Below are 141,405 nucleotides of genomic sequence, written 5' to 3' on the forward strand. Positions count from 1 at the left end.
TCCCATTTTGTGGGCTGTCTTTTCACGTTTTTTTTTTTTAGATGTGGGGTCTCACTATGTTGCCCAGGTGGGCCTCAAACTCCTGAGTTCAAGTGATCCTCCCCCCTCAGCCTTCTGAGTACATGCACCATGGCGTCTGGCTGTACTTTCCTGATGGTGTCCTTTCATGCACAAAAGTTTTTAATTTTGATGAAGTCTAATTTATCTATCTTTTCCTTTGGTCACTTGGGCTTTAGTTGTGACATGTAAGTGCTTGATTTGAACCACTTACATAGCTGTGTGATACTGGGAAAGTCACTCACAATACCCCTGCCTCAGTTCCCCTATCCGTAAAGTGGAGATGATAATAATGGTGCATACCCCATGCGTGGGTGGGAGGGTTAAATGAGATAGAGCGGGAAAGTACCCAGATTTCTGGCATGTGGTTAGGTTCGAGTTGCCATCATCATCATCACTGTCATCATCCAGGTCTCCATAGTGTGAAACACATGCTTGTGAATTAAATGACTTGCGTCTGGGGAGTGGAGCTTCTGTTTGTCTCTGCAGCCCCTGTGGTCCCGAGGACTCCGCCAGCTCCCCTGGCCCCAGCCAGTCAGTGCATCCCTCGCCCAGCCACAAGGATTCGTCCAAGGACTATCACATGACTGAGGTCTGGCCAATGAGAAATGACCAGACTCAGTTCCAGGACGCCGCTCCCACTGCTGCCCGGGACGCTGAGGTGCCGGGTGCAGCGCTGGCGCCCCCGCCGCCCTCCCTTCGCCCCAGCAGGGGCGTCCGCCTGAGAATGGAGCCCGTGAAGGGCGGGTGGACCCCAGAGAGGGCAGGGAGAAATAAGTGCAAGTGACATAATTTGACTTCTGTGTTAAACTTCACCTGAAGGCAGATCTGTGCCTTTCAATAAATTATGTGAGCAAAATGATAATAAAATAAAATAATTAAAAATTAAAAAAATCCTATCCAGATCACATTCGGTTTTCTGTGACATGCACTGAAAAGATCCTAAACAATAGTTATTCCAAGCCTGTGTGACATACAAATTTACAAATATTTCTACTTGCATTTTTGTTCCTATTTATTTTTACTTTCTTGGAGGCAGGGTCTTGCTCTGTCGCCCAGGCTGGAGTGCAGTGGTGTGATCATAGCTCACTGCAGCCCTGAATTCCTGGCCTCAAGCCATCCTTCTGCCTTGGCCACCCACAGTGTTGGGATTATAGGTATGAGCCACTGTGTCCAACCTCTAATTGTGTTTTTAACAGAACTTACACTGCGTGTGTAAAATTCAGTGCAGTCGGTGCCGAAATCACGAGATACTTGGCCTTTGACTAGGTTGTGCATAGGAATGCCCGGTGAGCCCTCCTGGGAACTTGGCTGCCTGCTTCCCTACTCATCTTCCACAAGGTCTGAGTGGCAGACAAGCTGTCTTGTGCCGACACTGCCACCTGTGGCCAAGAAGTGTCTGACTCAGTGTCTTTCCCACAAGTATCTTCACTATGTCCCAGGAGAAAATTATTGTCACCTGTCTCCTTGTACCCTTTTCATTTACAGTAATCTCAGCTCAATTCAGGCAATTTGGTAGATTGTGATTTGCTTTGGGAGCTCACTTGATCTTCCCCCAACCCCACCTCTGTCCTACCTGTTTCATTTTCAGAGACATCTTGAACCTTCTCCTGGGGCAGGCACCCGAGGCTTTAAGGTCTGGCCTGCTGTTTTCCTTTTCAAACAAGTATATTACAATGGTTCCTTTCCTCTCCTTAAATAATATTCATAGATAATAGTACCTACTTGCAACCCATAGTTTAAACAAATCAACATAATGCCCTCGTTGTCATATGGAAGTGAAACAATAAGGAAAATCATTTGTAATAAAATAATATGTATTTCCTTATAGAAGTGGTTGGGCAGGACTACCCTGGAAGAGGAGATAAAGTTGTTAAATGATTATGCCCATGTAATAATGAGTATGTTTGGATTTAAGAGAAATAAGACACTCTAATGTACACTTTGAAATAAAGGGCTAAAAATGCACATTTATACATAATGCATAATTTCACCATGAATACAACAGCTGCAAACACAGACAGACACAGGTGCGGTTCACTGATAACTGGGGACTGCAAGTGATTTTCTGAAGGGTGAGCCACTCCTGGGAAAGCCCTGGGAAATGGACAGCACAGCCACCCTTGATTTTCACAGGTTCCATTCCTGCTAAGGTCATGCATACTAAGAACCTTGCCACTCTGTTCACATGAACAGTTGAGTGAGATTCTGGACACCGGTCATCGCAAGCAGAGGTGCTGGACATTGCAGATGTCTGGCGTCCCAGGATCTAGGCTGCAAAATGGGGGTAGCTCCGCCCACCAACTGCTGGGAGTTGCAAACACCCCATAAATGTCCACAAGCCCCTGGGGTGATACAACTCCCTTTGAGAAACTCTAGTTTAGAAAGAGCCTGACAGCTCCAGGGCCAGGGTGGACTCCGTGTAGCCATGGGCAAACTAACTACTCAGCTCACAGAGCCTCGGTTTCCTCCTCTGTAAAGTGGTGCTCTTTGATGTTAGTTAAGACGGTGTGTTGACACATGACAGGCACTCAAGGGGCAGGCATTCTCTCCTTCTCTCTCCTGCGGTCCTCCATCAGGCCGTGCAGCCCCTACCCTTCCTTTCACTCCAGGAAGCTGGGCATCGGGCTCACCCAGCCCTGACTGCTTTCAGAAGCTTCTGTGGGTTGGCCTCAAATTACCTCTGAGCTCTCTCACCCTCCTAAGGCAAGTGTCATCCAGGAAACTGAGCTGACCTGTAACCATTTCTAGCTGTCTCTGATTCCTTCACTCAAACATTGCTTGATCAGCTGCTGGATGCCCCCAAAGCTCAGTGAGCACGTGAAAGGAAGGCAGACTGGGGCTCAAAGGCAAGGTCCATCACAAGCCTGTGCTGTTTAAAGGCAGCAGAGAGGGATTCCTGAGGACTAGGGACTGAGCAGGCCCTGAGAGTGGGGAGAATTTGGACAGGGACTTCTGAGAAGGGCATTCTGGACAGCGGAAAGATTGGGATCCACATCTGAGAGGCGGGGACATCAGAGGGGATCAGAAAATCACTCTGTTTGCCACCAGCCACGTTCAGGGTACATCCACTCTGATCTGCACCACCACAACAACGCCTCGAGCGCTGCCCCTCTGACACCTTCTGCCAAGAGAAAACATCCCCCAAATTCACCGTTGACCTCGCTTGTCCATGGTGCCCACTGCCCTCCGGCACTCAGGTCCTTGGTGGCCTGGACCTGCTGATTGTTCTGGCTGCCACCCTATCACTTCCTGCCGTCCCCTCTAGTTCACTCATCTCTTCATCCAACTAACATTTACTGAGCACTGTGTGCCAGACCCTGCTCGAGAGGCCATGCTCAGAGTAGTGAATCCGAGCAGAGAAATCCCTGATCTCATGACCCTGAGATTCCGGTGAGGAGACAGAAGATACAGCGACACAAAAGCATGAGAGTACAGGTGGAGTTGAGAGCAGATACGAAAAATATGGCAGGATCAGGGGGCAGAACATGAGAAAAGAGTTTTTAAAATACATACTTTAAAATTTAAGTGTTAGTCAGATACTATTTTGTCCTTCCTGGCTTAAAGAATCTAGACTTTGTTGCTGTGACAGTTTGGTGCCTAAGGCTGAATCCTGATGGGATTTGGCTGATCGTGGCAGTCTCACTCCCCTTTGCCAGTGATTGGTCCAGGGATGGACGTGTGACTCTATTTTGGCCAATAGGATTTAAGGGAAAGAGCGCCAGAGGCTAGTGAGAGTGGCTTTCCTAGAAAGGGACATGAATAGAGAAAGCTTTCTGCTCTCCTTACTTTTTGCTCGACCTACGACCAGGATGTGATGTTGGGAGCTATGGCAGCCACCTTGTAATTATGAGGGGTGATAGCACAGCATGAAAGAGTGGCAGAGTGCAAAATTAGAAAAACCTATGTCCTTAGTAACATCATTGAACCCCTGAACAAGCCCAGGGTCCTTACCCTGGGACTTCTTATTCAGTCAACACTGATGTTTTAGACAAAACTTCCTAAGCAGGTGACAAATAGCTTTCAGTGAACAGATGGTCCCCAACTTACGATGGTTTGACCTAGATTTTCTGACTTTACCATGATGCAAAAGCGATGTGCATTCAGTAGAAACCATACTTTGAGTACCCATATAGCCATTCTATCTTCCATTTTCAGTACAGTATTCCACAAATTACATGAGATATTCAATACTTTATTGTAAAATAGGCTTTGTGTTAGGCGATTTTGCCCAGCTGTAGCTAATGTAAGTGTTCTGAGCATGTTTAAGGTAGGCTAGTCTAAGGTATGATGTTCAGTAGGTCAGGTGTATTAAATGCTTTTTCCACTTCCTTATATTTTCAACTTGCATGGGTTTATCATAAGTTGAGGAGCGTCGGTACTGACTTATGACTTCCCTCAGCCTTCAAGGCAGGCAGCTACATGGGGCCAAGTGGCTGGAGTCCCCAGGCTGGTAGCCTCTGATCTCAGCCTTCTGTTTCCCACAGGTGCCAAGGCATGCTGCCATCTCTCTGCACGGCATGCAGGGATGGGGTGAAGTCTGGGAAGCACTGCTTGAGGCCCCAGCATTGACAGTATCCCTGTCCTCCATGATTTCCCTCCACATCAGTCATCTGGAATTCCTCCTGCTCCCCAACAGCCTAGACCCTGTTTAGCTCTGTGTTTTTTGCTCTGCTGTCCTCTTAGTCTACATGCCCTATCTGCTCATCTCCTTCTGGCAAACTCCTACTTACCCCTCAAAGCCCAGTTGGAGACCAAACACTGACTATTCTGTGGAAGTCCTCAGAGCCTCCAAGCTTCTGCTCCAGTCTCTTTGTGCCACACATTCTCATTAGCTGGTGGCCTTTCCTGCCGTAGACCGGGCCCTCCCCAAAGCCAAGGACTGGCTTTCATTGATCTCTGTGGTCCCTGCTCCTCGTGCAAGGCCTTGAGGGCTCAGACTAGGGGCTATTTTTGTGGTTTAGCTAAATGTGAAGGTGAGCGAGTGAACGAATGAAGGAGGAGCAAATCTCCTCAGCTGCCCGACTGAGGCCAGAGGCCAGGATGGCCTCTCCTCTGAGCAGGGCACAGCCCACAGGTGGTGCTGGCACGATGGCTGTTCCAGTGGTTGAGGTGACTCTGCAAAGCAGGCGGGCGGCTGCTGCGGTGGGCGGGTGGAGGCCTGCCCGCCACCTCTGGCTCCCTCCGGTCTCGCTTCTCCCCTGCCTCGGGTGCCTTCAGGGGCCAGTCCCGCCGCGTCCCACCCCAGCCCTCTGCCAGCTGAGTTATCTGCTCTGCTGTCTCCTTCCCTCACAGATGCTTGGGGGCTGGGGTGTGACTCAGATGGTGGCTCTGCTGCTCTGGGGAAAATTAATTAGCCTGGGTCCTGCAAATCACTTTGAAGACAGAAAAAAAAAAAAAGAAACAAGAAGGAAGAAAAAGAAAGGAAAGAAAATACAGCCAGGAGCCTCTTATCTGAATGCTTGTTACCTTGGGGCTTACCTGTCTGCTGTGCTAGCGCAGGGTATGCACCCGTCATTCCATTCCATACCTGTTTTTCTAGAAAGTCCAACATCTGAAAGCCCAGCGCCCTGTGAGCAGCGCAAGGTGCAGGGAGAGGTGCCCGTGTGCAGCTTCAGCACCGACTGGGCCTCCAAGCCTGGGGCCCTCGCCTGGCATCCAGCCTCAGCGCCTCAGTATCTCCACAGGATGTGGGTGGGGACCCTGCTGGCATGGGACAGGTGCTTGACAAACAGAGCCCCTGCCTGCCCTCGCTGTCTTGGGATGGAGCGGACAGTCCGCACAGCCCCGGCTGGGGCTGGGCCTGTTGTCTGGGCCGGGCTCCCCAGCTGCCTCTGCAGGGACCACCCAGCCAGCCTACCTGCGACAGGGCAGGCTCCAGCCAGAACCGCAGGAACAGCTGACAGCCCTGGGCAGCGAGGATGCCAGCTCCCGCCCGCGGTCGGGCCGTGCAGACAGCACGGGGACCCTTGGAACACCCCCGGGCTAGAATCATCTTCTTGAAATGTCCTGGAGTGTCCCCCCTGCCCTTTCCCAGAGTGGAAACTGAGGCTCAGAGAGGCCCGGCCTCTGGCTAACCGATCTGCAGCTGGGCTTCCTGACTTCAAACCCCAGCTGGGCTGGAGGAGGAGGTGGCTGACAGGCAGGCAGGTGAGGTTTGGCAGAGGAGAGGTCTGGGAGCTTTTATATGGCTTCAAACGTTTGGCATGGGGAGCTCGAGGTGGGCGACGCTTCCTTCGGGGCCCTCCCCCTCTCAGGCCTTGGTGCACCTGCCAGGCAACAGGTGGGCTCGTTTATGGCTCCAGGTGAACAACCGCGGCACCCCACTGAGGACTGCAGGGAGGCAGGCTGGGCTGTAGGCTGCAGATGAAAGGCCAGAGGTGCCCCCCCATCTCCACCGCTCCCCACCTGGGCGCCGGCTCTGGACCAGCTCTATCACCTGGAGCTCTGGGACCCGAAACCTCATGGGAAAGCAGACTGCGTCTCTCTTCCTCCACCTCCTGGGCCCTCTGCCCTAGAAGATGTAGTCCCAGCGCCGGGCTTGCAAAGGGCGCTGCCGGGGTCCTTTGCCAGCATGGCTGGGGTGGTGGGCTTGCTCTAGAGCAGGGCCCTCACCTCTCTGAGCCTCAGTTTTCTCTTCTGTGAAGTGGAGAAATGCCCCTGCCAACAGGGTTGCTGAGGAGAATAAGTGAAATAGAGAAACAGCAGAGTGGAGTCGGGGTCCTACCTTCGGGGGCTCCCAGGCATCGGTTCCCAGCAGACACGGGCCCGCCCTGTGCAAGGCACCTGGGGTAAACGGGGAGGGGCTTGGGGACTCCATCTCCTGAGGGGACACAAGGCAGCTGCTTGTTCCTTGCCTGAAAAACAGTTACAGGCACCTACGCGGTGACAGGCCTGAGTCCGAGCTGGTCTCTGCCTTCATAGGCGGGGGGAACCTGCGGCCGCGAGGCCACGTGCGGCTTCCTGGGTCTGTAAGTGCCGCTTTTTCACTAAATCTAAACTTTACAGAAGTGCAGCAGAGAAAGATGAAGCTTTTCTCCCCTCCTTTGGTGGCTAAAGAAGAACAGTCTTGAGATCAGAAGGCTGCGGGTTCCCCACCCCTTTGGGAGATTAAAACGTGCTGCTGTGGTGGGGCGGGACCGACAGCGAGCAGCGTTCAGCAGGCACTTACCGGATGCCGGGCCCCGTTTTCAGCACTTCGTGTTTGACTCATCTAATGCTCTCAACCGACAACGGGCTGGTACTTGACGGCCACTCTCAATGTGAGCACTGACACATAGAGAGGTTGGGTCACGGCCTGGGGACAGGGCTCGCAGCTGGAAAGGGGCAGTCCAGGGACTTGAACCCAGGCCGACTGGCTCTAGAGCCCCTACTTTTAACCTCAGCATCAGGCTGCCTTTCAGAGAAGGCTGAGGATTTCTCAACTACAAAGAAGCATAGCTGCAATGCCATGAAGGGGAATGCAAGAGGAACCTGGGAGAGCCCCACCGCTCTTCCTAGACCACTGCTCTCTCCTGCTCACACACCTTCAGTGGCTCCCTGGTACCTATAGGAGCAGGCTAGGGCCCTGAGTCACCTGACCCCTCCATCCTCCTCTGGCCTCACCCTCCATCCCTGGCGGCTCCTCTTGGCCCCCTTGGCTCCGTGACACTGCTGTCTCGCCCACGGTCTGTGCTCCCTTTTCCCGGGCTCAGCTCCTGCGGCCAGTCACAGTCTCCCAGCTCCGAGGCCACCTCTGCTCCCAGGTTGGGGTTCGGCAGAACGGTAACCCCATCTCCTTTCAGCCGGGCGCGTTCCTGGTCCTGCCAGCCAGACACAAGTGCTCCAGGAGGTTCTAAGAGGTGCTGGGTTTCCAAACTGGGATTGTTTTGTTACATGTTTGTTTTTTCTTGTTAAACTCTTTACTATACAGTAAATATATATGCATGGCAGAAAATCTGGAAAATAGGAAAACAAAAGGCAAACAAAGTCCTCTAACCCTGCACCTTCCCCGAGAGACAGCTGCTGTGAATGGATGGCATCTGGCCAGCAGGGATTTTCTTTTGTTTTTCTTTTTTCTTCTCCTAATAATGCATCATTTTCCAAGTATTTATTGAAATTTCTGCAGGCAATGGGAAGTCTGTCTTTTCCTTTCCTATTTCAAGGCTTATTCCCCAGGTGACCAGTAAGTCCTCCTTGCGCCCGCCCCACATTCCTCTCGCAGGATTCACCGGCAGCCGTGCCCTCTAACGGAAGCCCCTGACAAGCTGCCATTCCGGGTCTCAGTGGTGGTCAGGAAGAGGGTCTTCACTGGCATCTGGTCAGAGAAGCCCATGAAATGAGGACCGGGGGGTCACTAAGTGACCCCACAACCTGGACGGCCTGCTCCCTGGGGGCAGGCACCTCTGTCGGCCCTGTCCCTTCCTGGATCTCCACGGCTCCAGCAGCGTGTGCTGAGAGAAGGCATGAGTGCACGGTGCAGGGGGAGGAGGCCTTGCCTGCGCCCTGGGCCTGGGAATCAGAGGCTAGGCTGAGGCGGTGGGGTGAGGGTGGGGCGCGCTGGGGCCAGGACAGGCTGCAGGGCTTCCTGGTGGGGTCAGGAGGCCCTGCCCAGCTCCCCGCCCAGCCAGGGCTGAGGAAGTGGAGGCCGCCCTGTAGGCATGCTGGTGGCAGCCTTGCCATAAAGCCATTTATCACCTGCAGCAATTCTCGGAATGTGGAGACAGGCCAGTGTCACAGGGTGCAGGGAGAGGGAGGCTGAGGGCCGCCCGCTTGCCTTCCCCAAGAAGCAGAAACCCCTGGCACCTGGGAACGTGTGAGCCTCACCTAAAGACTTGGACTCACGGCGCACTGGGTAGCTTTTGCTTTTACGGGTGCTCACCCCGCGGGCCGGCACCGTGCCAGGCACTGTGCAGCCCTCACGACGCATAGGTGCTGGTGCAGTCCCTGAAGTCACAGTGCTGGCGAACGGCAGTCGGGCTAGGCGTGCGCAGTGACGCCGTGTGCTCTCCTCAGAACCCAGGCCGGCCCGGCCAAGCCGCCTGCCCAGGGCTCTTCTCAGAGCAAGAGCCAAAGTCCTCACAGCGGGGCACAGCGCCGACCGAGCCAGGGCCTCTCTGGGCTGTCTCCTGCTATTCTCCCTGCTCATCTGCTCCAGCTGCCGGCTCATGCCTGTCCCAGGGCCTTTGCACTTGCTCTTCCTTCTGCCCAGGACAATCCTTCCCCATAGAGCTGCTGGCTCTGTTCCTTGCTTCCAGACCTGTGCTCAGAAATCACCTCCTCCAAGAGGCCTTCTCCGACCTCCCTTGTGTGAGAGACACACCTACCCTCTCCCCCGTCGCCCTGGACCTCTACCGGCCAATGCAGCAGCCACCAGCTACGCGTGGCTCCTGGATACTTGAACTGCAGCTAGGCAGAGTCCAGATGCGCCGTAAGTATAAAATACACACTGATTTCAAAGGCACAGAATGAAAAACAAGTAAAATAACAAGAATTATTTACATTGACCACATGTTGACATGGTAACATTTGGAACTAGTGTATTAAATTACCCATATTGTTAACATTAATTTCATCTATTTCTTCTTGTGTTTGTCCACGCGCCTATGAAAAAGTCTAGAATTACCGAGTGGCTCACACACGGGGCTGCCGTCACCTGCTCTGTCTCTCTTCCCAGCACGTGCCCGTCCTCCACATGACAAGTTACAAGTATATCTATCTGCTCGTCACCCACCCCAGGACAGCACCAGCCCCCCAGGGCAGGGGTCCGTGCCTGTCGTGTGCCCTGTTGTACTCCGCACAAAGAGGGGTAGCTGTTGAATGGGTGAAGTGCCTGCTCTGTGTCCAGCATTATTTGAGGCTTTGCTCTTGAGCATTTGGCCTTGAAGTGAGGTGTGGGGCATTGGGTCCGCAGCAGGGTGGCCAGAGCACTACCAGGAGGTAAGATTGGCTTCGGGTCCAAACACTGTCTCTGCTACCGGGGGGCAGGAGCCTCAGTTTTCTCACCTGTCCTATGCGGATCTTGCCCTCTGCCCAGAGGTTCAGGTGCAGGTCCTCCACGAGGCTGTCCTGTGGGCCCCAGTGGGTGGGCGGGGCTGGGGGACAGCCATCCTTGCTGACTTGCCCCTGAGCTGCACAACAGGCTGGAATGAACCGTCCCCTAGAGAGAGGCCACCATCTCCAACGTGGCCCCATGGGAGGCAGTGGGAGTAGAAGAGCCAGGCTCAGCTCTGGCAGGAAGTCTCCGTGCCGCTGGGGTGGGAGCAGGGATCAGAGAGGCCTGGGGATGTACAGGTGGACATGACATGGTCCATGTCCTTGAGGAGGGTCTCAGTTAATTCCAGTGACGTGACGTAGTTGGTGGGAGGGCTCTGACAGGGGCTGTTAGATTCCAGGGGCGAGAGTGGCCTCTGCCAGGTTGATCAAAGGATTGACTCCCAGAGGAGGTGACATTTCCCTGGGTAGGTGGGCTGAAGGGGGGCCTGCAGGGAGGGGCTTCCCAGTGGGCAGGAGAGCTGGGGCCCAGGGCTGCGGTGGAAGCTGGCAGGATGGCCTGTCATGGCCTGGCTGCCCTCCGTGCTCTTGGCCTGCTCTACCCTCTATGAGGATGGTGGGTGTGGCGGCCACTGTGCCAGGTCTTCTGAGAATGCAGCCAGCCAGCCATGGCCATGACAGGGACAGAGGACCCAGGTATCCCTGCAGAAGGGGCGCTGAAAAGTCCACCAGCCACCAATTCACCTGTGGCCCCTGGAGGGACCAGCCAGCTGTGGCGCCTGCCGGCACGAGGTACTCGGTGCTCGGTGCTCGGTGCTCCAGAGCAGCTCGTGCCCCGAGAAACATTTTCCTCAGGCGAGTTTGCCCTCCTGTGACCCTGCCCCTCCCCCAGGCCCAGGCTTTGTCCTCAGGGACACGGATGGAGAGCAGCGCTGTAGGGACACAGACAGTGATGGGTCACCCGTGAGTTCTCCAGCTGTCTCCAGTGACTCCCTGCCTGTCGCTGCCCTTCTGTCATGCTGGGTGAAGAAGGACCAGACGGGGGTGCCCCCAAACTTGCCCATGACCTTGGACATGTCCCCCCATGCTCACTGCCTCAGTTTCCCCCTCTGGGAGGTGGCTATGGCTCACAGGGCATCCCTCACAGGCAGCTGGGAGGCTCTGCAAGCAGCGCCTGGGCGGCCCCGGTGGCGGTGGCTGGGTGGCCCCCTCTCTCCCGGGAAGCTGGGTTCTGAGCGTGGGCTGCCAGGCGGGCGGGCGACAGGCAGGCCTGGCCCATTACGAGGATTAAGGGGCAGCCGGCTTTGTAATTACCGCCCCCACCCATACCCGGCAGTGGGGCGGGGGTCGGCCAGGGAGCCAGGAGCTATTTAACACCTGCACGTAATTACCAAATGATCTGCCTCCTGGAAACTATTTTTATCTTAATCTCTTATTTGGTTCCAAATAAATTGGGAGAGGGATGGGGAGGGCCTGGGAGGTGGGCAGCGGGGATGCTGGGGCACCAGGAGGTCATACCCCTCGTGGTCACCATCAGGACGCCTGGCACTGGAGTTTGCCTGCCATCGGGAGGGCATGTCCAGCCGTCCTGGGGCCTGCAGGTCGCCTGGGAAAGGTGGGGGCCCCGTTGAAGGCAACGGAGGCCTTGCTGCTGGGAGGGGGCGGTGTGGAAGGAGGAGGGGGTATACAGTTGGTGTGACATGGTGGCTGGCCAGGACTGGTGTGTGACTGGATTTAGAGGGGGATGTGTCTGAGCAGGTGGGTACGCATCTGGGTGTACCTGAGTAAGTGTGTTTGCCAGGACAGTGCATGCGTGTGCGTGTCTGCGCGTGTGTTGGAGGAGGGCTGGGCTGGTCTTCAGTGGTGGCCGCCTGTGTTCTGTGCGTGGCCTGGGTGGGGTGCTGTGTGGTGTGACGGCGTGTGTCCACAGGTGGTTGGTCTCCTGGGTCGGGGCGTGTGGGAGTGCTCAGCTGTGAGTGTGGGTTCACGGGGACAGGCACGGGGAGAAGTGAAGAGGCTGCAGGGGGTGGAGCGGGGGTGGGCGTGTATGCCCATGGGTGCCTAGGACCGTGGGGGGAGCTGAGGCAGTGGCAGCGAGCAGGGAGAGCGTGTGCAGGGGTGAGTGTGTGCAAGCTACTCGTGTCTGGCTGCGTGGGGGTGAGAGTATGTGTGCTTGGTCTGAGCCTGGAATGGGGTGTGTGTGTGTGATGAGTGGGTGGGGGGGTGTTTGGATGGCTTGTGGTTCTGTGGATTCTGCTGTGAGAGGCCAAGTGGCCGAGTGGCTGTGGGACTGCATGGATGAGTGTGGGGTGGGCCAACCAGTGGGGTGCCCGTGAGTGTTTACCAAGCGGCTCTCTTAAGAAAGTCAAGTTCTCGTTTGCAGGATTTGCCACTTCCTATGGTGTAAATACTCCACTGTGGTTTACTTCAAGCCACCAACGTTCTGTGAGGCTCCTGAACATGCAGAGCTGGGAAAAGATGTGCGTAGCTGGCTCCGTGAGCAAGCGTCAGCACCCCACCCTGGGGGCAGGGGTGTAGTGGGTGAGGCTGCATGGGAGCATGGGGAGTGGGTCCCGTGTGCTTAGGGGTGCGTGTGCATGGGGCCAGGTGGTGTGGGGGAGCGCACAGGTGTGACTGAGGGTATTTGCAGTGGGGGGTGTGAGAGAGGGGGTATGGGTACTAGGGCTGGACACAGCACTTTTGTTCTCTGCCACGTCCACTCTCCACTGAAATGTTTAACAAGGGGCTCTCCAACCCTTGACCCCACCCTGACCCTCTGCTTCCTGTCCCTATATGATGAGGGTGAGAGCCTGCCTATGCCCCTGCTCTGTGCCAGGTCCTGAGTTGGGCGCTGAGGACTCAGAAATGGGCCAGAGAGGTACCAGCCTGGCAGGAGAGAGCACTCGTAGGGGGGACCTCACTTTGCACACACAGAGGACTGGCCTGGAACTCAGGCAGTGGCCTGAGGCCAGCTGCTTAGAGGGTTTTTCCAAAAGCTTGGTCTCTCTAGCTTGCTGAGCCTCAGTTTCCCCAATGGGAGTAAGAGGGGGTGGAGCCTGGTCACCTATGATGCATCTGAGTCCTGCAGGGGTGGAGAGGCTGCTAGAGCTTTGCTCTCCTAAGCCCGGCACCAGGGCCTGGGGACTGTCTGGAGCTGAGAGAGGAATTCTGTGGGAAGCAGGTGGATTTGGAAACAGCCCCACCTTGGGGTCTGGCATATTTGGGGTCCCATTCTGTCTGCAAGACTTTGAGAAAGTCGCTCCACCTTCCCGAGGCCTGGCTCGCAGCCCTGTGGGATGGGTGGGATGCTGACGCGCACCTTGAAGGACCATCAGGGCGATCAGACGAGATGCCTGTGGGCAGCGACCCCGCAGGGCCCCATCTGCCTGCATGGTCACCCCCATCCTGCCCTGCTCTGGGCCAGGGTACGCTAGGCCTGGTTCCCAAGGTCCGGACTCAGGACGCTGAGAGCTGGGTGTCCAGGTTGGGAACATCAGTGCTTTCTAAAACTAGTGTCAGATCAACTAAGAAAGGCCCGCTCCAGAGCCTGGAGGGCTGGGGTGGGATGTGGTCATGACATGCTCCCCTGGGACCCCAAGAGAAGCAGGATGGGGGGCCCGACCTGAGCTGCTTCACGAGCCCAGAGGCCCTTGCTTGGAGGGGAGGCCAGGTCTTCTGAGGCAGGACTGAGCTACTCCTTCCTCCTCGCCTTTCGCAAATGGCCTGTGCATCAGGGACTGGAAAGCCAGACCTTGGGGGCATTCCTGGACTCTTGTCTGAACTGTGATAAATTCCAGGGACCCCAAATGCCTCTGCTGTCCCTGGTCAGAGTAGGGACTAGTGGATTTTTGGTCCAGGCCAGTCTCATAGTGGGCACAGCGATGCCCCAGCCAAGCCCAGGGCCATGTCCCCAGTTCCAGAATGTGCAGTTGGAATGGCAGTGGGCAGAGTTCCCACGTTGGTCCCTGATCTGAGGAATGAAGACTATTAGGGGAGAATAGCCCAATGGAAGCTCCTAGAACTGTTTCTTCCTGCCACGCTGGCAAACCCAAAGCCACACCGTGTTACGGAGCTGTGGTGTGGGGCAAGTTCACAACCTAAGGCCAAGGATGTGGGATGGTGACTCCCACCACGGCCCCCCTCAACTCACATATTTGGTCTGTTCAGGAGATACATGGGCTTGAAGTGGCAGAGAATTGTTGTCAACTTAAGGAGGCGGTGGCTCCAATTGCGGCTGCCACCCATTTTTGGTTGGTTTTTAACTGAGAGCAAATCAGTGTGGCCCTTGCTTTCCTTCCTGTGCCCGCTAGCGAGAGCCCTGGAAGCAGCCGGCTGCCCTGGGAGGGGAAAGCAGCGCCCTTGTCCCTCCTTCCCCAGGGCCTGAGTCAACTCACCAGTGCTCCCTCGGCATCGGGAGCTCCCGGCCAGCCCACAGGATGTCACGCTGGGCCACTTCATTGGCGATGTTGTGCTGACTGGACCTGGGAAACAGGACAGCTTGATCAGACACACGGTGTGAGGAGGTTAGAAATTATCCCCAGGACAATTCAGGAGCCTGCCACCTTGGTGAAACTGGTAGGTGCCCAATAAAGGGAGGACACGTCTGGGTCTCCTTTCCCAGGTGAAGGACACCTGGCCGTAGCTTCCTACTCCTGCCACTAAGAAAGGAGAGTCCGGCCAAGCAGGCCCCTTTGGACTGTGAAGGCCATGTTGAAAGTGTGTCTGTGACCCGTGGTGCTGCCAGTTTTGGACATGACCCCAAGTGAGAAAACTCTGCAACCGGTCCCGGGTGCTATCCAAATAGCACTGCCCCTTGGGCCATATGACCCAGCAGATTCAGCAGTGCCTGAAGTGCCGGTGGCAGACAGGGTGGCTCTCTGGAGCCCTTGGGGGCGGGTGAATTGCAGAGCACACCCTCACGGCACTGGGGCTGGGCTGCACCATCATCTGCAGAGAATTGTTTTTCTTTGGAGGAAGAGCTGTGGCTTGCTACTGGTAGAGCTGGGAGAGGCTGGATGACTGTGGGCCACAAAGTCACCACACCACCTGTGTTGCCCGTCACGGCCCGAGCGCCGCTTGGCTCACCAGGCCACAGAGCCGGGTGCACTCAGCAGTCTTCCACCCTTGGGAGGAAATGGCACATAGGAGACCGGACTGCAACAGGCGCTGCGGGCACACGTGAGTAGTGTCAACAAGCAGCTCGGGGCCCGATGTCACCTGCTTCTCTTCAACTCGCACCTATAGTTTTGTGAAAAAATTTCTATGACCACTTCGTGGAGGATGAAAAAATTCATCCCGGCTTACCGATAAGTCTGGATGATGCGTCCGCACCGCGCAGGGGCAGTGGCTCCTCTCTCCCGCTCAGCGGTGGCCCTTCCCCTGGCCTATGGCCTCGCGGAGCTCTCGGTCTGCCGTCGGTGACATTCAGCGTGGCCGGGGACGCTCGCTCCGTGGGCAGCGAGGCAGCACCGGGCTCGTGCTCACGGGGTCCCCCGGCCTTCTCACTTCCCTCCCCTGAAGCAGCTGGCCTGGTGGAACCGAGGAAGGGTCTCCTAGAGACTCCTGAGGGTGCCCACAATCGGCGCGGCTGAGGGAACGTCCCCCAGACTGTGGCGAAGGGAATGAGGTGCCGTGTCTCCCACAGCCGGGAGGCACAGAGCTGGGAACGGGGGGCTGGGAGTGGGCAGATCTCCTCACCACCCCGGCGCCCCTAGCACGGCCTGGAGATTTTAGTTCTAAAGAGAGAAACGCCCCCACCGGGAGACACGAGACTAGTTCTGATCTGGAAGTTGAAACTGCCACCTGGCCTCTCATACCACTGAACCAACAGGCGAATAAAAGTGTTTTCTGCTGGTGATCACAGAAAGTGCAGGCAGAGGGGAGGTGGATGGGACTCAGGGGTTCTCTGGGGCATCTCTTGGTACCCCGATGTCCTGTGGTTACTGAAAATGACAGCACCTCAGTGTAGGCTGACATAGCTCATGAATGACATAGGCCCTTCAGGAATGCAGCCACCAGGCTAGGAACCAAGCTCAGACAAGGGCATAAGGAAGTTATAAATTCAGCTCAGGCCACATGACTAGTTGCAGAAATGAAGACTGTAAAATTTGCACATATTTTTTGTTGCTTTCATTTGACTGTACTTGTACAGATTAATCCATCATCTTTCTCTGTCCCTATCCCCGTACTGTGGAAATAGAAGGTAGAGGAAGAGCGGTAAACCTGTATCTGATATTCAAGTTGCAGACATCAAAGGGGGCCTGTGCGTCAGCTAGCAGAGATGCCATGACACATAAGACACGCATCTCCTCTTGGCGGATTTGGTTGCGGGGTAGTTGCGTTAGGTTAGACATAAGTGTGGTGTTATGGTCTTTACTCAGAAGTGTAGTATGGGTGGGCAGGATGCCGACTGGACAAGGCATGGCTATGCTGAATTATCTGCTGTTCAGCTTGGACACTACAAAGGCTGCGAGCAGTGGTTTCCTGGACCCCTTCCCCATTTGGTCCAGGGAAGTGTCCTCCAATGAGCAGTATCTTTTTGAGGTTGGGAGGCAGACGGACATGGCTCGGACGTGACAGGGCAGATGTGGTGGCTTCCACTGACCTCTGTATAAACTGCTTCTTCGTGGTCCCCTCTTAGGAGGCAGACCCCACAGATTCTCGGATTCCTCTGCTTTTCTTATATGGAAATGTATATATTAGCTGAGGTGTAATAAGTGTCTCATGCTATGATCTGAATGTTTGAGTCCCCCTGAAATTCACACGTTGAATTCCTCACCTCCAAGGTGTGGCATTAGGAGGTGGGGCCTTTGGGAGGCGATTGGGTCCTGAGAGCAGAGCCCTCACGAATGGGGTTAGTGCTTCATAAAAGAGGCCCCAGAGAGCTCCCTTGCCCCTTCTGCCATGAGAGAAGCCCCCACTAGACACCAAATCTGCTAGCTCCTTGATCTAGACCTCCACACTATGAGAAATAAATTTCTGTTGTTTATAAGCCACCAAATCTACGGCATTTTGTTATAGCAGCCCAAATGGACCACGACTCATGTATAGGCTGCTGAAGGAATAGGCTATCTCTGCACGGGTGGGGATCCCGACCCGACCCTGGGGATTTTTTTTTTTTTTTTTGAGACAGAGTCTTGCTTTGCTGCCCGGGCTAGAATGAGTGCCGTGGCGTCAGCCTCGCTCACAGCAACCTCAGACTCCTCGACTTAAGCAATCCTACTGCCTCAGCCTCCCGAGTAGCTGGGACTACACGCATGTGCCACTATGCCCGGCTAATTTTTTCTATATAGATTTTTAGTTGGCCATATAATTTCTTTCCATTTTTAGTAGAGACGGTGTCTCGCTCTTGCTCAGGCTGGTCTCGAACTCCTGACCTCGAGCGATCCACCCACCTCGGCCTCCCAGAGTGCTAGGATTACAGGTGTGACACACCACGCCCGGCAGATTTTTTTTTTTTTTTTTAAGCATGGTCTCACTCTGTCTCCTAGACTAGAGTGCAGTGGTGTCATCATAGCTCACTGCAACCTCAAACTCCTGGGCTCAAGTGATCCTCCTGCCTCAGCCTCCCAAGTAGCTGGGACTACAGGCTTGTACCGCCATGCCTGGATAATTTTTCTATATTTAGTAGAGATGAGGTCTCACTTGTGCTCAGGCTGGTCTTGAACTCCTGCCCTCAAGGAATCCTCCCACCTTGGCCTCCCAGAGTGCTGGGATTACAGGCTTGAGCCATCGAGCCTCCCTGGGCTGTTGCTAAATGGCAGAGTCCAGGTCCTCACTCCAAGAATATTAAATAGGCCAAGGTATCTCTGGGCCAAGAAATCTGCATTTTTAACCAGCCACATCCATCTAGGCAATTGCGAAGGCCGAGAAGCCAGGCTGGAATGCTGTGTTAGAAGACTCAGACTCTATCTCCAACTGCCCATTCTGTGGTCAATACACTGAATTGAAGAAAGACTGAGCCAGGGGAGAGTTATGAGGGTTCTGAGGACTCTTTAAAGATAATAATAAAAATAAAATAAACCAAATCAGCATTTTGTAGTTCCAAAAATCCTAAATAATTTAAAGCAGTATTTGTCAAAAGTGGTGCACATAGCCTTGGAGGTCATTGGGATGATTTTACGTGGCACAAGAAAAAAGGTATTTTCGATTTTAGTTGCTGTAGCATATCAAAACCATCACAATTTGGGGGACATTCTTGCTAATGGTTAGGTTGAATTAGGCAGTGAGTTTACAGCAAAGGGATGAATGCAGGTCACTGTATAAGTGATAGCAGAGGTGGACAGTAAGCATTGTGCACCCCGTCACATGAGGCCTGTCCGCGGTGTTCTTGCCAACAATACGCAACCTCATTCTGATCATGAGGAAACATCAGCCAGATCCAAGCCGAGGGACGCTCTACAAAATGACCGACCGTGCTCTTCCAAAACGTAAACCCAACGTAAGTGTCCAGTCAAGGCTGAGGAATGGTCCTAAATTGGCAGAGACTAAGGAGGCTCCACAAGTAAAGGCAATATGGGATTCTGGATCGGACTCGGGACCAGGAAAAGGACATTAGTGGGAAAATTGGCAAAATTCAATTAAGGTCTTCAGATTTGTTAATGGATAAAAAACCAATTTCCTGGTTTTGATAATTATATTTTATTGCACAAGATACTAACACAAGGGAAGGTGGGTGAAGACTATACAGGAAATCTTTGCAAGTCTGAAATTATTCTAAAATAACACATTTAAGGAGAAGAGATCAATGGTATCTGACTGAATTTAAAAAAGGAAAAAACCAGTAGGGTTGATGTCGTGAGGGCAGAGTTTTGCAGGCTGTGTAGAGGCGTCTGTCACTGGAGAGACTCTGCTCCAAATGTCTAGAGTTTGAATGATTCTTTAAAAATCGAAGCACTCAGAAGTTCTAAGGATTCTAAACATTATCCTTTCCCTTCCAAATCATAATATTCCCAGGTTCCAAAAATTTTAAGTGGTCCAAAAGATTCGACTATTGCCAAGTTGTCAAACTGCCAAAGATTATACAATGCTAAAACAAGGCAGCAATTTTCAAACTTTAGGATCTCCTGAGTCATTGGGTCATATCATTAGGATTGTTCAGGATGCAGATTCATGAACTTTGCCCCCAGAGGTTTGGCTTTCGTAGGTCTAGGATAGGGCCTGGGCATCTGCATTGGGAACACCCCATCCGTGAGGCTGCTGTCAGTATCCAGAGGCCCCTCCAAAACCTTTGCTCTGGGGGTCCCAAGCTGCCCTCCAGGTCAGCCCAGTAGCAGGGCCTGGCCTGACCAGAGAGGGGTCCGTAAGGAGCAGAGGACGGGACATTTTCTGGTGGAGGTGGGACGGCAGCCCAGCAGACCTTACCCGTCCCAGGCTTGGGCCCGGCTGTACCGGGGAGACGGGGAGTAGGGGTGGGTGGGATGGGGTCTCTGGGGACTCAGGGTTCGTGGGCCTTTCATCCCCCTTTACCCTTGAGCCCTGCTCATCTGCTGTCCAGGAAGCCAGGCCACTCCTGGGGCTGGAGTGTGTGGGGAAGGCGGCCTGGCTGGGCCTGTGGGAGGGCCCTGTCTCTTGGGGTTGAGGAAGGCATACTTCCTGCCACGGGGGGGGGGGGGGGGGGGGGGAGGCAGCCAGGGAGGGGCACAGGCCGCGGGCGGTGCAGGGGCCGGGCTTGCGGCCACAGGCTGTGGTGGAGATACAAAGTGCCGCCCAGCCACCATCTCCAGCACGGTGGTGACTCGCGGGGGAATCCCTCAGTAGCCGGGGGTGGGGAGAAACCAGTTCCCAGGAGACAGCTTCGTGCCGTGTGGCATGGCATCTTGGGCTGGGGTGGGCCTCATTTGTTCCCTCCTAAGACTCTTGAACACAGAGGCCTGCAGCCCAGGCCCTCCACCCCAAATAACAGCGCCAGGCACGATTCTCAACGGCTTACCTGCGCTTAGTTATGGGATCCTCACAACAGCCCCGTGAGCTAGAGATGGGCAAGGCAGGCCCAGAGCAGCCAGGATTCAAACCTGTGCAATTGGGCCCTGAAATCCACAAGCCTGGCCAACTTGCTGCGCTGCCCGCTCCCTAGCCTGCACAAACCCAGGTCTCATGAGTAGACGGACGTCATGGATCAAGGGATCAGACCCCAACCCTGGGCTGGAATCTGCTGCCCACACCTCAAGCAGGTTGCCTTCTACCCTCGTTTGCACCTTGCCACCCCCACTACGCCTCAGGCAGCCTATTCAATCCTACATGGCTCTGACAGTGAAGATGCGCTTTCTTGCCGGGAGCTGGAGTCTGCCTCCCAGTGATTTCCCTGTGGTCTGGCTTTCCAGGCTGGGGTCTCTGGCGCATCTCCTCTCTTCCAAACATGCTCTCGGATGTCCCTGCTTCTCCTCCAGGGTAGAACCCAGTTCTTTCCCAGGGACTCTGCACAGTATAGAACAGATTTGAACAATCACCTCCTTTATGTGGGTGCAGATCTTGATTAATATGCCCAAGATAGGCATTTCCTTCTTTAGAGGCGCTATCCCATTGTTGATGCTGATCAGTTCTTAAGTAGGCTTTAAAATACTTTTCACTTGATTTAACTATGACTTCCACACTTTGAGCGTTTTACTTTTGCCTCTTTTCAGCTCCATCATGCTCAAGGGAGTCAGGAGTGCATCTTTGGGGGCCCCGACTCTAGTGCCCTCACCACAGCAACAACCAAGGCCAACGGCACACACCACACACTCGCCACTTCACACAAAACTGCCTTCCCCACTGGGATCTCATGAACACCTGGCAACCGCCACATCAGCAAACTGAGGCCCACAGACATGGAGGGACTTGCCCAAGGTCACACAGCCAGAGAGGAGCAGAGTTGATGAGAATGCCAGCTCACACTTTTACATTCTCTGCTGTGTGCCAGGCATTGGGCTGGGTCTCTCTCACAACAACCCACCGAGGTAGGTACTGCTTTACCCTCTTTGCAGAGGTGAGGAAACCGAGGTACAGCATGCTTTCAGAGCCTGTCTGTTCCCTCAGCTGCACAACCAGTGCGTGGCAGGCTTTTGGGTCTACACTCCTTGCTACCGAGCTGCTCTGCCTGCTGAGGCTGTGTGGCCTGAGAGCTGGCTTCCACACGGTGCTGGCCGGGCCGGTCGCCTTTCAGGCTCTGTTTCCTCACCGTGGCTTGGGGACACCAGCAGCTTCCCCACAGGGCTCTGTGCACACAGCACTCGGCTGACCTCCCTCCCCGCATAGAGCAAGCACTCAGGGAATCGGAGTTTACAATGAAAGAAAAGAAAGAAAATACTTACAAAGCCTTTTCAGATGCCAGATGGAGTTAGACCCCCTCTTGGGTTCACTCCAGCTCCTCCATTTGTTTCTTCAACGAGGATTTTTCAAGCACCTGCTGATGTCCCTCATGGCCCATGACGCTTCCCGCCTCATCCCCTTCACTGTCCCGTGGGTCACTGCCCTCCGGCCGTTGGCATTGCCTGGCACACTCAGGGCCCCAGGCATTTGCACTGGCTGTTTCCTCTCCCAGAAATTTCTTTCCCCTGCTGTCGTCCCCTGGGCTCACTGCCTCATTTCCAAAGACCCTTAGTTTGTTGGTGAGATCTTCTCTGACCACCATGTCTAAAATTTGAATACCCTGTCCCACGCAGCACGTCCCACCCCCTTTCCCAGCTTCATCATTCCTCTGCAGCCTTTACCGTGCTCCCAAAGCCCGCATGCCTTGCTCGCTTCTGTGGCCATCACTATCCGACTGTGAGCTCCACCAGGACGGCACTGTGGTCTGACACATTCAGTGCTGCAGGCTCAGCACCTAGCAAGTGCCGAGCACCTAGAAGGTTCTCAAGGAAGAGTTATGAAATGAAGGCATGCTCTGCGGATGTGTGGGAAGCAGTTTCTTCCTCAGGAGCTGACATCTTCCTTTGTTCATTTGCTGATGCTTCGTGGACATCCTTCCACGCCGAATCTCACAGCCCTGCCCCATTCCTTTCAGCGGCTGTGCGGTGGTGTCCCAAGGTCTGGACGGCTCCTGGTTTTAGAAGCTGGCCCCTCTTTATGGACATTTGGACTGTTTCTGATTTTTGCTATCCCAAGCCACGCCCCCCGCGCTGGTGGCCACCATCCAGGAAGTGGAGAAGCTCCCGGCTGAAGCCAGCTCAGCTCCTCGGCAGAGCTGCAGTGGACCCTGGGTGCCCGGCGGGCTGGGCGGGACGCTGGAGCTGGAGGAGAGGCAGAGCTTACGCGTTTGCCATTCATACATTGAGACTTAATTCATAAAAACATCTAATTGTGGGGTGCCAGTATTTAATTGTAATTTTGGTAATGACCTGCAACTGCATACAAATTACAGGGTAATCAACTCAACCGTGCTGACAGCTGCTATAAATGCCATTTCATCTAACGTGGAGCTCCCGAGCCAGTGTCTCTGGGGCTCAGGCAAGGGCAGGGTGCAGGGGATGTTTTCCATTTGGCTTTTTATGTCAAGACAAGGTGAGAGGCACGTGTAAATGTCAGCTGCCACACATTTTTGCCTACCCTTCGTCTCGGCCCATGAAGTGTGGCCTCCTCATAGGCCCCAGGCAGAACTGCAGCAAGAGGGACTTAGGCTAAGCCCAGATGGAATCTAGAAGGGTTTGGGAGGTAGAAGAGAAAGGCGCCTCCCGGGGTTGGCTTGGGGCAGGGTGGGGAGCTCTGAGACAGGGGCATGGCTGAGTTGACTTTCCCTGGACCCTTCGGGGGTGGACCAAATCAGAGGTCAGAAACTGGTGGTCCCTGATACGTTTTGACCTTCACAGTGCTCTAAAATATACATCTGAAAACCTTGGGCAGGACACATGCTCGCTTTTGCACCACACTCCCCACTGCTCTCTGTCCTCGTGCCCACAGCCCACCACTTCCTCCACTTTCACTGTCACCTTTCCTAGCTGGGTCCCGTCGGCATGAATTGCTGGCGCCTTTCCAGAGGAGGGGTCTGTGGTCAGAGGAATGTGGGCTTTGAGCTGGACACTCAAGGGCGATGTCTGTACTCTGTCCCTTGCCAGCTGAGCTGCTGTTGGCAAGGAAGGAACCTCTCTGTGCCTGTGTGTGTGGGGGCGTGTGTGAGAGAGAGAGGTTACACACAACACGCCGGGCCGGCACGCAGCGGGCACCGGCACACCCTGCAGCTGGCGAGGCAGTGGGAGCAGCGTGTGCTGGTGCACAGCACGCAGGCCCTGTCCTAGCCCAGGCGCCGGAGCCTCCTGCATGTGCATCGCTGCTCCCCCTCTTGAGGTCACAGTGTCTCTACCTGTGACACAGGGATGGTGATACAGAGTGCCCCCTACTCCTGAGGGCCATATAATGAGGTCATGAGCATGAAGGGTTGAACAGTGCCGGGCACATGGAGGCAATCAATAAACACTAGCTGTCTGCCAGCACCGATACGTGCAATGTTGGCTTTTTTCATACTAATCCTTCGAAATCCGGTGCGTCTGTGCCACTCAGAGCACGTCTCCACGAGTGCCCGCCACGCACTGAGGAACTGCGGACAGAGCGGAGGACAAGATAGACAGAGTCCCTTTACACACAGCCCACACCGACATACACACACACTACACTCTCTCCTCTCCCTTTGCTTGAAAACTCGACCTCATTGAACTGTCCAGCAAACTCTTATTCATCCTTCAAGACCCGGCTGGTTTCTCCCCCTCTGCCCAGCCTTCACTACTCTCCTCCCACCTCTGGGGAAATATCTGTCAAGTGCCAACTGCTGTCATGGCATTCAGCTTAGCAGGCCATTGGCTTGCCTGTCTCTGAGCGGAAGCACTTCGGTGGCTGGCGTCATGTCCACACTGGGCAGGTGCTGAGCCCGAGTTCAGCTCACCCAACTGGAACAGAAGCACGGAGGACGCTTGGAGGACTTCTGTGCCAGGCTAGTTGCTTTTTAACTGATTTGCTTCTAAAGAAAATGCATATTCATAGGGAAAATATAATAGTAAAGAAGCACAAAGTCAAATTTTCCTTCTCAACCTCTTGAATTTTCTAGAGGTAGCCAATGTCAATAGTTTCTTGCACTTCACTGCAGACGTTTTCTATGTGCATATTTCCCCTCCAAACACACTCACCTGCATCTGTCTTTGTTCGTTTGCTAGTACTTCTTGGACATTCTTCCATTTCCAGTGGCACAGCCCTCCCGCATTCGCGAGTGGCTGTGTGGAGCCCAAGGTATGGACGACTCGAGCCTTATTTAACTGGCCCTACTTATGGACTTTGGGGGTGTTTCTGAGTTTTGGGATCCTGAGCATGAGTGTGTTGGTATGTGTGCCTTACCATATGTAATCTGCCACGGTGACATAGTCCACGGTGGTGCGGTCCCCTGACTGACCCGGCCAGGTCCCTGCTGTTGGGCCTCCCAGTTGCTTTCAATCTTTTGGTGTTTTGCATATTGTTGAGCTCCTGAGTGCTGATTCTACATTGCTTTAGAAACAGCCTTATCCCTGTGGCTTCCCTCCACGGTTCACGATCTCCAGGGTTCTGCAGGGAAATACCCTCGAGGATGGACAGCCGGGCACATCTCTGCCTGCCCCGTCCTCCCCCCACCCGACTGGGCCACTCCGCTTTGTCCTGTAGTACATGGATTTGCTTTGCTTAAGTGTGAAGTGGGCTACAGAGCTAATCTGAAGGCATTCATTTGGGAGCTAGGGAGGCCAGGGGGTGGGGCTTCGTGCCCCCAGGGTCATCTGGGAAGCTCAGCTGAGGCCCTGCCCAGGCCGGGTGGGCAGCAACAGACAACGACCTTCGCTGGGGCAGCCCCCACCAGGGGCCTTCAGCCCTGCCCCTTGGCCTAATCCCGTTTTCTGCCCAGCTGAACACCGCAGAAGTCTTATTTCTCTTCCCATTGTAATGCAAAGGAGGCTGCCCGGCCTGGCCTGGCCTGTTCTGAGCACGGTGACAGTGGCCGTGAATGGGGACCCCAGTAACGGGAACAAAAATGTGACAGGGCCCTCCATCACGGCATTGTACGACAATCGGGACATTATGGTTGCTCCTGGAACCCTCTCCGGGAAGGGGTGGGGGCCTCCGCCTGGTATGCTAAGCAGATAGAGGCCAGGCCCACCTCCAGCCGCCCGGCCTTGGCCTGGTCAGTGACTCCATTGTGTGAGGAGCTTGGACCTGAGCAATTCAAAGTGTTCCCAGCCGCCCCCTCTCTGCCACCTCCTGCCACGGAGGCCGGGGTGGTGTGGGTGGGGGCGCTCCGAGGGGTTCTCGGATCCTGCCTGGGAGAGGCTGCTGGTCCCGCTGGCCTGCCATGCTGTGTGCCCCGGCACTGCCACTTCCCTCTCTGGGCTTGGGCTGGTAGCAAGGGCAGCCGCAACGACAACCACGGTCAGGAACCACGGAACGGGGAGCATTTCTGAGTGTGGGCCCCCGCCTCTGACATGGATTCTCCCCAGCAATTCCCACGGTGGCCCTGGGCCAGGGCTTTTATGACCTCTCGCTTACAGATGAGGCCATCGAGGCACACGAAGCTAAGTGACCAGGCCACGAGGGGCACAGTGGTGGCGGGTGTGGGCTGCAGAGCTGACGCCCCTGGGGAGCCGCGCGGTAGCAGCAGAGTGGAGCCGTGGGTGCGAGTTCCAGCTTCCTGGAAGCTTCATGAAAAGGTCTATAAAAAGGTACAGGTGAAATGAATTTTAATCATCTAATTTATGTAACTCAATCTACACAAAATAAAACCATTTCGACATACAATCAGTATATAAAAAGCTACAAATGAGGCATTTTTACATCCCTTTTTCCACATTGAGCCTTTGGAGTCTGGTGTGTACTTGACACTCAGGGCACAGCTCAGTTCCGACTCGCCGTGTTCTAAGTGCTCAGGAGCCACGCGTGGTCGGCGGCTGTCACGCCAGACAGCACAGGAGTGGGGCCCAGCGGACGTGCTTGCTCCCTGCCTGGGCTGCTCGCTGGCCCCGTGACCCTGGCAGGCCACTCTGACACTCTGGGAATCAGCTTTGGGCCGATGAAGAGGGACAGTGTCATTGCTGGAGCCCTGGCTCGTGGCTGCGTGGGGCAGGGGCCTTGCCAAGAACTCTCTGGAACCCCCGGGTCATTCCGCAGCCCTCCACCCCCAGGGGCTCTCCCCCCAGACTGTGGCTGGGCCGTCTCTCCTCCAGTCGGGCACCAGCCCACGTGCCTTCTGCTCACCGTCCCCAGCACGGGGGGCGCGAGGCAGTGGGGCAGTGGCGGGGTTGGGGTGCCCTTAGATGGGTGTCTCCCAAGCCAGGGAGGATCCCAAAGATGTCCCCCCCCCCGTGCCGAAGCTCCCCACACTGAACCGAGTTCCCAGCACTGGCAACACAGGCCCGCTCACCCAAAGACGCCCTGGGAGGGAGCGGCCGCGGGGACATTTTACCTGCCTCTTGTACTTTAGCTAGGACCGTCTCCTGCCCCCAGTTTCTTCAAGGCTCGATGTGGTTCCTTCACTTACAAACAAAATTGGCACTCGCCTGGCTGAAGGGCCCCGAGCCTCGACTGGGGAGAACTTCCAGCCAGGCCCCGGGGCAGCCCGGCCTCAGCTCCGCGGGCCGTATCTGCTGAACCACCGCGGGCAGGTCCTCTCCTTCCGTCCTGGTGTCCACACGGCCAAGTCCAGGTCCCGGCCTCAGGGGCAGGGCGGTGAGTGTGTTCGGGCCACCAAGGGCAGCTCCCAGATTGGGGGCTGGCAGGCAAATCTGGGGTGCAGACACGGCTCCCCCCCCATGCCACCCTCCCAGGGCCTGCTGCTCTAGGAGCCCCGTCCTCAGAACCACAGGCCTGTCTGCCCCGGCAAGCCCGGCTCCGTTCCACTTGCGACTGGACAGCTTCCAGGACAGGAGCTGGGACTGGCGGTAATGGACCGCACAGTGAGTTATGGAGCCGTGAGAAGTGACCTTGGAGGGAATGGGGGCTGGGCTGGCAGAGGACACAGCCCCACGGGCCTCAGTGCCACTCAGGTGTGGTGCACCTGCTGTCCTCACTCCCCAGTCCCCAGCTCCTCCCTGCGCTCTGACCCGGGTCTTAGCCCCCCCTAGCTTGGCTCGGCAGCTCCATTTTCCAGAATTGGAGACTGAGGCCTGGAGGAGAAAAGGAGCTTGTCGCAGGTCACCTCATAAGTGAACTCTGGAGTCTGAGGCCCTTCTTCCTCTGGTCCAGAGGCTCTTGGGGACTCTCCTAGCAGCCTGAGCCATGGGCCCTCTGCAGTCTGGTCCAGTGCGGTAGGGTCCAGCCCCAAGGTTCCCCAATCTGCCCTCTCCCTGGCCTTGGATTGGGCCTGCCTGCTGGTCCACATCCTCCCACCTTTATGTGCTGTGTGACTTTGGCCAGATCATTTCTCACTCTGTCTCAGTGTCTTCATCTATAAGATGGGGAGAATGATTCACATGGCAGTTGGCGACAGTGTGAGAATGATTGTTAGGGCCTTGGCCCTTCAGGACACCCAGAAAGATCTGAGAGGATAATCAGGAGCCCCATATTGGCTTTGTCTTTTTGGAGATGCCTGTAAGACCCTCAGTGGACAGGACAATGGAGAGAGCAGGGAGGTAGGCCCGTGGTTGAGCCAACTTGAGCTCAGGTCCCATTAATCAAGGTCTATGCTTAGAATGAGGGAGGTGAAACAGCCTTATGCTGCTCAGAATTTTCCTGGATCTTGTCCCTGAGGCTGGTTGAGGGGAACCAGTTAGGATGGGAAGAGCCTGCAGACACCATTTGGTAAGTGGGGCTGGGAGCTGCCATACTGCATTTGCTGAATGTGGTTGCTAGCAGTCTCTGAAGCCTGCCCTAGAGCAGGTGGAGGAGGAGGGGATGTGGGCCCAGAGGGCAGAGCTGGGCTCCAGAGGCTTGAGCACAGAGAGGTAGGCTCTAGCTTGGTAAGAGGAACAGCTTGCTCCCACCCAGGCAGGCACTGCAGGGATGGACGGGCTGACCAGCAAGGAGGGAGCTCCCCGTTTAGGGAGCTATGTGAGTCATGGATGGGCAGCTTCGCGGAGAGGGGCATGCAAAGGGTCTCAAGCCTCGGATCCGCAGGGCCCTCCTGCTCAGAGATGCAGCCTCTGACTGGAGCAACGTTCCCAGGGAGCAGCAGGAACCACCGCTGATTACAAATTGCTCTGTGATTTTCTCCTGTTTCCATGGAGACAGCTGGCCCAGCATCTTAAGTAGCAGCAGGACGAAACTGAATCTTTTAAAGCCCTTCAGTCTTCTTCACCTCCATGCTCCCTCATCCTCCCCCCTCGCACTCTGCCTCCGTTCCACTGTTCTCTCACCACGTGCTGGCGCTCGCTCACGCCCCCACCCTCCCCCACGCCGTGCCTGGCGATGGGAATCGTACGTACTTCCCACTGTCCTTCTAAATACGGTGCCTTCCTCTCATGCATGCCAAGGCTTCTCTGGGCCTCAGTTTCCCCATCTGCAGAACAGGAAGGGTGGGAATGACCCTGCCCACCCCCACGTGTTCAAATCCAGCTCACCCTTGGAAGCTGATGCCAACGCTTCCTCCCCCAGGAAGGAGTTTCTTGGCTTGAGGCAAACTCTCGATCGTGCGTTCACATTGCACACATTCCTCAGCCTGCGTTGTCTCAGACAGCAGCCACCGGACACATGTGCCTGCTGAGCCCTTGACATGTGGCTGGTGCTGGGTGTTGAAATAATATTTGGGATATAATGGGTTAAACAACATACATAAATTCACTGCACCTGTCCAGATTTTAGAAAATTTTCAATTGCCTGTGTGGCTCATGTTTTATTTCTATTAGAAACGGCATTATACTCACGCGTGAGTGCACGCAGAGCAGCAGGGACACTAGCAGCTACTGTTGACAGTGTGGTGACTCGTTTCGTCCTGCCAAACCCTGAGAAGTACATTCTGTTAGTATTCCTGTTTGACAGGCACAGAGCAAGAGGCTCAGAGAAGGGGAGCGGCTTGCCTGAGGGGGCCGGCTCCGCACTGTGGCAGGCCCTCTGGTCTAGAAAATAAACTGGACAGCTGAGACAGTTTAAGGAAGGGTCCCGGAGGGACAAAGCTGAGAGGTGGCTGGCATAGCTCCTGCGGGCGAGTGCTCAGGTTGTAGCGATGGCCAGCTGTCATCAGGGTCCAGGGTGTCAGGAGGTGGGAAGCCCCCAGAGGGTGAAGCTCAAGCCTTTCACCCCCAGCCACACCACCCTGACACTCGGCTTATGACATCCTGTGGTTGCTCTAACATCCGGGTCCCACCCGCCATTCTGCCCACAGGTCACACGATGGTGATGGGGCCCCACAGGTGTGCAGTGTCACTGCGCTATTTGTGACACCCTGGTCTGTGGGCATACTTGGTCCAAAGTCTCCGAGGACACACGTCCCTAGGAGGAAGCAGCAGGGCCACAGCCCAGTGTGGCGTGGGGCTGCCACCCAGGCCTGGCGTACGCGGCCCCGGGGCTCGAGTGGCTGCACACGGGGCCGGCTGGTTTTCATCTACCCTCCCCTACCCCGCACCTACCCTGCACACAGGGGACGGGTCCTGTGTTACTCAATGCCTGTGGCTCGTCCTGGCTTGATGCAGGGTCTTTGGTGTCAAAGGCTTCTCCGAGACCATGGTTCTGTGCCCAGTTCTTCTCCCCATCTCTGCTGTCCCAGGGTCATGCACTCTGTTGACCTCGCAGCATTTTGCTCATTGACTGCCTACATGAAATCATAGAGGGTATCCACAAAGTCTGCAAACAAAGATGGACGTGTACATGTGTCTGTGTGTGTACCTATATATTATGATATACACGATTATTACCTGTGTCATTATATATACATACAGATATTTCATGTTGTCAAAGGCATGTTCGACTTGTAAAACTATTTAAAAATGCCACCGAAGTGTCTGGACTCTCTGGACTTCCTGCGGATGCTGACGGGACGATGCAGGCTCGAGGCGGGTGGCAGATACGGTGCTTCTGGCAGCCCCCAAAGCTTGTCTGTTTCACTCTGTATCCACAAGGCATCCAGCACGGAGCCTCCAACCCACTTGGCATGAAGAGGTGCTTGGTAAAGGGATGAGTAAGTACTTTGTGGACAGAGGCGCCATGTCCTCGGAACATGTGTCATCTCTGTGGCCAACGCCAGACCTGAGCGCTGGGTCCGGTCCCCCGTGGCGTGGCAAGCTGGTGGCTGGACGGAAGCGTCCCCATGGGTAGTGTGTGCGTTCCGCCGGAGCCTGGGCTCCCAGCCCCAGCTCTGTGGAGACAGCTGGGCTGGCTACTCTCCACCAAAACCTCCAGACCCCTCTCAGCCCTCCTCCACCCTCCGTGCCCTGGGGGCTGACCCTGGGCTGCACCCGGGGGCTGTATCCATGGGCCCAGCCTGCTGGCTTCTGTTGGCCTGCAAGGGGGTCAGAGGGCGAGCAGAGCTCTCCGGCCCCTCCTGCCGGGCTGCAGGCGGCTGGGGCTGCGGCTGCCAGAACTGCAGCTCGGGGCGGCCGTTTCTTCTCCAGCCACAGCTGCCCTGAGCAGGTTCTGGGAACAGCCCTTCTCCTGCACCTCAGCCTTGGGGGGAAGAGCTCCCCGTGGTGCCAGCCCTGGTACCCCGCCAGCTCCCACTGATTCCCCTCACCCCTTCGTGCACCTCTGTAACTGGCCCTTTTACTCATCACCCATTTGTGCTGCTTCCTGCCAAGACCCCTCCCGATTCACCTGGCACGTCGCTTCCCAGCAGTGAGTCTGGTTTGCTGTAAATGGGCGTGATGACAATAACCACCTGATAGGGCAGCGCCTGGACAGGTTAAGTGAGAGAGTACACCTGGCAGTGTGGCCAGCTTGTCACCAGTGCTCAGTAAACGGCTGTTGTTAACCGTGGTGTGGAGGGCAGGATAGGGCAGTGGTTAAACGCATGACTCTGGAGTCGGATGGTCTGGGTCCAAACCCCAGCTCTGTGACCTGGGGCAAATCCTCAGCCTCTGTGTGCCTCCCCTGTGGGAGTTACTGTAACACCTGTCACTCGGGTTGGGTGTGAGGACTGAACCCTTCGATGTCACCAAACACAGTGACGGCAGCTGCTGGCGCACACAGAGTGCTCATTAAAGAAGCGTCCAGTGCTTAACGAGCACTCAGTCCCCTGCCGTTACCCTGTGGCCTCGGAGCCCCCGCGTGTGCTGGTTGGAAGTTAACTCCGAGCGGGCTGCTTTCGGCAGGTGCCTGCCGGCATTCACACCGTGGGCTGGTTCCCCGCACAGGGCCGGCGTCCCCTGCTTGCCCACTCCCACTCTCAGCTCGGTTCATCTCCCCATGTTCTTCTCATCTTCCTCGCCCATCTGGCAGGTGGATGGAGTCGAGCGGTCCTGAGAGTGAGTTCCTGCCTTCTGCTTCCTGCATGACCTCTTGCGTGGGGAGAGGCCCACGAGTCCCACCTCACACCTTGCTACCACCCTGTGGCCTCAGGTTTCTCCACTGTCCCTTGGGCTCGCTCCCTCTTGCCTGCCATGAGCATGCTGGGCAGGGGTGTCAGCCGGCCCAGCAGTCCCGTAGGCCCTCCCCAGGGCTGGTGCACCCCCCTTCCCCGGCCGGCCATGTAACTGGAGACGAAAGCTGGGAGCTGAGTCCCCCGGTGGCCTGATCGCACAGGTATCAGCTGACCGCCTGGGTCCTGTTTTCCTTCACACGCAGCGCAGTTAACAATGGCCGACAGTCCTCACAGGGGGCCTGGGCCCCCCCAGGGAGAGGCCCCGGCATGCTATCGGTCCACACGATCTCGCCCCTTAAAAGGCCTGCCCTCCCTGCTGACATACCGCACAAACGGGGCCTTCACGGGCTGCCAGCGACCGTCTGCCGCCCCGGGAGTGCGGGCCGGAACCCGGGCCCCCGTGCCAGCCAGGCCCGCAGGGCCCGCTCTTTCCCTCCGTGTGAACCTGCCTCCCAGTACACCTGGCCATTCTTCTCCCGCCGGCCTGGATTACACCCCGTGAAAGCCCTTTGTTCCTCGGCCCTGGGCGAAACTGGGACTGGCACATGGGGCTCTGCCAGTGCAGCCACCTGGCAGTGGGCAGTCCCTCGGGCCCCTGACTCACCGTGGGGGCACCAGCTCCAGGCCACGAGTCAGGTTGGGATGGTGGGTGGGGTGACGGGGGTCCTGCTGCTGCCCCAGGTAACCCTGGTTGGTCTCTTTCCTGCCCCGAGATGCTGGGCTCTTTTGCTCTAGAAATTTCTCTGCAGCAGCACACGAGGAGCCTGGGTTTGCAGTCTAGTGCTGCCCCTGCTGTCTTGGGTGAATTGGGGAAGCCTCTGCCCCTTGCTGAATCTTTCTCTTCCCCATCTGCACAGTGGAGATAATGGCACCTACCTCCCTGCGTGGCAAGTGCTGGCTGTGCACACGGGCACACAGCAGGCACTTGGTTAATGCTCACAACGGCCACAGCAGGCCTGACAGGGCAAGAGCAAGGGGGCACACCCAGGTATGAGGGTTTCTAGCGGAGGGGGAAAAGGACCGGGCCCAGCTTCTAAAATTGGGGTTGAGACCTTTATGAACGCAGTCATCGGATGGGCTTGGGGAGGGTGGGCTACAGAGGCCTGACTTCAGGCAGGGACTTGGGGCCCTCGAGAGGTGACGCTGAGCTGAGGCCTGCCCTTGACACAGGGTCTGAGTCTCCAGGAGAGCCAGGTCCTGGGCAGACTTTGCAGCTGCTCTGTCCAATGCAGTAGCCACTAGCCACAGCGGGCTCCTGAAAGTTAAAAAAAACAAATATGAAAAATACAGTTCCTCAGTCGCACCAGCCACAATGCAAGTGCTTGGTGGCCAGGCATGGCCAGCGGCTGCCACACTGGGCCGTGCAGCTACAGGATATATTCATTATCGCTAAAAGTCCTCTTGGACAGAGCTGCCCTAGAGCCTGGTGGGGGAGTGATTGAACACACGCTTGCTGAGCACCTATAGTGTACTGGCCCCGGCTGGGCCACCCACTCCTGACAGCCACAGGAGCCCTCTGAGCGTGTGGTGCTTGCTTCTTCCACACGCGCTTGCTGAGCACACTGTGGGCCGGCGTGCAGGGAGCGGCGTTGCACGCTGCCCCCAGGTAGTTTCTGGGCAGGAGGTAGAGTTAAGGCACGGAGCATGTCCCAGCAACACAAACTTGGGTGTGACGTGTCTCCTGAGAGACGTGCAGGCCGAGTGCTGGGGGCCTGGTGGAGAAGTCGCCCCCACTGGGGCAAGGGATGCTTCCATCCCTCCATCTGGAAACGTGCAAGACGGGCCAAGGGTGAGTTCCGGGGCTGCATGTCCTGAGTTCAGCACCCGTGTCCTCCATTGCCAGGGCCTGCGGGGGGCCCAAGACGCGCTCACACACATCCAGGAATGAGGCCACTACCTCCACGTCGGTAAGACTCAGCCTGCTCGACTGTGGGGAGTAGGGTGGTGGCCCCCCAGACACGTCCATGTGCTGCTCCCTGGACCCTGTGAGTGTGCTTGGAAAAAGGGACTTTGAATATGTAAATAGATTAAAGATCTTCTGATGGGGAGACTATGCTAGCGCGTCCACGTGAGCCTGATGTAATGACAAGGGTTCCTGTGAGAGGGATGCAGGAGGCCAGAGTCAGCGGGGAGGGTGACGTGGTGACGGAGCCAGAGGCTGCAGTGATGTGCTTTGACGATGGGGGGCCCCACCAGCCAGGGAAGGCAGGTGGCCTCTCAGAACCAAGCAAGGCAAAGACTGGATTCTCTTCTCAGAACCTCTAGAAGGGACCAGCCCTGCCCATACCTTGACTCTAGCCCAGTGAAACTGATTTTAGAATTCTGACCTCCAGAACTGTAAGAGGATAACTTTCTGTTGTTTTAGGCCATAAGTTTGTGGTCATTTCTTACAGTAGCAAGAAGAAACTAACACACGAGCACAGGGGTTATCATCATGGATTTTGGCATCGGACAGAAATAGGTTGGAAGCCCAGCTACTTCCTTATCTAACTGGATAATCTTGGGCAAGTGGCTCCATTTCTCTGTGCCTCAGTTTACCTTATCTAAAACATGGGGACCATAATGATAACCACTTAATAGGGTCATTTAGGGACTGGAGAGAAATAATGCAAGCAGATTATTCCAGAAATGCTGGAGGCTGGCATGAGTATCTCATGGACGGCAATATGTGTTTTGTTGATGGTGTAGCCAGACCATTGGGGCTGTAAGATTACGCAATCCTGCCTCAGTTTCTTTTTCTGTAAAATTAGGGTAATAACAGGGGGTGGGTGAGGTCAAAGTGAAACAATCTGCACATGGCACTAAGAGTAGTTCCTGAACACTAATTATTACCGATGTCATTTCATGCCCAGCCCCCTCAGCCGTCCCAAGGCCCCGCGCAGGTCTGTCCCCCTGACCGCAGGCCTGTGGGTCGGGGCTGGGCACGAGGCCAGGAGGGCTGCCCAGCAGTGCCCTGAACAGGACAGGGCAGGATGGGGCCCGGCTCTGCGTCTTTGCTTTCTCTGTCCCCGCACCCCTCAAGCTGTCCAAACAAGGGGCCGGGCACCCCAGGAGGGCTCCCGAGGAACGGCCCTGGGAAAGGTTGGCCGTCCCGTCCGTCCGCAGCCTGTGGCTGCAGGAAGTGGCCCATGTTTGCTTTCCCGCAGCCCTGGGAGCTTCCTCCCCTCTGCATGTTTGCTTTGCTTTCTTGAAGCCGCCTGCTGTGGAGGGTGGACCTGTGCCCTGGAGCCCCGATGCTTCCAGACCCGGAGAGGCATCATAGAGCAACAGCTCGGTCCAGCCTCGGCTCCCAGAATCCTCTCCTGGGCTCATCACCACTGAAGCTCGTGGCAGAGCCGCCCACGCTAGCATGGGCTGCAGACCCCCTGGGTGCCCGCCCGCTCTCGGTGGGCCTTGAACTCTCCCAGAGAAACCATGAGCCCACGCCATCCTATCTCCACTGACAGCACAGGAAACTGAGGCACGGAGCTGGTAGGCAACATGCCCAAGTTGTCAAAACTACCCAGAGCTGGATTTGGGCCTCAGTGTCCTCACCCTGAAGCCCCTCCCCATGTGGCCTTCAGGAGCATTAACACAGCACGGGAGGATCGGAGTCATGAGAATGGAGCATTTAGAAACAGAATTATGGAAATCCTCAATGGTATTAACAGTATCTCATAAGAAAGAGCTTCTTAGATTCTGAGGCTGATCACTTCCCGTCACCAGAAGAGACCCTCGCTGTTCTTCGGTTGCTGGTCACCCTCAGTCCACCAGTGCCAGGCTCCCCACTGCCCCGGCCTGAGCATCCTAAGGCGCTGGTGGCTGGAACTGTCTTCCTACCACCCCACGGCTTCCCTCCCCCCTCCCAGCTCCTCTCTGCTCATCTCTCCCCTTCTCGCCTGCATAAATTAGCACCCCGGCCTCTGAACAGCTGGTGACAAACAGTGGCACTGATTCCGAAAGGCTGCGGCATTTCTTGTATTTCGCAGCGCCGTCCCCAGGGGAGGGTGGGGAAGGTTCGTCCTCAAGCCGGTTGTTCGGCTGGAGGTGGCTCTAGTCCCCCCAGCAAGCTCCGGGAGAGGTAACCAGCTGTGGGGGAACCTCGTGCGGATCTCAGTCGGGATCAACCCCCAAGAGGTTTGCACGAAAATAAAATCTGCTAGTGGGAGCAAATGCGAGGTCTTCTGAGGCAACCCAGAGTTTGCTGGAGGAGCCCCGTCCGCACGCCCAGGCAGGCAGCTGTGCGAGGCCCCTACATCCCTCCTGCAAGGAGGGTCGCTACCTCCCGGGCTCTGGGTGTGTCCGGGCCATCCTGCTGGATGCGCGCAGTGTCCCCCTGGCTCTGACATTCCCTGCTGCGTGGCATCCGTGGAGACATCTCTTTGATGGCGAATCTAACAAAAATGTAAAGCCACTACTGTTTGACCCAGAAACCCCCTTCTAGGAGACAGTCTTGCATTGGCACTCAAGGTTGTGCAGAAGAGAAGTGTTCGAGAATCTTTGTTCCCATGTTGCTTGTGGTGGAGGCAGACGGAATCCTCTTCAATGTCCGTGACCAGGAGGCTGATGAAGTAAATCTGGACAGGCACCTTCAGGCTGTGAAATGCTCTGTGACTTTTAAAAAGAATGAGACTGTTTACTTTTGCATCTTGAGACATCGTTAAACAACTTGCAAACCAATCGCATAATGGGAATATATGTGTATACGTTTATGTTCACATAGGCGACAACTGGTCACAGTGAGTGCCTCTGGGGAAGAGGATTTTGGAGGAGACGGGTGTAGTTTCACCTTTTACCCTACGTGCTTCTGTATATTTTAAAACAGGGAAAATGTATTACTTTTGTTAACAAAACCCAGAAAGGATATCACTCCTTTTCTACACTGGGACAACCTGCCTTGAGCAAGCACAGGAAGGGAAGGGCTGACTCAGTTACCCCACCTCTGGGCTCCTTCGCTGAGACTGGGGTCAGGCACATGCCACCTTCGATTTCCACTCTAGCTGATGCGAGGGACATGCCTCAATCCTGCCGTTTTAGCCGGTTATTCCAGTTGGTCTAGCAGCTGAACCAAGCCATCCTGGCGGCTTAACGCCATGGTGGTTGGTTCCTCGCATTTCGATGGTCCAGAACAGGCATGTAGCAAGGGGCTCCCACAGGGCAAGGCGGGAGCCACCGGGGGCTCCTCTATCCGGGTGGCTGCTGGGAAGAGAGGTGGGCGAGGTGCGCTTGCTTCCCCCCGCCCCCCGGTCTGGCTGCGAGGCCTTTCCACTCTAATCATGGCTGCCTGAGGAGAGGCGGCCCTGCAGAACCGTCTTCTCCACGCATGGGGGCTGGGGGCTGGGGCCGGGGAGGGGACCCATGCTGCAGCCTGCAGGAAATGACTCTGCTCTGAGGAGGTGCTCTTGGCCTCGCTACCAACATCTTTTCTTGTGCTGATTAAGCTGCCATGACTTAAGACAAGCCAGTGCGGCTCTGGAGAGAAATTAGGTGGAATCCCATAAACAGCAGGGTGGACCCGAGTTAAAATGGCCCTGGGAGTGACTTTGGGAGGCGGGGAGAGTCTGCTCTGGGCTTGGGAACCTTCTGCCACCTCACCTCTGAAAGGCACTCAGTGAAAACATGCGTACTCTAATGCCCACGCTGGACAGTGCTGGGAAGAAAGGTAAAGCTGGCTCAGGGCTTGGGGTGGTGACAGGTAGCGTGTGCTGGTAATTCAGGCAGGGAGGTCAGGGAAGGCCTCTGGGACGAGGTGACTTCAGAAGGCGGACCTGCCTGGAGGGAGGGAGGGTGGGGGTGAGGGGGGCAGGCCAAGCCCAGCCAGGAAGCCCGAGTGGCTGGGGCAAGCCACAGAGGACAGCAGGGACCAGGTCGGACGGACACCCTGGCCATGGTAGGAGTGTGAATTGTATTCCAGGTGTCACGGGAGCCAGCGGGTGGATGGACGGGGTGGCAAGGAAGGTGGGGACGGGGGCAGCACAGCCTGCCTCTGGCTGAGCGGTGGCGCACGGCACGGTGGGAGCGAGCGAGCCCGGGCACGAGGGCCCACGCAGGCTTCCCAAGCAGACATGGGGCTTGGCCAGGTGGGGAGCTCAGAGGAGGCGTTTCAGGCAGGGGTCCCAGTGGGAAAGTGGCCAAAGGGATAAGCCAGCAGTTTACAGAAGAGGAGACAGGAAAGACCAGGCCATGCAGGAAGAGACGGGCAGGCCCATTAGCAGTCAGAGAAATTAAAGTGACAATGAGGTTTCACCTTATAGCGACTAGACTTGCAGGGATGGAATAGCTGGGTGATGCCACGTGCTGGTGTGGGTGTGCTCTGCGTGGGAGCGGCGACTGCTAGAACCAGCAGGAAAGCCGCCTCCTGGTGTCCCGGTTCTTACGCACATGAAGTCAGACCCACCCAGGGTGCCGCGATCCCACCCCGGATGCTCCTCCCGAGGCCCTCTCAACCGCTCCCTCCCGCACTGCGTGTGAGCGCCCCCGCACTCACCCGGTGCCCCCCGCCGCGCCCGCTGCCCGCTGGGGTGCTGCCGTGCACGTGACCCCCTGCTTCACCGTGGAGAGGATCCCTTGCTATCCCCGCCGGCTGCTGAGGAGACGGGGGCTCGGCGGGAGGAAGCCCTGGCCCCAGTCACGCGGAGAGTCAGTGGCTGGTGCGCGTGGCTCTGCCTCACCCAAAGCAGCCGAGGTCCCACAGGAGTCCTATCCTCGGGGACTTCGCTCTGCTCCCACGGCGGGGCGGCTGCGGTGGAGGCGGAGGCTGTGAGTCGGAGGGACCGTGGTCTCAGCAGCCTGGTGACCTCGGGCAAGCTGCCCCTTGCTTGGCATCGGCACGTGGCCACCTGTGAAGGGGCTATAAAGCGCCTGCCTCAGAGGCGCTAGTGCGGTTTCTGCCGCCAAGCTCCTGGCACAACACACGTTTCTTTCCCTTCTCCCACTCCCTCAGTCCCGGGGAATCAAACATCACCACCCCAAATTTAAATAAGGAAGGCTTTCTTCTCAGGGGGTACGTCTGTTCATGGAAGCCAGCTTTGCGAAAGTGAAAGCCAGGCAAACTCAGCTCTCGAGTCAGCGTGCGGCCTGTGCTGAGTGCCTGTCCCTCTCCATGTCTCCATCCTCTCTGGACCAGCCGGTCCGGGTGAGCAGACGCTCTTCCACCCAACCCGTGCCACCGAAGGGAGAGCCCAGCCCAAAGAAAGGGTGGGGTCCCAAGCAGGGTGCCTTAATCCACACACTGACTCACGTGGGGCAGCCGAGGGGTTTCAAGCAGCCAGAGGCTGTGTGCTGGTGCCTGCTAGAGCCCTGGCCCGTCTCTGGCCAGCAGCCCCTCTCCTACATAACCGCCTTAGCAAAGATAGCTGGAGCCTGGCACCCCTGCCCTCAGCCTGGGCCCGAATGTAACCCGCAGGGAAGCTGCCATCGGGCTGCAAGCCTTCCTGATGCAGCGGGCTGGCAGCTGGCAGGGGGTGGCAGGAACCTGAGTGATGAGAGGAACACAAAGCTGCCTGCCAGCGGCTCACTTGCAAAGAGTCAGCTTGCTGGCTTTGAGTCCTGGCCCTGCCACCTCACAGCTGTGAACCCCGTGCAAGGCCTTTGCCCCTCTGCCCCTCCAAGAGGACAACAGCAGCACCTCTTCACTGGGTTGTCCTGAGCATAAAGGGGGCAGTCGGGGGGTGGTAAGCACACAATACGGATAAGCCACTGTCACTGCTATTCTTGCAGGTCCTCCCTGCCCTGGTGCCAAGGGGAACGAGCTAGCGGGGTAATGTGCAGACGAGCACTGCAGAATCAGATTTGTCTGGCCCACAGAGCTTATTCTGTCGGCCTCAGTCAGGAGAGGCTCAGTAATGCTGCAGTAACAAAAGGTCCCAAATCCCAGTGGCTTTAATATAACAAAAGGTTATTTCTCATTCATGCTCCATATCCAGAATGGATCAGCTGTGGCTTTGCTCTGGGTCATCCTCACTCTGGGAGTCAGGCTGACAGAGCGGCCACCACTGGGAGCACTGTCAGTCCCTGGCAGCGGGGAGAAGAGTGATGTGGTGCACCCGGGCTCTTAACGCGTCCGCCTGGAAGTGAGGCCCACCGCTTCCCCTTCCATTCAAACTGGCCAAGGCAAGTCACAGGCCTAACCCCAAGGGGACAAGAGGCACAGCCCCCCGTGTGCCTGGGATTTGGAGAGGCAGGGTATGTGTGAGCACAGCCAACGACTGCCGTACCACCCAACTTTCTTTGTTACCATTATTGTTGTTGCTATTATTATTTTAAGAATGGGCATGCAGGAGCTCAGAGGGATTGAGGAGTTGGCCCCAGACCAGAGAGCCATCGGCAGAGCAAGAGCTGTTCCCTCTTTGAACAAGTACTCACTGAACACTTGTGCCAGACACTGTTTTCAGCACTGGGGAAACTGCGCAAAACAAAGGAATCAAAAATCTCTGTGCTGAATGCAATTATTATTCTGGTGGTGGTGGGGACATGGATGATAAGCAGCCACTATGATAAGTAAGTGACTGGTGTGAGTGGGAGGGTGGGAACAGCAGAGCTGGGGAGGGGAGGCTGGACTTCTGGAAGGGAGCAGCTGCTTTCAGTTCCAAACGGGGTGGTCAGGCCTCATTGAGAAGGTGACATTTGAGCAAAGACTTCAGGAGGCAAGAGCGTGAGCCATGGGGATGTCTGGGGGAAGAGCATTCCAGACAGAGGGGCAGCATGTGCAATGGCACATTCTGTTAGTCAATCAACAAACATTTATTAGAGCCGGATTAGGCAAAGCAGGTGCTGAGAGCTCAGCAGGAAGAGCAGAATAAAAGAATCCTCAACTTTGAATCCTCAGAGCCCAATGGGGAAGAAGGAAAAGGCCTGGTCATTAGTGAATTAGTAATTCAGTCATTCCATCATTCACTGAATTCATTTGTTCATTCAGTAAGCATTTATTAGTACCCACAGTGTGCCCTGTCTGTGCGGAGTGCTGGGGCCTTGGTGCAGGATCAGATATGGTCCCTGTCCTTGAGAAGCCCCCAGTTTGGTGGGGGAGGCAGGAATAAACAGGAGCTGCTATCCCACAGGGGAGAGAGGTGCAGCAGCCGGGGGAGCCCGGGAGAGGCTGTGGCTCAGAGAGCTGGACACCAGGCCACAGTCCTAGGAAAGACTCCTGACGCCTGAGTGGGCGATGACAGTGGGATGGGAGGGGACAGATTTGGAGGTGAGATCATCAGAACTTGGTGACTGATTGGATGTTAGGGCTGGGAGGAAAAGGGGGAACCAAGAGTGACTTTGGGGGGGGTCCCACTTTGGGCTGCTCAAAGTCTGGAGAAGGAGCCATTCTCTGAAATCTCGAACATGTAGGCAGAACAATTTTGGCAGAAAATAACGAGTCTAGACTCAGCTGTGTGGGGAGTGAGGAGTCTGGTGGGACAGTGTGAGGCGTCACAGCAGGGCACGGGGTCAAACCTGGGTCTGCGCTTGCCTGGCCGCATTACTGGGACAAGCCAGAACTCAAGCTCTCTCAGAGCCTTGTTTTGTCACCTGTAACCTGGGAATGAATAATACCTACCTTGCAGAGCTCCAGGGAGAGGGGCAGTTACTGAAGTCAAGTCCCAAGCCTCGGCTGCTCCCCAGCTGGATTTCATCACTGTTCTGGGGTAGGTGTGGGGTCCAGGAAGCTCTGTGCTGAGCTAACAGGCAGCCACCGTTGGGGACCACTGTGTTGTCTGGCACACCGAGGCAGCCTGGTGGAGTTGCTTTGTATTTTTAGTTTTGATGCTATTGTTTCTTCTTGTACCATTATTGAGATGGTGACACCTAAGAGGCAGCTGAGAGCTGGTCTGGAGTGGGGTCCTGCTGGTTGCTGCGGACTCCAGTCCCCCAGGCCTGTGGGCCAGGACGTTTCTGAGTGGGAGTCCCACAGCCTCAGGGCTTCCTGAGAAGGGGCCCTGTGGAGACCTATGTTACTAATGGATAAGAAAAGAAATGGGTTGTAAAAATAGTCCCCATGCCGCAATGAAACCAGGGTCTTTATTCTTCCCAAAGCAACTTAAAGTTTTTGCACCATATCAGTATGGAGTAAAATTACAAAATGCAGTCCCACCAGCAGTGTATGAGTGTTCCTGTCTCTCCGCAGCCACACCAACATTTATTGTTATGGGACTTTTTGATAAAGGCCATTCTCACTGGAGTTAAGTGATATCTCATCGTGGTTTTGATTGCATTTCCCTGATGATTAGAGATGTTGAGCATTTTTTCATATGTTTTTTGGCCATTCTTCTGTCTTCTTTTGAGAAATTTCTATTCATGTCCTTTGCCTACTTTTTGATAGGGTTGCCTGATTTTTTCTTGCTGATTTTCCTGAGTTCTAAATAGATTCTAGTTATCAGTACTTTTTCAGATGTGTAGCATGCAAATTTTTTTTCCCGTTCTGTAGGTTGTCTGTTTGCTCTTGTGACAGTTTCTTTGGCTGTGCAGAAGCTTTTTAATATAATCAGGTCCCATTTATTTATTTTTGTTTTGCTGTGATTGCCTTTGGGGTCTTCTTCATAAATTCTTTGCCTAGGCCAATGTCTGTAAGAGTCTTTCCTACATTTTCTTCTAGAATTCTACTAGTTTCACACCTAAGGTTTAAGTCTGTTATCCACTATGGTTTGATTTATGTGAGAGGTGAAAGGTGTGGGTCCTGTTTCAGTCTCCTACATGTGGCTATCCAGTTTTCCCAGCACTATTTATTGAATAAGGATTCTTTTCCCCAGAGTATGTTTTTGTCTGCTTTGTCAAAGATTAAATGGCTATATGAGGATGGTTTTATATCTGGATTCTCAGTTCTGTTCCACTGGTCCGTGTCCTTGTTCTTGTGCCAATACCAAGCTGTTTTAATAACCACAGCCTTGTAGTATAGTTTGAAGTCTGGTAAATTAATACCTCCCATTTTGTTCTTATTGCCTAAAATTGCTTTTGCTAAGTGGGGTCTTCTCTGGTTCCATACAAAGTGTAAAATTATTTTTTTCTATATCTGTGAAAAATGATGCTGGTAATTTAATAGGGATTGAATTGAATCTGTAGATCACTTTGGGTAGTATAGACATTTTAACAATGTTGATTCTTCCAATCCACAAGCATGGTATGGTTTCCCACCTGTTTACGTGCTCTGCAATTTCTTTCCTCAGTGTTTCATAGTTCTCCCTGTAGAGGTCTTTTACCTCTTTAGTTAAACATATTTCTAGGTACTTTATTTTCTTTGTTGCTATTGTGAAGGGTATTGAGTCTTTTATTTGGTTCTCACTTTGACTGTTATTGGCATATATGAATGCCTCTGATTTGTGTGTATTGATTTTGTATCCTGAGACTTTACTGAATTCATTTATCAATTCCAGCAGTCTTTTGGTTGAATCCTTGGGGTTTTCTAGATATAATATCATATCATCAGCAAACAGTGAGAGTTTGATCTCTTTTGCCCACATTTGGATGCCCTTAATTCCGCCCTCATGTCTAATTGCTCTCGCAAGGACTTCCAGCACTATGTTGAATAGCAGTGGGGACAGTGGGCAACCTTGTCTGGTTCCAGTTCTGGGTTGGGAATGCTTTCAATTTTTCCCCATTCAGTATGATGTTGGCTGTGGGTTTGTCATATATGGCTTGTGTCATTTTTAGATAGGCCCTGTCTATGCCTATTTTGTTAAGCATTCTTTCTTATCATAAAAGGGTGTTGAATTTTGTCAGATGCTTTTTCTGCATCTATTGAGAGGATCATATGCTCTTTGTTTTTGCTTCTATTTATGTGGTGAATTACATTTATAGAACCATCCCTGTATCTCTGGGATGAAGCCCACTTGGTCGTGATGGATTATTTTCTTGATAAGCACCTGGATTCGATTTGCTAGGATTTTATTGAGAATTTTTGCATCTATATTCATAAGGGATATTGGTCTGTAGTTTTCTTTTTTTGTTGCATCCTTTCCTGGTTTTGGTATCAGAGTTATGTTGGCTTCATAAAATGTGTTGGGGAGCATTCTGTCCTTCTTGATGTTGTGGAATAACTTTTGTAGGATAGGCATACTAGTGCAACCTCTGTGGAAAGCAATATGGAAATACCTTAAACAGATATAAGTAAACCTATCATTTGATACAGCAATCCCATTATTGTGCATCTACCCAGAAGAGCAAAAGACAGATAACAAAGACATCTGCACCCGAATGTTTATAGCAGCACAATTCACAATTGCAAAGATGTGGAAACAACCCAAGTGCCCATCAATACATGAGTGGATTAATAAAATGTGGTATATGTATACCATGGAGTACTACTCAGCTATAAGAAATAATGGTGATATAGCATCTCTTGTATTTTCCTGGATAGAGCTGGAACCCATTCTACTAAGTGAAGTATCCCAAGAATGGAAAAATAAGCACCACGTGTACTCACCATCAAATTGGTTTTACTGATCACCTAAGAGCACATTTAGGAATAACATCAATTGGGTGTCAGGCAGATATGGGCACGGGGAGGGGATGGGTATATACATACATAATGAGTGTGATGTGCACTGTCTAGGGGATGGACATGTTTGAAGCTCTGACTTAGTGAGGGGCAAGGGCAATATATGTAACCTAAACTTTTGTACCCCCATAATATGCTGAAATAAAATAAAAAAGAAAAAGAAAAAAATAAAATTACAAAATGCAGATAAGCAAAAAAACACAAAACCCATAAGACCACCAGGAGGGAAAACCAGTGTACATACCCTTCCAGGCCAATTCCATGTGAACAGATTGCTTCTCTAGGCATATGTGTATGTGTACATATGTAAATATAGCCTTGTACAGTCGACCTTTGAACAATGGGGGTTTGAACTGCAAGGGTCCACTTACACTCAAATTTTCTTCTGCCTCTGCCACCCCTGAGACAGCCAGACCAACCCCTCCTCTTCCTCCTCCTCAGCCTGCTCCACATGAAGACAACGAGGATGAAGACCTTTATGATGATCCACTTCCACTTAATGAATAGTAACTAAATTTCCTCTTCCTTATGATTTTCTTAGTAATATTTCCTTTTCTGTAGCTTACTTGATTGTGAGAATACAGTATGTAAAACGTAACATACATAATGTGTTAATCGATTGATTATGTTATTGGTCAATAGTAGGCTGTTAGTAGCTAAGTTTTCTGGGAGTCAAAGTAACATGCAGATTTCCACCTGTGAGAGGGATCAGTGCTCTTAACCCCCACACTGTCCATAGATCAACTGTATTTGTAACTATCATATTTTTTTGTCCACCAAAAACAAAACCAAACTCTTAAAGCCTAGATTCACATCCACCTTCGCCACTGTGCAGACAAGTGATTTCATCTTTCTGTGCTCCACATCTTAATGATAACCCCTACAAAAGGCTGTTATTTTTGTTTAATCAGTCAATTATTATTGAAAGATATTTCAATAACATAAAACTTTCTCCTATATCTCCTACAGAGCTGCCATTTCCAAAACTCTTCACTTCTTTGTGTAATTCCAGGCTCCCACTTGCTGTCATCTTCTTTTTGCCTAAAGGACATTCTTTAGAACTTCTTGTAGTGTGGGGTCTGCTGATGAGGAATTCTTTCAGCTGTTGTGTATCTACAAAAGTAACATGTCTTTTTTTTCCCTCTGGCTGCTTTTAAAATTTTTTCTTTATCACTGGTTTTGAGCAATTTGGATTATGATGTGCCTTGGTGTGGTTTCCTTCTTGTTTCTCATGCTTGGGGTTTGTTGAGTTCTTGGCTCTGCGGATTTCTGTTAATAGTTTTCCTTAGAGTTGGAACATTTTGGCCATTAATTCCTCAAATATTTTTTCTGTCCTCCTCACCCCTTCTCCTTTCCAGACTCCAATTACCTGCATCTTAGGCTGCCTGAAGTTGTCCCATAGGCCACTGATGCACTTTTCATTTTTGAAAGAAATTAATTTTTCTCTGTGTGTTTCATGTTGGATAGTTTCTGGTGCTATGCCTTCAAGTTGCTAATCTTTTCTTCTACAGTGTCTAATCTGCTGTTAATCCTCTCCAGTATATTTCTTCATCTCAGCCCTCATAGTTTTCATCTCTGGAAGGCTTTAAAAAACATCTTACATATCTCAACTTCACTTTTTGAACATAAGGCGCACAGTTACAACAATGATCAATGATTCTAATGTCATTCTCTGCTAATTCGACTGTCTGTGCCAGTTCTGGGTTGGCACAGGCCAATTCATCAATAAATTTTGATGAATTTATTTTTCTTCCCATCATAGGTGATATTTTCCTGCCTCTTTGCGTGCCTAATAATCTTTGATCGAATACCAGACATTGTGGATTTTTCCTTGTTGGGTGCTGGATAGTTTTGTGTTCTTATGAATCTTCTTGAGCTTTATTCAGAGATGCAGTTAATTACTTGGAAACAGTGTGTTTCTTTGGGTTTTCTTTTTATGATTTGGTAGGGAGGTCTGGAACGTCCTCAGGTGCCCAGGCTAGTACTAACAGACCTCTGCCACCCGTCATTGCGGCAAGACCTTCCATGGCAGTTGACCTGCTGCTAGTGATTGTAAGACTTTCCGTCTTGGCTGATGGAAACAGGTACTGTTCCCAGCCCTGTGAGATGATAGGTAATCTTCTCTTTAGCCCTTTCAGATGATTCCTCCCCTGGCCTCACATAGTTTCCTCACACACATGCACCGACTGGTGCTCTGCTACATACTCAAGAGGGACCCTCTGCAGGTCTCTGCGGTTCTCTCTGTTCTCAGCAATCGGACTTCTGAACCATGGCTGCCTTGTTATTCCTGGACTCCTTGGAGATCTCTTGGCTCTGGGTGGCTTCCCGTCCCTATGCCACTACCTGGAAGCTCTCAAGACTGTAACTGGGTGATCATTACATCCTTTGTTGCCTGAAACCCAGTGCCTTGAAAAAAATCACTGTTTCATGCATTTTGTTTGTTTCCTTTGTTTCAGGCAAGAGGCTAACTTTAGCCCCTGTGACTTCATCTTGTCCAGAAGCAGATGTCCCCAGTGACTCTGTGCCTTACTCACCTGAATTAAACTCGACTCTTCTTCTCTCCTCCCTCTGCCCTGCTGCCAACCCAGTCTGATGGGTCTTCCGTGTCAGAGCCTCCACTATGCCCTGAAGGAGGCCACGGGAAGGTGGAATCACAAGATCCAGAGAGCCTTGGACCTCCAGGGGACCCAGCGACTGGGGGGAAGGGGGAGTGAGTCACGCAGCAATGCTGTCTGGGTGTCCGGCACAGGTGGGAGCCTGTCAGAGCTCAGCTGCAGGCATCTGGGGAAGTGCTGTCACCCACCCCGCATCACAGACAAGAAGTCTGAGGTCCAGAGGACAAAACCCCCCTCCTGCCCCACCACCTGGCCATGAAGCCATAAGAGGTCAGGGAAGAATTTGAACCCAGACCTTACAGACCATGAATAACTAACACTTATTCTGTGCCAGGTATCGTTCCAAACACCTTATTTGGCTCATGCCATTTAGTCCCCAGCACAGCCCTGTCAAGTAGAAATGCTTGGCTTGGTTTTGAACAGGCAGTACTGCTGAGTGGTTGAGAGGGGACTGGGTTTGAATCCTGTTTCTAAGCTTCTAAAGTGTGTATAACCTTGGACCAGCCACTTTTTTCTTTGCCGCAGATTCCTCAACTCTACCCAGATGCGTGGGCTGAGTTGAGCCACCTGCAAAAAATTCATAAATTGAGCTTCAAACCCTCAGTACTTCAGAAAATGTCCTTATTTGGAGATAGGGTCATTTTAGAGATAAAGTTAAAATGAGGTCATTAGGGTGGGCTCTAATCGCTATGCCTAGTGACCTTATAGAAAGAGAAAACTTGGACATAGAAATACACGCAGAGACCCCTGGCAGGGGAGTCGCACGGTCAGGAAGTGCGCGTGCGGGAGGACAGCGTGCAGAGATGCCAGAGAAGGCGGCCGTCCGTGAGCCAGGGACTCTCCCCCACAGCCTCAGGTGGAACCAGCCCTGCCGACACCTTGGTTTTGAACTCCCAGCCTCTAGAGCCGTGAGGGAATAGATTGCTGTTGTTTAAGCCCCCCAGCGTGTGGTACTTTGTCACAGTGGTTCTAGCAAACTAATACGCCAAGGCCGATGACAGGTGCTGACCTCGTGGAGTTACTGGGAGGATTACATGAGAGATGTGTGGAGTGCTTAGAGTACGGCCTGGCGCACCCTGGCACTTGATAATTGACGAGGAGGCTGAAGCCCAGGGAGGTTGAGCAACTTGCCCAGGATCACACAGCTCACAGCGTGTGAACCCAAACCCTATGCTCTTAAGGACTCCCCTGCCCTGTCTAGTCTCCCGTCGAGGCTCTCCCCTGAGTACACTTCGCAGAGGTCCCTGCCACCCTGTGCCTGTCTGGCCTGTAGTCGGTGCTTAGCCACATCAGTCGCCCATCCTTGCAGAGGTCAAAGGAAACAACAGCAACAAAAAGAAACGGCAGCGAGGGGGCCGGGCTGGCGGGGAAAGGATTTTACTCCAGGAAGTGATTACAGGCTAAGTGAAAAAGCCCACTGAGTGCTCACTGACTTCCCACCGTGTCCCTGACAGATGTGTGGCCTGGCTGCCTCCCAGCGACGACAGCCGCGTCAGGACGTCTGCTGCAAACCGTCTCTCTGCCTGGGTCTGGGGTGCCGGCCGGCAGGGCCAGACCAGCAGGGGGCGTCCCTGTGGAGAGAAGGGCCTGGCACTTCAGGGTGGAGCTGCCTGGCACCTAGTTAAGTGTAAATGATACATCCTGGGAGCCGAGCCTCAGTTTCCTTGCCTGTAAAATGGGTGTCACTGTGGCAGGGGAGCCCCAGAATCTGCAGATGTTCAGGGTCCTGTGGTCCAGTGGAAACTGCCCAGCTCTGCCCTCTTTGAGAGCCCTCGTGCCCAGGGAGGGTCAGAGCGAGTGTGCAGAGAACACAGTTCTCCTTGGTCACCAGGGTGCAGGAGGCAGAAGGAAGAAAGGGCTACCTCTGGGGAATGGCAGAGGGGGAGGGAGGGGACAACGTCTCAGAGTAGGTCTCACTGGCTATCAGGGGAGACTCTGAATTTGGGGGGAAATGTTGCCAGAAAGAAAAGTGCCCATAATCACCACCTGCCCTGCTCTCCTCTCTGCCCAGAGAGAGGGCCCACACTGCCTCCACTGGCAGACCTGAGAGGGGGCACAGGCTGCAGCGTGCACAGCTGGAAGCGGCTGGGTAGTGCTGCGTGGGGCCCACCCATCTTGCTCGGCACCCAAAGCAGGCCTGGCACAGTTAGGGCTGCCAGATTTAGCAAATGAGAATCTAGATACCAGTGAAATCAGCATTTCAGATAAATAATGAGTGATTTTTAGTACAAGTATGTCCCATACAATATTTGGGGCACACTTACACTAAATTTTGTTGTCGTCACTTCCCAGAAATGCCAACTTAACAGAGCATCCTGTATTGCATCTGGCAGCCCATGGCACAGTGGGGCAAGATGAGGCGGGGTTTGGAGTGGAGCAGTCTCGAGTCAGACCGCCTGGGTGTGCGCCCTGACTGGGCCAGTTGCCAGCTCCGCTACCTCACCACGTTGCTAGGGACTCGGCCTCGGCTTCCCTGTGTCTGAATAGTGCCGACCTGCAGGGCTGCGGTCACCATTCATGTGACAACCCTTCCCCAGCCCTCCGAACAACGCCTGGTGCACAGTAACCTCCTAAATATGCTCCCTGTTTTATTATTTACTGAATTTGGGCGCGCAGTGTGTCTATGGCAGTTCTCAAACGTTTGGATCTCAGGACCCAGCAACATTTAGAAAAATTATTACAGACCCTGAGCTGTGGTGTATGTGTAGGTCACACCTATCAATATTCACAGTAATAGAAATCAATCTATGAAAACATTAAATATGCATGTATTAATACATTTGAAAATGTTGGCGAACCTATTCTATTTTCATAAATAACATATTTTTAATGAAAAATAGCTCTATGTTCTAAAATCAATAAAGTAAAAGTGAAAAGAGTGGGCTTGTTTTACATTTTTAACTGTCTTTACTGTGTGGCTTTGTGGAAGTCAGCTGGTTCCTCACATCTGCTGCTGCGTTCAGTCCCCTATGGTGTCACACGGTGGTGGCCTCTGGAGAGCTCCGCTGCGCACCTGCGCGAGGCCGATGTCGAGGGCGAATGTCTTCCCGTCGCTGTGAGACGCTGTGGCCGTGTGACCTCCCGATCCCTTGAGAGAGGTCCCGGCCTCGCTTTGGAAGCTCTGCCCACAGCAGCCCCTGGCGCCCCACTGGCGCCCTGTGCGGTCGGGGCCAAACCTGACTTGCAGTGTCCACGTAGGGCAGGAGCGGTTGGTCAGCGGCTCTCGGGTCCCACAGCACTGGGGGGGCCCCCTGGCACCGCCCCCGCACTGCGAGGACACTGGGGCTCAGAGCTGTGAGTGGAGCAGGCCCTGCTTGGGGAGGGCTTGAGCCTCAAAAGGAGCTTCCTTGGACCTCAGAGGTTGTTTCTCTCCATACTCTGGTACTTCCCGCCTGCAGGTGGCCTCCCGAGGGAGGTGGCACTGGGCCTTCCTCCACCCTGCCTATTCCGAGTCCACCCTCCACCCCGCACGCACACTGGGGCTCAGCCTGCCGCCGAGCAGGTGCCAGGCTCTACGGTGAACAGTGGGAGTCAAGCCATGGCTCCCCTGGGGGGCCGGTTTGCCCAGGCCTCCTCGGAGCCCCGGTCTGCGGCTTGTGCCCGGAGGGTGCATACGGTGAGAGTGTGACCCTGTACCCCTTGGGGTGGCCTGTGTGTCTCTCGGAGCCTGTCGTCCTGGCCGTGGCTGGTGCAGTTTGCACTTCCCTCTGTGAGCGCCTGCTCTCTCCTTGGCTGTGTGCCTCCCTCCGGGTCCCTTGCTCAGGGAGTGTGGGGGTGCGTGTGCGCGCACACGTGTGCACATGTGCATGCGTGGTGTGACACTCCTCTGGGCCCGGGGCAGCTTGCCATCTCGGGGGCTAAGCTGGAAGGTGGCTGCTGAGCTCTCCCTTTGTCTCTAGCACATTCTTTAGGGGCCAGGCGTGTTGCTGTGGCAACCAGGGGCTGGCCTGTCAATGGGGCAGATGTGCCTGTGACCACATTGGGGGGGCTTGATCTGTGCCCACACCCCCACCAGCCCCTGTCCCTCTGCTTGTCCTGCAGTTTCTCCACTCAGACACCTGCCTGGGCCCGGCCTGGGGAACTGGTGAGTCTCGAATGGGCTCCAGATCTCATTCATTCTTGTTCAACAAATATTTATTAACCCCAACTGTGTGCTGGGCATTGGGGACCCAGCGGGCACGAAAACAGACAAAGTCTTGCTCTCATGAAACTTAATGACCACATGAATACACAAAGCTCACACTTTGACACCCTCACAGCACGCCAGGCCTGCATTCAGCAATTTACATGTGTTAACTCACTTAATCACCGTGATAATCCTATTACTGGTCCCATTTTACAAATGAGGAAATACAGGCACAGAGAGGTTAAGTTACTTGCCCTAAACAACACAGCCTGTAAATAGAGCTAGGTTTGAACCCAGGGAATCTGGCTTCAGGGTCCATGTTCTATATAACTATATTGCATAGCCTTTAATAAATGAGAAACACCATTTCAGGTAGTGATGAGAGCCACAAAGAAACAAAACAGTGGATGGGGACTTCGGGCAGCCAGGGTGGTTGAAGGCATATCCTGAAGTGTTGGCATGTGAGTCCTATTAACAAGAAAGAGCCTGCAATGTGACAATCGGAGGGAACAGCATGTGCAAAGGCCCAGAGGGCAGGGCAGAACCTGGCTTGTTGGAAGAACAGAAAGAGAAGGCGGCCACGGGACTGGAGCCTAGTGAGGGAGGCGCTCTGTGCTGTACCAGGGGAACTCCCAGGTCTCCGTGGCTTTCCAGCGCGGACACGTGTTTCTTGCCTGTGGCCGTTCCTGATCAGCAGGTGGCTCTCCTCCAGGTGGCCATTCAGGGACCCGGGGCCCGCCCTTCCATGGCTCCGCGGCCCATAGCCCACGGCCCCCTGGGTGGCTGTGCTGAGCCCGTGTAAGGCGAGTGGGGAGGTGTTGACAGGCCAGGACGTGGAGCACATCACTTCTACTCCATGGTCCAGAATCCAGTCACATGGGCCAGAGGAAGAGGAGCAGGTGTGGCGAGAAGCCTGCCTACTCTCAGCCACGCAAATGGCTGGTGGCTGTGTAGACAGACGAGAGGTCGGGTCTGGGTGTAGTGTGAGGTCCAGTCAGCTGGACTTGCTGACAGGTGGTGCAGAGGAGGCCAAGACCCGTGACTGACGCCGGGACGGCACGCTGTTGAGAAGGGTGCGAAGCCGGAGCTCCTGTGTCCCTGCAAGTCATCAGGGCGAAGGTGCTCTCCTGGGACGGGATGTCTTCACACTAGTCCTGTGGCCGAGTTTTGGGAAATTATTTCCCTCCCTGAGTCCATGTTCTCTGCTATGTGACTGGGCAGGTCCTCCCAGTGAGAGGTGGCATCTGTTTCCCTAGGTATTGAATCTGGGCTGGCCCGTGACGGGCTTGGGCCAGTAGGACATGGCAGAACTAAGGCAGTGCCAGTTCTGAGCCTGGGCCTCAAGAAACCTTGCGGCAGCTGCTCCCACTTTTGGAATCCTTCCCCTGAGACGGCAGCCAGCCTGGGCTGGCCTGCTGGAGGATGAGGCCATGTGGAGGAGGGCTGAAGCCATCCTAGCCCAGCCCATGGGAGCCAACCCCCAAATATGTGAGGGGTTCTGCTAAGAGCAGCAGGGCCGTGGCTGACCTCAGGCGCAGAGTGAGCCCAGCCGTGCACTCAGGAGCAATGATAATGCTTATTGTTTGAAGCCACTGGCTTTTGCAGTGGTTTGTTACTCAGCAATAGCTGACTGATATACTTCCCCAAGCAGGAAAAGAGACCTGGTCACTGAGCCTGGAACATGAGTCCCAGTCCTGTGCCGTCAGTGACTTGCCCTGTGGGTGGGTCCCCTCGCCTCCCTGACCTCTGGCTGGCTCTGGAGCCCGGTCAAGGAGAGAACACGGGCACAAGCAGTGGGTGGCAGCCTCCCTGCAGCAGCACAGAAAGGCTCTTCAGAGGACCAGGAGTTTGTCAAGAAAGGAGAGGGCTCCAGGCAGAGGAGGCAGCAAAGGACAAGATGCACAGGGAAATGTGGGGACTGCAGTAATTCCGTGACAGAGACAAATAGGGTGTGGTGGTGACAGTGAGGGCATAGAAACTGCTAGAACTTTGGCCGAGTTCTTACATCATAAACGGCATATTGCTGCTGCTGTGCACGAGGCTGCGGGTATGGCAGGAGCCAGGTCGCAAGCGGATAAGGAGCTTGAACTTTACCTGCAGGACAATGGCGAGCCATGGCTGGTGTAGGCAGGGGGTGGATCGGTCTGGCCAGAACTTGGAGGCTGGCTCGACGGGGCACCAGTGGAAGCAGGAGACCCAGAGGAGGCCGTGGCCTTCTTCCCAGGTGAGAGACGATGGTGGCCAGAGGTGGCGATGCGGGTGGATGGGCAGTGGGGAAACCCAGGGAAGAATGGCCAGAGCTCGTGGCTGTTGGATGCACGCGGTAAGAGGGAGGGAGGAGCTGACAAAGACAGGCTGTGCCTGGCTTGGATCACCTGCAGGGGCCACACTCACATCCTTTCTCTGCATCTTCAAGCCTCCGTTTGAGGTGGCAGGAGCCTCAGGACCAAGTGCCAATGTGGGACAGCCTGGACGACAGCCCTCGTTCCCTCACTTCCAGGTAGTAGGACCTTGAAGAGGTCACTTCTCCTCCCCGAGACTGGTCCTCGTCTGTAAAGTGGGAACGAGAGGCTTCCCGGCAGCCCAGGAAACACACTGCGGACTTGCCTGGAAGTGTGCGGGGCCCGGCCCCGCTGCCAGGGCAGACATCTCCCTGCGACCCTCCTGACCCCAGTCTTGCTGGGGGGCCCCTTGGCCAGCTGCCAGGGCACCCCCTGCAAAGTGGTTCAGGCACCGGCTTGTCCCTGCAGGGCCTTTGGGAAAGCCAGATCCTGCTCCGTGGAGCCTTGGGCTGCTTTTAAACTCACGTCCAAAGAGAGAGAGACAGAGAGAGAGACAGAGAACTCTAGCCTCCCAACCCCACCACAAGTATTCTGCTGCCTCAGTTGGTGCACTGTCTTGGTACAAGTCCTGGGTTTGGTCTTCCCTCTGTTGGACTTATTGTGTGGCCTTGAGTAAAGCCCCGCCCCTCTCTGGGCCTCAGTTTCTCCATTTCTAAAATAAGAGATTTGGTCCAAGTCAGAGACTGCACGCCAGTGGCCCCAAGGCCACGTTTGGCCCGCAGTCATGTTTCGCTTCATCCTCATGGTGTTCGTTAACATACTGAGAAAGTGGGAGATTTTACTTAAAAACCTGCATGTTCAGCCTTTCTTGGGACATCAGAGGATGTGGCCACCGCGAGGCCACCTTCCCGCGCGGCAGGGACGGCCCTGCGCTGAGCAGCGGCTTGCTGAAACCGTTCCTGCTCAGACCCTGCAGTCCTGGGCTTTCTGACTTTTTGAGTCAGCCTCTTAAGACTTGGCCTTTTTAACGTCCATTTTGTTGAAAAACTACTCTAGGAATAGACCAAAGTGGGTGAAATACATCTGCCTAACACAGAACGAAGTATTTATTCCCATAAGCTATGCCTGAAGAACCCAATAATTACGGAGAGCAGAATAATAATGGTAATAATAACAGTTAATGATCTCTAGCTGTAGAGACCACTGTGATCACACCGGGAGGACACGCACAACTGCCCCGCGAGGCAGGTCCTGTCTCGGTTTCACAGGGACGCAAAGCCGAGGCCAGAGCGCAGCTGGGCCGGGCGCCCAGGCGGAGGGCCCGCCTCGGGGTCTGCACCGCAGCACACCGGGTCACGGCGGGCAGGCGACTGGCACGGCTGTTCTCGCAGGTGCAGCTGCCCCCGTGCCAGGCCCACTCGTCACCTGGACAGGCAGGCAGGACGGGGGGGGGGGGACCTTTCTGAGGTCGTGTTTATGTAATGACATGAGGCAGTCATCAGGGGAGGCTGTTTAGAACCTCCCCCACCCCTAGGTGCCAAGGAGGCCAGAGACAGAGGGGCTGCAGGCTTGGGAAGCCACCCTGCTCATGGAGACACTGTAGGTTTTCCAAGGCAGAGACAAAATGTGACCTGGGACTTCCAAGGAACTCCTTACCTGCCCATCCATCCATCTACCCACCCACTGTCCTATGCAGTCACCCCCCTATCCACCCACCTATCCATCCATCCCTCTAGCTCCCCCATCCATCTGTTCATCCATCCATCTACCCACCCACCCGCTGCCTACCTGTTCATCCACCCACCCACCCGCCCTCCCATCTACCCGCTGCCTACCTGTTCACCCACCCATCTACCTGCTGCCTACCTGTTCATCCACCCACACACCCACCCACCCATCTACCTTCTGCCTACCTGTTCATCCACCCATCTATCCGCTGCCTACCTGTTCATCCACCCACCCACCCGCTGCCTACCTGTTCATCCACCCAGCCTCCTGCCCACCCATCTATCCGCTGCCTACCTGTTCACCCACCCAGCCACCCGCCCACCCATCTACCCGCTGCCTACCTGTTCATCCACCCATCTACCCGCTGCCTACCTGTTCATCCACCCACCCACCCGCTACCTACCTGTTCATCCACCCAGCCTCCCGCCCACCCATCTACCTGCTACCTACCTGTTCATCCACCCACCCACCCGCTGCCTACCTGTTCATCCACCCACACACCCGCCCACCCATCTACCTGCTACCTACCTGTTCACCCACCCATCTACCCACTGCCTACCTGTTCATCCACCCACCCACCCGCCCATGCATCTACCCGCTACCTACCTGTTCATCCACCCATCTACCCACTGCCTACCTGTTCACCCACCCATCTACCCGCTGCCTACTTGTTCATCCACCCACCTACCCGCCCACCCATCTACCTGCTACCTACCTGTTCATCCACCCACCCGCCCGCTGCCTACCTGTTCACCCACCCACGCACCCGCCCATCCATCTACCCGCTGCCTACCTGTTCGCCCACCCATCTACCCGCTGCCTACTTGTTCATCCACCCACACACCCGCCCACCCATCTACCTGCTGCCTACCTGTTCATCCACCCACACACCCGCCCACCCACCTACCCGCTGCCTACCTGTTCATCCACCCACACACCCGCCCAGCCACCCACCTGCTGCCTACCTGTTCATCCACCCAGCCACCTGCCCACCCATCTACCCGCTGCCTACCTGTTCATCCACCCAGCCACCTGTCTACCCATCTACCTGCTGCCTACCTGTTCATCCACCCAGCTATCCGCTCACCCATCCACACATTCATCCACGTATCTACTCACCCATCCTCTGGCCCTCCATCCATTCACTCCAGTGCTCTTTCACATGTTCACTCATCCAGACACCCAAGTAAAGGGAAAATTAAACCTAAAAAAGGTCCAAGGGAAGAAACCAACCAACCAACCATCCAGCCACTTTTATTTGCCCGTGCTGTGTTGCAGGCTCAGTGCTGACCCCGGGGAGTGAGACACATCCTAGATGCTGAGGGCTCCCAGCACGTGGGGCTGTGGGGCTGTGGTCTTAGAGGTATCTGAGTTTCACCAGTGGCTGTGGGGACGGGGTTCAGAGGAGACATCTCCTGGTGGCTCCACACAGTCACACAAGGCCTCTGCTGTCTGCCTTACACCATGAGCCCTCACATGCGAAAAGAGACACCCTGGGGACCAGCAGGAGCACAGGGACACAGCTGCGTGCACGAGCCCTAATCCCCCAGGCACGTCGAGAGACACACAGGTACCCGGGCACACACAGCAGGACACCAGAGGACTTCAAGGCGTAGTTACGTGACTAGTCCAGGAATCCTCAAGGTCACACACACATGGCAATGCAGGTGGACATATATCAGAACCCACAGCCTGCTGGAGGAGAGCTTTCCAGGCCGAGAGGCACTGGGTATAGCTGGACCCACAGCCAAGAGGCCTTGCTCGAATCTCTGCCTGTCACTCTGCCCTGGCAGCAAGACATCCAGGAAGCCCCGCTGGCCTGGCTGCTAACCGGCCCCTCAGCCCACCTGCTTTTCTGCCTTTGTATGAGGACAGTACCTCACCTCCCGGGACACACAGGCAATGGCAGGGGGTCCTGGAGGGGCATGGGACTCCCTGAGCTGGCCTTTGCCAGGTGATGACAGCCAAGTCCCTGTGATGGACACAAAGCCCACTCACCACAGTGGCTCATTTTGAGGCCACCACTCAGTGACCCTGCTCAAAAGGCCTGAGCTTAACAGTCTGGGGCTGGGGATTTGATTTCTTTCCCAGCTAATACCGATGAGATGACACTTCAGCCCCAGGCATCTGGGGACAGCTTGTGCCCACTTGGCAAATGGAACTCGAGAACCCAGCTATGTGAGGACCCTCGTGAGGCCAGGCCCCACGCCCAGGCCTCGCCCTCCTTACCCCAGAGTGAGAGCCAGCATCAAGAGAAGCACAGGCCACTGAATGATACAGGAAGACTTGATATAAATAAAGTATTCATATGAAAATAGTCTTTTATAAAATATTCTCTCTTATCCAGTGGCTCACTTTCCAAAAGATGGAAACTGCTGGCAGTTTATTATTATCTTTCCTCTCTCTGTATTCCAAACTTGATTTTTCTGATGGTGAAGTTTGAACTGGGGAGGGCAAAAGGGTGGGAAACATACTCTGGGGAAAATGTCTGCAAATTGAGACCAGCTTAAATTTCTGGACTAGTAGCCCCGAACAGCAAAAAATATAAATGTATGTGTGTGTGTGTGTATGTGTGTATAAAGGATGTCTGCTCTTGTATTTAAACATCTAGTGCTGCAAGGGGGTGGGCGGTATTCAGCTAGTAGAAATATCTGCATAAAGAATAATTATGTACAGCTCTACTCGGCTCCTTGTCCGAGCGACAAAATCATACCACTAGGAAAGCAAGCAGTCCACTTTGACTGCAGAAAATGGATCCTGACGAGGTGGAAGAATTCTTTTTAATTAAATAAATTAATATTATTTTTATCAGAATAAATTGTTAAATATTGCTATGATGAGGCCCCAGGGTCCAGAGTCCCTGCTGTGGAAGGCTCCGCTCCAGCCGTGGAGGGAGCTGGACAGTGTCTGGGGGAGGGCGGAGCAGCACTGGGTGTGGAACAGAATCGTCGAGGGCTCTGAGGGATTTTTCCCACACGTGCCTGCAGGAAACCCAGGAAAAGCGCCCTCCTCAGCAGAAAAGACAAGCTCAATGTTCCTGCGGTTCCCTGTGAAGATCTAGGCAGTGGCCTGCCAGGGAACTCGCAGCTTGGAAACTGTCTGGTCCTCCCGGCACATAGCTGGCGGCTGGCGGCTGGCGGCTGGCGGGTGGCGTGCCCGCGGTCCCAGGCTCACTTGCACGTGTACATCTCGGTGCGCTCGCTGCAGGTGTTGCACTTGACGTAGCAGCACCAGTGGAACTTGCAGTTGCACTGCCACACACGGGCATACTGGTGGGTGTTGTAGCCACGGCCGCAGCACATGAGGTCGCAGCCGCTGGCCTGGGGGGCCGTCTTGTTGCAGGCACGGCCTTGTGTGCCCACACTCCCCGTCACCGGGTCCTCCTCGCAGTAGTTGGGTGACTTCTCGATGTACACCAGGTCCGTGTCCATGGGCTTGCGGTACGACAGCGGCTTCTTGATCTTCAGGAAGGTGGGCCGCTTGTTGCGGCTGGCGCGCACAGGTTCCACGTGGACAGCCTCGTTGTACTTGTCCTTGAGCACATAGCCCAGCTCCCGAAACTGCGGCAGTGTGGTCCAGCATGTCTTGGTGGTACACGAGCCTGACACGCCGTGGCACTTACATTCCAGCTTCATGTTCTCCTCCAGGATCTGCAGGGGCGGGCGGGGAAGAGCACAGCGCAGGTCACTGCACGGGATGGCCAAGTGCCGATCCCAGCCGGGCCCAGCCCCTACCCCACCTCGCTGGGTCTGGCTCTCGTTTTTCTTTTTGGTGCAGAAAACTCAGACTTGGATTCCAATCCCTCTCTCCTCTGGCCTTTGTGCTGTGCCTGTCCCCCGGAACTCGCTTGCCCTCCTTGCCTCTCAACTCCTCTGTGGTCCCTAAATTGGCACTGCGACCAGTCCCACCCAGTCCAGACCACATATAGGCTCTCTTTGGCCCACGCAGGCTTAAAATCAATTTTAAACCAATATTTAAAAACCAGGAGAGTTTACTTTAAAAGATAGACTTCCAGGTTTTCTTGGCAAACAAGGGGCATCTGGTGACACTGGGATGAAACTCAAAATGTTTAACAACTGACACCATTGGGTGCTGACCTGCTGGCACAGAAGCTGGCCCCCAGAGGCAGGATGCACATCTCATTGTGTTCTTGCTCGCTGCATTGCCACATGGCGACAATACCTGGAGCTACACCAGCAGCTGCCTACTTCACAGGTTGACATCCCCAAGTTGCCATAGTCCTCACTACTCCCTATTGCCTCCCTGATCGAGCTGTGGTTTCTCAGAGGTCATCTGCTTTGGTCATTTATGATACCTGCTATGCCCCTGCGGGCATCTGAGTCTGGGAACCCTGCCTCTGAGTGACTCAGGAGTTGGGGACACCCTGGCAGCCGTCCCCAACTCCTCACACTGCGTGATGTACCCCTTCTTCCAAGCTCCCAATACCTGAGGGGTTGCCATCATCCTAGCATGAGAGGCAGCACCATACAATAGGTAAAAAACTGGGTCCCCTGATTCTGGACCCAGGATTTTAATCCTGGATCTACCGTGAACCTGCTGTGTGTCTTTGGGCAATCCGCGTCAGCCCTCTGTGCAACAGTCTACCACGTGCAGAACGGGGAAAATAACAGCACCGTGTTCCAATCACACAATAGCACACTACACAGCAGGAAAGAACGAGTGACTAACACACACACACACACACACACACACACACACAGAAGAATGGATCTGTAAGAGGCAATGTTGACTGAAAGAAGTTGGACACTAAAGAGAACATACTTTATGATTTCGTTTACACAAAGTTCAAGAATTGACAAAACTAATGGATGTTTTTCATTTAAACTTTATTTACGTATGTAGACAGTGGACCAGAGTTGGCCTGTGAGCCACATTTTGGTGTTTCAGAATATCTCAGCAATAAAGAGGTGACATTTCACCAAACTCCTCATAGCACAGGATATTTAGGTTGTTTTCAGGGGCTTTTTTCTCAAAAAAACAATAGTTTTTTCCTCTTTCTCTCTCTCTCTCCTTCCTCCCTCCCTTTCTTTCTGTTTTCAACTATAAGTAACATGGAAGGAAATATCTTTGGGGCTAAAGCTTCTCTTCCTTCCTCCTCCCTTCAGCCTGATTTCATCCTAACAGACATTTATTGAGCTCCTACTGTGTACCAGGCCTAGGGATGGGGGTACACTGGTGAGCACAGTTGTGAGCAAAGTGTGTGAACATGTAGACAGTCCTTCACTCAGACTGTCAAATTGCTTTTGCCTGTCGTATTGTGAAAGAATACATGAATGAATGAGTAAATGGGCATTTATTAACCACCTGTGCCCACACTGGGCCCGTGATTTTCTATATGGCATCTTACTGAAGGCCGTGAAGTTGGTATGATAATGATTCCATTTTACAGAAAAATTTAAAACTCTGAGGCTCAACTAAGTCTCAGAGCTGGTCTATGAGACATTCTGAGGCAAGGGGCTTAGAGCTGAGGGGTGTGAATTAAGCACTTGCTGGCCACTTATTTGCTATGTGACCTTGGGGATGTCACACTCCCTCTCTGGGCCTCAGTTTCCTTAACTCTAACATAAAATGAAGACAATTCCATCTTTTCTGACAAAAGTCAGGGTGCTGGAACAGAATCAGACATTCAAAAAACTGTCATTAGTTTTGCCTCTGGCCCTGGGCCTGTTCGGGGTGCTGGGGATGCAGAGGTGACAAGATAAGCTTTCTGACTCCAAGGATAGGTTCATGTTCCCTCCCACCCCTAAGAGTTCTGCCTCCAGCACAGGTGACCAGGGGTTGGCTAACAGGACCACCAGGAAGGGAGGGCCGCCATGTTTCAACCTCAGTATCTGCAATCAGATGAGCCAGTGACACCGCAGGGATCCAGAATGTTCAGGGACAGGACTGGCCGGGTTCCAGGACACCTGGTGTCACAGAGCACCTCCTGCATGCCAAGACTCTCACATGACCCCCTACCCATACAGCCCCTTCAGATGGTGTGTCCCCAAAATAACATGGATATCCCTTCTGGTTTTCGGTGATGGGATAGTTCCCACATGTCCAGACCCCCTTTCTGGCTTGGCCCAAGAATTAGGAGAAAACACAAAGACTCGGCAGTGTGATCGTGCACATGGCAGGCAGGGTCAGGCGGGCACTTCTGAGGAACGAGGGCTTGGTTGATTGAGATTCTATAGCACAGAGACATCAACACGGAGATGCCCATAGGCATTTGAAAGGGACGATGACAGTATTGATTGCTGGCTGGTATGCAGAGCACCTGGAATGCTCATACGCTGCTGAGTGTGTAGACACAGTGCAGATACGTCGGAAACCCATTTTTCAGTATCTGATAAAGCTGAAGATACACATATCTATGACTTACATTTCACTGCCAAGATATATACACCGGAGAATCGTATTATGTGTGCACAGGAAACAGGTTCAAGAATGTTCACAGCAGCAACGTTCATAATGACCCCGAATTGGGCGCCATCCAGATGACCATCCATGGTGAATGGATAAACGACAGTATGTGCATTCAATGGAGCACAATAGGGCTGTGACAATGAATAGCTGCAAACCACACTAACAGGGACTAACCTCAGAAATGCAGCGCGGAGGGAAAAAAACAAGTCATTAATGATTTCCACAGAATGATTTCATTTGTATCAAGTTCAAAGGCAGGCAAAACTGGATTGCATTATTTAGGAATGCATCCACAGGGAGAGAGTATAATAAAAAGTAAAGAAATGAGGGTCCCAAATATCAAGATAGCATTATCCCCAGTGGGGCTGGGGGAGTGTGGTTGGCCAGGGTCACCCAGTGGTCTTTTGGGGTGGTGGCAGTGTTCTGTTCCATAATACAGGTAATGGTTACATGGTCAGGTTTTATAATTATTCTTTTAAATGAACATGGATATTCTATGTACTTTTTGCACACAAGCAATATATTACAATTATAAAAATGCTATGGGTACAATGGCCAATAAACATACGAAAAGATGCCCGGCATCATTAGTCATCAGGGAAACATGAGTCAAAACCACAATGAGATACTACGTCACACTCACTAGGATGGCTAAAATAAGGAATACAGACAATAACAAGTGTTGACAAGAGTGTGGAGAAATAGGATCTCTTATACACTGCTCGTGAGAGTGTGAAATGGTGCAGCCACTTGGCAAGAAAGGCTGGCAGTCCCTCAATGTGTTATACATAGAGCTATCATATGACCCAACAATCCTCCTCTTAGATATGTACCCAACAGGAATGAAAACATATGACCACAGAAAAACTTGTACATGAATGTTGATAGTAGTATTACTCATAATAGCTAACAAGTGGGAAAAAACCCTAATGTCCCCCATCAACTGATTAATGGATTAAAAATATGGTATACTCACAACAGTGGAACATTATTCAGCCACAGGACGGAATGAGGCACTAACAGAAGCCACGACAGGGATGAACCTCGAAAACATTATGCCAAGTGAAAGAAGCCAGTCACAGAAGGCCACTTGCTGTGTGATTCTGTTTCTATGCGATACCTGGAATAGGCAGATCCGGGAAGACACACAGGAGCTTAGTGGCTGCCTAGGGCAAACAATAGGGGCATGGGGAGTAACTGCTAAGGGGTGTAGGTTTCTTTTTGAGGTGATGAAAATATAAAATTGATTGTGATGATGGTTGCACTTATCTGCAAATATGTTAAAAGCCATGAAATTGCATACTTTAAATGGCTACATTGTATGGTATGCAAATTATACCTCAACAAAGTTGTTTTATTAAGAAAGGCAATAGGAAACCCCTGGCAGGTCCCGGTGAGAAGGCGATGTGAATGCTAGTGTGTATTTCCAAGTCTGTGACACCAAATGCTGTCATTGCAGCGGACTGGCTCCTGGGCCTTGGGTAGGGGTCGCTGCCCCTCCTGCCCCACGCAGCCCCCCCCCTCCAAAACTTGAGCCCAAAATTTGGGCTCCCTCTTCCTCTGTGGTCACTGATGGCCTGAGGCCATGGTGGTATTGAATGGGCCCCTAATCAGGTGACATCCAGCCCGCTAAGCCTGCAAACTCTGCAATTTGAGAGCCTCAGTGATTGCATTATGTCTGCATTAAGCCAGGCACAATCACAGCTGCCCTGGCCAGGGCTGGTCACCCAGACGGGCACCCAGCCCTCTCCCTGAGGCAGGGGACAACAGGAGAGGAGGCATGTGAGGGACAAAGTTGCATTCTTTGCACTCCCCACCCCCACCCTTCGCGGCCAGGATGGCTACCAGCTTCTGAGCAGCCAAAGTGGCTTCTAAGCTCTGGATTCTGCACTTCAGTGTCAGGCCGTCTGAGGCCTTATGGGCTCTAGGACTCCACACAGCTTCCCAGTGCCTGGCACACAGCAGGTGCTCAGGAAATGCCCAAAGGCAATTCACAGACAGGATGCCTCCAGACTACTCTGCAATAGGTATGCCCCAGGCCCCAGCTGGCTGAATGTTCAGGGTCCCAGAGGCCCTGCCAGTCCGGCCAGGCGTCAACCCTGCCTGCATTGCTGGTCGGACGCAAAGTCTGGAGGACCCAGGGAGGAACGATGGTGGAGGGAGGGGACAAGCAGGGCTTGGAGCCACTGGTGTGGAAGCACATCAATATGTCATGTCAGTGGCTGCACTGCTGGGTCCAGGTTAAAGACCAACCACATAAGACTGCTGGGGTTTGCCATTCCACCATCCTGTGACGCTGAGACTTCACAATGCAAAAGGAAAATAAACGAGAAAATAAATCTGTGAATCTGGTATCTGGCCTGAGCAGGCCCTTCCAGATGGGTCTGGCCAGTGGATGGCGCTGGCAGGAAGTCAGAGGGCAGGAGCACAGTTCTGGAAGTTATTGCACCCTCCTTGTTCCCTGCTGGGCCACTCAGGAGGGCTGCAATTTCCTACCCAAGGTCACAGCTCCCGCTGGGACGTCCTCTGTGTAAGCCCTCCTGGATTCTAGCAGCTCAGCCTCCTCACAAAGGAGTAAAGGCTCCCCGGCGCGGTCAGCCCCAGGGTGCTACACCATCCCTTTGGGTTCCTTTAACTTTGTCCTGTTTTGTTAGTGAATGCTCTTTTTAAAATAGCTTTTTTCAGTACAATTCACATACCATACAATTCACCTGTCTAAAGTATACCAATCAATGGTTTTTAGTATATTCACAGAGTTGCGCGACCATCACTACAGTCTCATTTTAGAACACTTTTGCCATCCCAAAAGTAACTCGATACCCGTTAGCAGTCACTCCCCATTTCCCCTCTTTCCAGTCCTGGGCAGCCACTGATCCACCTTCTGTCTTTATAGATTCGCTGTTCCACACATTCCTATAAATACAATCACATACTATGTGGCCTTCAAGCTTCCTTCATTCAGTATGAAGTTCTTGAGGTTCATCCCCGATGTAGCAGGTGTCAGAATGCCCTTCCTTTTCGTGGCTGAATAATACTCCATGGTATGGACATACCACATTTTATCCACTCATTTCTTGGACAGCAGTCTCTTCTTAAACTCTGCCTAATTTCCCAGTCTGCATGTGCCGGTTACACCTAGCCGTGGCCTCAGTGGAATCCCTGGCTCCTCTGTGGCAGGGCGCAGCACAAGCCCATTCTCCTGCCTTCCAGGCCCAGCTCTTTCCACAGCAGCTGCCTCCTCTGGAGCCCGCTCGGCCCTCCGATGCCTCTCAGCCCTGCACCCGCCCTTCCTCGTTTGGAAGGTGCATCTTACCACCATTGAGTAATGAATGACCCAGCAATTCGACTGCTGAATATGTACCCTGTGGGGACACTGGTGCTTGTGCAAAACAGCAAATCTACAGAGGCATTATCTGAAATATCCAAAGGCCAAAAGAATGTAAAGATGTACCTACCAGTGGGGACTGGTTATATAAATTAAGCTGGAATGTCCTACAGCTGCAAAAGGGAATGAGCTGGCTCCTCGTGCTCACTGACCAGGGCCAATTTGCAAGGTACATGGTTAAGAGAATGAAGCAAGGTGCAGAAAAGTATGCAGAGGGTGTGCTTGTTTGTGTGAGAAATAAAAGACCTGTATATGTATGCTGGTAGAGCACAGAATGTCTCTGGAATAATACATGAGAAATTGGAAAGGGTGGCTGCCTCTAAAAAGGGCACCTGGTGCCAGGGGACAAGGTGGATGGACAGGAGCCTTATATTTCGTGGGATTATCTTTTGCACCTTTTGAATATTCTACCATGTCAGAAAAAAGTCACCTCCTCCACAAAGCCTTCCCTGATTGTTGGCGTAGACCGTGACTCTCTCGTGGTTTCCATAGCTGTCCTGGGCCATTAGAGTCCTTGTCCCCTCGGCTCTGTGATGACGTGCCTATATGTCAGCATCTCCCATTAGGCCAGCAGATCTTTGTGGTGTACATGGAGACACAGCACCCCAGTCGCCCTGCAGGGAGGACTTGCTCCCCAGCTACTGGTAAAACCAGCTCTCAGAAAAAACAAAAGCCCTGTTTTGTAGTGTTTTCCCAATTTCTGTGGGATAAATTAAATGCTCCCACCATGGCTGATTTTAAGCTACCAACAGGCAGATAGGTCTGGGCTCTAGCACCCAGCTGGGCCAGGAGCCTGACCAGCACACAGCCTCCGGCCATCAGACCCCGCAGGGTCTGCTGCAGAGAACAGCTTTCCCTGGTGGCCTGCATCTGGCGCCGAGAGACAGGTGAGAGGTCTGGCCATTGTAGCCAGGGGCAGGCCATCTGACAGGCCGTGTCTGCTCCAGGTTGCCCCACGGAGGCTTCGCTGGGCTGGCATCCCAGCTCGGCACCTGCCGCTGTCTGGTCCTGCTCCTCCTCTTCCCCTCCACCCATGCCCAGCAAGCATCTTGGGCCTGAAGCTCCATCTCAGCCTCTGCTTCCAGAGAACCCCACCTGCCACACCGCTTGGGTGGCTGGGGCCAGGCCATTCACCTCCACATCCCCAGGCTCTGACAAAGAGCCTGGCACGGACAAGGTGCTTGCGGGGGGTTGCAAGAGGAAAGAGGAGCCTAGCATGTGTCTGCCCACACACACACCTGCTCACTCACCCGTTTTACCGTGAGCACCGACTGTGTGCTGTCTGGCGTCCCCCCTGCCGTGGAGCTCCTGGAGCACCAAGACACGAGCAGGGGCTGTGCTGGTCTCTGAGCCTGCAGCCCAGGCCAGCTCTGACTTGCTGTCTCAAACCAAAAGTAGCCCTGGAATCCATGATCCCCCCCAAATCTAATTCTAAGTTGGTGAGTGCGGTGAGGAGTGGGAGAGAGAACCAGGAGGTGCTGCTCTCGTGTGCAGCTCCTGGAACCTCCCCCAGGGAGGCCAGGGCGAAGCCGGCAGCCAGCTAGCAGGAAGGATAAATTATAACAGAATTGGCCAAACTTATGGTGACGGGGGAAGGGCATTTCAGACCAGGGGACAGGGATCGAGAGCCTGAAGAAGGACAACGCTTGAGGAAGAGCGTGCATTGAGGGCATAATGGAGAAATTCCCAGTGCAGGGAGTGGCCAAGAAGAGTGGCATCTGGGGAGCAGAACGGTCTCTGGTGCTACCGGAATCGAGCTCCAGTCAGCTCAGGTGCCTGCAGAGGATACTGCGAGTGGAGTCCCAGACAGAATTCAGTCCCCTCCACAGACTGGAACATGCGGTTGAAACCAGCCCGAAGAGGGGTAAACATCTATAATCTTTGATACTTAAAAAAAAATTGATCGTAAAATCACAGGATGGGAGAGCCTAAGAAAGACTGAAAGCTTAGATAGTTACAAGTTCAATATGAGCTAAGAGGCTGCTAAAACACCAACAGTCTGAAGCCATAATAACTAGGGCCTGATGCCCACAGTAAGGGAGGGGATGGTCTTGCTCTGTGATTTTTAGAACTGAGCTATGCCCAGGAGACGACGGAAACAGAGTATGTCTAGAGGGGAGAGTTAGAAACCCGCATTGAATGAACTGCAGCTGCTCAGCTGGAGAAGAGTTTCTGGGGTCCCTGGTCACTGCCCAGTCAGTGGGGGGGGGTCTCAGGGAAGCAGATCCCTGCTCAGGGAGGGGCCGGCTTCCTCCACCAAGCTCACCATGGCTCAAGAGGGCTGCCAAGGGGGTGATGAGCTCCCTGTCCTGGAGGGTGTGTAAGCAGCAGCGGGGGTCTATAAAGGGGATTCCTGCACCAGGTTGGGTGGGGCTACAACCAAGATCCTTCTCTGTCCCCAGTGGTGCCCCAAACCTGTCTGGAGCAGCAGGAAGGATTTTCTGCACTGCTGGAGGGAGAAAAATCGATCTCTTTCTGACAGGTCCCCCCGGAAGTGCCAACAATGTATTAATGCCAGGTGCTGCCCAGAGAGCAGAATTACCCAGGGTGGGGTTCTCAGGCCTGGGAGGGGCCCAGGGAGAAACTTGGCTCCAGAAAATTCCTTGATTCATAATGCCAAATACATGCTATCAAAGTCAGCCTCCTGGGCCTGTCCGGGACCCTTGGGGCCGCCCAGATGACCTGGCGCTGAACTTCCTGGAAGAAGGAAGGGATTTTGAGGGGAGGGGCCACACAGCAACCTCTGGCCCCCAGGCGGTGCATGCCGCATGCACTCCTGTGACCAGAAGCGTCTGTCACCCTCCACAGCACTCTCAGGCGAATCTAATTTTAAAAACCAAAAGCTGTTTAAAAATCAAAAGCCACTGCTCCCGCTCCCACCGCACTCTGAGGCACTCGCACTCCAGACATGGCCTGGAAGAGGCCTCCCACCTCCCAGGGGTCAACGGGCACAGCTCCTGCTCCTGCGGCCTCCTCCCGGGAGGCTTTTCCATTCACCTCTGGGCCCAGCCCAGCTCTTCCTCAGAGAGCCTCACCCGACCTGAGCGGGATCCCTGCAGCACCTGACAGCCTCATCTTGGTCAAGCCCCCGTGGCCTCGGAGCTCTGCAAATGATGCCTCAGCGAGGCTTTCCCCAGCCACCAAAACTGAAATAGCACCACCGGTCATCACCAAGGACAAGTGACTCAGACCAGCCAGGGCCAAGCAGAGTGAGTCCTGGGAATTCAGTGTGAACAGAAGACAAGTGTTGGTTATTTCCTGCCAGATATGAACAGCAGGGAATGCCAGGGCCAGAGCTGTGGAAACGCATCTTGGTACCATGCAGGGCTGAGAATGGTGCCAGCTAACATGGCAGAGCTGTGAAAGAGAGAGGCGGTGAGGGGTGCATGCAACTGGCTCCTGGGAATAGCATTTGCACCCTGGATCAAGCTGGACCTGAATTCATTACCACGGACCATTCAAGTTCCATGGACTAATGAATTCCCTTTGTTCTTAAGCCAGCTTGAGTTTCTGTCATTACAGTATAATGTATCTCAACTGGTACAGAGATCCTTTCATTTGTACCGTGGACACGCCTTTTGTAGAGCAGATAGCCAGTACCTAGGTGATGGGTTTTAAGCTGCCGATGGCATGGAGCAGGTCTGGGGAGCCAAGGACTGGTTTGCCCAAAAAGGCCTGGGGGAGGGGGTCCAGGACCCGGAGCACTGGAGATGGTGGCTCTGGGTTAGCTGGGCATCAGTTTCTTCCTCCCCGTTGACCCCCTCTGAGTTTGGCCAACGTGGCTCCTCTGCAGGGAGCAGTTGGTTCTGGACCATTTGCATCTCAGGCAATGAGCAGTGACTCGGGCAATCAGAATCGGTCTCTCCACGGCAGCACAGTGTGACAAAAGGCAGCCTGAAGCAGTAGAGCCAGCACCAGTGGCAGGGCCAGGCAGCCCAAGAACCTTGGGTCAAATTCCACTTCTAACACCACATGCTGGTGATGGCAGAAATGGCTGAAGGAGCTAGGTGTGGTGGCTCACGCCTGTAATCCCAGCAACTCAGGGGGCTGAGGCAGGAGGATTTCTTGAGCAACATAGGAAGATTCAGTCTCTAAAAAGTAAAAAAATTAGCCTGGCGTGGTGGCACACACTTACAGTCCCAGCTACTCAGGAGGCTGAGGCAGGAGGATCGCTTGAGCCCAGGAGTTGGAGGTTACAGTGAGTTATGATCACCCTACTGCACTCCAGCCTGGGTGACAGAGGGAGACACTGTCTCTTAAAAAACAAAAAAAGAAATAAGTAAAGAAAAGAGAAATAGCTTACGGAAGGGAACACCATCTGGCTCTATTTCCTCACTACAGCCTTCCTGCCTCTGACCACAGAGGCTAAAAACATAAGGCATCTTCTGATAAAAAGAGAGACCTGAGAGTGATTTCTCACTTTCTATGTTTGGATGCTGTGGTGTCAGAGTGTGATTCCTGGAGCTTAGGCAGCTGTTTTGTGACCAAGAGGCAAGAGAACCAGAGGCTTACAGGGTGACAATGGCAGAGTAGAAGGGTGAAAACAGTCTGGGCCCACAAAGAGATTGCTGAGCTTCTAAAAGACACTATATCCAGACTTATTTTGCAAGAAAAAGCAAACTTCTATCATGAAAGCCATTTCTAGAAAGGCATTCTGTTACTTGCAACCAAAGGTCTCCTAAGTGACTTGTTCTTCACTGTAAAGCAGGGGCAAGTCCTTCCTCACAGGGAATGGTGGGGAGTAAACGAGAGCAGGGCCTAGTGCAGGCTTGTCACAGGACGGGTCCCAGCCTGTGGGAGGTTTTCCCGTTCTGTCCAGGGGATGCCAGGATAAGCCAGCACAGGGCTGGAAGGGCAGCACTGTGGGGTAGAAGGAGCATTCGGGTGGGGGTCCTGCTTCTGCTTCTCCACTGCTGTGTGGCTGCAGACAAGTCCCTTTCCCCCTCTGGGCCTCAGTTTTCCCTACGTGTACCATGTAGGCAGTAGAGGGAGATCTTTGAGAGTGAAGACAGGGACAGAGCAGGACGGGAGGGCAGCGGGAAGGGAGAAGCAGGCTGAGGTTGGCACGTTTTCCCAGATGCTCCTGGGGTAGGAGTCAGTTTTGGGTGTTGCGGTGGCCACAGAGACACGGGGAAGTGCCGGTCCCCCAGAGGTCATTCGGAGGGCCTGTCGGGCCCTGCTGACGAGGCCCAGCCTGCTGTCCTCCCGCCTCCCCTTGCCCGGGCTGCCTCGCCCCAGAGGCTGCCCCCGAGGCTGGTCTGTGCTGCCCCTGAGATGGCCACCTTTGCTCTGCCCACGCGGCCATCCGCTCCTGGTCCCTGCAGTGTCTTCCTCCTTCTGGGCTGCCCATGGTGCCATCTCCCACTCTCAGATCCAACCACCCTCTCCCCAGCAGGAGGCTTGTTCCGGAACCTTCTCCAGGAAGGATCCATGTCAGCCCGGCCACCAGGTACAGGAGGGCCCCCCGTCACGGAGGCGTCCAGAAAGCAGACGGAAGCTGTGCTGGGTGTGCAGGCCTCCTCTCCGGAAGGCTGGTGGCGTGGTTTTCACAGAAGGCCCTGGCTGGGTTCACCTCGCGGGGACTTGCTGCAGGAGACGGTCACCGAGTCCTGCCGGCCTCCTCCCCTGTGCCCCCGCGCCCCAGCGCCCCAGCGGCCCACGTTCCTCGGCTGCAAACGCCGGCCCGCACCCACCGCGTGAAGTGCGTGCCCACCGGCTTCCGTGCGGGGCAGGAGCTGTGCCTGAGGGCTGCTCGGCCCCGCGCCACCGCGTCCCTGGGGGCCTGGCCCTCCAGCTTCCGGTCAGGTCCAGCCCCTGGGAGAGCGCACAGGGCCGGGCGGCAGCAGGGGAGATGCTGGGGTGCCTATTCCCGGACTCCCCGCCCACGGTCCGCTCCCTCCACCTGTAGCCGCGCCTCTGCCCTGCCACGCTGTCCCCACCAGCACTGCTCCTCCGAGCCTCCGGGTGGGACATTAGCCACCTCCTTGAGCCTCAGTTTTGTCTCCTCATTAAATGGACCCCACGGAACACACCTGGCGGTGGCAGCATCGGGACCACAGGAGCACACGCAGGGCGGGGCCAAGCGGGCTCTGGGCAGCCCGGCTGTGCGCACGGTCGCCGCATCACCGAAGGTGCGCGAGGGAGCTCCGCCTTCGCCTTAGGCGCAGAGCGGGGCAATTTCTCAGCAGAGACTCAGCGCTGGCTTCACACCCAGGCTGCTCTGTCACAACTTCCCTGTGCACGCCTGTCCCTCCCACCAGACTAGGAGCCCTGCCCTCCTCCGGCACAGCCACCGATTCCGAGTCCGCGGCTGTCTCCAGTGCTTGCCATTCAGTCTGCACGGCGGCCTCGTGGGCAGATGCACGCCACCACCCCCGTTTCACAGGTGAGGAGGCTGCCGAGCACGCGTCACGGGGCCGGCCGAGCCACACGGATAGGAAGGGTTGGAACTGGGCTTTGAACCCAGCGTCTCACTCTAGAGCTCTGTGCTGCAGCTGAACAGAAGGAAGGTGGGCAGGACAGGGTGGCCTTGCCCGCGCAGCGGGGTAAGCACAGCTGCTCTGCGGAGTGGGGGCTCCAGGGTGCCACCGAGATGCCTCCTTCAGCACCCGCACCCGCTCCCCGGCGCTGTGAGCGCATCGAGTTCCTCCCCAGGCACTGCCCCCCGTGGGAGCTGCCCCACACACGGGGGCCCGGGGTCCAAGGCCGTCTCTGTGCCTGCCCGGCGCACACTGCGGCTTTCTCGGGGGACGGGGGGGGGCAGCTGAGGTCTCTGCTGCTGCAGCACCGCGGGCCGGCTCCTCTCCACGCCCAGGGCTGCCTCCTCGCCTCCTGCAGGTGCGTCTCACCAGAGCCCTGCCCGGGACACGCCCTGCTCGCAGGTCTCCACATCAGGATTTCTGTTCAAGGAACCCGAGCTAGAGCACCGTGGAACTCAGTGGGCAGGAGCCTTGGAGCCGCCCTGGGAGACGAGGGGTGTGGGTGCCCCACGGGGAGGGACGCTGCAGGCTGCCAGCCAGAGCTGCCGCCACTTCCTCCCCTCCCCATCTCCCTGCTCCTCCTCCTCCTGCTCCTCTTCCTCCTCCTCAGGCTCCTCCTCCCCCTCCTCCCCCCTCTGGTGTGTTGATCCTTCATGAGCAGAAAGCTGCAGCTGTGTTCCTTTGGGCAACCCAGATGAAAGAGGGAAAAAAAATAGCTTTTTTTTTTCTGTAAACATTTGGAGTATTTTCTTTTTGATGCATTCTTTAAGTCATACTAGACGCACTGACTTCAAGCACATTCTCCTGTCTGACTCAGGTGGGCACGGCAGGGGGAAGCCGCATTCCACAGAACGGGGCCACCGGAATGCGATCGGGTAGCCCTGACGCACAGGGAAGCACGGGAAAAGGGACTTCAACCCAAACCAGAGAGAAGTTTCCTGATCTAGATCGGGGGCCTTCTGAAATCAGGGTTCGTCAGGTCACAACTGCTCCCTGTTGCCCTGGGGTTACAGCCTAGGTTCTGTTGCCACACTCTGGAGGCCCTCTGTGAACGGGCCTCTGCCCAGATTTGGGGTCTTGTTGGCACCTGCACCTGGTGGACAAATGGCCCCTCACCCCCAGACTGTCTCTAGGTCCCCACGTCCTCCCAGTGCACCCGTATGGCCTGCACAGTCGCACACACACACACCCCACAAACGTGAAGGGAGCCCAGAGGGTGGGGGCCAGGGCCCTGGGCCGGGCCTCAGCTCTGCTCCCCTGGAAACTAGGGCTGACACCTGGCTTCCATCAAGGGCTTTTAGAGCAGCAAGCCCATTTCAGAGGAGGAATCGTGCCACCTCCTGCCCCCACCTCTCTCTCCCAGACACACTCCGCTGGCCCGCTCTCAAGCTCCCAGCCCTGGAGGCAGTTGGGCCTGCTCAGGGGCGGGGGCTGCCCCTGGGGGTCTGCCCTAGAGTCCAGGTTAGGTGGGGACTGGGGACTGTGGCCTGGACTGAGGCCAGCAGGTGACCCCAATTATGGCATAAGGCGTGGGGAGACTGGCTGGAGGGCCACAGAGCCACCCAACCCACCTGTCCGTCCCAGTTCTGGGGCACCACGGACCGGCCTTGGCATTCATCCAGTCATTCATTCATCCACTCATTCATTCATCTCTCCACCCCCTGTTAATTTAATCCCTGCCCTGGGCCAGGCCCAGCGGCTGGTGGCCAGGTGGGCGTAAGGGGGCAAGTCCCTTGCTCCCTGGGAGCTCACACCTGGAGGGGAGGGGGGAGTGGCAGCATAGCCAACTGTCACACCACCACGAGGCCAACACAACCTCCACCGATGGTGGCTCTAACGCAAAGAGCAAACCTGCCCCACCTCTGGTCACAGCCCCCTGTGCTTCCTGTCCCACAACCAGACTGGAAAATATTTTTGAAACAATCAGAGAAATCCAAATCAGATGAGGTGTTACATGGAATCGAGCAATTGTTCACTTTGCCTGGGGTGACGGTTCTGCTGTGGTTTGTGTTTTCTAAAGGCCCTTAGTGACCAGGGATGCACAGTGAAGAATGTGCGGCTGAAGCAGCCTGATGTCTGGGGTTTGCCCTAAACCATTCCAGCCGCGGGGCGCTGGGTGGAGAGAAAGCAATGCTGAGGGCTGTGGGCCAAAGGCCGGGTGGTTGACGCTGGGGGTTGGGTGCAGGGGGCTCATTATGCCGTTGTCTCTCCATCTGTCCCACAGGCGTCCCACTGGCTCATGCTCCTCTGGGCCTTTGCACCTGCCGTCCCTCTGCCTGGAGCGCTCTCTCCCACTCTCCATGTATGGCTCCCTGCCTCATTCCTTCTAGCCTTCCCTCAAGTCTCACCTTTGCGATGACACTTTTCTGACCCTGCCTTCCCCACACCTGGCCTGGGATGTTTTGCTCCCTCACATGTGGCAGCATCTGACATTGCACACATTCTGTGAGTCGGGTTTATCGTGTCCCTACTAGAATGTGGCAGCCCGGGGGCAGGGACCTACCTGTCTATCCACTGCTGTGTCCAGCACCTAGACAGTGCCGGGAACATAGCTGGGGCTCAGCCACTACCTGTCGAATGAATGGCTGAAGGCAGCAGCAAGGGGACCCAGCTGGAGTGAGGAGAGGAGGAAGGGACCCCCCGAGCTGAGGATGGGACATTGAGGAGGAGCCCAGGCAGAGGGAACACAAGGGCAAAGGTGGAATGCAGAAGGGAGCAGGGAGAGGCCAAGAAACCGGAAGGAGGGCGTGGGCCAGGCTGGAGGACAGTCTGGGCTGTGTCCTGATGGCTCTCACTTGGGAGAGAGGGGCATGTGTCCAAGGCCATTTGAGAAGCTCCCTCAGGCATCCACGCCACGGACAGAGGAGAGGCCTGAGCAGATGCAGGGAGACCTAGGGTGGAGGCCCAGTCGGGCAGAGCCGGAGAGAGGGAGCAGGAAGCTCGCAGAAACCAGGGCGCTGCCCGGCCACCTCACAGGGGAAGGGCCCGGACAGCCCTGGGTGGTGCCCCAGCCACAGACTGCCCAGCGGACTCGGGCCACGCCAGCGCCCACAGCGCCTGCTGTCCTGCATGGCTCCGGCCAGCACCGAGGGGACCCAGCGCCAGGGGCGCCCGGGCATGCTGGCCTGTGCTGCCCCGCTGGGGCCCTTCAGGGCCGAGCCTGAAGGTAGCAGACTTCACAGACGGGTGGGGCCTCACCACAAGGACGGTGCAGCAGTCAGATCAGAAACACACGTCCACACAAAAACGTGCCTATGAGTGTTCATAGCAGCATCATTCATAATAACCAAAAGGTGAAACAGCTCCAATGTCCGTGGCTGGCTGGATAAATGCGATACGGTCTATCCACACAGTGGAGTAGTGCTCGGCCGTGGAAATGAGTGAGGCACTGAGCCGCCCTGCAGCGTGGGTGTCCCCTGGGAGCGCCGTGCGCAGGGGAGGAGGCCAGGGACAAAGGCCACACACTGCAGGACTCCATTTCTGTGAAGTAGCCAGAATAGGCAAATCCGTAGAGACAGAAAGCAGATTAGTGCCAGGGATTGGGGCAAAGAGGGAATGAGGAGTGACTGCTAATGGCTATGGGATTTCTTTTTGGGGTGCTGGAAAGTTTTAAAATCTATTGTGGCAACGGTTGCACAACTCTGAGTATATTAAACACCACTGAATTGTACACTTTGAATGGGTAGATTGTATGGCATGGGAATGATATCTCAATAAAGTTGCTATAAAAAAAAGCAAACAAGTGTCCCTAAGAACTTGGCCCCACCGTGCCCACCGGGCACAGCTGCTCCCTCAGCCTGGCTCAGCCCTGCCCTCCAGACACACCCAGTCAGCATCTGCCTGTCGCTCCCCCGCTGACTTCACAGTCACCTGCAGAATCAGGGCTTTCCGAATTGCTGCTGCCTCCACCCCCGAGGTCAGGATTTCATTGGCTGAGGCTGTAGCCTGTGGCCAGGCAGCTGATATTTTCACAAGCTCCCTGGGCAAGTCTAACATGTGGCTGGGGTAGAAAGCCCTGGTAATGTCCTCCATCCACTCTGTTATTCAGAGCCATCCAGTGGGACTTCCTCACTGCTAGGGCCTGTGCTGGGTGCCGGTGAGGGGAGGGTGGTCAGACAAGGCCTCTGTCCCCAAGAAACACCCAGGTAGTCAGGGAGGCAACCAGGCCAATAAGAGTCTTTCTGCAGGGAGACGGGGCCCAAAAAAGGGCTGGTATGTCCTGCCACGGGGCGAGCAAGCAGTGCTCTTCTGAGAGTGGAGGAAGTGGCCTGTGGTTTTGAAAGATGAAGAGGAGTTCACCACTGGAAAAGCAAGGGAAGGGTATCACCAGTAGCAGTAGTGCCGGGGCAAGAGCCCTGGGGCTGGGAACAAGTGGGAGTGGGTGGAGGTGCAGGAGAGAAGTTTGGTGCCGCAGTGACGGGGCGCAGGTGGGAAAGGAAGGCAAGCCGAGGCCTGCAGGGAGCCCTGGATGGACTTGCCAGGGGACTGCGCATGGAGGGCCTGGGGCCTTGCTCCTCTTGGCTGGAGCCCCCACACTGCAGGGCAATAATGGGGGCCCCTTGGGGGGCAGTTATCTGAGGCCAAGTGGCAGCCTCTGATGGGGACACCAGCCTCCACCCTGTCCCCTCCGCCCCAGGGCACCCACTGCCTCTCAGCCCTGCCAAAGACTCTCTGGGAACAGTTACATTGCGGGACCACGCCAAGCCTGCTCTGGCCCCAGGGCCTCTGCAGCTGCTGTTCCCTCTGCCTGTGACACCCTTTCCCCAGTTCCTCAGCTCCAGCTCAGCCACTCAGAGCAACCCTGGGCCACCACTCCACCGTGCCCCACGTCGGCCCCTCCCACATCACCCTGTTTTACATCCTCCCAGCCACGGGGGAGCTTTTGGGCGACGGACTTGCCGCTCCCCTCCCCACCTGATGTCAGCTTCAGGAATGCAGAGTCTCGTCTGTCTTGTTCGCAGGCATCCAGAAGAGGCCTGCCTCTCAGGAGACGCTCAGCAAGCACGTGCCAAATGAATGAATGAATGCGTGAGTGAAGGAATGAGTGAATTCACCCTTGCTCAGGTGTCCTCATGGCCGTTCCATCATGGTGGCTTCTCATAGGAGAGGCCCTGACTTAGTCCATAGAGGATACATTCTGAAGTGCCCAGGAAGGGGCTTTGGAGGAAGGACACACAGCGGGATGTTCTGGAACATGAAGGAAGGACGCAGGAGCTGGTCACGCCTGGCTGAACACCCTCTATGCCCTGACCACCCCCAGCTGAACTGCTTGGACCCCGGCGAGGCCCTGCCTGGGTGGCCAGCTACCAACAAAGCCCCTGGAACCTCCCATCCCAGGATGGGAGCTCCCTGAGACTCGGGGGACAGCTCTGGCCCCTCCCCTCTTTGCGCCGTGTCTAGAACACAGAAGCTGGTGTCCAGGAGGCTGGACTGGCCTGAACGAAGGCGGGTGCTGGCCCACAGCCAGCCCCGGGACATGCGTGCAAGGAGGTCACCTCCTGAGATTTTCCTTTCCAGCCCCTGATGGAGTTGAGGTTTCTCCAGGTGGGCAACCGGGAAAACACCCTGGTTATCTCTATTCCTCTTCAGTTGCCAGCGGAGGATGTGGTGGGGCCTCTCCCCTGGCTGGAGGTGGGGGGGGCATGGTTGAGAAACAACTGATTCCTTGGTGCTCTGAGCGACAAGGAGCAGCCGCAGGAGCTGAGACCCAGGGCTCGGAGGGACTTGGGTTTTTGTCCCAGCTGTGCAGCTTCTGATGCCCACTCTCCTGCCATCTCCGAGGCCATGGCAGCACCATCTGGGCCAGCCAGTGTGTCTACAGGAGCGAGAGTGGGCCTGGAAGGTCCTCTGCAACCAGGTCACACTGAAGGACCCAGAGCCTCTTACAGCAGAGGGAGAAGGGGTTTCAAAGTCCAGACTTCAAGTCCCAGCTCTGCCATCCCCTGGCTGGGTGTCCCTGAGGACATCGGTCAGTGTCCCTGAGCCAGGTTCTTCAACAAGAAAAGCAGAGACTGAGAACAACCACAGAAGCCATCTCAGAGCTGCTGTGTGGCTACCTGAGGCAGAGGATGTGAGGAACTGGCTCACCAGAAAGCCAATTGGCTTGGGGACCCAGAGAGTGAAGCTGGGTCTCCCCAACTAGTCCTACGGTCAACTCCCAACTCAGACCATGCAGCTACGGAGTGGACGTCCCAGAAGATAGTGAGCTCCCTAGCACCAGAGGTATGCAAGGCAGATTTAGACCTGCACCCTCCAAACCGGGAGCCACCGGCCACATAACTGCTTGAAATGTCGCTATGTGACTGTACTGAACTGAACTGCGATGTGCTGTAAGTGTAAAACAAACACCAGATTTCAAAGACTTATTACACAAAACAACTGTAAAATATCTCAGTATTTTATATAGATTACATATTGAAATGATACTATCTGGCATAAATTAGATTAAATAAAATATTAAATTTAATGTCATCTCTTTTTCCCGTTTTGAAGTGACAACTGGGAAATGGTATGTGACATGTGTGGCTTGTGTCATAGAACATTTCAGCGGGACAGCGCTGGTGGAAACCCCGGGTGCTCCGATTGTGGTTCCTGGAGCGGCGGCGTCCGCAACACCTGGGAACTGACCGGAAATGCAGAGTCTCAGGGGCCGCCCGGGCCCCACGCACGGACTCGGAAGCTGCATTTCCACACGCTCCCCACGTGACTCATGTGCACACTGAAGTTTGAGCAGCCTGCAGAGGCCTGGACTGGAGGTCTCAGAGGGGGTCCCGTCTTCAGCCAGAGAGGGTGGGAACACCTGACCTGAAGCCCCTCCCATACCATGGGAAATATTAAGTAACTGATGCCTTTGTCCCTTAGTCACACACTCGTCCGGGATGTCCTTTAAACCCAGCTCTGTCACCAGGAAGCAGCCACACGCTGTAAAGAGAAGAGGGCAGCTTTGCAAGGGATCGGCTGTCTTGCTTAGAAGTGAGCACTCTCACAGAATACACCGACAGCTGCCCCGCAGCCTTTTAAGGGCTGGGAAACAATCTCAGAAAACAACTGAAAAATAGGTCTGTGTGTTTAAAACCAAAAACAAAACACAAAATTTAACCAATTCCCTGCCCCCCAATTCCTTCTTCCTTTTCTCTCTGAAAACTTGGCCAGCGAGCATTAGTGGCCCTAAATATAGAAAGGGTGGCAAGTAAACCACTCAGAGGTGCCACAGGTTGCCCAGCGCCTGTGTTATGGTTGAGTCGTAAACCGCGGGGAGCTGGGAGCTGTAATCAAAATGCTGACGGCCTCCCAGCTGTGAAGCAGCCAGGAGGGACCAGGGCCAGGAACGCATCCCCATCCAGGGGGTGAGGGAGCTGGTGCCTTTCCAAAGGCAGATCAGCCCAGGTTCAATGTCCTCCATCGCCATGCAGGACACACCCAAACCCCAACTCCCCTCTCCCCAGCACACCTGTCTGTGACCTCGTCTCCTCCCTGAGAGCCGCACTGGCCTCTTTGCCTCCGGGCTCTTGACTAGCTATTCCCTCCGACTCAAATGCAGTTCCCCAGATGGTCACTTCCTCACTGCCTGTTCACAACTCACCTTCTCAGAGAGGCCTCTCCTGACCACCCAAACTAAAATGCCTCCTTCTGCCATCTCTGCCCTCTCATCTTGCTTTATTTGTTCTTTCCTAGCATTTATTACTCTAGGACAAGAGATTCTACATACATTCTATTATTTTTTTGTCATGTGCCTTCCCCTGGAATGTCAGATCCATAAAGGCAAGTACCATGTCCAATCCCAGACCTGAAAACAGTACCACACACACCAGTAGGTTCTTGATATTTGTTGAATGAATGAATGAATGGATTTTCAACCCTTTCTTTGAGCTGGTGTGGTAATCTCACTGGGAAAATGTCCAACTTTCTAGTAATGACCTCAGCTTTTCACTCATCCATTCACCCAACCATCCTTCCAAATAACTATTCATCCATCCTTCCATTCATTCATCCATCCACCTAACCAAGGATTGATCCAAACAGCTGCTAATAGCTATTCGTCTAACCATCAGTCCATCCATCCATCCATCCACCCATCCATCTATCCATCCCTATAACCATTCATTCAACCATCCTTCCAAATACTATCTACCTCTCTATACTTCCAGTATCTACCCAGCACCCATCCATCCACATATCCACCCATCCGTCCTACCACTCAGCCTTCCACGTATCCAAACCAACCCCCCAATTCTTAGATCTTCTATTCTGGGGCCCACAGTCCCTACACTGTCTTCTACCAAATCCAGTTCATGTCGCCATGTTTGCGAGCAGTGATTCACTCTTCTCCCTCCGTCACCAGAATGTGAGCCCCTCACAAGCAGAAACCGTGTCTTATCTATCTCTGATTTCCACGCCTACAACAGCTGACATACAGCAGGTGTCAGCACCTGTCTGCTGAATGAGTGTGTTTCTCCTTTCCCTTGTTTACTTCAGCATTTCCTCCTAGATGGCCACGGTGCCATTTCTTGGTCTCTAAAATCTTGCACCCAACACGAAGAAGACACTATGAATATTTAATGAATGCATAGAAGAGAGGAAGGCTAGCAGGCATGTAGGCTCTTGGAGCCAGACCGCCTGGATTCATAGCCTGGCTCTCTACTGATTAGCTGTGTGACCTTGGGCAAGTCACTGAACCTCTCTGTGCCTTAGTTTCCTCATTTTAAAAGGGACATAAAGTGCTTACCTCATTGTATTCTTCTGAGAATCTTACGAATCAATATATATGAAGTACTTAGAATAGTGCCTAGAGTAAGACAAAAGCTACATAGAGGCTTTAAAATAAAATATGCGTTCACTGCTACCCACTGGAGCAGAGTTAGGAAGGTGGGAAGGAGCTTCCGTCTGAGCCTGTGCTGTCCCGCAGGAGGCCTTCTGCAGCCAGCGCTCTCACTTCTCCCAGCCACGCCGGGCTGACTTGGCAAACTACCAATAGCATGTCAGGTGGTCACGAGGGCTATGCAGAACAATAAAACATGGGCGGCAACAGGAAGTGGTGAGACCGGTGGGAGGGCAGCTTCAAATAGGGTGGTCGGGAAAGGCCTCCTTGAGAGGTGAGATTTGGGCACAGACGTGAGGAGGTGAGGGGTGAATGTCTGCGAGGAGAGCATCCAGGCAGCAGGACGGCAAGTGCAAAGGCCCTGAGGCAGGGACATAGCAGTGTGTGTGAGGAGCAGTGAGGAGGCCCCTGTGGGTGGGACAGTGAGTGAAGGGGAAGGAGAAGGGGCACAGGGCCCCAGCTCGGGCAGGGTCCTGTTGGCCACTTGGGCTTTACTCTGAGTGAGATGGGAGCCATTGGGAGGTTATGAGCAGAGGGGGATAAGAGGGAACTTACATTTGAAGAGACCACAGGGGGCCAAGCACAGAGGCTGCTGGGCTGCTGCAGGGAAAGGATGCTGGTGGATGGGACGCGGGTCAGGGCGTGGTTGTACCACTGCAGGGAAGAGAGGGTGGTGGCTCAAACCATGGGATTTGGGGTGCAGCTGGCAGAAGGGGGCCGATGCAGATAGACGTAGCTAGAACTGACATATTGGACGTGGGGTGTGAAAAAGGCAGAAAGGTCAAGGCCAAGGCCAAGGTTTTGACCTGCACAACTGGAAGGATGGAGGCGCTATTTACTGAAGCAGGGGAGGGAGAGGAAGGCAGGAGCGAGTTTGTGGGGGGCAGATCGGGAGGGAGGTTGGGCTGGGTGAGTTTCACGGAGCAGCAGACCCGGGAGCAGGGAGGCGGGGGCAGCAGGTCCGGGCAGGAGCCTGGACTTTATGGACAGCTTTACAGGTCGTGGGCTGTGGTGTGCACTTGGGGACGTGTGGTGTGGGGCTGGAAGGGACAAGGGCAGGGTCCTCTCTGGAGGTGGCTGCTCAGACGTGACTGAGAGGCCCAGATGAACATTACCTGTCTCAGAGGAGGACAAGTGTGGTCCCCTGTGATCCACCCTGTTCAGTTAGGTGACAAATCTCAATGACCGCCTGGACAGCTCCGTCTCCCCAAGTCCTTCTAGCTTGCTACGTGGCCAGTACATGGAAGGAATGGAGTTTTAGGGCTAGAATGACCCTCAGGACTAGAATGTAGGGATTCAAACTTGGTGGCTACTGCTAATAGTGTTCACACCAGCACTGCTGTTTTCCCAGCACTCGTCACGCGTGAGAACACAGGAGGAAGCGCTCTTGGTCCTTGTCTCATCTAAGCTGCACAGCAGCTCTGAGAAGTCAAGTTCTCATCGCCTTTTTTCCAAGCAGGCAACTGAGGCTCAGAGAGGGGTGACTGCCCACGGGCACACAGCACATAGCTGCACAGTCAGGGTCTGTGACCAAGCACTCTCTGTGCCCACGACATTTCCACTTCCCAGCATGGTCTGTCCGGGAGCCCCCGACCTGCCTGCCATCCAGCCCAGGGGAGAGCGACTCCCTGCAAAGCCCCCCTCCCGGCGGCTTGAGTGGGACCCAGCCAGAGCCTCAGCCGCCTCACCTGCAAGATGGGCACAGTGTCACCACTCACCTGGAGGACAGGTTGGGCCTTGGCCAAGCAAAAGTGTTCACAAAAGGTCTTGCAAGTTATAAAGTGTTTTACAAATGTCATGTTACAATCAGTATTATTTCAAAATACTACCAGTCCTCTCAGGTCGAAAAGTACACACACGTACACACACGTGTACACACACATGTACACACATGTACACACACATACACACATGCATGCACACACGTACACACATGCACACACATGTACACACATGTATACATACGTACACACATGTACACACAGGTACACACGCACACACACGTACACACACGTACACACATGTACACACACAGGTACACATGTACACACACGTACACACACATACACACACGTACACACACACATGTACACACACGTACACACACACGTACACCCACACACATTGGTACACAGGTGAGGGCTCAGAACAGGCCGCACAGAGGACAGGCAGAGCTTGGTTTGCAGAGCTGAGATGGCTGGGAGGGAAGCCTGGCTCGGATGCCTTTACCTGGGCAACCTCAAGCACCCCACTTAGCCACTCTGCACCTCAGTTTTCCTCCTCTGTTAAATGGGAATATCAACGGGCCATTTCCTGTGAGATCATTTACAGAGCACTTGGAACGGGGCGCACATGGAGTGTCAAGAGCCGGGCACACCGCCGAGTGCTGGCCTCACACCTGCCACGCCCAGCTGGTCGGGGTCCGCCCCCTCCCTGCCATGTCCTGGGGAGGCCCTGAGGTCACAAGAGCCCTGGGACTGCCCAGCTCTTCTGCTCAGGAGCCCGGGATGCCGCTCGAGTGCCCGCCCGGACCTCACTGCCCATCTGGGAAATGCAGCTGACAAGGCCCCCGAGGATGCTGGGCCAATGCAATGCATTAAGCGCGGGAGAGCACCTGGCGCCCCTGGGACAGAGCGCGCCCCGCACCGCGAGCAGCCCTGGCCAGCTGCGGCCCCGGTGCGCGCTGAAGGGGATGACTTAAAGAAGCCCCTTTGTCCGGCAAGAAGTCCTCTTTGGGGACACGGTTGCACCTGGATTTCTCCGCAAAGGACACGCGAGTGTTCAGGATTAGGGAAGGTGACGGCTGCTGGCTCCTGTTGCCAGTTCCCCCAGATCACCCGGCCACCCATCCCTCCTCTAGGACTCTGTCCCCTCCGTCTGCCCCTCCCCCATCACGGGGTCCCCTCCCTGCTCAGCCAGGCAGAGCTGATACCACCCAGGAGTCCCGGTTCCCTCCCAGGGACAAAGGCGGCAATTGTCCCTGGTGGGTGCCTTTTCACTTGGTCTCACCCTGCTGTAGCCAAGCCCCGACTTTGCCTCACTTGGGGGGCTCTCAGGGCCTCGCCGCGGTGCCCCCTCCCCCTTGAGGTGGGTTTCCATGAGCCCGGCAGCCGGGCCAGCAACCACACTGGGCGTTCCTTCCAGGGGCAATCACACGGCCAGGATCTGCGACCGGCTTGGGGGCCAGAGCCCAGGGAGGGGCAGGATTGCCTCCCACTGCTGCCGAGACCTTTGCGGGTCCCTTAGGGATGACACCAACGCCTGCGTCCTCACTCTGTGCCCACCCTCTGAGCCCCGGCGCTGTCCAACAGGCCTTCCTGCCACCGTGGGGCTATTCGCTGTGGGAGCGAGGAGCCACACGTGGCTAATGAGCACTAGAAACATGGACTGCAGGACTGCATTGTCAGTCTTATTTATTTGAAATTCATTCAAATTTAAATAGCCACATGGGGCTTGTGGTGACCATGCTGGACGGCACAGCTATAAGCACTTGAAATTCATTTAATCACGTGCTCCCCACAATACTCTGTGGAGCTGTTGTTGTCTCTGTTTTAAAGATGGAGAAACTGAGGCACAGAGAGGCAAAGTAGTATTCCCACGATCACACAGCCTAGGAAGCAGCAGCGCCAGCGGTGGGCTCCAGAGCCCAGCTCACACGCCAGAGCTGGCATCGCCGTCCCGCCCCGCCCGTGTGCACGGCCGGGACTGAGAAGGTGGAGGACAGGCACTTCCAAGCCCGCTGCCTGCTGTCCTGGATGGCTGTTTTCAGGCCCTACCCTTGCATTTGCGCCAATCGGTGTCACCGAGGCTAGGCCAGGCTCTGGGCTGGGCTCTGGGAGATGCCAAGGTGAATCTCCCGACTGCCTGGAAGGATGAGGAGGATTCTGCAGGGGGAGAGCATGCGGCGCCCCAGCCTCCCCCACCAGGCTGAGCAAGCCCAGAGACTCCATCAAAACCTGGGGAGCGGGCACGATGGCTCACACCTGTCGTCCCAGCACTTTGGGAGGCTGAGCTGGGAGGATCGCTTGTGCCCAGGAATTTGAGGCTGCAGTGAGCTATGATGACACCGCTGCAGAGCCCGGGTGACAGAGCAAGACCCTGTCTCAAAAAAAGAAACCCCAAACCAAGAAGCGCCCCAGAACTCCACACTGGGCACGAGCTCTCCTGGGCCTGCCCCTATCCGGGCGTCTCCTCGCCCAGCCTCACCCTGACCTGCCGTGGCAGCCTGGGGCCCTCAGCTGCTGGGGGGCAGCGCACAGATCCCCCTCGCTATGCACCACGGTCCCTCCTGGCCCTGGAGTGTCCCGTCCCAGGCAGCACAGCCCACAGCCCGTCCCGGGCCACAGTGACCGGAGTGGAAGAGGACACACGGAGCCTGGACAACACGCAATGCCCGAGTGACCAGAGACTGGGGACTTTGGGGCATTGAGGACTGTAGTCTCTGAGTTCCCCGAATCAGAGGGCCCAGGAGTCTTAGGATAACATCTTGGAATCTCAAGAGGTTGAGGAGACTGTGGAGATAGAAGCATCTGAGTCCAAGACTCCTGGGGCTGGTAGGATGGCCCAGCGGTCAAGCACTGAGTCTAGAGCCGGGCTGTGCGGCTGCAGATCCCAGGGCAGCACCTGCCAGCTGTGTGGTCTTGGGGAACTTTCTTAACCTCTCTGCACCTCCATTTTCCCCTGTGTAAAATGGGGAGAGCGCAGAACGCTCACCTGGTAGGATGCCATGGGGATTTGATTAGCACGTGCATGTCAAGTGTTAATATCAGAATCGCGTCCCCACCCTGTCTCCCCCAGCACGTGAGCACCTGCCCTCCATCTGCACCTCCTCCTCTGACGGGGACCTGTCCCACCTCCTGGGAGCAGGTTCTTTCTCACCTGAGCCGAAACCTACCTTTTCCCCATGGTCTTCCTTCCGCTGGGTTCCCGACCAGCCTGCTCCCCCCCCAGCCACAGCCCCACCCCAAGTCCCTAGGACCCGGGGACAGTGACAGCTCCCTGAGGCTGCCGCCCTCCAGGCTGAGCCACCTGAGCTCCTCCCAGGCCAGTGTGCCCTGCCGCCTCCTCTGCGTCTGCCCCAGGCTGCCCATGTCAGTGCTGGGCTGCGGTGGGGGGTCTCAGCAGCCCAGAGCAAAGTGGGGCTCTACGTATCAGGCCCATGGAGCTGGGGCCACAGTCATTTCCTGTCTGCGTGGGAGGGGCTGCCCTGCCCTGCTTCTGCTCCCATCCCAAGGCCTCTCTTACCTTGTCCCCTCCCTTTCCGGGCACCGTCCACTGCTATTACTGCGGCATCGCTGACAGGACCTGTCCGGGCCCTGCCCTTGCTGTGTCACCAGAGAAAACTGGAGAAACCTCAGGCCTTGTGGGCGTCCTCCACCCCAGCCTGGCCTGGTCCCCTCTGACCGTCCTCAGTGGCTTCCGCTCCTTTCTCTGGGCCCACACACCGGGCCTGGTCTTCCCACTGGGCTTCCCCACAAGCCCCCCGAAGACCTCCTGGGCCCCCTCTCAGCCCCATCCAGCCCAGCTCCACCGGCCTCAGCAGCCACAGGGAGCAGGAGGGAGGTCTGAGCGGGGAGCCGGGCCCTGGTGCAAATCCCGCTTCTCCGCCCTCTTGGCGAGTGCGGCCTTGGCGAGGCCCTGAGTCTGGGCCTCAGTCTCCCGCGGGCGAATGGGCCGAGGCAGGGAGCCTGCAGCGCTGCCACAGCCCTGCGGGTCTCCTCGGCACGCCCAGGGGCCGTGCTCCTCGCCAGGGCAGTGGGGGCTGGGGACGGTGGCCAGATTCAGCACATAAACAGGTCACAAATGCACCGTGACTTCAGCTCGGGCCTTACACAAACATCAGGTCAAAGGGGGTCTCAGAGCCCTGCAGAGCGGGTGCTACTGAAATAACCAGACACAAAAGGACAGATACTGGGAGAGTCCCCTCCTATGGGGACCCAGAGCAGCTACCTTCACAGAGACAGACAACGGGGGCTGCCAGGGGCCTGGAAGACCCTTCTGAGACCACAAGGAAGAAACCCACCCCCTGCCCCCACCATGGAAGAAATCGAGGCCCTGAAGGGATAGTCGCCCAAGGCCACCCCAGGTCCACGTCCCCCAAGTGCCGGCTGCAGGCCTTTCCGTTTGCAGAGGCGAGAACCCAGACCCGCGCCCGGATGCGGGTGGGAGCAGAGGGCACAGCAGCCTGGGGATGCCCCTCCCCCACCCGGCCTGGGCAGCGAGCTCTCAGCCAGCCGGGGCCTGGTCCCTCGGGCCCTCGATGTGCCACTGATGACCACTCACTCTATCTGGTCAAGCATGCGAGTGGCCCTCGGGACAGCAGAGAGGAGCACAGCTGAGCAAGCCTTACCTGGGCCCCGCCCCAGCTGCCAGGGGCTGGTCCCTGCTGTCCCCTGACTCACAGGCCTGCCTGCGGCCAGGGCAGCGGTGGGAATCCAGCTGCCGGGAGCACCCGGACCAGACGGGGCAAGGCAGGAAGGGACAAGACTGACACCCCTCCGTGCCCAAGAGGCTGGGCAGGGACTGGCAGGTGCTTTTCACTCTGGTGGGATTCCATCCCCCTGAGCTCACCTCCCTCGGAGCAGGCGGCACATTCCAGCAGGGGCCAGCCCCGTCCCGGCTTGGCCCCCAGGCCCAGGGCTGCCTCTCCTGGGCTCCGTCACCACAGTCTCACGAAGGGCTTGCTGAGGGCCCCTGCCTCCCCTGAGGCCCGCGAGGTCCTGGTGCATGTCACTCCCAGTGTACAGTGAGGCCTCAAGGGCCCGCACGGCCAGGTACAATGTCATTGTGGGGCTCGGAGGTGCCTGTCCCTTGCCCAGGGTTCCAGAGCTAGGAAATGGCAGAGGCTGACTCAGAGCACGGCCTGGGCTTCTCTGCACCCCACAGGGGACGTTTTACACACGCTCACAAAGGCGCCAGCAGGCTGGGTGCTCCCGCTTCTCCTCCCACCTCCCTGACTGCTCGTCCCTTCCCACCGCCCTCCTGTCCCCGCGCCCGTGTGCCCAGGCTGTGGCTCTGGCTCTCCTGCCTTCCAACGTTACTCCTCCCATGGGCCACCCCACACACGCCGGGCTTCCGTCACCACCTCCCGCAGGGGGCTGCTAGGAAGATCCAGGTGCCAGCGGCCCTGGGCATCCCCGCCTGAGGCCCGCAGGATCTCCCACTCCCGTGCCCCCAAGTACCCTAACCGTCTCCCCTAAAACTGATCTCCTCTGCCCGGGGTTCCCATCCCAGTGAGGGCCTCCCTGTCTAGCCCAAACACACCCCAAGCTGGGTCCTGCCTGTTCTGCTTCCTAAACTGCCTTCCCCACACACCCCAGCCCGGGCCCCTGTGGGGTTTAGGGACCAATCGCAGCCATGCCTCCTTCACTCTGTCCTCCGCTCTGTCCCAGCCAGGCCCAGAAGCTGCCCGCACACTCCTCACCAAAGCCCCTCTGGGCACCCCGGCGTAAGAGGAAGTCTTGCTCCCGGCCTGGCCCTCAAGGCCTTGCCCTCATCGGGCTGCAGGAGGTCATGGCGCACCCCTCCCTGGCTTCCCCTGCCCCCTTTCCTCTCTCACCAGCTGCCAACAAGCCCCAGGGCCTGTGGTCATGTCGAGCCTTGTCTCCGCACGGCAGGAGTGAGGAGCGGGTGGCGAACACGTCTGTGAGCCTTTCCAAGACGCCCGGCAGGAGCAGCGCCGGGTGGCCCGTTCTCCTGTCACTTCCCCACCTCCGTAGGGGGCAGGCCCATGGCACCCTGGTATTTTGGGGGGGGTTCCTGGATGGGGCCCCAAGCCTCCAAATAAACATCACACTGCAGAAGCTGCCAGGCACCTGGCGATCCAGAACAAGGCCAGGGTCACAGTCCCAAGTGACAGATGCAGAATCTGAGGTTCGAAGTGGGGATGGAACCCCCAGCAGCTGGTGGCTGTCTTCGCTGCTGCCCAAGTGGACCCATGTCTGGGTATCGGGGTGCCCTGTGGCAGGGAGGGACGGCCTGGCCACCTGGGGCTAGGCTGGCTGAGCTGTGCAGCCACGGACCTGAGTGCCAGCTGGTCCCCTCTCTGGGCCACCATGTCCACCCCTGTCGCACAAAGGGGCCGCACTGGTGGCTGCTGAGCCTTCCCTGTGCACACTGAGGAGTCCCCAGGCCCTCCCTGTGGCTCAGGAAAGCACACAGTGCGTGTGGAGCGGCGTTTGCAGGCAGCCGCCCCCACGGGTCCTCCCTAGCAGAGGGGAGCTGGGCAGGCAGGGGACGATGTCCCTCTGCTGGCTCTCCCTGGGCTGGGCAGGCAGGGGACAACGTCCCTCCGCTGGCTCTCCCTGGGCTGGGCAGGCAGGGGACGACGTCCCTCCGCTGGCTCTCCCTGGGCTGGAGAACTGTTTCTGCTCAGAAACCGCGGCTCGGACCCCGCTCTCCACCCAGACCGCTCCGCTGACCCCGCTCAGCGCCTCCCTCTCCTCCCAAGGGTCTGTCTCTACGACCTCTGCCCCTCTCCTGCTCCAGAACCACCAGTGGCTCCCCAGGGACCGCAGGCATTCATCCGTTCACCCCGTCCGTGTATATGGAGTGGCTAACGCGGGCTGCTCTGGAGCGCAGCTGGGACCGAGACACCAGGGCCCCTGTCCCCAGCAAGCTTTCGGTCGCGGGGGTGGGGGGGGGAGGAGGCCGTGGAACAAGGCGCCCTTCGGGCAAGGTCCAGGAAGGAAGGGAAAGCGAAGCTTCTCTGAGTAGGGGACATCATGGCTGAAACGTGGGTGGTGAGGAGAAGGCACAGGACGCTCTGGGGACAGAACACAGGCTCTCACTCCTCGTGTCTCCTGCGAGGCCACCCCAGCTGTGGTTACCCTGCCAGGGACCCCGAGACCAGCCAGCGCGCGCCCCTGACCTGGTCCCGTGCCCCACCTCTGGGCCTTGGTCCACTCCCAGCCCCCAGACCGGGCTTGCCTTCACCTCTCTCCTCCGCCTGCCACACCTCACTCATCTTTTGGGCCCACCTCCTCCAGGAAGCCCACTGAGGTTGGTCCAATGACGTCTGACAGCTCTCGGTGTCTGCGTCACCTATAGGCTCCTGGGAACACAACTGAGCAGCAACCACGAGCCCCATGCCCGGTGTAGCCGGGTGGCTTACAGAACACCGTCCCACCTCATCCACCCGGAAACTGACTTATCACAAGTCACCTGGCACTCTCTCCTTTCATTCTCACCACGGCCCACCCAGGTAGCAATGGATGAGGAAACTGAGGCTGAGAGAGGAAAGCCATTTGTCTTCCTCCCATCCGCCTCCAGGGACTGAGAGCTTTGAGGGCAGGAGGGAGTCTGAGGCCTGTGACCTGAGGGTGATGTGACCACAGAAACAGGGAGGAAGGAGCCGCTGAGAACCTGCAGGGAGGTGCCGGCCTGGGCAGGACCTCCCAGCCCTGGGACCGGACAGGCAGGCCCCATGATCTACCCCTGCGCATCACCCCGGGCAGGCCAGGTGAGCCACTCGCCTGCGTGACTCCCCATGGCCAGCTGGGAGGCTCTGACACACAGGATGTGGCCAGAAGCCCGAGAAGAGCGGGGAGGGCGGGCGGCCAGAGGACGGCCTGCTCGGCCCCTCCCAGGGATACGAGTTCACCTCTGTCCCTCTTCGCATCTTGCGGAGCGACATCCAGGTTGTCCTAGCGGAGACTCGGCTCTCCGACCTCTCCAGGAAGCGACACGCAGACACAGCCCCGGCCCGGAGCAGACGGACGCCAGGGCCAGGCAGAGCGCGGCCGAGGGCGGAGCCCCGTGGCTCCTCGCCAGAGCCCGCGCCAGAGCCAGCACGCGGGCCGGAGCCGCAGGCCCGCTCCCTGGCTGCCTACCTTCCGGCCCGCCTCGTTGTTGTGTAAGTTCATGAGCGTGCGGGCGTTCTGCTTGATCTCCCGGGCGTCCACAAACACCTTGGCGAAGCCGATGCCGTAGCGGATGTCGGCCGAGCAGCCACCCCACTTCCAGCCCTCGTCCCGGTGGTACTGGCCTTGCTTCTCCTTGTCGCAGCCGCAGTCGCTGAGGTTGCCCTGGGTGCAGGCGGCTGTGATGGCGTGGGCCACGCCGGCGGCAATGATGGCGTAGGTGAAGGCAGCCTCGCGGCTCCCTGCGAGGGGAAGAGAGGAAAGGCTGGGTCAGGCCCGGGCGTCTGGGCGGAGGCTGCGCTCAAGGCCGCGGGTCCCGGGGCTTGACTGGGCCATTCCGAACTTCCAACACGGCTCCCCCCCGGGGTGGAGACCCGAGTGCCCCATGCCGCACACACTCGTTCCATCCCAGCCCCCTGGGGACTCGGCTGGCACCCGCAGGCCGTGACCACCGGCCCCCCACTCGGGAGCACACGCAACAGGACCACGTGACTTGTACAGGGGCACAAAGCTCACAGCATCGTAGAGCAGCGGCGCTGGGACACCTACAGGCTTGCTCTGGAGCCAGAAGGCCTGAGTTTAAACCCCAGAAACATCGATCCTGGGCTCTGTGACTTTGACCAGGGATCTCCCCGAGCCTCAGTCTCCTCGGCTGTAAAATGGGGACATACGAGTAGTACCTTCCTCATGGCAACGATGGAGAACGAGAAGAGTTTGTGCAAAGAGTTCAGCCCCGTGCTCAGCTCATGGCTCTGCCTGACACTGTTATTGCTGTTGTGTGTCACCTGCTACTTTAGACGTCCATCCTCTCCTTTCTTCTGGGGCCCCCTCACCAGACTGTGAGCATCCCCAGGGGAGGTGCGGGGTCCTAAGCAGCTGGGGTGCAGGAGGCAGAACCCTGGGTGGGAGTAACTCGTGCAAAGACAGTGGTGCTACCCAGCCCCTTAGCCTCTGAGCCTCTCTGGGCCTCAGTCTCCGCATCTGCAAAATGGGTTCAAGAGCAGTGTCTGCCTCCCAGGGTGAAGCCTGGCCAAGGCGATCTATGCGAAGCCCTGCGCGTGGTATGAGCCCTGAGCGAGCGCTCGGCAGGTAGCTCCCCCAGCCAGGGCGGGTTTCAGGACACCTGGGGAAGAGGCCCTGAGCCCGCAGGCACAATAGGGCAAGGAGAAGGTGTTTCAGGGTGCTGGGATGAGACGGCTGAAGCAGTGGGTTGGGTGGACGAGGCGACCTCCAAGTTGTTCGAGCCCCAGGTCACTCTGACCCACACTCAGGCAGATCCTTTCCCCACCCACCTCCTCATCGCTGCTGGCCTCCCTCCCAGGCTGCTAAGACTCAAACAACCTGTGCCCCCGCCCCCTCTCTGCCCCCCACCCTTGCAGGACGTGGGCCTGTCCACCTGCTGAACTGCTCATCTTCCCTGTGCTGGGGGCGGGGAGCGCTTCGCTCTGGCCTTCCCTGCCAGCCCACCCACGGCGGCACTGCTCACATGGACGTGGGAGCCAGACGCCTGGGCTCAAATCCCAGCTGCGCCACCTGCTGACTCTGACTTGGGTGAGACCCTTCCCCACTCGGAGCCTCAGTCTCCTGGTTTATGAAACGTGGAGAATGCCGGTGCCTGCCTGCGGGAGCTGCCGAGAAGGCGCAGGAGGGGGGCGTACACCATGCGGAAATGTGTAGCCCAGAGCCTGGCGCATCAAACACGCCAGTGGGCACCGGGGGGAATGCCACCTCTGCCCTCTCACCTCAACTGCACCTCAACTTTGGGGACTCAGAAAGGAGATTATTCCATTGTTTGGGCGCCTGCTGTGTTCCCAACTCTCTGCGTTTATCATGTCCTTGGTATAAGGAAACATCCCTGAGGACCACGTGCCCATCATAGGGCCTGGCACAGAGCAGGGACGGGGATCCACACAGAGCACGGGCACAGCTGGGACTTCTGGTCCTGCTGTAGAACCCAACAGTGCTTTTATTCTGTGAAATGCAGATACGCCGTGTAAGATCCACCAGTGCTGGGCGGGGCCACAGGAGGACAAGGGAACCTGTGGAGGCCACATGTTGCAGACAGAACCGAGGGCAGGGCAAGGAGGGACGGAATGTGGCCGTCCTTGTGCTGGTGGGCACTGCAAAAGAGGGAGCTTTCAAATTACAGCCACGAGGGGACAGGACACCAGGCCTTGAGCCCGCTGAGGCAAGACATTGGAAAAGAGATGGAACTTGGTGGACGGGCCCCACAGAAAGGGCAGATGAGAAGAATCCGCACGCCCACCCTCCCAGCAAAGCCAGACAACAAGCAAGCAGGTCTGTCTCAGCCAGAGCAGCAGCTGGGGGCTGTGGGGCCGGGATCTAGGATCTCCTGGAAATCGGTACCCTCGCTCCTGCCTCTGCGCAGATTGGAGGCTCGACTTTGCCCCCCTGCATGCTCCAAGGGTTCCAGGCAAGCGGGAAGCCTCACCCCAGTCTAGGGATTCCCGAGACCCCGGAGCAGCAAAGAGAAAGGCTCCCCAGCCCGGGCACCAGCTCACATGCCAGAGTAGCCAACACACAAGAAAACAAAACACCAGGGGAGAGAGAGCCAACGTCAAGATCAGATCCTCAAGGACGACGGCAAAATGAACAACCAGCTGGAGAGGGGGGAGAAGTCTCTGTTCCGCTGCTTTCTAGCTGTGTGACCTTGGGTGAGTCGCCTAACCTCTCTGTGCTTCAGTTCCTCCACTGTAAAATGAGGTGACAACAGTAGCCACTTTATTAGGGTGGTTGAGAGGACTAGAAAGAATGAACAATGGCAAACCACTTAGCTAAGAGCTTGGCATGAGAAACTGGCCCCAAATACTAGAGCTTTTACAGTTTTCATTGATAATCGATGACAGTAGTCACAGTTTCTTACGAGGGGGCTCAGGGGTAAGGAGTCGAGGTCTTCATCCTTCTTCACTGACAGTTGAAGAGACTGAAGCCAAGAGAAAGATCTGACTTGCCCAGGACACAGAGCTGAGCTGCAGACGTGGCCTCTGGACACCCCATGCGGACCCAGGATGGAGTGACTCCGAGGTGCGGCAGGCAGTGACCGCTGGCAGGCTGCGGCGGCCGAAAGGCGACTGTGTCCGCAAGGGGAGCAGGGCCGGGGTCTGGCCTGTGCTTCCTGGGGGTGGGGCCGAGGCCAGGGTGGGGGGCCTTGTCAACTCCTTGTGATGGGTTAGTGTGCCCCCTGCTCTACCTCCAGGCAGGTGACCGTCCCCAGGTGTCTCTGAGTCCCCTGAGCAGCACGTGACGATGCAGATGGTGAGGGCCAGACAACCACCTGCAGACCTGTTCCCACCCCACCCGCCGATCCCCTCCACCCCCACGGTGGGGGAAGGACAGCTGCACCTGGGACGCATTGACCTCCCCCGAGTTCCAGTGGACCCCCCGGCCACATGACGTCTCATCGAGTGCCGTGGCCTCCCCCCCTGCCACGCTGGCCCTCCCCTCGGCACCTGCCGCCCCCGAGAAGAGAAGGCTGCAGCCACGGGGCCGAGGACAGCGAGGGGCCACCGTTCTTGGTTTCAGGGCTCTCAGGGACCCAGGTACGGCGGGTAAAGTCCAGCCCTTTGGGACTCTGAGGAGTTTCTGTTGGCCGTGCCACTACCTCTGACAGCATCAGACTGGGACTGTCCGACCCCCGCCCCTCGCTGACCCCTGAGGAAGCTGCCCTGGGCACCCGCTGGCCTGTATGTAACTGACGTCAGGCCTGCTGACCTCTATGTTGACCTCTTGCTGCTTCTGTGACATGGGCATGTGACAGGGCAGCACGTGGGCACCTGAGTGAGCCGAGTCAGAACGAGGGGCAGGTGCTGAGCAGGTGCCTGGATGTAGTAAGTGCTCAGTGAACACCAGCAGCGGCGGCTGCTGCTATTGTCACGACTGTCACTGAGTCCCATTCCAGCCGTATCCATCATGCTCCATGTACTCTGCCATGTCCCAAAGGACAAGGCAGCCTCAGGCAGAGAGAGGCAAGTGTGTGGGGCTGTTCCATGTCTGTCCGCCCAGATAAACTTTGGGTTCACAAGGTGATGGGACCGTGTCTGTCTTGCTCCCATGGCCTCCAATGCCCTCCGTAATGTGTAAGGGATGCGCCAGACCTGAGCCCCAATTTCAAGTCTGCTGGGAGCTGCGTGACCTTGTGCGAGTCACTTAACCTCTCTGAGCCTCCATTTCCTCATCTGTTAATAGCACCTACCCCATGGGCAGAAGTAGACATCACCGGGAACCTAGCAGGTGCTGAAATAAACGGTAGTGCATATTATGATTATTATAACTGATGACATTATGGGCACTGTGGGAGGTACAGGGAGGAACCTCCCCCATTAGTCTTCTCCAAAGCCCTTACTGCCACCTGCCATTGTTGTTATATTTTCAGAGACAGGGTCCTCTACGTTGCCCAGGTTGCAATGCAGTGGCATCATCATAGCTCACTGCAGCCTCGAACTCCTGGGCTCAAGAGATCCTCCTGCCTCAGCCTCCCGAGTAGCTAGGACTACAGGTGCCCACCACGCCCAGCTGCTACCTGTCACTCTAGACTCAGCTACCTGCTTATTGCCTGTTCCCTGTGCCAGCCCCATCACCCATCCCTGCTGCACCTCCACAGTACCATTTCCTTGAAGGCAAGCACCTCACCATGTTCCTTGCTGTGGCTGCAGGGCCTGGCATATAGTAGCTACTTAATAAACATCTGTGGAATGAATAAATAAATGAAAGAAAGCTCCGAACAGTGGCCAACAAGCACATGGCCTTGCCTGAGCGCTTATTGCTTGCCAGGCTCCGTGCTGAGCACTTTAGAAGAGGACACTGCTTATCTACCGCTTAGGACAACAACCCCACAAGGGAGGTAATTATAGCACCCCTGTTTTGAAGATGAGGAAACTGAGGCTCAGAGAGGATCTGACCAGGCAGGCATGATGACCTCTGGCCCCTGATGGCCCATCTTCTGGGCATTCAGCAGGACAATATGCCCCCAGTGTGTCAGCACAGAGTCAGCCAGAGGCTTGAGAATTTTTTCAGGGGAGGGTGGAAAAGGCGGAGAGAAAGGAACATTTGTTGAGCACCTACTGTGTGCCAGGCTCATGCTTGGCTCACGGTGCAGTATTTTGCCACAGTCCCCCATGGTAAACACCATTCTCCAAAATTTGACAGCTGAGGAAATGAAGGCTCTGAGAGTTAAAGTGATGCACTGAGGTCGGCCACCTGGGAACTAGCCAGAACTGAATTCAAGGCCCAGGTTGGGCCATGTGTCCTTCCTCAGCCCCACCCCAGCTCCTGCCTGGCCTACCAGTGCACCGCAAGCCCCACAGTGAGAGTCCTCTGGCTTCAGGCATCAGCTCTTGTCAAAAGGTATTTATGTCAAGAGACAATATTCAGTTGCTACCAGATAAAACTTACCAATAAATAACTTATCAGATCCATTCAAATTGGAGGGCTTGCTAAGCCAAGAATACGGTTTGTTGGTAGAAAGAAAGTAGAAACGGATTCTGAATCTTAAAACCTCACACTCCCAGGATGAGAGCTGTGTAAAACTCCATCCATCCATGCCTCCCTCACTTACCCCAGGCCGGGTGGGAAAGCTGAGGCTCAGAGAAGCTAGGAGACTTGCCCAGGAAGAGCCAGGATGCAAACCTGGAGCTCACGTGTTGTCCTCAACCAGTCCAAAGGACTCCCCTGGAGCCTCCCCACACTCACTGCTCTGAGAACAGGCCCCTCTCAGCTGCCCGGGGAAGCCACTCCGGTTGGGCAATTCCTCAAATGCCATCTCATTTGTCTCTCAGGAGGTACCTGCAAGGGTGGTTCTAAGCCATCTGTTTTATTGCTGCAGAAATGGAATGAGATGATATAGGCAATGGCACCTAGTTAATGAAAAGCACAGCGAGGTCGTACACAGCCTAGTATTTACCAGCCTCTGTTCTAAGTACTCAACATGGATCACTTAATCCTGGCAACGATGCTATGAGGCGTGGACTGTCACCATCTCCATTTTACAGCTGTGGAAACTGAGGCCCAGAGACATGATGTAACCTGCAAGGGTTTAAACTCAGACAGTTGGGCTGCAGAGTCTGACCACTCTCCTGCTCAAGGTCACACACACGACCACGCCAGTCCCACTGCCTCCTGCCAACGCTTGTCCCCAGCTCTTCCACATGGAGCCAGTGAGTGGGTCCTGGGCTTGGCTATCGCTGAGTGTGCACCTCCGGGAACAGGCCCACCCCTCTCTGGTGGTGGGGACAGTCTGCCCTGAAACACCTGCCCCTCCCTCCTGCCAGGCGCAGAGGAAGAACCTCCATCGAACCCTGCGCCCCCTCCACCTCCTTGACAAGGCCATCCGATCCTTCATGCAGCAGATCTTTCCTGAGCACTTACTGTGTGCCAGGCACTGTGCTAGGGGCTGGAGAAACTGAGATGAGGGATTCATACATGGTCTTGCTTCATAGGGGGACAGGCAGCAAGATCCTGTCAGTGGCAGCTGAGGACTCTGGAGAACATAAAACAGGGCAGTGATGGGGGCAGGGGCATCTGGATGGTGACTTCTGAGCAGAGAGGCAGGCCATGAGGCCCTCTGGGAGGAGAGACGACTCCAGCCCAAGGGGCAGCCTGAGTGACAGCCCTGACATGATGTGGCTGGCCGGTCGGTGGCAGGAACAGTTGAGCCAGAGGGGCATGGGGAGAGCAAAGACTGTGGAGGTGGGCAGCGGTGGGTCCTGCCAGCCCACACCACCCTGCCCCGGACAGAGGCCCCGCCTCTCCCCAGAATCAGAGAGCAGACACCCAGAGCCACAGACATACAGCCCGGGGGTCCCCCTTGGAAGGGTAGGTTTTGGAGGATGGGAGACTTGCCCAAGGTCACTGGTGACTCAGCAAGATCAGAGGATTGAACCAGGGTCTCCTGGCTCCCAGCATGGACTTCCCACCCTCACCTGCACCACACCCTCCCTAACTCTGAATCCATTCACTTCTCCAGGTAAAGTCTCCACCCAGGCGCCCAGGGAACAAACCTCTTGGGACATCCCAGGTGATTCAGCTCAGAACTCAGATAAGATGGAGCTTGTCGGTCCCTCCTCTCCACTTCCTATTCAGCGGGGTGACTGAGCAAGGACTCTGCCTCCCCAGTCTCAGCTTCCCCATCTATGAAATGGGAAACCTTACTGTCAAGTTGCTGTGAAAATTAAATGTGTCGAGAGCCCCCAGAAGGTGTTCAGTGAAGCATGGCGAGTGTTATCACTGAGATGAAAACAGGGAGCCCAGCTGGCGCCCTCCGCGGTTCCAGCTCCATAACGATCCTGGCGGGTGGGTACAGAGGAAATAAACTGGTGTCCCAGCCTGTCCGAAAGATTCCATTCCACCGCCCTGCGTGGCCACTGTAAATGGTTTGCACCGGAATATTATCTGGGTGTATTTACGGTATCTTACTGGAAACCACAAAGTGCATTGTATTTTTTTCTTTTGCTATTTAAAGCCAAGAGGTCAGAGAGCAAGCAATGTGCAGTGACACACACTGAAATATATGATGATTTGGAAAATACACAGATGGAAAAAGGTTGTTATTGCTAGCCTCGTGGCATGGCAGATCACAGCCCTTCTGGGCTCAGAATGCCACATGTAGCTGTCTCTGTCCAGAAGAACCAGGGAGCCTGTTGATGAACAACTGGAAGATTTCGGGGTGCAGGCAGCCAGTGTCTGGGCTGAGCCTGGAAAGGTAACAGGCCCACAGCCACGGACGCTGGGGGAGGGGCGTGTGCAGCCTCTGCCCTTCTCTCCATCACGGGTCTCTCTCTCCACCGGGCAAGGCCACGGCACGCTGCTGACCATCACTCAGTGGCCAGTAACTGCCCCTTCCTGCCTTCACACCCCTGCACATGCTGTCCCCTCAGCTTGGAAATGCCTTTCCTGTCCCCTCTGCCAGGTGAGGGTCAGTGAATGTTGCCCCGAAGCAGAGCCCTGAAGGCCAGTAACCCCGGGCCCACATCCCGGGTCCTCTTCCCAGCAGCAAGACCTTGGGTGAGTTAATTCACCTCTCAAGGCCTCAGTTTCCTCATTTGTAAAACGGGGATAAGAAAATACCTGCCTCCTAAGGTTGTTTGGAGGATTAAGTAAGCCAACATGCATGGCACTCTTGGCCCACACCTGGGAAGCTCTTATGAGATGCACTATTGGTTAGTGCCACATCCATCAAGCCACAGCTCCCTCCCTCTGAGGGCCTCCCTCCTGTCCCCTCCCTCCGTCTGTGGGCCAGCACCTTATCTGTCCTCATTTTGTATGGAATTGGATTATCAGTTTCTCCCCACGAGGTTGTGGGGACTTGGATTATTTATCTGTGAAACCTCAGCAGTTGAATGAATGAATGCATGTGCGTGTGAAAGCGAGTGAGTGAGAGAGTGTGCGTGTCTGTCTGCCTGTCCACCATAGGAAAGCTGCAAAGAGAACATCATAACAAAAGACTCATCTCAAAGAATACTGTCAGGAGAGCTAAAACCCAGGATGAACTGAGGCTTGCAAAAAAAATGCAAACGAGACAAAAGTCCTTTGTTTGCTGTGTTCTAAGCAAGAATAGGGGAAGAATAGGTCTTTTGCTTGGGCAAGATGGCGTATTGTTAAGAAGCGGCAGGGAGAAAGTGGAGCCAGCCGCCCCCTGCTCTGTCTCTCTGGCTGGAAAGGTCTCCACGTCCATCCTCGCCAGCACTCGTCAGCTCACCAGACGTGTGCTCCGGGACGTGCCCACAGCCCCAGACGGCTACAAAGATGGAACCCTCTTCTTGTGGCACGTGGATCCCCAGACATGGGACCCTGAGCCCAGTCAGTCACCTCAGGGGGAGGAGGGAGATGCTCAAGTGACTGCCCCAGAGAAGTGGTGACAAACTTGATGGAAGCAAAGCCCACAAATGCACCAGTTTTCCTGGTCCGCAGAGAAGGGTGGACTCCAGGGGCTGAATCCTAGGTCATCTGTGCCCATCCCTGGAAAAATTCCGGTGGGGGGTGGGGAGGGTACCCTACAGGAGGCCATGAGCATTCGGAAAAGAATGCAGCCGTCCCCAGGAGCACAGGGCAGGAAACCACCATTTCTTTGCCAATGATAATGCTGGAGACGCAGCAAATTTCTGTGTGTGCAAAGAATTTGATCACCTTCCTACATCCCGTCTCTCCGCCATTAAATCCCTCTGACAAATCCCCTGCCAAGCAAGCCCCAGGTCTGGTGCCCAAAACCCTGCGGGATCGCTTGGTCCCACCTCATTCACCGTCCCTGCCGGCCCTTCTTACCCCACACCTGGAGCCCCCGTGCCAAGCTGCCCTGGACGCCCAGGGCTTCCATCCGGGTTGCGTTGCGTGGCCAAGCCTTTCCTGCGGCTCCTCCCCTTCCCCCAGGCTGTGGCAGCCCCTACTCCAGGTGAGCCTGCAGGCAGCTTCTGGGCTCATTCTCCCAGTGCCCTCTCCTCTTGCACCAGGTCCCCAGAGCACTTTTCAGCCCAAACTTCCCTGCTTGTCCCCATCAGACAGCGAGCACCCCAGGCACAGCCTGTGGCTGATTCTTCTGTGGCTCCCCAGCAGTTACTACCAGAGACTCCAATAAACACCCACGGACCAGAAGTGGATAAATGGGTGGACATACAGGTCAGAGGATGGCGGGCTTATCCTATGAGCATTTTAACTTACATAAATTTAACCAAATGCACCAGGAAAAAATGAAATATTATGTACTTATATTTTGGACTTGTACTCTTCCTTCTATATAGTGCACTACTGTATATATATTCTACATTTATGTGGAATGTTCTCCTGCACTTGTATAAAAAACTAGGTATTCTGAGTTGTATGCATGAGTGAAGGGACTTTAAGAGTAACATACATTAGACTAGATTTCACTGTCCACGTCAACGTCAGAAGCTAGGATGTTCCTCTTCTGTACCCCTGGGGGCAGACACCGATATCAAGGGTGGGTGGAGATTCTTTTGGTGGATTCCAGGTTGGTCCAGAAACCCCATTCTGAGTATTGTCCATCTGTGGGGTCTCCAGAGCAGGATCCTGGTATAGATGCCCCTGAAGAGCAGCTCCACAGGACAGTCAGTGAGTCTAAGGTTGGAAAATAGGGGACCCTCAAGACGAAGCCTGCTTAAGCTGCTTTCCTGTCCGCAGGACTTTTCAGAGCCTTTAATATGCTGGTGGGTGCTCTGACTGTCTAGGAGCAGGGAGAACAACACGCTGAGTTCCCCCATTTTATCCTCCAGGGAACCCTCCTTTTCTTCCCAGGGCAGCTGGCAGCAGGGTGGGGTGGAGAGCGGGGACTGGGATTGGCTGAGCAGACTCTGGCTCAGCTCCTTTGAGTCACGCTGTAGGGATCCTTCCTAGGCCTTGACAGAGTCCACACTTTATCCCATTTGAAGCCAGTGCAAAGGTAGAAGGGGGAAGAGAATAGCTGATCAAATCAACATTCAAACAGATTTTGGCAAGCGGGAATGCTTGGCTAAAATGGATCTAAAAGACAACGTGCAGACATGAGTGTGAGTCTTGTATTTTGGGTCAGTCTTGTGCCCACTCAGGATGGAGAGCACTGAGCACGCCTGTGTGAGGTGCTGCTCGGGCCTGTGCTCCAGGACTCAGTGCAGCCGTGGACGCGCAGGTAGAAAGGAGCTGGCCTGCTGGGGATCAGGCACTTCTTCACGGGTTCCATGAGGACCTACTGCGTGCTAGGCCCTGGGCCAGGTGCTGGGCTGGGGAGAAGATGACCAGCAGGTCCGGGCTCCATGGACCCTCATGGTGGGGGAGAAGACTAATGCTGGACACATTCTTGCAAAATAAGCAAAGTCACCTCCCAAAGTGGTTTAGTGCCCTAAGGGCAACAATACAGGATGCCATGCTGGGGCAGGGAGAGGGGAGGTGTCTCAGGTGGATGATCAAGGAAGACCTCCTGGCGGAGGTGGCTCTTGAGTAGAGACCTGCACAATGCCAGAGAGGACAGGCCGCCCCCCATTGCTCAGAGGCTTCCCCCATGTGCCCTTCTCTCCACCCCCGCCCCAGAGATGAGTTGGGGCATGGTGTCCCTACATCCACTAAGCCCTGCTGTGGGACACTGCCCTCCACGTGCCAAGGACTATGTTATAGACCTCTGCTCCCGCACAGAGCTCCTTCGGGGTGGAGAGACGCACACTAATAACAACACAACTGTAGTTTACGGAGCGCTTGCTGTGTGCCAGGCATGGCTCCGAGTGGAGCAAGTAATCGCCTCCCACCACCTGTGAGGCAGGTTCCATCATCGCTCCCATGTGGTCAAGGGTCACAGCAGGGGGCCTCAGGCCTAAACCTTTAGCACAAATGAGCAAATAAAAACAGCAAGGTGAGGCTAGGCTGGGACAGGTGGTCTACACTAGAAAGGCGGTAGTGGAGGCTTCTCTGAGGGGCAACCGGTGAGCAGACAATGGAAGGGTGGGAGAGCAAGGCAAGCTGACATCTGGGGAAGAGCATCAAGGTAGCAGGAACCCTGAGGGCAAAGGCCTGAAGGGGGAAGGACTTCAGCAGAGGTCTGCGAGGGAGCAGGAGGCAAGTCTGCAGCTCATTCTCAGGGCAGCAGGAAAGCACAGTAGGGTTTACACGGCGGGCGCCATGTTCATGGTGACCCTGGAAAGACCCTACGCTGAATGACTGCGGGTCTGAGAGGGGTCTGAGAGAGGAAGTGGGGTACATTAGGAGGTTGATGTATTAACTGTTGTCCAGGCAACAACTCTCTGAAGAGGGAGGCTTGAACCAGGAGCTGGTTGTGGAGGTGGTGAGAAGTGGCTGGATGTGGGGATATAGTTAGGAGGTAGAGTCCAAACAGTGAGCTTAGATTAATAATCAGACCAGTAGCTTCCACTGCACCAAGAATAAAAGCCAGAGCATCTCAAATTCCTTCAACTTCTCTTCATATGACATGTCACACAAGGAGGAAGGGACATCCTTCAAGGGCCCCAACTCACCACATGCCAGGGTCTTACATCCCGTATTGTGTAATGCCACTGCCACCCAGCAGTGGTGACAGTGAATGGTGTCTGCCTGGTGACTGTGTGAATGAATCAATGAATGACCCCAGCGGGCTGAGCTGTGTGACTCCCCGATTTTGCAGATGTGCAGACTGAGGTTGGAAAGGTGAAGTACTTGCTCAGAGTCAGGGTAGGGTAGGGGCGGGGCTGGGATGGAAACCAGGCCATGTGACTCCAAGTCCAGTGCTCGCTTGGCCGCCCCACAGCCTGTGACAAGACAAGAGGTTCTCGCACACACGGCAGCCTTGAGAATCTCGGATCTGGTGGGCTCACATGAACGGAAGAATCCCTCCAGCAACAGGGAGCTCGATACCAACTCAGCCCTGCCACAAGGCAGCCACATGCCTCTGGTCAGCCTCTGCCTCACAGAGATGGGGGTGGACACACTTCCTTTGGAGGCGACAAGGACCAGATGAGGTGAGGAGGACAGAGGGCCATCCCAGCTCCTCAGTGAAGAGATAGTAGACAGGAGAGAGAGGGAAGCCCCACATGGCCGCCCACCCTGAGGTGCCACCTGAGCCACCCTGGCTCCCCTGAACCTCGACACCAGCTAAATCCCGTTGGTCAACCTCATGGAAGAACCCACAGCCCCACAGAAAGTGGGCAAAAAGCACGAAGAGGTGCAACCAGTAACACAGGAAGAGGTTTCAACCTCATCACGTCTCAGGGAGATGCGAATTCAGTCGACAGTGAGGTTGCACTTTCCACCATTCACTGGACGAAGATGCAGGAGCCGGGTCAGTGCTGCGTGTGGGGGAGGCCGCGGAGCAACACACTGCCTGGCGGGGGTGGGACTCAGCAAAATCACAACTAGATACAACCAAAAGAAGTGGTGTACTTTTGGGGAATGGATCTATAAGATAAATTACACACAAACAACGAGGGAACAGGAAACCCGAGATTCAGAATCGAGGATGCTTGGCTTGGGAGGGAGGCTCAGAGAGGTGGGTGACAAGTGTCTAGCAGTTGTGTTGGCTGAAGAGTTCGAGGAGGGTTCATTGTACTCTTTAAGCAAAAGAGAAGCCTAGAGGGAGGTGAGGGACTTCTTAGCTCTCTGCCAAGCTTGAGGGTCACACTGGGCCTGGGTGGCAGCTGATCAAACTGATGTGGGGCCACACACCCCAATCCCTGGCATTCGAGACTCCATGGCAGCACTGAGGCCCAGGCCACTGTCCCCTCCTGCCTGGAAGACCCAACCAGACACCTGACTCCCACACTTGCCCCTCTGCAGTTCATTCTCTTCCCAGCAGCCAGTGTGATGCTGCTAAATCCACATTTGGATGCTGTCACTCTCTTACCCTTACCCCATTCATATCTCCTGACCTGGCCCCACAGCTGCTGCACCGTCCAGCTCCGGGCTGTCTGAGCCTTCCTCTTCCCCCGCTCACTGTGCTCCAGCCACACCGGCCTCCTCGCTGTCCCTCAAGCCGCCCACCAAGCACATTCCTGCCTCAGGGCCTTTGCGATTGCTCTTCCCCTTGTCTGGCCTGCTCTTCCACCAGACCTGCCCAGAGCTCACCTCCCTCACAGACCCAGAGGCCTCTCCTGGCCACACATGCTGGAACAGCAGCCTCCAGCCACAATGGGCACCCAATAACTATTTGGTGAGTGCGTGAATGAATCAATGAATGACATCATGAATGAATGAATTTGTATGCAACCTTTAATGAATTTTCCAGAATTCCTATTAGGTTGAATCATATGACGCTGCCATTTTCGTGGCTCAAAAATCATCACATAGCAGTAATTGCACACGTTCTGCCTATCCTCTGGCAGTCATGCCCACGCTCAAAATCCTCCAGTAGCTTCCACCACCTAGAAATTCAAACTCCCTAGACTGACCCACTCACTTCCTGCCTCCAGCTCCCACTCCCTTCCGGGCCCGCAGATGGCTGCCCTGGCATCACCATCTCACAGGTTTTCTCGGGCTCCTCTCTTTGCTGGAATTCCCCACGGCCACCTCCGCATGCCCAAGCCCAACGGCAGGCCTCTTGCCACTGGCCTCTGCCCCTCCCTGGTGGAAACTGGCAGTGTTCCTCCTCTTCAGCCTCAGTTCTACAACGGTGGCCAGCTGGGGGCTGCTCGACAGCGGGGGCTCTTTGCCCAGGTCCTGGTGCCCACAGCCCTCCTGCTGCACCCACGGGCACTATTCCAACACCAGCCAGTGCACTGGCTACTCCAAGAGTGCAAGCTCTTCTGGAATGCACCCAGTCCTGGGAGACCCTGGCACTCAAATTTGTTGACTTTGAGCAAGTCCCTTCTGAGCCTCAGTTTCCCCATCTGTAACATCTCTTATATCAGTAAAGCTACAAGTTTAAAATAATTCCAGAGTCTAGGCCTGGGTCCCAGGAATGGGGTGTGTGTGTATGTGTATGTGTATGAGAGAGAGAGAGACAGAGTAAGAAGGAGAGAGAGATTTGAGTAGGAGAGAACAGAAGAACCGCACGTGACAAGACAAGCCAGGAGAGGCTCCCAAGACTGAGATGCTGGTGCCCTAAATCAGAGTGTCAGTGATGATGCCATCTCCCTGCAGGAACAGGGCAGTCCCATCTCTCTGGGCCTCAGTTTTCCACCTGACAGGTGAGCCCTGGGGTTGGGAAGGGGAGAAGAAGGGCAGGAGGTGCAAGGCAAACTCTGCCCAGCACAGATGCTGGAAAAGGCTCCCCTGCGGACAGGGCCCCGCAAGAGGGGGACATCACCCTCTGCAACTTCACCCTGCGCCTCGGGTCCTGTTCTGCAGTTTGCTCAGGGGTGAGTACGAAGTCGCCTACAGAATATGGTGACAAACCCAGGCCTGCTGCGGGCCTGGGAATGCGGAAGAAAGCATTCAGTGGTGCACACGTGGGGCCCCTTGCCCTTGTGATACAGACAGCGCTGAGAGCTTGGCGGATGGGCTGCAACTTCGAGGCGAGAGAGGACTTTCGATGGGAGGATCAAGGAGGCTCTAGGAGACCCGAGCGGGGCCAGGGGTGTGGGCTGCAGAATGGAGCTAAGGCAGAAGGAGTGTGCGGTGCTCAGGCCCCAAAGCAGGACCCGGTGTATTGTGTTTGGGAACAGGACTAGGCCGAGTGAGCAAGGAGAAGGGGGAGGTGGGGGCAGCAGAGGCCAGAGAGCTACACCGTGGCGACTTCTTTCTGATGGGAGGAAGAAGCCTCCAGAGGGTTTTAAGCAGGGTTATGACACGATCTGGTTTCTATTTAAAAAGGATGATCCTGCACGCTGGGTGCAGAAGGGTCCGCAGGATGGCTGGGGGTGGCAAGAGGATGCAGTGGTGGGAACAGGGGACAGTGTGGGGCCCCAGACGTGAGGCAGCGTGACCCGAGGAGGAGGCAGTGAGCATACGGAGAAGCGGCTAGATTTGGGGCGGGTGTTTGCAATGTCCCACTGGACGTGCTGATGTTGGGGCTGAGGGGAGAGAGACACAGGGTGCCCTTGGAGCAGCCGTGCGGGAAGGTGACCCGCCCCAGCCCAGAGAGACCTGAGGCTGCCCTAACTTGCAGGGAAGCTCGCGGTGCAGCAGCAAGCCCGCCGTCCCTGGGCCGAGTCCCGGTGCACACGGTAAGACACACGGCGCGGCCTTCCCCCTCATGGACCAGGACATCTCAGAGACCAACACTGCTGTCCCCATACCCCTTCCACCAGGCTTTTGTCAAAATTGCTTAAGCAGTCAAATGTGTGGCTCGACACTCTGTGTGTATGTGTGTGGCTGTGTGTGTACGCCCACATAGACCACTCTCATAAAACAGGCTGCAATGTCAGAAGCCACAGGGCTCCAGTGGCTCACGCAACAAGACTGTGCGGGCCGGGCAGCCGCGGGGAGTGGCGGGGGACTGCGGCAGTGAGTGGGCTGCCCAGGCTCCACCTAAAGGAAGCTGTGTTCTCAGCTCCAGCCCATTCCAACCATGTGTGCACGTGTGTAAACTATCAGTAGATCTGCCAACTTTTCAAAAGAAGCCAGAAATTTATATTTTTAGGTGAAACAACTGATTTTTAAATTTGGGCTTCAACTTAAGACACATCAGCACTGTATCAGCAGGTTAGCACTGGGGCCGTTGGGTGCTGCTCTGCAGCTCTACCAGTCGGGGTGGTATGGACTCAAAGCAGAGACCCAACCCTCCTCAACAGACCTGAATTCAAGTCATAGCACCTACAGGATCCCATATGGAGGGACATTCTGGCAGGGGGCAGGTGAGGGGGTCCCAGGAGTTCCCAAGAGTATTCTGGTCTCCCCATAGTGTCTCAGACCTTGCTTGGGGTGTCAGGGTGAGCACATACCCACTTTGAGCTCCTTCCCAAAGACGGTGCGCTCCCCCAGGGCAGAGCAGTTCCAGCGGCCATTGCGGAACTGAAACTGACACTCGTCCAGGCCCATCTGCGAGCCTTCTCCTATGACGATGATGGCGTCCGGCCGGCTCTGGCAGATCGCCCGCTGTCTGGGAGCCAGGCCTGGGATCTTGTTACAGATGATGCTCGCGCCCAGAGCTACCACCGAGGAGAAGCCCCTGCAGGGGGAGACACAGGGAGATGGAGTGTTAGGCCAGCAAGATGGGCGGCACTGCTGAGAGACCACACCTAGGTGTCCATCCCTGGCCACCCCACTTCCCCCAGCAAGGGTCTCCCAACTCTTTTGATCCTGCACCCCGAGCTCATGTATATTAATTGATAAATTGCTAAATTCCACATAGACTCTGTATCAATGGATATATTCAATATTAGCAAAGCTTGATTTCCTTTTCAGAAACTACAAAAAGATGATGTATTTTACAAACATTATATTGAATGAAGAAAGCAAGTCACTCAATTAAGTTTCCTTGAGTTTGTGGTAGGATTCAACTGAGATGAAGTTCAAAAACACGCAAAAGAAACCCACTATTGCTCGGAGTGCCCCTGCAGTGAGACGGTAAAACCAAGCAGGGGCGTGGTGACTGCAACCTGCCCTGCCGCAGGCGCCTCTGAAGGGCACGCAGACACTCAGGTACAAAACTTGGCTCGGTTACGCTATACGTACTCTCTGAGTATGCTTCATTATGAAGAAACTTAAAGGTAATTGTAAGTAGAAGTCTTGGTGTTTCCTTCCCGCCTGCCCATGGAGTACACGTGTCCCACTGTGGCCGTGACCGGCCTGCAGGATGCGTGTGCCTATCCCGACCAGAGTTCCCACCTTCCTCAGTGCATCCCTGCACAGGTAACTAGGGGACACCTGTCCCCTGCCAGGCACCGCTGGGAGCAGGCGGGGAGGCAGACAAGGCCCTCGGGGCGCCGTGGAGGGAGACAATGCAGGTGTCACAGGCCGTTTGGACAGTGACACCACTGTGAGGAAAGTGAATATGCTGGGATGGCAACTGAGGGTGCAGCGGTGGGGAGGAGCCACTTTAGTGGGGACATTCAGGGAGGACTTTCCTGAGGCAGAGACAATGGAGCAGGGACCTGAATGGCCAGGAGGCGGCAGGGGAAGATCCCGGGGTGGGGGGGAAGTGTATTCTGGGCAGACGGAATAGAAAATGGAAAGTTCTAGGAGGGGGACAAGCTTGAAGTGTCCAAGGAACAGAAAGACCATGGAGGCTGATGTGAAACCGGGGCTTGAGCGGGGGGAGGGCCCGGGGAGAGGACCTGGCTCAGGGCCGGAATGTTCTCGGTGCGTCAGGCAGCATCACTGAAGGGCTGTCAGCAGGACCGACGTGACCCGATGGCCCCTGCTCCATGTGGGGAAGGACTGGGGGTGCCAGAGCAGGAGCAGGGGACCAGGCAGACTAGAGGTGGTGGCGGCTTGGCCTGGTGGCAGTGGAGGGGATGGCCACAGGTAGAGCTGAGGGCCTGACGGACGGGGAGGGTCGGGGAGGCAGGCGGAAGGTGCAAGGGAAACAGAGGCACTAGCGTCACTCCTGCGCATCTGGCGGTGCCATTTCTAATATCAAGATAACCCCAAAAGTTCATCAAGAGAAATTTTAAAGAGAAGACCCCTCCCCTAATGCCTCACTTTGGTTATAATAACAGGAGCTTCCGTTTACTGGGGACCACTGCTGGCCACGGGGCAAGCACCTCACCCTGGGGCCACACTGAGGGAAGCTGTTCTGGAATTGGGATTTGTCAGGGCTGGGCTTCCCTGTGCCAGTGACACCTGGAGATGACGTGGACCCACTGCCCTCCACGCACACACCTGACTGCTCCTGCCCTGCTTCCCTGGGCTCCTGCCACGCACCAGCCTCTCCCAGCCGTAGGCCCTTTGTCCTGGCTGGCCCTCTCCGTGGAAGCTCTCTCACCCCTCATCGTCACCAGCTTGCCTTCTTGCTGTCATTCCTGTGACCTCAAGGGTCACCTCCCTGACCACTCCAGCTAAGGGAACCTCCCTGCCCTCCCCACCCTGATAACTTTCCATCACAGTGTCTGTTCTGTTTCCTTGATACTCTTGGTTATTCATGGTCTTCTGAAATGTTTTAATGTGTGTGCTGTTTTTAACTTGAGTGCTCACTTGTTTATCACCTGCCTTCTCATGCGGCTAGGCGCTCTTTGAGGGCAGGGCGGCTGACTGCTGGTTCACTAAAGGGCTCCTGAATGAATGGATTGTGGCACTTCAAGGAGGTCGCTGAGGGTGTGTACCTGTTACATAGCAGGTCCCCCCAAATATGCATAAAATGCATCAGTGGACTTCTGGGGCATCCCCACCATGTGCCAAGGTGGCGTGGTGGGTCCTGCCACACCCCTCAGCTCATGCAAACTTTCTAAACAGCCCTGCAGGGCAGGAATCATCATGTCTATTTGAAGCATCTGGAAACTGAGGCTTGCAAAGATTGACACCTGGAGGAAGGCATTCAGCTTGCAGGAGCGGGAGGTGGGAGCGCCTGGCTCTGTCACATGCACCTCAGCCACTAAAACAGAATCTACCACACAGCCAGAATGTTTGGAATGTCTGAGGAAGGGGTAGTGGGAAGATTGAGTGGAGATGTTTTCGACACAAGCCAGGAGGAACCTCTGAACACCTGGCTGACCAGCAGGGAATCTTTACACCAGCAGAGAGTGTAATGGTACATTGGGGCCAAGAATCTGGGGAACAATAGTCTAATGCCTTGAGAGTCTGGCCTAGCTCGCTGTCTGAGATGCCTTCGCTTACTAGCTGTGTGACCTTAGGCAAGTTCCCTTCCCTCTCTGGATTTCAGTTTTCCTGTTGCTAAAAGGAGGTATTGGTAACTCGTCCCCAGCTCAGAGGGATGCCGTGAAACTTGCATGTTACAACAGGGAAAGTCTTAGTAAGTGCCAGGAACACAGTGAATACTCAGTAAACGTGGTGCTGTTGTAGTGATTATTATTGGATCAGATTGTTACAAGGGGCTAGTGCCAGAATCACCTGAAATACCCAAATAAAATAAGAATAGTACATATGCCCCACCATTGACCAGAAGGTGGTAGGAGCCAGTCACATCTGGGGAACTGGAAGACCTCTTAGGGATTTGGGGACTTCACCCCCCAGCCCGTTTTACAGATGAATAGCCTGGGGCTCAGGGAGCAGCAGGGCCTGGCCCTAAGTCACCGTGCCACTCCCACCTCCCAGTCTGGCCCTCCCTGGGGCGGAAGGCCTGCGCCCTGCGCGCTCCCTTCCTCCCTCCCCCGGGCAGCCAGGCCCAACGCACCCAGGCTGGCGCCAGCAGGAGGGGGCCCAGGGAGGGCGGGGTGGCCAGGGGAGGTTGTTTTCTGCTGTTTTCCCTTTCTCGCTGCCCTCCCCGGCCCCCTCCGCCCCGTTTCTAATTAAAAAGGAGATAAAGCCGCACGCGGCCAGAGCCAGTCGGCCTGACCGGCTTCCTGGATGCTGGATGTGCGCGGGTCGGCGGGGCGCGGGCCAAATGAAGATTAAAGCAGGGAAAAGAAAAGCCACCCAGACGCGGGCGAATCAATAACACTTAAACACGCCGGCAAGCTGGTAGCTCAGAACCCCGCAGCCGCCTCTCTGCCCGCGGTCAGGGCTGGCGGCAGCCTGGTCCTCGGAGCGCACCTGCCGGCCGCGGCTCCATGGCTTAAGCGACCCCGCCGCAGACGCGCGGGTGGGGAAGTGCGGGGCTGGGGGTAGTTGTGGTAAAACACAAAGGATGCACCACACACGCCCCCTCGCTGCAGCCCCTGAGCTCCGCCCCTCCTTGGCAGGGGAGTGGTCAGTGCTAGGAGGGGAAGGGGCAGGTTGTGCGAAACCTGCCAAGGTGGCCCTTCAGCGCCAGAGCCTCTATCGATCCCTAGAGCCCCCGCCCCTGCCCCTCCGTGCCTCACACCCGTTATCTCCTAAGTGCAAAGGGTGGCTGGCCGCAAATGCAGCCCCAAGACGCGCCAAGCCATGCCCTGCGGCCTCCCCTCCGGAGCGCCCCCAGGCCCCACCTCCACAGAAGCGCTGGGGTGACGCCTGAGGGCTGCTCTGCGGGCGCCTGGCAGCCTCTGGTGCCCAGTGCCAGGCGGCGGGGTGCCCGGGCGCCTCTCTTCGGTGCTGGCTCAGCAAGCTTGTCTCCCTGGCGGCTCGGGCCACCTCTCGTCCTACCTCTGTGTGTGTTTGTTGGGGTGGGGGGCGCTGTCCCTTGGCCAGAGAAGGAGCTCTGGGAGTCTGAGGGCCCCTGGAAATTGGGTGGTGCTAGGGCTCTGAGCAGCGGTTTAAGCCTTTGCCCCAAATGTCCTTCCCTCCGGGTACCTGTTCCCTGTTTGCATGGTCAGGCCGCGCCCGCCACCTGGGGACCGGCCAGTCTCCGGGAGCGGCAGTCTCCGTGCGCAGAGTCGCTCTCTGGGTCTGGGAGCGGAGCTGCGGGAGCGGCCGCGGTCCTGCCTCGGGGTTCCCGCGGGCCTGCCCTCCCTAGGCCCCGTCCCAAGGGTCCTTGGGGTGAGCTGAGCCTTGCCAGCAGTCGACCCTCTCAGAGTCCCCCACGCCGAGCGTCCCTGGGGCTGTCTCACGTTCTGGGGGCTTCCACATTCAGAGGTTCTCCGGATGGCCGGTCCCCTGCCTGAGTCCCCTGGGGCGTCCGCCCGTGGGACGCCTTTGTGCACCCACCACTCCCACACCGCGCCCACCCGGCCCCTCGCAGGGGCTGAGCGAGCTGGTGGCCGGCGGCAGCTAGCGAACGGCACACCTCCCTCCCCCGGCCGCGCCAACTTTGCCCGGACGCGCGCGGAGGGGCTCAGGCAGCCCTTACCCGATCCGGAGGTAGACCATGCCCAGGCTGAGAAAGAGGTGGCCCAGGCAGCGCCGCGCTTTCCGGTTCATAGTCCCCGCTGGCCGCCGGGGCCGCGGGCCGGGCCGTGCGGATCCCGCGGGCGGGCCCCGGCGGGGCAATCAACATAGCCCGCCCGGGAGGCGCGGGCCGAGGCGTCCCTGCGGCGGCCTGTCCGTGCGCCCGTCCGGCAGAGCGTCGGCGCAGGAGCCTCCCCGGGAGCGCGGGAGCCACGGAGCGGGAGGAGGGAGGGAGGAGCGAGCAAGGCGCGGGTCGACGACGGGCTGCGCGCTGGCTACCGGTGCAAGTGCGCGAGGCGCGGGGAGTGCGGGGGCACTGCTGCCTCCCGCCCCCTCCCCTCCCTCCTCTCCTCCGTCCCTCCTCCTCCTCCTCCCCCGTTCCCTCCCCGGAGCGCCCGCCCCTTGTCCCCGCCGCGGGACAGGGCCGCCGTCCCCCCGCGCGCGCCTCCCTCCGTGCTCCGGGAGGCGGGGGCGCAGAGCCAGTTGGGGGCAGGTGGGAGACCGCTCGCACCCCACGTGTCGCTAACTCGCAGGTTGCGGTGCGAGCGCGCTTCCAGACGCTGCCCTGGGTGCAGGGGATCAGACTCGGCCGAGAGCCCTCGGGCCTTGGCCTGCGGTCCCGCCCCCCGTCCGGATCAGGGAGCTGGGGGTGGCAGGGCGCACCCCGGTTCCCCCTTCCCCCGGCTTCCGAGTCCAGCTTCAGGGGAAGGCTCCCCCTTCTGCGGCGCTACTGGCCGAGTGGGTATAACCGGCTCAGCCTCTTCCTTCCCCACCCCTATCGATTGGACGGTGCGGGCAGCCTCCTGTGGGGTCCCGCTGTCAGCGACAGTCGGAGTGGGCCGAGGTCCCGCTGCCTGGCACTGCGCAGCCCCGGGGCGTCCGAGCAGCCCGGGCGTGCGGGGCGCAGCGGGCGTCTTCGAGCGCGCTCGCGGCGACACCAGGCGGCTGCGGCGGGTGATGCAGCCTGGCCTCGCTCCCGGGGACCGAGGGCTCTGAGCATCCCGGCTGACCAGGATGCTGACCTCTTCCTTCGGTAGACGCCCAGTCCACTGAGCTAGAGGACATCGGACTCAAGGTTCAGCTGAAGAAATGGAGACTCCAGGAGATGAAGGTGTTTCCCCAAAGTCGCCGGCTAGTGAGCGGTAGAGCCACATCAGAAACAAGGTGCGCCCAACTCTAGTAACCCTCCCACCACACCTGTCCTTCAAAGACTGCCTTTCTAAATTACACACACACACACACACACACACACACACACACACACACGCACGCAGGCACTTCCCTGAAAGTCACTGTTCCTGCATTTCATGCATTCACGTTGCACACATGTCTGGGACGGGCACTGTGGTAGGCACCGTGGACACAAGAAAGCCGGAGTCCCTCCTCCTAGAGCCAGGGAGGGAGACAGACCGTCAGTGAGCGAACGCGTGATTGCAGGTAGCACAGGCTCAAGTGGAGATTGTAAAGCTAGGTGACGGGAGAAGAAATACTGGGTGCTGGAGTTTATTTTAGACCTGAGGAGGTGGCATTTGAGCTGAGACCTGAAGGATACAGGATCTGGGGATCCAGCATTCCCCGAAGAAGGACCACAAGTGCAAAAGCTCGGAGGTGGGCATGAACCCAAGGCAGGAGATGATGGGCTGTGCTCAAGAAAGAGAAAGAAGCCCTGGGAGAGAGAGAGGTAGGAGGTGGGGCACACAGATCCTGTAATGCTGGGTCGCACATCGAGGACTTTGGATTTCAGGGGTACGTTTAGTGGGAAGACATTGGGGGGATGAAGAAGCAGGTGACTTACCTGCTTTGTGCATTCAAAAGCTCCCTTTGGCTGTCCTAGAGAGAACCCACTAGGGGAATGGGGAGGGCCAAGCAAAGCGCAGCCAGGCAGAGCAGAGAGGAGACCACAGCTCCGGTCCAGGTGCAAGATATCTGTGTTGTGGGTTAGAGTGGTGCGTTTAGAACACGGCCACAAAATTACATGACACTCCCCACATTGAGAAGTGGGTTCTCTGTGCCATCCCTGCTTGAATCTGGGTGGATGGGCTTGTGATGTGACCAATAAGGTGTGGCAGAAGTGATGTGCACAAATAGCAAGTCTCAGGGATAAAAGACAGTGCAGCTATGCAGCCTGTCTTTTGTCAGCTGGAACACTGGTGCTGGGGTCCTGAGCCACCATGGAAGAAGCCTGGAGGCTACCGTGCTGTGAGGAAGCCCAGGCATAGGAAGGGGCCATGTGTGAATGCTCCAGTCCACAGTCCCAGGTGAGTTCTGCACTGGAGTTACCCAGCCTGAGTGCCAGACATATGGGTGAAGGCACCCCCAGATGACACTGGTCACAAGGAAGCAGGGCTCATGGAGGTCCAAGGTGCCTGGAGAATGAGGCATCAGAGGGAGGGGGTACGGGGAGATTTCCAAGGAAAAGGCCTGACAGGGAGTCTGGGGACTCAGGGCATATTAAGAAATGGGATCCTTATCATAAAGGGAAGCAGATGTCACAGATGTCACATGATTAGATTTACACCTCAGAAAGCTCATGGTGGCTGTCGCGGGAACCAAGAGAAGAGGGCCAGAAATGAGGGCAAGTCGGGAGGTCTCAACAATCATGCAGGGGGAGAAGGCCCAGTCTGGTCAAGGTGGGAGCGGATGGCGAGGAGAGGAGGGGACCGACTTGAGAGCTAGTTTGGAGGCAGAATAGGCAGGATGGGGATGGCCTTGAGGACAGCATCCTATCCTGTGAGAGAATGTGGCTGGTGAGGACAACATAGAAAAGGGACCCGGGGAGGAGTCCTCAGGGAGATGAACTTGGTTTTGTACAAACTGAGTTTGAGGTGTCTGTAGGTCACTGAAGAGGTGGCTGAATGCATGTGGCTGGTGCTCAGGAGGGAGAGTTGGGGGTGTGGAGAGTGACCGAGGCCTCCACTGCCAGGAGAGGGCAGGCATTCAAACCAAGGTGGACAGGACACCCTGGCAGGCCGAGAAGGATGAGCAGAGAAAGCCCCTTGCAGGACCCCAGGAACTGGGCATGATTTAAATAACCAGCTGGGGAAATGGAGCCACTAAAGGTGACTAATGAAGATGAGCCCGAGAGGTAGGGAGTTAATCAGAGAGTGAGAAGAAGAAAGGAGTTTGCAGTGTCAGACTTCACAGAAAAGGCAGGGGAGGCAAGGGTTGAAAAGGGTCCAATATCATCACCCTAGCCTCAAAGAGCTTTACAGTCTGGCTCCAAATTACCCTTATGACCTCCACATTTCCCAAACTCCTGTGCCCACATCACAACAAATGAGTAGCCCCCACTAGCATTTACAAAAAGGCAATAGACCAGGAATGTCAGAGGGCATTGGACATTATAAGGTTCCAACTCTGTGTATGTGTATGTTTTTTGGCTGTGTATGTATGTACATTGTGCGTTGTGATTTAAAAAAAATGGGAGATCACTACTGCAAGCTGTCATTCCTTTGCATCTGTCTAGAATGCCTTTAGCCCTCTTTTCCACCTGGTAAACTTCTACTTCATCCTGTAAGCCCTACCCAAGTATCGACTCCTCTGAAAAGCCTTCCTTGATCAATGTTGCTTCTGTCTTAAGCACTTAGTCTCTTCCTCAGTCATTCATTCACCCCACATTCCTTGAGTGTTAAAGTGTGTCAGGCCCTGTGCCAGGCATGGAGGTACAATGGTGAACACGAGCATGTGATCTTTGAGGGGAGCACATTTCAATGCCTCTCTTCCTTTGTGCTCCCACCGCCCCTGAGCTGATCTTGGCAGAACCCTTCCCGCCCTGAATGATGTCTGGGCTCCCTCCCTCCCTTCTCCATTAGGGCATAACCTCCTTGTGGGAAACATGCTATCTCCTTTATCTCTATCCCCAGCACCCAGCACAGGGCTTGCAACAACTGAGCACCACGGTTTGGTAAAAAGAACATAGACTTTGGAGCCAAATAAGTCAGTCTGAATCCCAGCTCTGCCAATTAATAGCTTATGATCCAAGACAGTTTTTTAACTTTTTGGGATTTCTCTGGGGCTAATAATTCTCAGGACATTTAATCCTTCCCTTGACTAGGAGCTCCCCCAAAGATAGAATTGTATCTGATTCATTCCTAGACCTGGAACCTAATGTGAATAAATGTTACATGACTTAAAGGCTCCACTGCAGAAAGTTGTTCTTTGGCAGAGTCGTGTGAATCTAGAATCTTTCTCCCTATTTGGCTCCCTGTGCCTGGATCTAGGGAAGAGAGGGCATCTCTCTTCAGCAGGTGCTTTTCCATTCAGCCAAACCAAGCATACTTGGGCAGGTGCACAGTGAGTGACGGGCTTTGGCGCCCCCTGCTGTGGGTGCGAGAGAGAGAGAGAGAGAGAGAGAGAGAGAGAGAGAGAGAGAGAGAGAGAGAGAGAGAGAGAGAGAGAGAGAGGGAGGGAGGGAGAGAGATTGCTTAGATCTCAGGGACTGCAATAAGAATAATTAACATGCATTGAGCCCTGCTACCTACCACATGCTGCTTATCAGTGAGAGCCCTAGAGGGCTTCAAATTCTGACTCCAACATGTATTATGTCCGTGACCTTGGGAAAGTTACTTAAATCCCACCTTGTCTCGGTTTATCTGTAAACTGATGATGGTAATGGTTTCTACCTCCTGTGGTTGTTGTGAGGTTTGAGATGCTCCGTCTAAAGTGCTTAGCACACCGCCAGGAACACAGCGAGTGCAAGTCACACGTTTGTGAAATTCAATCAAGGGGGGCCATGGCCACCACTTGGTGCTGCCACCGATCAAGAAAGGACATCATGTTTAAGGTAGTCTCCACTGACAAGACCCTGGGGGTGGGATTGTGGAATGTTCTCATTTGTGTTTGATTCTTTTATTTTCTTTATTTGTGTTTGTAAGAAAACTTTAACAACACACTGTAGGGAAAGCTTTTAGTCCTACAGTGTTTGATGCTGCTGGGAGCCCTGCACTGGGCATATCATTTTTGTTGAATGAAGAGTTGAAGGAATGAAATACTCTCATATGGGTGTAGTGTTTAGAAGGAAATTAAATAAGGAGCTGCAACGGACAGCAGCGTGGTGGGGAGCTCTCTGCAGAGCGGACACGCGTGCTGAGAACTGAAGGGTGAAGGACCCCCTTGGAGCTTCATTTCACTTCCTGCAGAAGCCACCCCTGGCCAGCCCCGCAGATGCCGAACCCCAGCCCCCGCGCTGGCCCCGCCTCAGCGGCTGTCATGCTGCCTCACCTTTCCCTGTGTGGTGGTCCGCCCCTCTCCCCTGACGTGAGCACCCTCAGACGGGAGCCCATGGCTGCCACACTTGGTGATGCCCACGGGACCCCAGGTAACCAGCCCAGGGAGATCAGAAGAGTTGGAACGAGGAGGAGTTGAAAGAGGGCAGCAGAAGCCATTGGGTGTCCAGTGTAAAGACCTACAGACTTTATCCTGTCGATGAGGAAGGTACCCCAGGTGTCTGAGCAGGGGTATGGCCCAGTCCCACGTGGGTTTTCACAAGTGGGGTGAGCCTCTATCATTTTGTGGCTGTCCAGCATTCCACCGCCTTGTGACTGGCACTTCAGGGTCTGCTTGGGGAGCCTCCCACTGTGTGCCAGGCTGGTGGGGGGTTGTGCAGCCAAAGGAAGCTCCTCTTCCTCCTGCTGCCTTGGAGCTGCTGGTTTCCAGGTCCTCTCTCCCAGCACGGGAGCAGGTGGGGCAAGAAGCTGGGACCTGCAGACCCCATTCCCATAGTTGGGGAGCAACAGGAACACGGAGACATCCACCTGGTAACATAAGGAAACAGCCCCTGCCCTCAGAACTGTGATAGCACGCACAGTTTATTGAGTACCTACTATGTGCCAGGCTCCCTGAGGGCCCTTTATATTTCTTCACTGCTGGTGACGCTCTTCCCTCAGACAGCTACATGGGTCCCCCTTACTTCACTCTAGCAGAATGCCACTTCCCACATCGCCGCCTCCAGGGATGTGGACCCTGAACGGGCTCCCCCTTCACAGGACTCTAGACTTCCTCCTATCCTGGCTTTATCTTCCTAGAATTCATCAGTATCCCCCGATTTTACATTATATGTTTATTTTTGACTTATTTTTGTCTGTCTTCCTTACTGCACTGTCAGCCCAACGAAGTAAAGATATCTGTCACATTGCAGTTGCTTTCCTGGAACAATGCCTGGCACACAGGCAGCCCTCCGTGGATAACATTTGATAAATGAATAATTGAACAAACCTCATAGACTCCTCATAACAACCGCATTTTCCAGAAGAGAAAACTGAGATGTTGAGGAGTTCAGTTGCTTACCCAGCATCTAGCTGAGTGTCTGGCACATAGTAGGTCCTTAATATAAGTTAACTATCACCATTCCCTTTTTGTCCTTCTCCACCCCTCCTGAGCCCTGCCAAGAATAGGGTCCTCCACACCGATGTCATCTACATGGTTGCTGTCCCCATCCCTGCCTTCCCACCTCTGTGCACAAGGTGGGCCTCGCCCAGGCCAGTGACTCAATGTTTATCCAGGGAGGTGGGGGCAGAAGCCTCCTGACTGGGAGGAGCTGAAATATGGGTCTGAGGACTGGAAAATCAGCGTCTCACTCCTCCTGCTGCCGTGGTCCTCTTGACCGCTGTGCGGGACCATCAACCCTGTTTGTGAATTTGGGGCAGAGTGTGGAGCAGGTGCAAAGTGACAGTCCACTCCATGGATGAGGAGACTGAGCCCCAAAGCAGGTACGAGAGTCTTCCAAGACACTTGGCCAGGGAGGCGCAGAGTCAGCTGTGAAATACTGCTGAGGGCACTGGGGCGACAGACCCAGCTTTGAGTCCCAGCTCAGCCTCTTGCTGTGTGATCTTAGGAAAATGATGAACCTCCCTGAGCCTCAGTTTCCTCACCTGTATGGGGATAATGATAATGCTATCTCATGGCTTGTAGCAATCACATATGGAAGCATTTAGCAGAGTGTCTGGCAGATTCATGCACTGAACACATGAGATCCATTTGATGCTCATGATGTGTATTGGAATCCAGACCTCTAGGATCAGAAGGAACCTTAAAGATTATCCAGGTTGCTGTTTCTCACTTCTGTGGGGAGCAGGATTATTAATATTTGGTACAGCTGCAGATGCCCAGGTCCCCTCCAGACTTGCAAAGCTGGACTTGCTGGCAGAGGTGGGTGCTGATTCTCTACCTATAACCAGCCCCCCAGGTGCTGGCCAAGTCTGGCTTCATCAGAGCACAGGCCTCTGGGCTCCTGCTGTGGCCCGGTCTTCACCCAGTGCCCACACCTCCTCTCTTCTGTCCCCACTGAGTAGTGGCCAGCTGTACTCTGACCTCTCCTGGAGTGAGCAGCTCACTTTATTCCAGGGGAGCGCCTTGGATTTGGGGACAACTGTGGCTGGGACACTTCTTCCTCATACTAATGTGAAATCAGCCGATGGAGGTTAGAGGGATCAGAGAGGGAAGAGCAGGCCCCTGCTGTTACCTGGGCCTTGATTTCTCCAGCTCAGAAGTGGGGCCAGGCATGCCAGCTCTAAGTGTGTGTCTCTGAAAGGGGTCTGTGGACTCCTTGGTTTCTAGAGAGGCATGCTCAAGGCTCTTGTAAGCATTTCACATTTTTTTTATTTTCATTTTACCGTGAATCTAACATCCACATATTTCAAACTATCAGGATGACATCTTTATGACAGAGAACTGTCCTCTCACTGATTTCACTGATTTCCCTGCTTGAGTTTGCATTTGTATCACAGTTGTGAGGTCACCAACGCAAACTACTTTCATGATTTGGAGCTCAGGAGAAGAAAGCAGAGGTTGGCGATATGTGACGATGCACTGCAGCCCGTGCCCGCGTGAGGGAGGGGTTAGGGGCAGCTGTACTAGAGGAAAGGGCTCAGGAGGTTGGTTCATCTGTGACAGAGGGTAACACACAGTGCCAGATTTAGAGGGCCCTGCAGGGCAGCAGTGGCACTCTGGTCAGGCTAGGAGCTGCCATCTGGCCTCAGCAGGTCAACATTCTCTGGCATACGTCAGTGTCATTCACTCAAACGTCAGGTTTCGTAGTATTGGTGGTAGTTGTTTATATTCAATCTGAACTTGTGGATTTTAGAATGGCATAAAACTACACTTAGTTTTATGATAGTATATTTATAAGCAATAGCATAATAAAAATTAGTTAAACCTCATTTTGCATGTGGGGAGTAGTGTGCACACACAGCTTCCCCTTTCAAGGAGCCTGCACGTTCCTCAAGTTTGAGGAACAAATCCCTGTTGATTCCAAAGTACCTGTGCACTCTCATGGTTTGTGACCCACAGATGGCCCATTGGGTGATGAGATTTTTTATTGAAATTGAGGTCAGTGTCAAATGATCATTGTAATCAATGTAAACTTCTGACACCAAATAACTACCCCTGTGAAAGTGTGTGTGTATGTGTGTGTGTACGTACTTTGGGGTTTGCTGGCATCAGAATCCTGCCCCCCACCAACAGGAGGGCTTGTTAACACGCAGAGGGACGCCCACTTGCCAGGGCCAGGTTCGGTCCATCTGGGGTGGAGCCCAAGAATGTTCATTTCTATTAATAACAAGTTCCCAGGTGATGCTGATGGCCACATTTAGAGATCCAGAAGATGAACACCTGTTGGCGGAGAGGCAGGAGTAGATCAAAGTGGCCTCCAGCCAACTTGCTCTGCAGTCCTGGATAAGACCGCTGCCCTCTCTGAACTCCCTACTTCCCATGCAAGAAGGCTGGGCAAGTCTAGTGACTCACCCAAAGTGAGCGTGAGTCCTGAGGCCTGGTTTGCCAGTAGGAGTCTAGAGCCTGGGTGTTTACCTGTGAAATCACCCAGGAAGTACCAGGAGGGGGGGTCAGTAGCAGTCTTAGCGCCCTGCTTTGGGGAGGCAAGCTGGCAGCAACAGAAAGGCAAACTCCCATTTCAAATCCCATCTCTGGCCCTGTGACATTATGCATGTGACTGGTCTCCAAGGCTCCACCTCGTGTTGTAGGGTCACTGAGGAGTCACTTCTGGAAAGCACCTGGAGCTAGCAGGCATTTTTAGATTCAGCTGTGTGCTCCCAGCCACTCTGCCTTGCTGGTCACTGGCCAGCTGACCATGGGCTCCTGGTCACCTCAGGAGAAGAGTGCTTATCACAGTTCCACCCCCAAGGTCTTCCTCAGGATAATCTCTGTCCCGGGTGATTCATCTCATGGGCTGGGCCCTTCCTCCCAGGCCTGAAATATCTCCCTCCCTTCACCATTCCCGGGGCAGGCCTTTGCCCCCAGCCATGTGACTTCCTCTGAGAACTGGCCCTGGGGCCCTGCCCGCCTGCCAGCCCTCCAGACCCTGGCTAACCACCTATTCTGGGTCTGCCATATCAGGCAGGGCCCAGCTGGGGTGGAGGAAGCCCACAGCTTGTTGTGCTGGGGAAAAAGTGCATCCCATGTCTGGCCCCACCTAGGCCCAGCCACACCTCTGCCTTCAGAGGGCTGGGCTTCCGCCTTACATCCTGGCATATCCTGGCCCATTTATCACCCAGTTGCCACCTGGCACCCTGCCCCTCATGCATACATTCCCTGGGAGGCCTCTGGGGCTGGCTGGGGCAGAGGGGTTGGCTGTGTACCCCCAACTTCATGGAGGCTGCTTTTTTCTGGACAGCTCTTTCGGGAAAAAAGATGTGAACACACATCCTAGTTCTGCTGTGGACTTGCTGTGTGATTTTAGGCAAGTGAGTCCACCTCTCTGGGTCTTGAGTCCTGCCCAGGCTACTCTGGCTTCCCCAGAAGATTCAAGAAATGAGAGTGACTCCTTCTTTCCCTAAATACCAACACCCAAGTCCAAAATCTCCCAGCTGCCGTGGCTTTTCTGAATATTCTCTCTGGAGTCAGTCAAATACAGTCAAAATCTCAACTCCTGCACTGATTTGCCATGAGCAAGGTCACTTAGAGCAAGCCTTAATGTTCCCATCTACAAGGTGGGGCTATGCCAACCAAGAGATAAATCTAAATAAGAAACTCAGAAAGGGAAAAGTCAGGGTAACAGGACTTGAGGTGAGCAATGCTAACAAACCCAAGGTGGTACTAAATATCCATAGGGGGAGAGGTGGCAGAGTGGATGTGCATGCTACAGACTTTGGCATTATAAAAACAAAAGCCTGAGAGCAGCAATATGTTGGGTGCGAGCATGGAAGAAAGTGTGAGGGATTTAATTTTCTTATCCTTCAGAACACAAAGAACAAAAAAATTACCCTGCTTCTCCCAACTACTGGCCTGAGGCAGGGATGCAGGTTTGAGTTCTCAAAAAGGATTGGCCTTTTTTTGTTTTTTATTTTCAGGCCATTCCCTCTGTTACATATTCCTCACTTTCAGTTTTATGCCTCCATATCTATAGGTGGAGGGATGACTACTCTGTTAAACATTATCCCCTGTCAGTTCCATGAGAGAAGGGGAGACGTAGTCATTGGGCTACTTCCTACTGAAGTGGGGGCAATGTTTTAGATGGAAGATTTATACTTATGTATGTCATTGCAAAGCTTTGGCAGTATATTCACAACAACAGAAGAAAAAAATCATAAGCAATAACTATAACAGCGAGGACTGGCAAAGCAAAATGGACTGTAATCTTGTAGACAATGTCCAATAGAGGGCTGGGCTAGAGAGAAGCATGGGACCTCTGAGTGCAGAGCTATTAGTTGCACCCTGTAGGTGATCTGAGATGCCAGCTTCTGCAAATTCAGAAATCATATACAGCACCGAACAAGGTTTAGGATGACAAGGACAGATCAACAGAAGAGGTGATAGCCCGGGGAAATCCTCACTAAGGAGTTGTCTCTCCATCCTATAGACAGAACAGATAATTAAGGAAGGGTTAACAAAAATTATCAACGTTTTCATGTTTTTTTCTCTCCTTAAACAGGTACTTTAGATCGATCGCCTAAAGCCTGGCCCCTCTCCTGGGGGCTTGCTTCTCTTCCTCCACAGGACACCTCTTTACTCTGGTACGAGGGACCCAAAGTTTTACTCCTGACAATTTCAATGAGGTGTGAGTTGTCAGAGGTACTTCGTAGGGTCCCTCCCACTTCTCTGCTTCCAACTGGAGCAGGGACCCGAAAGAGGCAAACTCATGCAGAGTGGTTAGCACCTGACCCACTCATTTGGCCATTGCTTTACTCTGCTTTTTACTCACGGTTATATTACCGTACTTACCTCAGGGTGTTAGGAGGGGTCTCTCATAAACTATTTCTTAAGGGCTTAAATTAAGCCTGTTTCTGAGGGCTGCCCTCATCTGGAGGGGGCAAGAAGCAATATCCTATCTCACTGTCCTGCATCAATTCCAGGATTCATGCAATTTCCATTCTAGATATAAGACTCTGCTTATTTGTTGGGTTATCTCTGATTCAAAAGAGGCTCCATTATCACTCTGCACGGAGGAAGAGAGCCTATGAACATCTTGACTCATTGTGTCCAGCTCCTTGGAGAAAATTCTCATCAAGTTCCCACTGAAGCTTCACTCAAAAAAGTTCATGGGTGACCACAGGACATTGTGCAGTAGATCCAGGTACACACCACAGGAAGCAACACCACCATGGAGTAGTCACCTTGTGAAATATCCACGGCTCCCTGGGCTCCCGGGTCCTGTCAACAATGGGGCTGTCCGTCCAGAGACTGAGCCGATAGTTGGAAGCCAGGGGCTCCTGTGGGGATATTTGGAGGCAGGGGGCTCCGGCCCCCTCCTTTGCCATCTGAGTCCTGGACTAAAAAAAAAGAAAAACTTGTTCTGTCCTGGGGGCTTCTTACTATCTGGGCTTTATAACTTTTGAGCAATGCTCTTTTTAATGTCCTTTCTTTTTACAAAAAGCATACTAACTGCACATAAATTGCCTTCCTCTGGCTATGGAGTGACCCCAGGCCAAACTGAGTTTTCTCCCTGGTCCTAGAAGTTGAAACTCTTCCTAACTCCGAATTACAATTTTAGTGGAGTTCAGCTGCACCCTCCAACACCCCTCACGGCGGCAGCAGCAGTGGCAGCTGGAGCTCAGGCTATCCGCCCTTCTTCCACACAACAGTGGGCTGTGGCTTTCCCAAGATCATGCATGTACCACCTGCTCAGGCCAGGGGAAGCGCAGAAAGCATATGGGCTCCCTGATCCCGAGCCTGCCTTCATCATGGCGGCTACAGACAGCCTGTGCGGAGCGCGTGGCATGCAAATAAGAAGAAATTTTCTTAAGTACTCTGTCCCTATTCTAGGCAAACACCAAAGAGAGATAGGAATTCTGCTGAGCACAATACACTGTTGTCCCAAGCAGGGATCCTCTGGGGGAGGGCACTGCTTCCCTGGCACCTCTCTGCCCTGTCCAGCTCACATGCCCAGAGGGCAGTCAGATGGCAGGCATTTTTCTCTAAGCCCCGTTCTGCTTTCCCTCCCTTGGTGTCAAGATGGCTGTGGTGGGCATTAGTTGCCCTGGGCCGGCAACTCCCCGAGCAGGGCTGTTTCCTGAACCGGTCACCAGCCTGTGGCAGGGGGCAGATCAGTGCAAGCTCCAGCCCATGGCACCTTTGCACAAATTGGCCATGGCCACTGCAGCCCCTTCTCCAGCCCCCTCCAGGGGAGTCGGCATGCCTCCCCACCCTGTCACATGTGCACCCAGGGGTGCGGGCAGTCAGGCAACAGGCACTCTCTCCCTAACCCCCTTGCCACATGGCAGTGGGCCATGTCCACCAGTTCCCCCTTCTGCTGGGGGAATCCAACTGTTTGAGTGTATTAGGTCATTAAACATGAAATGTCTGACCTCTAATAAATCAGACATTTCCTACCCAATAACCCAACACATAAGGAATCTTGTCCCATTTACCTGAACTTTGATAAAATAATTTCAGTTATAAGACAGTACAATCCAAAGTTTCAGTTAACAGCCACTTTTCCTCACACACCAGCACATATATTGGATTACAATAAAACCATTTTCCTTAGATCTACATGTGCGGCTATAAGTTAACCATTCAGCTGAAATTTTTCCCAAGGGACATTTAGGTGGAACTTTCCTATGTTGCAACAAACTTCACAAATAAGAAGCACAGAAAATACAGAGAATTCTCAACACAAAATGCCAGGGAATCCAAAGGGGACAAACGCTACCCCAAATAGCACCTCAACAGTGCCCCAAATGCCCTGCCATAGGGCTGGAAGGTTCACAAATGGGGATCCAAATGGGATAAATGCCATCCCAACTGGAAGGTTCAAAAACCCTCCCCAAATGGGTGGTTGAATCCCCCTGTTGCCTGGGAAACCCTCCCCAAATGGTGGCCTAGCCTCCCACCATTCCCTGGGAACCGCAAAAGAGCTCCAAATCTAAATCAGGCCCCCAAGTCCCACTAAATTGCTTGATTTTCCACTCCAATCGGTGCCTCAGAACAAATCCAACAGGGAGGTCTGAAAACCCCCCTGGTGGAAAGAGGGGCTCAGTGTCTGGGGGGACTTGGTTTACAAATGTCTATGGCTGTCATGATGCTTCCCAAATCTGTTTTTTTCTCCTCAACTCAGTTCAGGTTGGTTGGAGCTGCATCTACTGACAGAGACAGGAGTTCCCTGGAGCTAAAACGGGCCCTAGCAGCTTGTACTCTCTCACCCCCAAAAGAAGCCACTTCCCCCAGTGAAGCACCCATGGTTTGGCCCAGGGATGCTCCCCTGTTCTGGGATGCTATTTCACTGGCTGCCTTCAGGGCCATCCCAGGGATGCCAAAATCTGTTAGCGAAAGCTTGGCACTTGTCCCCAAGGCTGCATCAGAAGAATGACAACAAGTGGTTTCAGGACAAGAAAAGAAGTTTATTACTTTGCCAGCAAAGGAGGTAGACGTTCTCATCTCAAAATCCAAATTTCCTGAACATCAGCAGAAATACAGAGCGTTTAAAGGGAGGGCCCTCAGTTCTCGGCTATCATGGTTAACTATTCTAATGGGCCCGTCTCTGCCAAAGGCAAAGCCTGTGACCTCTGACCTTCTGGGTACACCTGGGGGGATGGCGCTAGCCTGTGATGGCTCAGCTATTCCCTATGACACCAAAAACAAAAAACCCCGTTGCCCTGTCCCTCCCAACCACTGGCCTGAGGCAGGGATACAGGTTTGAGTTCTCAAAAAGGGGTGGCCTCTTTTTTGTTTTTGTTTTTTCAGGCCATTCCCTCTGTTACAAAACCCTCAGTGCTCCCTAACGCAGGTTCCTCCCTCCGCTCACGAGGTGTCCACAGTGACGGGCACTTTGTGAGACCCTTCGCGGTCATTTCCAGTTGAGCTGCCCCGGAGCGGCTGGGAGAGTGCGGGAGACGCGTGCACGAGGGGGCTTCGCAGGCGACCGCACAGGCGGGGGGGGGGGGGGGGCGGCTGGGTGGGGCCGAGCTGTGTTGGGGGGGAAGTCCATGTGGGCCGGCGTGGGCCAAGCCAGAGGGAGCAATCGACTGGCTGCCGGCCCGCGGGGCGAACAGGTGACCCCGCGTTGTTCCACTTGCCGAGAGGAGGAGCCAGGGGTCCGAGTGCAGCCGGCCAGCGGGAGCGAGCGGAGCCAAACAGACTGCAAGGGCGGGTGCTGCCTCCAGGGGCCCGGAGCGGCCGGCGGCTGGGGCGGGTGTGCGGGAGCGCAGTCCGGCAGACGGAGCGGCCAGGCCTGCGGGAGGCTGGGGCGGCGGCAGACACGCGGCGTGCTGCTCGCGGCCAGGGCCGGAGGGAGGCAGGAGGGGCCGGCTCGCGCGGCCTTTCTGGAGCTCCCCGCTCGTGCGAGCGCGATTGGATGTCGTGTCTCCGTTGGGGTCCGCGGAGTTCAGTGAGGGGGCCCGTGGGGCAGGGCGTTCCGGGAACGTCAAGGTAAAGCTGCTTTTCCGGAACGCTCGCTGTTCCTAGCTTTTATTCACAGAGCGTTTTCCTGGCGCTCCCTGTGGTACATACCATAGCTTGGAGGTCCAGACAGGCGAGGCGTGGGAGGCAGCTGGCGCAGGGTAAGCCTGAGAAGGATCCCGAAGTGCAGCTGGTTTACACTGGACAGGCCGGGGTCCCTGGGCCTGGCAGCGGGAGAATCAGACGGGGAGCTCGGCCTTCGCCCTTGCCAGGGGCAGCTTCGCTGGGCTTCAGCGTGTTCATCTGCGAGATGAGGAGAGTGATGCCTGCCTGTCAGGCTAGTGTGGGCGCAAGCCTGCAAAGGAAAAAAAAAAAAAAAAAAAAAAAAAAAAGCTTTGCAGAGGGATGGGGGAGGAAATCTATATTTTCACAGTATTAGCATATGGAAAAATACCCCCTTTTATTTTATTTTTTTAAACAAGTTCTCGCTCTGTTGCCCCTGCTAGAGTGCAGTGGCATTATTATAGATCACTGCAACCTCAAACTCCTGGGCTCAACTGATGCTCCTGCCTCAGCCTCCTGAGTAGCCAGGGCTACACCACTCCTGGCAAGTTTTTCTACTTTTTGTAGAGACAGGGTTTCACTTTTGCCCAGGCTGGGCTTGAACTCCTGACCTCAAGCAATCCTTCCACCTCGGCCTCCCAAAGTGCTAGGATTACAGGCATGAGCCACCATGCCCACCCCCTTTTTATTTTTAAATAAAAAACATTATGTACCAAGTACTGTTCTAGGTAGTGATATAGATGTGAACAAATCAGCCAATAATTCCTGCCGACATTCTCATAGGAGGCTGTTGTTCCAGTGGTCTGGCCCAAGAATCCAGGCAGTAAACACAGGCACGAAGCACTGACTGCTTAGGCATGTGATCCGTGCCACTGTCCATGCCTATGTGCCTACTGCTAAATTTTTCTAAAACACACATCTGATCATGTTGCTTAGCTGCCAAGGCACCTTCAGTGCCTATGAGATAAAGGCCTTCTTCAGGAGCTGGCCCTAGCCTACTTTTCCAGTTGCACCTCCCCATCCCTCCCCCCAAATTTCAGGAACACCTCACCCCTCCGTGTACATACCTCTGCTCTGCGTATTATTTAGAGCGCTGAGTTCAGTATTAGACATGAGATGGCGCCAGAACTGTACTTAAGGCTTGCTCTACCACCACTGAATACTGGCCTGTTAATTGGCTTGGTTATTGGAACTTTTAGAAAGCCCCTTAGCATTTGCTTTATAAGCAGCCTATGTATTTTTAATACAACTCTCAATGAATTTTATGTATTGAATTAATTTCCCACATATAAAAAGGAAGAGGAGTATTGTATTAATAAAACTTACTACCCAGAATGTTTCAGTACCATCATCTTCTCCTTGGAGGGCAAGCCATACAATTTTACTCAGAACCTGGTTAAGGGTCTGAATTCACTCACAGTCTCTTCCTACAATGTTGCTACTGGGATGTTTTAGGTAATTTGGCTAAGGACGTAGATATTAATATTTCCTTTTCTTGGATGGGCTCTGATTTTCCATAAGCCAAGAAATAGAATTCAGTCAGAAGGATTTTTGTTTCAAAAGTCACATTTATTTTCTATCCAAGCTAGTATTAGGTAAAAATCAGATATTACTTGCTGTGGTTTCTCAGCGATTTTTTCTTTATTTCAAATGTATGAGATTGCAGACCCCTCCCTTCTTAGAAGGGGCTGTGAAATGGAGTAGCATACAGAAGTAAAATAGAGATGTGACCCGGTCTCTGCTGGCAGAGTGTAAGAGGACATGACATCCTTTATAGATGAGTTTCCTACAAAGGTAAGCTATTTGGGTGGGGAAAATCTTAGAACAATAGAAGTATTTATTTTGTCACCTCATCTTTTAAGATTTATATTTGTAGCCAGGTAATGTAATGTCTACAATAACCTAGTTGTATACATCAAGCTGTGTTTTTCCACATGAAGAAAAGACTGTCACAAGCGAATGGCCAAGAGTCTTGTTGGGTTTTCCTGGGATCTTCTAGCCCAAGGCGAATCACTGGGCTCTGAGAGTTCCCTTTAGGAGTATCTTCTGTAGAGTTTTGTCTTTCCATCTCTCAGCCTCAGTTTCTTCATCTATAAAGTGTTGCTCATAATCCCTCCTTCACGGAGTTGTGAGAATTCAATAGATCCTGTGTGTAAAAGGGCTTTGAAAGCTGTGATGCTTGGGGAAGGATAAACACAGCTCCTGTTAGATCACACAACATCTTTGGGTGGTGTGGATGTGGCACTCCTTTTTCCTGGGCTGTTCAAACCTTGCCAGGTTGTGTGGCTTGGTGAGTTGAACTTTATTGGATTCCAGCCCCACTTACCCACCTTGGGCAGGTTCCCTAGGGCACAATCTGCAGCCCTGTGGGTCAAGTCCAAGTTCATACAGAGGAGACTTCCCTGACTGCCTCTCCCATGCACACACCCTGTGTCTCTACCTAACTGAAGCTGTCAGTACTTTCAAAGCAAAAGATAATTGCACCCCTCTGTGCCCTTGCACATGTGGGTCCCTCTGGCTTGCAAGTGCCTTCCCTTACTCTAGGTGCTCTTGGTGTACTTCTCTTGGGTCATTAAGACCGTCCTTTACCGAGACTTCCTGATTTGAGCACTTCTCCCTTTGTGTCCCCTCCACCCCCATCTGAGCAGAAACCTCTATCCTAGCCATGATGCAGTTGTCTATTCTGTTCTGCCTCTTCTGCTAGCTTTGGACACAGATGAATCAACAGACCCAGGGAATGGACCATCTTGAATCCTAGGTAAGCATGTGAGCTTGTTAACCCAGCATAGCTCCTTGTGAAGTATAGTCACTCTGTGAATAAATTGCGACTATGGAGCTGCTGAAGGCCAGAGTGCATGACTCATTCACCTGCTGGAGCCTGGTTTGCACCGTTCCCAAGGCCTGACTGATGAGTGCTGGTAAGTTTCTGTTGACTGATATATTAACTGTGTGTAATAGTTCCCTTCCTGCCCTGGCCCTGAAACAAGGCCATGGAGATGAGGGGATTCAGGGGAGCGTTGCAGGGGAAGGGCAGTTGGTAGATAGACAGGATGTTCCAGCAGCAGAGGAGGGGAATGCAGGGATTGTCTTTTAAATTTAATTGTTTTCTGTACCTGAAATACGTATATTTCTTATCCTTGTGAAAAATAAAAATATTGCAGATTAGGCTAATGTTCCACCTTTGCAGAGGTATCTGTTGTTCTAAGTGAATCAATCTCTGCATGTGGTTTATATGTGTGTCTATTAGTGTACATGCTAGCTGCAGTGCCAAGAAAGGTTCCAAATCTCAGTTGCTTAACACAAAAATATTTATTTCTCACTCTTTGTACACTGTGATGTGGTTGGGAGGTGACTGGACAACTGTCCCAGAAGGTGTCTCAAGGCCTGAGCTCAAAGGACTTATGACTCAGTCAAGTTCTTGTCCCCTGCTTCTAGCCTGTGAGAGGAAGATTGAGTGGGATGTTTTAGGGGCTTGGCTTGAGGTAGCATATGCAAACTCCTTCCATATTCCAATGGCCAGGACTCACTCACATGGTCTTAAAGTAACCACAAAGGAGCCTGGGAAATGTAGTCTTCTTATATGAGGGGGATTTGTGAGCATCTAGCAGATCTTGCCCCATAGTCATATGTATCAATAGATTATATATTGTATTATCATGATGGCATGAATATGTAATAGAATAAAAGTGTTTGGATTTTGGATATATATCATTTTGGCTCTACAGTAGGTAGGGCTTGCTGATGGGTGGGTAGACATGAGGGGTAAGGGACAAAAAAACCAAAGAGGATTCCTGAGTTTTGGCATGCGTGACGTAGGGGTTTACTGGATACTGGACAGACAGGGAAGGGAGTGGGGGGAGGAGTTCTATGTTTGCATTGTTAAGTTTGAGGTGCCTGCTAGATATCCAGGCAGAAGGGTCTGTAAGTCAGAGGAGAGGACAGGGACGTAGCTGTGCATTTGGGAGGCATGGGCATGCAGAAAATATTTAATGCCGTGAGACTGAGGGTGAAAGTGCAGGTAGAGAAGCATGGAGAGCCTCACTGTGAGTCCTGGGGCACACCAGTGTTAGAGATGGAGCAGAGGCAGAGTATAGGAAGTGGCAGAGAAAGGGCATCCCGTTAGGTAGATGGAAACCCAGGTAAAAGCGATGACATGCATGTCTGAGAAGAGAGGATTTCAAGAAGAGAAGATGGGGCCACTTTGTGCTAAAGACCACTCAGAAAATGAGCAAGAGAGTGACCAAGGAGAGACCATTCTATAATATTTGGCACCTTGAAGGTTGCGGATAATCTTAGTGGAACCAGTGTTTTTCAGGTGCTGGGAACAAAAGCCAGTTGGATGAGTTCTGGGAGAAAAGGAGTTCAGGAAGTGGAGGCATCAAGTATAGACGCTTTTTTATGATAAAGGAGAATGAGATGAAAGTATACGCAGGGTATTAACAATGGGGGTCTCTGAGGTGTGGGAATAGGCTCATTCTGGAAAGTCTGTATTTTTCTCTAGTTTGCGTCCGCTGAAAGCTCTGTGCTCTATTACCATATTGGTCAGCTAGGAGCTGGAGATACATTTTGTTGAAAGAACAGAACTAGTGAGTCTTGTAGACTGCTGAGGGGCACTGTGTGTGTTTTGGGGCATGCCCTCAACGTTTGGAGAGGCAGTTTATAACCCTGTGTTAGGCTTTACTCCCTGCTTGTGCAAAGCCTCCTGGTTAGCCACAGGGGAGCAGTCAGGGCCTCATCAGGTCTTTCCTGGCACACTTGCAGCCCTGAGTAAGCACATTATCCTGTACATGCGCAGTGTGGACAGTTCATTCCAAGATTTTGCTTTATTTTCCTGTTTTTAGAGACAGGGTCTTGCTCTGTTGCCCAGGCTGAAGTGCAGTGGCCAGACACAGCTCACTGCAACCTCGAACTCCAGGGCTCAAGTGATCCTCAGACTTCTGAGTAGCTGGGAGTACAGGTGCACACCACCACATCCAGCTAATTTTTTTTTTTAATTTTTTTATTGAGACAACATCTCACTGTGCTGCCCAAGCTGGTCTTAAACTCTTAGCCTCAAGTGATTGTCCCAGTTTGGCCTCCCAAAGTACTGGGATTACAGGCATGAACCACTGTGTCCAGCCACCTCTTCATTCTTTACCTTAAAACTTTGAGTGCAAATGTTTCAGAATGCAGAAATTTTAGGTTTCAGAAAGGTAGTATGTATTTTATTATGTATCTCTCCTTTGCCAGCGCTGGAGCTGTAATTATGCGCCTTAACACATTTGCAGCAGGGCACAGAAATATTTACTTTAAATGGGATTTACTATATACTTGTTAGATCAGAAGAGGGTTAGAGTAGGGAAATGTTTAGAGATGGAAAAGACAAGATTTGATCTAAAGTAATAGCTAGGCCAGGCACGGTGGCTCACGCCTGTAATCCTAGCACTCTGGGAGGCCGAGGTGGGAGGATTGTTTGAGCTCAGGAGTTTGAGACCAGCCTGAGCAAGAGCGAGACCCCATCTCTACCAAAAATAGAAAGAAATCATATGGACAACTAAAAATATATATAGAAAAATGAGCGGGGCATGGTGGCACATGCCTGTAGTCCCAGCTACTTGGGAGGCTGAGGCAGGAGGATTGCTTGAGCCCAGGAGTTTGAGGTTGTTGTGAGCTAACCTGACACCACGGCACTCTAGCTCAGGCAACAGAGTGAGACTCTGTCTCAGAAAAAAAAAAAAAAAAAGTAACAGCTAGTTGATATAACAACCATTTATATAGTCATTATTTTGTCAACTTCCTAATGTTTTTATGAGACTATCAAAAAGTGATGATGCTTATTTTTCTGCTCAGTTAAGTAAGGCATCCCCAGGAGCTGATATTGCTGCTTCTTGCTCACATTGGGCTGTTTCTTTGATTCAGGCTTCCACTGTTCAAGGTGTCATTTTCACTCCCAGTATCTTATCTAAGGAGGTATGCAAAGTTAATGCCATCAAGAACAATAATACTAGTGTATTTCTTTGCTCCATTGACAACAAGTGGATACTTGCTACTTTAGAAATTCCAGATCAGGCCAGGCATGGTGGTTCATGCCTATAATCCCAGTGCTTTGGGAGGCTGAGATGGGAGAATGGTTTGAAGGCAGGAGTTTGAGAAATTACAGATCAGTGTCTGAAGGTGATTTGGGGGCTGTCTCTACTTTCTCAGGGAAGAGAGGGGCCCAGCTTTGAAAGGATGAGAAAGAAAAGTTCACAGAGGCCCCTGAGAAAATAAGCTCAAGATCTATTGACACGTCCCTTAGAAGGAGGATATCCTGGAAGGATCAAGTGTGTCTGTCCAGGCAGAAGCTGCTCACATAGAAGATGCTACCATTTTAAAGAAGATATCATGGTTCCATCATGAGTGCATCTAGGAAAATACTGTGTCCATCCCTATCTCCAAAGTCTTCCAGGGCTTAAAGATCATGAGGTTCGGAGAGATTCAGCCCCATGTCTAGGATGAAGAAGAGGTCATTGGTTAGAACTTGGTACATAAATAATACAGAAGAGATGCATAAGACTGTGACTGGGTTTGGGAGATGCACAAAGTTGAGGGTAAGAATAGGAATCAGTGCCAGTCCTGGAGGATGGAGGAGCATGTGGATGGCCAGGTGTGGAGAGGTCCAGGAGAATAAGGGTGACAGCAGTATTTGTAATTTCTTCTGAGCCAAGGTACCAAGAAGTCAAGTAAGGACTAGGAACTGCAAGGAGTTAAGCAACTGAGCAGCTCTGAAGGTGCTCATCCTACCTTACTCTTCTCCATACAGAAGACAGCCAGTTACCCTAGTCAAAGACAGAACCTGCCAGAGCCTATATTTGAACACTAAGTTCTATGTGACAAGAAGAATTAGATATAATAAAGTGGACAGAACCCCAGGACACTTAGTAACGACATAAAATGGCTTTATAGCTACACTTATTTCTAATGATCTCAAGTTGGGAGAAAAATGCAATAGCCTCTCCTGGAGCATGGAGAGCCCCTCCTTGGGGGTTGATCTGAACACAGCTTGGAGATGTGGCAGAGGGTAGGGAAGATGATGACGTATTTCTACAGTTCCTAATACATGCCCAGTTCTCTAAGTGTGCTTGCTGGATCTTATTGAAGATTATGTTTAGCTTCATAAGCTTTATTTCTCCTCTTCCAATCTGTAGACCTTTTTGTCCCTCTTTTCTACGTCTTTGTTATCTCATGTTATTGCTTTAGGTAGGATTTCTATTATAGTATGATGTTGAGTAGAATGGGTGAGGGGGGCATCTTACCTTATTCCTGATCTTAGGGGGAAGTCTTCTAGTTTGTGCTCATTAATAACTATATTAGCTGTAGGAGTTTTGTAGATGTTCTTTATCAAGTTGAGGAAGTACTTCCCTATTGCTTGTTTGTTAATATTTTTTTTAATCATGAATGGGTGATGTATTTTGTCAAATGCCTTTTCTGCGTATATCACTATAATTACATGATTTTTTGCTAGAATATTGATACAGATTACATTAATTGATTTTCAAATGTTGACCAGCTTTGTATACCTGGAATAAATCCCAATTGGAGTTGGCATATAAGTCTTTTTGTACATTGTTTGATTCAATTTGCTAATATTTTGCTGATAGTTTTTGCATCTATATTTTTGAGAAATAATGTTATGTAACCTTTCTTTTTTGTAATGTCTTTATTGGGTTTTAATATGAGAATAATTCTGTCTCAAAACTTCTGCCAATAGAATGAACTAGAAAGTTCCCTCTGCTTTATTTTTTGGAAGAAGTTGTAGAGAGTTGATGTCATCTGTTCCTTAAATGTTTAATAGACTTCATCAGTGAAACCATCTGGGCCTGGCCACTTTTTGGAACATTATTAATTATTGTATCAATTTCTTTAATAGATATAGGCTCGCTCAGATAATCTATTTTTCCCTTGTGAGTTTTGGTAGTATATGTTTTTCAAAGAATCAGTCCATTTTACCTTACTTATGAAATTTGTGGGCTTAGAGATGTTTATAATGTTCATTTATTATCCTTTTAATGTCTATGACGTCCATAGTGAGAACCCTTTTTTAAATTTCTATCTAGAGGTTTATCTATCTTACTGACTTTTTCAGAGAACAGGCTTTTGGTTTTGTTGATTTTCTCTGATGATTTTCTGTTTTCAATTTCATTGATTTCTGCTCTAATTTTTACTATTTCTTTTCTTCTCTTCACCTTCACTTCCATTGCTCTTCTTTCTCTAGTATACTAAGAAATACTCTTTAGTATACTAAGGTGGAAGCTTAGATTATTGACTTTATATTTTTTCATTCATATGCATTATATGCTAAAAATTCACTCTAAACGTTGCTTTTGCTGCATCTCAAACATTTTGTTAATTGCATTTTATTTTCATTTAGTTCACATTCTTTTCAAATTTTTCTTGAGACGTCTTTCACCCAATGTGTTGTTGTCTAATCTCTATGTATTTTGGGATTTTCCAGCTATTTTTTAAATATTGATTTGCACTTTAATTGTGATCTGAGAGGACTGTGGTCTGATTTCTATTCCTTAAAAATTGTTAAAGTGTGTATTATGACCCACAGTGTGTTTATCTTGATGAATTTTCTGGGTGATCTTGAGAAGAATGTATATTCTGTATTGGTTGTGAAGTATTCTAAACTGTCAATTAGATCCACTTGATTAATGGCATTTCTCAGATATATTCTTAATTGATTATTTGTCTTCTGGACATGTTAATTACTAATAGGAAAATATTGGAGTATCCAATTACTTTAGTGGATTTGTTGATATCTCCTTGCATTTCTATCAGTTTTTCTTTCATTTTTGTGAGTTATACCTCAGGAGCCCCACAGGTTCTCATTGTGATGATCAGAGAAAGAAAATCCTTTTTGGTTTGGGCAGAGGGTGGGAAAAGTAATCATTTTATAATACACTCAGAGAATTGTTCATAACTAAGGCCTGCCCTCCCAGGGATACTATCTTATCAGAACCTTCGCTATACTTGGGGAACAGCAATTAGGAAAATAGAGCCCCTCCTGCTTTCTGATCTCTCATTAAGGGGAGAAAAAAAGGCCAAGAAACACTTTTGAAGGTGAACACCCAGGGAATCAGGCCCATAAACAATAGAGATTTCATTATAAGATTATGGAGTGTTTCCCTTTTGTAACACCTCACCACCACCACAGACAGTGCTCTAGTATAACACTGTGACAGAGAGCTGTAAGGCACAGGCTGTACTGAGGAAATTCTTGTGAAAAATTAAAGACAACAGAGAAGAGAGAGAAAAAAAAAAAAAAAAAAACCAAACCCAAAAAGAAACTAAAGGAAACTGAAACCTCTGGCACCTATAGCTGCAGCAAACAAAGCTCAGTTCTTTGTGAGTTTAACATGAAACTTCTCTAAAAGCCTAATTTCTTTGTTTCCATCACCTGATACATCATATCTAACTTTCAATAAAAAATTGCAAGACATACTAAAAGGCAAGTAAAAGCACAATCTGAAGAGTGGCATCAGACCCAAAATCAGATATGGCAGAAATTTTAGAATTACAAGAATATAAATTTAAAATAAATTCTGTGCCTAGGCTGATGTCTATAAGAGTTTTCCCAGCATTTTCTTCTAGAATTCTTAAGGTCTCACACCTCAGATTTAAGTCTGTTATCTATCATGAGTTGATTTTTGTGAGAGGTGGGGATCCAGTTTCAATGTTCTGCATGTGGTTATCCAATTTTCCCAGCACCATTTATTGAATAGAGGGTCTTTTCCCCAATGTATATTTTTGTCTGCTTTGTTGAAAATTATATGACAATATGAGGATGGTTTTATATCTGGCTTCTCAGTCCCATTCCAAAGGTCTATATTTCTGTTCTTGTGCCAGTACCATGTTGTTTTGGTTACTATAGCCTTGTAGTAAAGCTTGAAGTCTGATAGACTGATGCCTCCAAATTTGTTCTTTTTGCTTAAGATTGCTTTGGCTATATGAGGTTTTTTCTGGTTCCATACAAATGATAGAATTATTTTTTCTAGATCTGTAAAGAATGCTATTTTGATAGGGATTGCATTAATTCTGTAGATCAAGTAGTATGGACATATTGATTCTGCCAATCCATGATCATGGTAGGGTTTTCCATCTGTTTACATCTTATACGATTTCTTTTCTCAGTGTTTCATAGTCCTCCCTATATATGTCTCTCACCTCCTTTGTTAAATACATTCCCAAATATTTAATTTTCTTTGATGCTATTGTGAAAGGTGCTGCGTCTTTGATTTTATATTCAGCTTGACTGTTGTAGGCATATATGAATGCCACTGATTTGTGTGCATTAATTTTGTATCCTGAGACTTTACTGAATTCATTTGTCAATTATGAAGAAGACACCCAAAGCAACCACAGCAACAACAAAAATAAATAAATGGGACCTGATAAAATTAAAAAGCTTCTGCATAGCCAAGGAAACTCTCATTAGAGTGAACAGATAACCTACAGAATGGGAGAAAATATTTGCATTCTACACATCTGATAAAAGGCTGATAACAAGAATCTATATAGAACTTAAGAAAATCAACAAGAAAACATAAAACAACCCCATTAATAAATGGGCAAAGGACATGAACAGAAACTTTTCAAAAGAAGACAGAATAATGGCCATCAAACATATATAAAAGTGCTCAACATCTCTAATCATTAGGGAAATGCAAATCAAAACCACAATGAGATATCACCTAACTCCAGTGAGAATGACCTTTATTAAAAAGTCCCAAAACAACAAATGCTGGTGTGGATGTAGAGAGACTGGAACACTCTTACACTGCTGGTGGGACTGCAAATTAGTACAACCCCTGTGGAAAGTAATTTGGAGATATCTCAAAGAGCTAAAAATAGAAATACCAATTGATTCAGCAGTCCCACTACTGTGCATCTACCCAAAGGAAAAAAAGACATTCCATAATAAAGACATCTGCACTGCAATGTTTATGGCAGCACAGTTCACAATTGCAAAGATGTGGAAACAACCCAAGTGCCGATCAGTACATGAGTGGATTAATAAAATGCAGTATATATATGCCAGGGAATACTACAAAAAACAATGGTGAACTAGCACCTCTTATATTATCCTGGACAGAGCTCAAGCCCATCCTTCAAAGTGATGTATCACAAGAACTGAAAAACAAGCACCACGTGTACTCGCCATCAAATTGGTACTAACTGATCAACACTAAGGTGCTTACATGGTAGTAATATTCATTTGGTGCCAATCAGGTGGAAGGGAGTGATGGGGGTGGGTAAACTCACAACTAATGGATGTGGAGTGCACTGTATGGGGGAAGGGCATGCTTGTAGCCTGGGCTTGTTTGAGGCAAAGGCATTATATGTAACCAAAATGTTTTTACCCCCATAATATTCTGAAATTAAAAAAAATGTAAAATAACTATGATTAATATGTTAAAGGCTCTAATCGAAAAAAGACGACATGAGAAAAACAGATGGGCAATATAAGGAAAGATGAGAACTCTAAGCAAGAATCAAAAGGAAATGCTAGAAATCAAAAACACTGTAACAGCTGGGCATGGTGGCTCATGCCTGTAATCTCAGCACTTTGGGAGGCTGAGATGGGAGAATTGCTTGAGGTCAGGAGTTCAAGACCAGCGTGGGCAACATAGTGAGATCCCGTTTTTATAAAAAATTAGAAAAATTAGCTGGGCATAGTGGCATGTACCTGTAGTCCTAGCTACCTGGGAGGCTGAGGCAGGAGGATCTCTTGAGCCCAGGAGTTTGAGACTACAGTGAGCTATGATCACACCATTGTACTGCAGCCCAGTGACAGAGCAAGAACCTGTCTCTTAAAACAAACAAACAAACAAACAAACAAACCCCCCAAAACTAAAACACTATACAGAAATAAAGAATTAAGTAGTTCTGCAATAGACTGGTCAAGAGTGAAAAAAAATCAGTGAGCTTGAAGACATATCAATAGAAACTTTCTAAACTAAAATGCAAATAGGCAAAAAAGAATAAAAAAACCCCATAAAATCCAAGAACTGTGGGATGGTTTCAAAAGATGTAACACATATGTAATTGGAGTGTCAGAATGAGAAGAAAAAGAGAATGAAGCAGAAGAAATATCTGAAGTAATGATGACTGCAAATTTACCAAAATTATTGATAGACACCAAACTGTAGATCCAGGAAACTCAAAGAACACCAAACAGGATAATACCAAATACTCTATACTAGGCACGTCATATTCAAAGTTCAGAAAACCAAAGTTGAAGAAAAAAATCTTGAAAGAAGCCAGGGAGGAAAAAACCCAAACAATGTGTTACCTATAGAGGAAAAACAATGAGAATTGCATTCACTTCTTGGCAGACACCGTGCACACAAGAAGAAAATGGAGTTAAATATATAGTGTTAAAAGAAAAACATACAAACCTAGAATTGTGTATCTGATAAAATTATCCTTCAAAAATAAAGGAGAAACCAAGACTTTCTTAGACAAAAAAGAACTCAACTATCTACTTATAAATGGTATATATATGTATATATAAATTGCATAGTACATACACTATGTAAAATATAGCATGTTTATATAAATTATAAAAGAATATAACAAAATATAATGAAAATATATATACATATTTTATATATCTCTTAATGATTACCCTATTGCATATACATACAATCATGTATTGACTTATTGCAATCTAATATAGATTAGTTTTTTTACCACTTTCCACAATGCACACACATTGTTACTGTTTTGATATAGTTCACTTACATATTATGAATCTCATAAATATGTTTTTATTATTATTACTTGAAGTCAATATTGTTTTATATTTACTCACATATTTTCTAGAGCTCTTTATTCTTTCCTACATTTCTGTTCTTCCATCCTGATTCTATTTCCTTTAGCCTAAAGAAACTTCTTTAATATTTCCTATATGATGGTTCTGCCCAACATAAATTATATCACCTTTACTTTGTCAGAAAACTATTTTGCCTTCATTTTATATGTATCCAATTTTGTATTGCTTACCTATATTAAAATGTACTTGTAACTCAATGAATTTTGATAAACATATTCTTTCATATATTCAGTACCTTGATTAAGATATAAAATATTTCTGCTTTCCCAGAGAATTCCCTGTTGTCCCTTTATGTCAGTCTTCTCATGCAGAGGCAATGACTGACATGAAGATTTTGTAAAGGATAGATTTTTTTAAAATGATAGATCAGTTTTGTTCTTGGACTTTGTATTAGTGAAATCAAATAGTATGTCATATTTTGTGTCTAGCTTGTTTTGTTCCACATAAAGTTCCTGAGATTCATCTATGTTGTAGCATATACTGATAATTCTTTCCCTTTCATTGTCAAGTAGAATTCTATTGTGTGATTTTAACAGAGTTTATTTGTGTATTCTACACATAATGGACATTTCTTAGGTTTACAGTTTTGTAGCTCTTAGGAATAGAAGACTCTCTATATATGCCCGTATGGTGTTTTTTTGGTGAATAAATGTTTTTATTTCTCCTGGGTAAAATACAAGGAGTAAACTTGCTGGATCATAGAATAGGCATATGTTTAACTGTATGGGAAACTGACAATTTTCCAAAATGGTTGTACTATTTTAGTTGCTTATTTTTAAAATTTATTTATTTATTTTTTTTTTAATATATATATATATTTTTTATTTCAGCTCATCATGGGGGTACATAAGTTTAGGTTATATACATTTTCCATGTCCCACCCATCCCCGGATGGAGGTATGACTACATAAAATTTATTTTTAATTGACAAATAATAATTGTGTACTGTTTTAATACTGCCACCAGGAATGAATTAGATTTCTAGTTGCATCAACATTTGATGTTCTCGGTATTTTTCTTTTCATTTTTAATCATTCTAGTAAATACATAGTGGTATCTCATGGTGGCATTACATTGCATTTCTTATGACTAGTGATGTTGAGCACCTTTTCCTCTGCTTACTGAACATGTGAATATCTTCTTTATGAAGTGTACATTCAATTCTATTTTTATTGGACCCTTTGTCTTTTATTACTAAATTGTCAGTTCTTTCTATAGTCTGAACACATGCCTTTATATAAATATTTTATTTTAGTTCATGCTTACCTACTAATTTGTTTTGAAGATGAGATAATTTCTATTTTGATGTAATTTATCACTTTTTTTTTTGTTAGTGCTTATTGTGTCCTGTCCGAGAAAATTGTGTGTACTACAAGTTACAAATGAGTTCTGTTATGTGCTGTGGAAATGTTATAGTTTTGCTTTTATATTTTAGTTTTATGATCCATCTCAAATTAATTTCTGTGTATGGTGGGAGTTATGAGACATGGTTAATAACTTTTTATATTTATATCCAGTTGTTATAGCACCATTTATTGAAAAAATTTCTTTCCTCATTGTATTGTTCTGGATAAGACCAACAATACAATACTGAATCAAAGTGGTGGGAGTGGATATTTTAAATTTTCTTTCTTGATCTAAGGAGAAAAGCATTTAATATTTCACCATTGTACATGCTTTTGGCGATGTTTATTGGCGAGGAGTTCAAGACCAGCATGGGCAACATATGTTTATTTATTTATCTATTTATTTATAGTGATATCCTTTTTCATATTGAGGAATTTTTCTCCTTTGATCCTAGTCTGTTGGGAGTCATTTTTTTTCTTTAAATCACAAAAGGGTTGAATTATTTCAAATGCTTTATGCATCTTTTCAGGAGAACCTTTTTCATTATTACTATGTTTTTCTGGTTAATTACATTGATTTTCTAAAGTTAAACCAAGCCTGCATTTCTGGATAAACCATACTTGTGACTTGTTATATATCACTTTTAAGGAGTGATGGATTCTAGTTATTATTATTTTGTTAAGGATTTTTTTTCTTCTATGTTCACAAGGGACAGAAACCTCTAATAATTGTTCCTTAAATGTCATTGTCAGGTTTTGCATCAGTATTTTACAGGTCACAATACAAGATTTGAGAAGCGTTTTCTGAAAGATTGGTTGGTTTATTCAAGACTTTTGTCATTTTCATCTAAATAGTCATTTTTTACCACAAAAATTTTCATAATATTCCTTTTTATATCTATACCATTTTCTGTGTTATTTCTCAGTTTGGTCATTTGTGTTTTCGCTCTTTTTATCCATTTTTCTTAGGTGTTTATCAATTTTATTAATCTGTTTAAAGAACCAACTTAATGCTTTGTTTCCTTTTTCTATTATTGATTTCCATTTTTAATTTTTTATTTAGTTTCTTCTACTTACATTAATTCATTTTTCTTTTTCTAGCTTCTTAATCTAGAAGCATGGACACTATTTTATATCTTTCTTTTTCTTAGATAACCATTAAAAATTGTCACCATAACTAAATGGAGTGATAAGCCACATCTATCACACAAACTTTGACATTTCATTCAGTTTGAAATATTTTCTAATTGCTTTTGTGATTTTTTTCTTTAAAAGCTGTTATTTAGATGCATGTTCCTTACTCTTTAAATATTTGAAGGCTTTCTGGAAATCTTATAATTTCTGGCTAGTTTAATTCTGTACAGTTGGAGAATGTAATCTGTATAATTTTACTTCTTTTAAATGTATGGGAGAATTTTAATGGCCTAGCTTATGACTATCTTGGTAAATGTTTATGCAGTTAAAATGAATGCATAGTTGGAAGTTGT

General features: G+C 53.4%; 2 protein-coding genes and 2 long non-coding RNA genes across 7 annotated transcripts in view; 2 read left to right on the top strand and 2 right to left on the bottom strand.

Annotated features, from left to right (window-relative positions):
• Window positions 1-7,073: 7,073 nt before the first annotated feature.
• On the bottom strand, window positions 7,074-15,793 carry LOC123638145. Of its 4 annotated transcripts, none has more exons than XR_006735196.1 (4): window positions 15,334-15,793; window positions 14,424-14,510; window positions 7,663-7,859; window positions 7,074-7,326 (listed from the first exon to the last, which is right to left on the bottom strand). XR_006735196.1 is itself a non-coding variant. In XM_045551539.1 (3 exons), exons 2-3 carry the CDS (start codon window positions 14,485-14,487, stop codon window positions 10,420-10,422), a joined length of 606 nt encoding a protein of 201 aa, XP_045407495.1. In that variant the 5' UTR covers window positions 14,488-14,510; window positions 15,334-15,793; the 3' UTR covers window positions 9,521-10,419. The 4 variants fall into 4 exon arrangements, 2 of the variants coding, with proteins under 2 accessions (XP_045407495.1, XP_045407496.1); XR_006735195.1 differs by having other exon boundaries at window positions 7,663-11,635; XM_045551539.1 differs by lacking the exons at window positions 7,074-7,326; window positions 7,663-7,859 and adding an exon at window positions 9,521-10,961.
• A 4,857-nt stretch (window positions 15,794-20,650) lies between these two features.
• Window positions 20,651-23,437, top strand: LOC123638146. The gene is made up of 2 exons (XR_006735197.1): window positions 20,651-20,966; window positions 21,672-23,437. It is a non-coding gene; the product is annotated as an uncharacterized LOC123638146 (long non-coding RNA).
• Window positions 23,438-57,432: 33,995 nt separating this feature from the next.
• On the bottom strand, window positions 57,433-109,670 carry WNT7A (Wnt family member 7A). The gene is made up of 5 exons (XM_045552588.1): window positions 109,652-109,670; window positions 107,322-107,481; window positions 105,943-106,169; window positions 89,609-89,880; window positions 57,433-58,317 (listed from the first exon to the last, which is right to left on the bottom strand). Exons 1-5 carry the CDS (start codon window positions 109,668-109,670, stop codon window positions 57,838-57,840), a joined length of 1,158 nt encoding a protein of 385 aa, XP_045408544.1. The 3' UTR covers window positions 57,433-57,837.
• Window positions 109,671-127,352: 17,682 nt separating this feature from the next.
• The window catches only part of LOC123638147, a 16,803-nt gene continuing 2,750 nt past the window's right edge, over window positions 127,353-141,405 (top strand). The window contains exons 1-2 of the long non-coding RNA XR_006735198.1: window positions 127,353-127,507; window positions 128,418-128,631. This is a non-coding gene — a long non-coding RNA (uncharacterized LOC123638147). The remainder of the gene's footprint in view (window positions 127,508-128,417; window positions 128,632-141,405) is intronic.

The sequence above is a fragment of the Lemur catta genome, chromosome 5, assembly GCF_020740605.2.
Source record: "Lemur catta isolate mLemCat1 chromosome 5, mLemCat1.pri, whole genome shotgun sequence".
NCBI lineage: Eukaryota > Metazoa > Chordata > Mammalia > Primates > Lemuridae > Lemur > Lemur catta.

What these genes read in the sequence shown, in the direction of transcription:
- WNT7A (XM_045552588.1), bottom strand. An exon ending in TGGGAAGGAGCTCAAAGTGG is followed by an intron (nt 89,881 to 105,942) that starts GTATGTGCTCAC and finishes TTCCCCTCGCAG; the next exon opens with GGAGCCGCGAGGCTGCCTTC. An exon ending in ACAACGAGGCGGGCCGGAAG is followed by an intron (nt 58,318 to 89,608) that starts GTAGGCAGCCAG and finishes CCGCCCCTGCAG; the next exon opens with ATCCTGGAGGAGAACATGAA.
- LOC123638145 (XM_045551539.1), bottom strand. Translation starts at nt 14,487, where the DNA reads ATGAAGTGGCCCAGCGTGACATCCTGTGGGCTGGCCGGGAGCTCCCGA. An exon ending in CCGATGCCGAGGGAGCACTG is followed by an intron (nt 10,962 to 14,423) that starts GTGAGTTGACTC and finishes GTGTCCCTACAG; the next exon opens with CGCTGCTCTCCATCCGTGTC.